The sequence below is a fragment of the Pituophis catenifer genome, unplaced genomic scaffold (assembly GCF_029215685.1).
Source record: "Pituophis catenifer annectens isolate HBS135680 unplaced genomic scaffold, rPitCat1.0.hap2 SCAF_12, whole genome shotgun sequence".
Taxonomy (NCBI): domain Eukaryota; kingdom Metazoa; phylum Chordata; class Lepidosauria; order Squamata; family Colubridae; genus Pituophis; species Pituophis catenifer.
Genome location: NW_027256892.1, coordinates 17470921 through 17615099, shown reverse-complemented (window position 1 = coordinate 17615099; position 144179 = coordinate 17470921). Strand labels below are relative to the sequence as shown.

At 42.9% G+C, this 144179-nt stretch overlaps 2 protein-coding genes across 2 annotated transcripts; both read right to left on the bottom strand.

The window, feature by feature from the left end:
- Positions 1 to 46040: 46040 nt before the first annotated feature.
- On the bottom strand, positions 46041 to 100230 carry ST14 (ST14 transmembrane serine protease matriptase). The gene is made up of 19 exons (XM_070952261.1): positions 100159 to 100230; positions 76517 to 76676; positions 74683 to 74810; positions 72820 to 72890; positions 71959 to 72119; positions 71355 to 71390; positions 67743 to 67980; positions 66903 to 67042; positions 66078 to 66175; positions 62489 to 62595; positions 61339 to 61469; positions 58880 to 58984; positions 58622 to 58729; positions 57819 to 57932; positions 53409 to 53531; positions 50984 to 51170; positions 48375 to 48649; positions 46881 to 47017; positions 46041 to 46277 (listed from the first exon to the last, which is right to left on the bottom strand). The coding sequence occupies exons 1-19, from the start codon at positions 100228 to 100230 to the stop codon at positions 46116 to 46118; spliced, it is 2553 nt and encodes an 850-aa protein (XP_070808362.1). The 3' UTR covers positions 46041 to 46115.
- Positions 100231 to 105716: 5486 nt separating this feature from the next.
- NFRKB (nuclear factor related to kappaB binding protein) lies at positions 105717 to 139644 on the bottom strand. The gene is made up of 27 exons (XM_070952443.1): positions 139598 to 139644; positions 136476 to 136569; positions 134612 to 134767; positions 132953 to 133154; positions 130767 to 130894; positions 130432 to 130606; positions 129063 to 129164; positions 128636 to 128709; positions 127845 to 127929; positions 127250 to 127433; positions 126044 to 126152; positions 125599 to 125725; positions 124760 to 124825; positions 124423 to 124502; positions 124297 to 124340; positions 121748 to 121808; positions 120868 to 121042; positions 119348 to 119454; positions 118713 to 118836; positions 117342 to 117421; positions 116186 to 116406; positions 115051 to 115330; positions 111897 to 112160; positions 110632 to 111420; positions 109770 to 109876; positions 108130 to 108265; positions 105717 to 106552 (listed from the first exon to the last, which is right to left on the bottom strand). Exons 3-27 carry the CDS (start codon positions 134744 to 134746, stop codon positions 106427 to 106429), a joined length of 3981 nt encoding a protein of 1326 aa, XP_070808544.1. The 5' UTR covers positions 134747 to 134767; positions 136476 to 136569; positions 139598 to 139644; the 3' UTR covers positions 105717 to 106426.
- Between the last annotated feature and the right edge of the window lie 4535 nt (positions 139645 to 144179).

Genomic DNA, 144179 nt, shown 5'->3' with positions numbered 1-144179 from the left:
CATTTGTGATGTGGTCAAGAAGGGAGATGCCCGATATCCAACGGAGCCTTCGCATTTCCATGGCGTGGAGATGGCTTTTGGTCCCTGTTGTTGCTGCCCAGCATTCAGTGCCATTCAGTGCAACAGGGCGGATGGTTGTCTTGTAAATCTTTGTTGTGGCCTGTCAGTGGTCTGTGCAGTTAGTAGCTGATTCCGACAGTGAAGAGGCTGGTGTGGTGCTGCGCCAGACAATGAGTCAAACAATGAGGAGGCTGGAGAAGATATGGTGCCAGAGGCGGGGATTCAGCCAGGGCCTTCAGAAGCTCCAGAAGCTCCCATAAGTGAAGAGGAGGAAGAGGAGGAGCCTCTTCTCGATGCACGAGTGCGCAGAGCTGCCAAAAGGCAGGAGTGGCTCCTCAGGAGGAGGTCTCCTCGAGAGTAAGGCTTGGGGCTAATTGGCCACTCCCTTAGCCTATTTAAGGAAGGACGAGACTGAGGCAATTTTCAGGGAACAACTTCGTTCACTCTCCTTTGCATCTTGATCTTAGTTCTCTTATCAGTTTCCTGCAAATTGCTTCTGGGCTTTCTGCCAACCATAGTAAGATTACGATTATTTATTCTTTGGATTCTTGTAGGCTGTTAAGAAAGTTAATTAACAGCCTTTATTTGAAAAAGACTGATTTAATTTAGTAAACTAAGGTTTGTACAGACTTTGTATGTACTGCGTTCTTTGTAGTCCATAGCTGGGGCAGAACAATCTTAGATTTAATACAGGTTGACATTCGTCTGTCACATAACACACAGGTGAGTTCTCACCAACATACCCAGGCTGCATTCACCCTCGCTTGCACCTCGCCATTGATGTCGCCATTGCCTTGGAGGTGGGATCCCAGATACCGAAAAATGTCCACCTCGGGTAAGACTGTTCCTAACTAAAACCAACTGTAAATTTCTGACTTAGGTCTAACGTTTTGACTCATTAGGACTCTTTTCCAATGCACTATCTCCACCTGTCTGCATCTTAAACCAAAAAAATGTTGGCTGTATTTTTGAAGGGACTTCTGTACATTTTATGAGGGTGGAGGGAACGGGATGGAGAGGGGGAAGAGGATAATAATAGAAAGAGAGAAGAAAAATTGTGGAAAGGAATTTGGGTAAATAAAACAATTATTTATTTATTTATTTATTTATTTATTTATTTATTTATTTATTTATTTATTTATTTATTTATTTATCATATTTGTATACCGCCCTACTCCCGGAGGTCTCAGGGCAGTGAACAGCCAAGATAAAAATACAAATAACATACAAAAGTTAAAAGCTATTAAAAATAGATTAAATAATTTGGGCTCAAAAAACAAATTTAAAAACATCCAATTTATGTAAAACATTTAAAACTCAATTTAAAAGGGAGAGTTAGGCCAGACCAGCCTGTTGGAATAAAAATGTTTTTAGGGCGTGGCGGAAGGTGCGTAAGTCTTGGATCCTCCGTATCTCCGGGGGGGAGCGCGTTCCAGATGGCAGGTGCCCCCACAGAGAAGGCTCTCCCCCTGGGGGCCGCCAGTCGACATTGTTTGGCCGACGTCACCCTGAGGAGCCCCTCTCTATGGGAGCGAACTGGTTGGTGAGAGGCTACTGGTGGCAGGAGGCGGTCTCATAAGTACCCTGGTCCTGAGCCATGGAGCGCTCTAAAGGTGGTAACCAAAACCTTGAAGCGCACCCGGAAGACCACTGGGAGTCAGTGCAGCTCACGCAGGAGGGGGGTCACATGGGAGCGCCACGTCGCTCCCATCACCACCCGCGCGGCCGCATTCTGGACCAGTTGGAGCCTCCGGGTGCTCCTCACGGGGAGCCCCATGTAGAGAGCATTGCAGTAGTCCAGGCGTGAGAATTAGAATAATACAATACATTATAGTGGTGTATATATATGATATATTAGAAATATATATATAAAAGATATACTAGGATAAGAGAGTGAAAATGTATAAGTATGGATTACCGACGCAAAACTGTTGAAAAGAAGAAAGTGTTAATATTTCTTTTTGTTTTTTTTAAAAAAAACTTTAATAAAAATATTTTTTAAAAAAAAAGAAAAGAAAGAGAAATCTCAATGCAAGGTGAATGAATGAAGCGCTTACAGAAAAATGTCCTAGGTTTGTTACCTCCACCGAACACACAAACACAATCTGGACACCCACCTGCCCGCCCGCCCCCTTGTTATTATGTCCTCTCCCCGATTTTGGCCCCCCCACCACTCCCTTCTCTCAAATTACAGGGTGGGCTGCTTTGTCTGGGATTTTTTGGGTTCTGCTTCCTTGTCAGCAGATGCTCACTGGCAGCCGTGTGCCAAAACACCCTCCCCGTGGCTATTAAAACCATCTGCTCATTCCAGATGTTCTATCCTCTCACGGTTGGTTGAAATCTCCAGAAAGCAGTCTCTCGCTCTCTTCTGGATTGGGTTGGGATGCTTGCTGATTGGAGCCCCTGCCCGAGAAAAAGAGAAACGGGGGAAGAAACGGATCTCATCCACAATGCACAAAGTTGAAAAAAATGGCTCTAGCAAGGACTAGAGCAAAATGGAGAGCATAGAAGTTGAAGCAAAGCTCTCCCTTCCTATTTCCCTCTGCAGCTTTGTTTCTAACAAGTATTTTGGCAGAAGCCCACCAGTTTTCCTGAATCTCTTGGCTTGGATGCAAGACTGAACAGCTGTGGTGCCTAACAATTCAATCCCCAGCAAAGCACGGGATGCTAACTAGGAGAACCTAAAGCCACCTGCAGATTAAGATCAGGGGTGGGTTTCTGGGGATTCGCAGGGGTTTGGGAGAACCTCTAACTAAGATTCTGTGCAGTTCGGAGAACTCCCAAATCCCACTCCTGGCTGGCCCCACCCACCCCGCCCCTCCTCTCCCAGGAGTCCCACGTGGCCCGTTTTGGATGCAGGTAAGTACAGGGCACACGCAGAGGGTGAAAAATGGGCCTACTAGAAGTTTGGGATGGCCGTTTCTGGCCTCCAAAGGACCTCTGGAGCCTGGGGAGGCCGTTTTTGCCCTCCTAGAGGCTCAAGGAAAGCCTCCGGAGCCCGGGGAGGGCAAAAATGCCCCCCCCCAACCCTGCCGTGATGCAGGAGGCTGACTAGGCCATGCCCACCATGGCCACACCCACCCAGCAACCGGGCAGAGAACCCCTTGCTAAAATTTTTGAAGCCCACCCCTGATTAAGATCCTTAATCTAAGATCCATGGTATAGATCCATAGATAGGTTTCATGGAGTCCTTGAATTTGGATGGAAACAAATACGATTTCCCTAATCGCCAACTGAAAATTAGCTTTTCATTCACTAATGAAGGCCTGCCACCAAATAATTTATCACCTCCAGATTCCAAAAAATGTTAACTTCCATAAATCCCACTGGTAACATAACCTAAAACAGAAAAACCAGAATATCTTTGGTTTTAACGAAGGACTTTTTTTTCCTCCCAACACATAATCAATAATGGTCAACCCAGTTTGCATTTCAGAGGTTCTTTTGTACTCCGTGCGAGCTGCTAACCTTACCAATCTAAAAATGCTCATGGATAAAAAAAAATAACAGATATTATATTACATTTTGGTTATGTTTAATGTTTTAATAACTGTATTGGAACATAAATGATTTCCTTTGTAACACAATCTGCATCTGTGTGTTTTATTTTATGCGTTTTAAAACATTTTTCTATGAAGGGGACTGTATGCCTCACCAGACTCCCAGAGGAGATGATGATGTAAAAAAGTTAAAAATCCTGCTGCAGAGCATGGAAGTATAATTGCAATATTGCTCATAAGGCATACTTATTCCACTGTAGGGATCCAAGTCCATGGTCAGTTCTTGGACAATAGATTTGTCCTCTTATGTGATATAAGTCACGTTCCCTGAAATTGCTAAATTGCTAAAAAAAATGTCTCCTATCTCCTACAAAAAGCCAATGCAATCCTAAATTGCATTAACAGAGGGATACAATCAAGATCAAATGAGGTACTAATACCACTCTATAAAGCTCTAGTAAGACCACACCTAGAGTATGAATCCAGTTTTGATCACCACATTATAAAAAAAAAATGTTGAGACTCTAGAAAAAGTGCAGAGAAGAGCAACCAGGATGATTCGTGAACTGGAGGCTAAAACATACGATAAACGGTTGCAGGAACTGGCCGTGGCTAGTCTAGTGAAGAGAAGGACCAGGGGAGACATGATAGCCGACTTCCAATATTTGAGGGACTGCCATAGAGAGGAGGGGGTCAAGCTGTTTTCCAAAGCCCTTGAACGCCAGACAAGGAATAATGGATGGAAACCGAAGAAGGAGAGATTCAACCTAGAAATGAGGAGGAACTCACTGTCACTTTCTGACAGTGGGAGCAATCAACCAATGGATCAGAAGTTGCCTTCGGAAGTTGTAGGAGCTTCATCACTGGAGGCTTTCAAGAAGAGATTGGACTGCCATTTGTCAGAAATGGTGTGGGGTCTCCTGCTTGGGCAGGGGGTTGGACTAGATGACCTACAAGGTCCCTTCCAACTCTGTTAATCTGTCTTCATCTTCTAATAATTACTCCAGATTGCCCTTTTTCATAGACTAACTCCTGTAGAAAAGAAAGTTTTACCATGTACTGTATGCTGAATAATCTGGGGAGGGAGAGGAGGGATTAGAAAAGCAAACAGAAATTACTAAATTTGTAGCAATTCCAAAAATATAGAATATTGAATGAGAGTGGAAAACCTGAACAATTAAGGAATTGGAGACAGCTGAAAATGCAATTTTATCTCGGAAAGTCAATGGAGAAGAGAGTTCTAAATAGCTGCAGAAGCAGAATGTCATATCTGCCTACAGTGAAGAATTCAATTGTTTTCACTGAGATGAGATTGCCTTCCAGTGTCTCCATGTTTACTCCCCCAAATCACTCAACTACAAAGGTTTGACTAAAAACCGATGAATCAAAAATATGCTATTTGACACAGCATGGCAACTCTTGTTTTGGGTGGTCTTTGACAGGAGGAGAGGGTAGTTAGCAAGCGGGAGGAAAGGAACAAAGTTAATTTGTCTCTTTGCTTTTGCAGAGCTTAGAATGATCATGCTTGCAAACCCATTCCGTTTTGGCTTTGCTGGCTAGGGATCACGTGAGACATCTGGAGGTCACCGGGGGGGAAGGGAAGGTTGGAGTCAGTCACCAAGCTGTCCACTGTCTCACAGCCAACTTCCAGCCCAGCAGCCGTTCCCACCATCCTTCAAAATGTGATTATGAGGATCATTTAGGCTTTACACGTTTTGGTTTGGATTTGCCAGCATTCCTGTGAACAAGTGTCCAGGGACAACATCTGACCATTGGCTGCCATTTGCTCGTTTATTCTTGCTGGAAGTCAGCTGCCCAACAGCAGGGTCGGCTGTGAGGTGACCGGTCCCAAGGATCTCTCCTTTTCCACAGCCTCAGCTCTGGACTAGTGTCCTCTGTCAAAGCCACCAAATTTAACCAGACGGAGAAAAAAGGCTGAGGCATTTTCGGGGTAAGCATTTAAATGTCATTTTTTTTTTTTTTTTGTCATGAAAGTCTGTAAAGATTTTCAGTCATCCAGGTCATGGTTGTCCCAGAAGTGCTTTTTCAGGAGACAACTGGACTTTCTTGGACATGGAGCCAACTGGACTTTTTGTCATGAAGTTGTGATTCTGTTTGCAGGGTCCTTCCCAGGGGCAGGTTTCAAAACCTGTTGCTACCAGTTCGCTCGTAGGCACGGGCGCGCTCATGTGCGCACGATGCTTCTGCGCATGAGCAGAAGCATCCGGGTGAGTAGGCAGAGCCTCCCGCCACCGCCGCTACCTGTTTGCCTGATCCGGGCCGAACTGGTAGCTACCCACCACTGGTCCTTCCTCACCATAAGCCACAGGCTAGTGCAGTGATGGCTAACCTTTTTGCCATCGAGTGCCAAAAGCGGGGAGAGCATGGGGGGGTCGTGCGCACACGTGCCCACACCCATAATTCTATGTGCCCCGCCCCCTGCGCATGTGCACATGACCCCCCCATGCTCCCCCCGCTTTTGGCATGCGATGGCACGGTGGGCCACCGGACTTCTGGTGGAACTGGAAGTTAGGAAATGGGCCATTTCTGGCCTCCAGAGGGCCTCCAGGGGGGTGAGGAAAGCCATTTTTGCCCTCCCCAGGCTCCTAGAAAGGCTCTGGAGCCTGGGGAGAGTGAAAAACAGGCCTTCCAGTCCCGCCGGAGACCCTCAGGAGGCCAGAAACAGTGTGTTTCCTGACTTCTGGTGGGCCCAGAAGGCCTGAAAATCAGCTGGGAGCTCAGCTCGCGTGCCCACCAATATGGCTCTGTGTACCACCTGTGGCATGCGTGCCATAGGTTCGCCATCACGGGGCTAGTGCATAGTCCAGAGAGAAATGTGACCTGAACTCTCCCATACTGAATGAAACTTCTTTTTTTAACACAACAACACAACAACAACCAAGATTTGCAAAGGATCTGCAAGGCGCCATGCCAAGCAAGGACAGCCATGATCTGAAGCGAACCGCGGCTGTCTTATTAGTTTACATGCCCAGAAAATGACCCCCTCACTTAGACAATCCAAATACAATATTGTTGAGTCTCAACAAGCTAAGGGGATTAAAATATTACTTCCCCCTTTTCTTTTCTCTTTACGCAAAGAGAGAGAAAGCTGTAATGCAAATCTTTCTCACCCTGCAATCCATCAATTCAGTCTGTTTCCCACATTTTAAACCATTACATCACAACCACAGTCGGTTTTGTGTTTCAAGCTGAGAGGACCGCAGAGAGACCATCTGGCAAACCTCACCCTCAGTAACAATGGCTAGTTTCTAAGCAGGTCTTCCTGACCTTTTCGGATGTCTGGCCCCCTTAGGGATCTTGAGAACCTGCTGCAAAATGGATGTTGAAGTGGGTTGCCCGTCCAGCAAATGGCTGCCCTGGGGAAGCGAGGCAGTTGGGATAATGGATTGTTTCCTCTCTGAGCTTAGTGGGTTTTTAAAAAGACGTTGTTGTTGTTGTTGTTGTTGTTAGTTGCAAAGTCATGTCTGTCCCATCATGACCCCATGGACAATGTTCCTTCAGGCCTTCCTGTCCTCTACCATCCCCCGGAGACCATTTAAGCTCACACCGACTGCTCCAGTGACTCCATTCAGCCACCTCATTCTCTGTTGTCCCCTTCTTCTTTTGCCCTCAATCTTTCCCAGCATTAGGCTCTTCTCCAGTGAGTCCTTCCTTCTCATTAGGTGGCCAACGTATTTGAGTTTCCTCTTCTGGATCTGGCCTTCTGAAGAGCAGTCAGGGTTGATCTCCTCTAGGACTGACCGGTTGGATTGCCTTGCAGTCCAATGAGACTCGCAGGAGTCTTCTCCAGCACCAGAGTTCAAAGGCCTCCATTCTTTGGCGCTCAGCCTTTCCCAGCTTTTAAAGACCCTTCATTATCCAAATGAGATAACATCATCAGTTAGCACTGATCAATTAGCACCTAGACTAGAGCTGGAGAATTCTGAGAGTTGAAGTCCAAAGGTCTTAAAGATGCCAAGATTGGACGTCTTAGACCCACACATTAGACCAATCCAGATGCTTTCCAGACATGATAATTTTAGGCCATCCTAGCTGGGGATGAGGGGAAATGTTAGCCCAATTCTGGGGCGCTCCTTTCCCCAAGGCAAGCCATCCTTTCAGCACTCCCCCGACTCACCTGTTGTCTAAAGTAAAGGTTCCCCCGCACATATGTGCTAGTTGTTCCTGACTCTACGGGGCGGTGCTTATGTCCGTTTCAAAGCCGAAGAGCCAGTGCTGTCCGAAGACGTTTCCATGGTCATGTGGCCAGCATGACTAAATGTCAAAGGCTCACGGAACACTGTTACCTTCCCACCAAAGATGGTCCCTATTTTTCTACTTGCATTTTTTACCTGCTTTCGAACTGCTAGGTTGGCAGAAGCTGGGACAAGTAACGGGAGCTCACCCCGTTACGCGGCACTAGGGATTCAAACTGCTGAACTGCCAACCTTCTGATCGACAAGCTCAGTGTCTTAGCCACTGAGCCACCATGTCCCTGTTGTCTACACACTCCCAAAACAGCACACATCTTCCATTTTTTCTGTTACTGCATGTTTGGCCTTTCCCCAAGTGTGAGCAACCGATTGCCAGCTTCAAGTTCATGAAAGGGAAGGGCTGGTTTTGTTCTTCCATCTCACCCCCATAATTTTTTAAGTGTTAAAAAAAAAAATCCTAGCAACTAAAATGGATTCAAAATGTGAAAAATGAAACAGCCCGCCATCAGCTTCCTCGGGCACCAAGCCAGAAGAACTTGCCAGAGTCCGCATGAGTTTGAGAATTAATGAAAATTAATGTCTTCTGCATACTAAACCCAAAAACTATTTTCTTTCTTTCTCTCTCTTTCTTTCTTTCTCTCTCTCTCTTTCTTTCTCTCTCTCTTTCTCTTTCTTTCTCTTTCTTTCTTTCTTCTCTTTCTTTCTGTCTTTCTTTTTCTTTCTAGCTCTCTTTTTCTTTCTTTCTCTTTCCCTTTTTTCTTTCTCTCTCTTTTACTCTCTCTTTTCTTTCTTTCTCTCTCTTCTTTCTTTCTTACTTTCTCTCTCTCTTTCTCTCTTTCTGTCTCTTTTTCTTTCTTTCTTTCTCTTTTCTCTTTATTTTTCTCTCTGTCTATCTCTCTCTTTTTCTTTCTCTCTTCTTTCTTTCTTTCTTCTTTCTTTTTTCTCTCTCTTTCTTTCTGTCTCTTTTTCTTTCTAGCTCTCTTTTCCTTTCTTTCTCTTTCTCTTGTTTCTTTCTTTTTCTCTCTCTTTCTCTTTTTCTTTCTTTCTCTCTCTTCTTTCTTACTTTTTCTGTCTCTTTCTTTCTCTCTTTCTGTCTCTTTCTTTCTCTTTCTCTTTTTATTTTTCTCTCTCTCTTTCTTTCTTTCTTTCTTTCTTTCTTTCTTTTTTTCTTTCTTTCTTTCTTTCTTTCTTTCTTTCTTTCTTTCTTTCTTTCTTTCTTTCTTTCTTTCTTCTGGCAGGACACATGCCAACTTGATGATTTCATCGCCAGGGCAGGCTGTGTCAAACTAGTGGGATTAAAACATACAGGAAATCAATCTTGGAACGCAGTCAAAAAGTAAAACAAAATAAGAGAACGCAACAGCACAACACCAAGAATCAATTGCAATTAAGAAAGGCGGACCTTTAGAACTTCAGGGGTTAGAAGATGGCCACCTTTCAAACAATCACATTTCCCTGGGTCTCAGGTAACAACACCCTTTCAGTCCCCACTTCTTCAGTGGGATACACAAAGGAATTTAATCCTTGTTTTTCTAGATACGTTCCAGTGAATATACTTGTCTTTATTTCTCTTGGCAAGATGGCGTCTCCATGCTCAAAGCCAACAAAATATCTGATTTGTAACTTGGGATATATACAGTATATGCCATCGCTTTCTACTCCATAAGGAGCCTTGAAAACGTACAATTTTGTTCGATTCTTTCTACATGAAAAACACAACACCCTTTCTTGTTTCTTTCACTACAGTATAAGGAATAATCCCTATTCTGGCAAAGATCTAAAGCAAGGGTCTCCAACCTTGGCAACTTTAAGACTTCTGAGGAACTGGCTGGCTGAGGAACTCTGGAGTTGAAGTCCACAAGTCTTAAAGTTGCCAAGGTTGGAGACACCTGATCTAAAGCATCTAATGCAGCTTTCTCCAAGTTGGTGCCTGCTTCAATGAATCAGATACTACCTTCCAGAATTACCTTCTGTAAAGCTATCAACTTTGCTGAATGTCTATGGAGATTCTCAGTCATCCAGGTCATGGTTCAGAGGTGGATTTCAGCAGGTTCTGACCAGTTCTGGAGAACCAGTAGCGGAAATTTTGAGCAGTTCGGAGAACCGGTAGTAAAAATTCTGACTGGCCCCGCCATCTATTCTCTGCCTCCCAAGTCCCACCAGATCAGGGGGAAATGGGGATTTTGCAGTAACCTTCCCCCGGATTGGGGAGGGAATGGAGATTTTACAGTATCCTTCCCCTGCCACACCCACCAAGCCATGCCCACAGAACTGGTAGTAAAAAAATTTGAAACCCAATGGTATAACGTCACTATTGAAGAAATACAATTAGAAGAAAGATAGTATAGAAATGTAACTATATATACAACTAACTCCACATGGGCGGATAAATTTATAGAGGGAAATTTAAAGAGAAAGATATAATCTCATTATGTACTGTATATATTAATAAGGGGGGAATTCTTAGGGGATGGAAATGAGGGGGGAATGGAAAAGAAAATTATTAGAGTAAGATTAAGGGGAATAACTACAACTATATTAATTGGAAAACTAATACGAAACAAATGCTTCAAAAGTTTAACTTACTTATACGTTGTTTGTTGTGTAAATATTTTTATATGTGTTTTATATGTGTTCTAATAAAGTTTATATTTTTAAAATTAAAAAAAAAAATTGAAACCCACCACTGTCATGGTTATTCTTAAAGGTGCTTTTTCAAGAGGCAACAGGAAAGCAGTTGCCTTATGAAAAGGCACTTTTAGGACTACCAACTTTGCTGTCTAAATTTACCTAACGTGAACCAATTTATGCAGGGGTGGGCTTCAAAAATTTTAGCAAGGGGTTCTCTGCCCGGTTGCTGGGTGGGCGTGGCCATGATGGACTTGGCCTGGTCGGACTCTTGCACCATGACAGGCGGGGGGGGGCATTTTTGCCTTCCCCGAGCTCCGGAGGCTTTTGTCGAGCCTCCAGGAAGGCAAAAAACGGCCTCCCCAGGCTCTGGAGGACCTTTGGAAGCTCTCCAGGCTCCAGAGGCCCTAACCCTAACCCTTCCAGAACTTCTGGTAGGCCCGTTTTTCGCCCTCCACGAGCCTCTGCACATGCCCTGCAGTTATCTGCATCCAAAATGTGCTGCATGGGGACTCCTGGGAGGGGCGGGGGGCGGGGTGACGCCAGCCAGGGGTGGGATTTGGGAGCTCTCTGAACTGCACAGAATCTTAGCTAGAGGTTCTCCCGAACCCCTGTGAACCCCCAGCAGCCCACCCCTGAATTTATGTAAATAGACAGTCAAAAACAAAGTATTTTCACCCAGATAAATAACCCTTCCACATTCATCTGCTAGAATGAAAGCAATGAAGTACCTTGGGAAATCGAGACCCTTTTAATCAAAGAGTTTGGAAGAAGAATTTCTCCTTTTTGTTTCCTTTCTTGTAAATCACTCTCAGCTATCCTGGAAGGAAACGTATAGCCATACGATAAAGAAACCAATATAAACTAAATTGATATAGACAGTATTTTGGAACTCTTCTAAGGTCCCTGATTCAACTTATGATATTTCCTGCTAAAAAGATCACATATCTGATGGATAGGAAGGACCTTGAAAACGGGTGTGTGCTTTTTTAAAATTTCCCCAAAATTGGTATCAGTCACAATATGGGCAACCCAGATAAATTAGGCAAATAGACTGAGATGGATGTTTCCCCCAGTTAAATTTGCTTTCTGAGAATTCTCTCACTTTAAACCATTTTTATTTTGCAAGGCTTAAAATTTGACTTTGTCTGATCCTATTAGCTATGTTTTATTGATAATTCCGGAAAAGAGGATTGTTTTTTTTTTTTCCCAGACAAAATCATTTGGCAAATTCCTGTATGTACAAACCAAGCTCTTCCATGCTCTTTTATTTATGGCATAAAAGTGTGGAATAACCATTCGCATGAGGACATCACAAAAACTCAAAACAAAAGCCCAAGGGCAAGTAATTCTACCAGAAACAATTAAGTGAAGGAGACAAAATAAAGCTGAACCAGGTTCTGCGAAATTAGAAGCATATGAAATGACGCACCTACTCCAACAAAAATTCGGAGCTCTTCCAAACTGCTAAAATATTGCTTTAAAGCCTTAAAAGAAGTTATTTTAAATGATCACGGTACATAAGTTCAGTTCAGGCTCCATCAAAAGAAGACTGGTCTGGATGGAGATTAAAAATTAATCTCGCAACCCTCTTGATGGTCCATACGAAGGATCACCCATCAAGCTTTGCTGCTCTAGATAGATTTAGAATAAACTTTATTGTCACTTTGAATGTATACCAATCGGCTTACATTAAAATGAAATTTCATTGCATACAACTCTCAAAGGGAGCTGTAGAAATACTTCAAAACCTCTTCCCAGAGGGGAGCAACAGAAACAGACCGTGGGGTGGGAGAGTGGGGTCTCTAACAATGCTTCAAGCTCTGAGCATATAATAGTTATAAGCATTATCCTGAATAATGGGAAGCAAGCTTCCTATAATCTTCTCCACTGTCCTCACCACTCTCTGTAGAGACTTTCTATCCGAGGCACCACTGCCACCAAACCAGTGATGCAGTTTGTTAAAACGCTCTCAATCATGCCTCTGTAAAAAGTAGCCAGGACAGAAGGAGTACAATAGATGGGGTAGATGTGTATTTATTTACCAGTTCCACAAACTTACATGTGAAAATTTAAGGGATGCATCCAGCGATAAATTTATGTAATTTTGGATTGGGGAGATAACCTGGCATCCTATAGGTGGTCTTGCCCCAGCCAACTTAGTCATTCCTCAAATCTCCTGGGAGTTAGAATATATAAATCTTCTTCCTTTTCACTACTCAGAACTAAACACTACTTCGAGAAGATGGCATAGAACTAAAAACAACTTAGGCCCTTCCAGAATTACAAGTCGTTTCAGTTTGATTCCTCTCCAACCACTGCCGGACCTGTTTTTTGAGTGTAATTGCTAAGGAGATGTGCATTTGGAAGCACATTTGGAAAATGCAATTACTGTTTCAATGATGTTTTAGTAGTTATCTCCTGTTCATCCCCAAATGGTAATGCACTCAAGATGCTGACAGTTTTTGTTATTTATTTAGTTTAAATCATAAGGCTATCTATCTCAAATTCATGGTTCTGGGCAGCTAACAGCAGTTTAAAAATTCCATACAACAACACAAACCAGAGACATTAATCAGTGGAACCATGTGCCTCCAGAGGTTGTGGTTAGTCCGACACTGGAAGGACAACCATCTGTGTGAAATGGTATAGGATTTCCTGCTTGAGCAGGGGGTTGGATTAGAAGATCTCCAAGGTCCCTTCCAACGCTGTCATTCTGTTAAAATAATATATACATCATCGGTAGCTGACCTAAAAATAAAAAACCAGCAAGCAAAACAGCACAATCATTGCATGGGCTCTGCCACACCTCTGAACCCCCAGGTTTTCATGGCATATCATTAAGACCTCATGGAAGGCCAGCATGATTTAGGTTAATCTAATAGGGTGGGGGGGAACACAGTGGTTCAATGGCTAAGACGCTGAGCGTGTCGATCAGAAGGTCGGCAGTTCAGCGGTTCGAATCCCTAGTGCCGCGTAACGGAGTGAGCTCCTGTTACTTGTCCCAGCTTCTGCCAACCTAGCAGTTCGAAAGCATGTAGAAAATGCAAGTTGAAAAATAGAGACCACTTTGGTGGGAAGATAACAGCGTTCCATGCACCTTCGGCATCGAGTCATGCCAGCTACATGACCATGGAGACATTTTTCGGACAGCACTGGCTCTTCAGCTTTGAAGCAGAGATGAGCACCGCCCCCTAGGGCCGGAAACGACTAGCACGCATGTTCAGGGGAACCTTTACCTTTACCTTAATCTGCGGGGGAGGTTATATTCCAAACGATGTAGGCCACAACAGAAGAGAAACGCCCTGTTCTCAAAAGAAAGAAAGAAAGCAAATATTGTCATACTGGACCCATTTCTCTGCTTGCTATATTTCTATAAGAGCTTGCATGGATGAGCTATATGTTGATTTAGTCAACATATGAAATCAATGGAATTCAAGATAGCCATAAAATGCCCAACTGAAGACGATAGACTAAGTCAGGGGTCTACAACCTTGAATACTCAAAGAGCCATTTGGACCCGTTTTCCACAGAAAGGAAAACACCGGGAGCCACAAAACCTGGGTGGGCGTGGCCAACTCAACATCACTCACTTCCACCAGTCACATGACCACCCACCTCGCCACGCCTACCCAGCCAGTCATTAGGGCAGAGAACCTGTTGTTAAAAAACACTGGGAACCACATAACCCTTTTGACATCTCTCTCTCCCTCCCTCCCCCTTCTCTCTCTGTATCTCTCTATGTCTCTCGCTCTCTCCCCCTCTGTCTATATCTCTCTCTCTCTGCCCCGGCCATTTCTCCATCACCCACCGTCACCCTTACCTTCTCAGGCCAGGCGAGGAGTGACTGGGAGGGGAGAGGAGGGAAGGGTGAGGGGCGGGGCCAGGCAATGGTGGGATCACCCAACAGGGAGCTATAGCAGAGGGCCCAAAGAGCCACATGCGGCTCTGGAGCCACAGGTTGCTGACACCTGGACTAAGTCTAAACCTACAGAAATAGGTAAACAAGGGAGCAATGGTGGAAACAGAATAACAGAGTTGGAAGGCACCTTGGAGGTCTTCTAGTCCAACCCCCTTCTCAAGCAGGAGACCCTATACCATTCCAGACAAATGGTTATACAGTCTCTTCTTAAAAACTTCCAGTGTTGGAGCATTTACAACTTCTGGAGGCCAGTTGTTCCACTGGTTAATTATTCTCACTGTCAGGAAATTTCTCCTCAGTTCTAGGTTGCTTCTCTCCTTGATTATTTTCCATCCATTGCTTCTTGTCTTGCCTTGCCTTCAGGCGCTTTGGAGAACAGGCTGACCCTCTGTCTACGGAGATTCTCAGTCATCCAGGTCATGGTTGTCCCAACGGTGCTTTTTTCAAGAGGCAACTGGGTTTTCTGGGTTTTCTTTGAAAAGGTTTTGCTTACCCCCTCTTCTTTGTGGCAGCCCCTGAAATATCGGAACGCTGCTATCAAGTCATCCCTAGTCCTTCTTTTCATTAAACTAGACATATCCTGCAACTGTTCTTCATATGTTTTAGCCTTTCAGTAGAAACAGAATATAGTATAGAAGTAATATCATTATAAACAATAACAATATATATATATATATTAGTGGTGAAATCCAATTTTTTTTACTACTGGTTCTGTGGGCGTGGCTTGGTGGGCACAGTGTGGCTTGGTGGGTGTGGTGTGGCACGGTGGGCATGGCAATGGAAGGATACTGCAAAATTCCCATTCCCTCCTCACTCCTGGGGGAAAGATATTGCAAAAATCTCCATTCCCATCCCACTCTGGGGCCAACCAGAGGTGGTATTTGCCGGTTCTCTGAACTGCTCAAAATTTCCGCTACCGGTTCTCCAGAACCTGTCAGAACCTGCTGGATTTCACCCCTGGTACATACATGTACATATTACATTTTCTTCTTCAAGAAACCCTAATTGGAGGCATCTAAAAATGAATCAAGGGGAACAGTACCAGAGACAGAGTTGGCACACGTTCTCAGCTTAACTAGTACAATGTGAATTTTGACATCCACATATTTGCAGCAAATTCTTTAGTTACATCATTAAAAGCTCTGCGACAGGCGTCCAAAAATTCGGTGATAATAGCAGCTGCGGAGAACAGCCAAACAATACGGAGAACCAGCTGTGTTTGCTTCCCAGACGTTGGGTCAGAAGTTACAGCCATGAATTAAGAAAATGTTGCCAATAGACAACAAAAAGTCAGAAGTCCTCAGTAGTCTCAAGCTACTTCCAAGATTATGAGGAAGAAGAAGGAAAAATAACACACACAGGATGTAGGACACTAGTTTGGAAGAAGCCAATGCATATTTCAGTGATTAGGAAGCAGTGCAGTGAGAGAGCGTAGCCCAAGAGTTGGCCTTAAAGTTTGTGGAACTGCATAAAAAGAGTTTGTCCAGATCAGATTCATTCACTGGTAAAAGGTGAAAACTAAGGTCTCCATCAGAAGATGGTTATAGATGAAAAGCAAGCACGCATGAAGACAAACAGAATGCAAACCAGATAATCAAGGTCTAAATGAGGTTTGACCTGACTTGACAGCATGAATCAGTGAAAGGAAATCAACGGGCGAAGGAGAAGTAAAGTTTTACAGGCGCTATCTTGCCATATTTACAACTCAGAATAATAAGAGTTGGAAACAACCTTGGAGGTTGTCTAGCCCAACTCCCTGCTAACGCAGGAGACCTATTCCATTTCAGACAAAGAGCTGTCCAATCTCTTAAAAAACCTCCAGTGGTGGAGCACCCACAGTTTCTGGAGGCAAGTTGTTCCACTGGTTAATTATTCTCACTGTCAAGAAATTTCTCCTTAGTTCTAGGTTTATTTTCTCTCCTCGATTAGTTTCCATCCATTGCTTCTTGTCTTGCCTTCTGGTCAGTGGTGAAATCCCAATTTTTTTACTACCGGTTCTGTGGGCGTGGCTTGGTGGGCATGGTGCGGCTTGGTGGGTGTGGCTTGGTGGGCGTGGCAGGGGAAGGATACTGCAAAATCTCCATTCCCACCCCACTCCAGGAGAAGGATACTATAAAATCCCCATTCCCACCCCACTCCAGGGGAAGGATACTGTAAAATCCCCATTCCCACCCCACTCCAGGGGAAGGATACTGCAAAATCCCCATTCCCTCCCCACTCCTGGGGGAAGGATATTGCAAAATCTCCATTCCACCCCACTCAGCCAGAGGTGAAGTGGTGGGTTTCAATTTTTTTTACTACCGGTTCTGTGGGCGTGGCTTGGTGGGCATGGCTTGGTGGGCATGGCAGGGGAAGGATACTGCAAAATCTCCATTCCCTCCCCAATCCAGGGGAAGGTTACTGCAAAATCTCCATTTCCTCCCGATCAGCTGGAATTTGGGAGGCAGAGAATAGACGGGGGTGGGGCCAGTCAGAATTTTTACTACCGGTTCTCCGAACTACTCAAAATTTTTGCTACCGGTTCTCCAGAACTGGTCAGAACCTGCTGAAACCCACCTCTGCAGAGGTGGTATTTGCTGGTTCTCTGAACTACTCAAAATTTCCACCACTGGTTCACCAGAACCTGTCAGAACCGGCTGGATTTCACCCCTGCTTCTGGTGCTTTGGAGAATAGATCATCTCCCACTTCTTTGTAGCAGCCCTCAAATACTGGAACAACTGCTATCATGTCACCTCTAGTCCTTCTTTTCGTTGAACCAGACATACCCAATTCTTGCAAATCTTCTTCATATGTTTTAGCCTCCAGTCCCCTAATCATCTGTGTTGCTCTTCTCTGCCCTCTTTCTAGAGTCTCAACATCTTTTTTATACCCTGGCAACCAAAACTGGATACAGTATTCCAGGTGTGGTTTTAGAAAGGCCTTATAAAGTGGTACTAACAATTCTCCTGAACTTGTTTCTATCCCTCGGTTAAATGGAGCCCAGGACTGCATTTATCTAGCATTGTTCACCAAAGGATGCAGCATGCAGACACCCATAACTCTAACTACAGGTGAAGAGTAACTCTAGGATGAAAGAGGGAAACAGGGACAAACTGGGAATTAAATATGAGAAAACTTTGGGAAAGAAAAACCGAATGCATGATTTTGTTGCAAGAAGAGTGACTCGAAAAGAACTCGTTTGGAGATTCTACACCAAAAAGAGCATACATGTTTTATTGGGATGGTTGGCCTCTTCTTCCAAGCATCAAGCTTTCAGAATAACGGAGTTGGAAAGGACCTTAGAGATCTTCTAGTCCAACCCCGTTCTCAAACAGGAGATCCTATACCATTCCAGACAAGTGTTTATCCAGTCCAGGGGTGGGCTGCTGGGGGTTCGCAGGGGTTCGGGAAAACCTCTAGCTAAGATTCTATGCAGTTCGGAGAACTCCCAAATCTCACTCCTGGCTGGCCCCGCCCACCCTGCCCCTCCCCTCCCAGGAGTCCCCACATGGCCCGTTTTGGATGCAGTTAAGTGCAGGGTGTACACAGAGGCTCAGGGAGGGTGTAAAACGGGCTTACTGGAAGATTGGGAAGGCCAGAAACAGGGCCGTTTCCAGAGGGCCTCTGGAGCCTGGGGAGGCTGTTTTCGCCCTCCCAGAGGCTCAAGAAAAGCCTCCGGAACCCAGGGACGGCAAAAACGCCCCGCCCCCAACCGTGATGCAGAAGAACACCCACCGTGGCCACGCCCACCCAGCAACCGGCCAAAGAACCCCTTCCTAAATTTTTGAAGTCCACCCCTGAGCCAGTCTCTTCTTAACAGGATCCTTCTTCGTAGAAGGATGCACATGGAATGATGAGGGAGCAAGGAGAAATCATCTAGCCAGCAACATCAGCCAGATCCACCTAGGCAGTGACAGATGCGACAACCATATTGTATTTTTATTTTATTTTTTATTAGTCATATTTCTATGCCGCCCACTCTCCGAGGACTCTGGGCGGCTTACACCAAAGACAGTGTACTAAATAGCATATTGCCCCCAACAATCTGGGTCCTCATTTTACCCATCTCGGAAGGATGGAAGGCTGAGTCAACCTTGAGCCGGTGAGATTTGATCCGCTGATCTGCTGAACTAGCAGTCAGCTGAAGTAGCTGCAGTACTGCACCCTAACCACTGCGCCACTTCGGCTCATTATATTGCACTCCCAACTGGTCATACCCCACAATAAAGTACAATTTTCAAACTAGTGTTGACTGCAGTCATTCTAGAGGGCCCTTAGGAAATTACTGGTTGTTTATTAATAAAAGATAGTGGGAGAAAGGCAAAGGCATGCAAAGAATTTAACAAGCTCTGGCTAAGCACGTTTGCTCAAAGCCAAAAGTGATGTTATTTCACAAGTATCCATCCACTTTACAAAAGGATAGCCTCCCAGGGAGGACTGCAAATGTTTGGTCAAGGTTTTAAGCCAACAATTCCCCTACTTATTTCCCCTACTTTATTCCTACAGTGAAGCAGATACTTAGCTACTCCAAAAAGAGGCACTTGCTTGTAGAAATAAATATTAATGGATGAAAGCATTAATTATCCACCTGTGGCCCAATCAGTTGTCTCTGGAGGGGTATTAGAAACCAGCAAAGGTGGAATAAATTCATAATATTGTCTTTTCACTTATTATATGATGCCAGCAATGGTTTGGGGGAGAATTGAACAGGTGGAAAGTTGCAGCTTTCCAATGTTAATTCTAACAATGTCTTTAATTAAACCACTCACACTTGGAATACTGCATCCAGTTTTGGTCGCCACGATGTAAAAAAGATGTTGACACTCTAGAAAGAGCGCAGAGAAGAGCAACAAAGATGATTAGGGGACTGGAGGCTAAAACATATGAAGAACGGTTGCAGGAACTGGGTATGGTTAGTTTAATGAAAAGAAGGACTAGGGGAGACATGGTAGCAGTGTTCCAACATCTCAGGGGCTGCCACAAAGAAGAAGGAGTCAAGCTATTCTCCAAAGCACCTGAGGGCAGGACAAGAAGCAACGGGTGGAAACTAATCAAGGAGAGAAGCAACTTAGAACGAAGGAGAAATTTCCTGACAGTGAGAACAATTAATCAGTGGAACAACTTGCCTCCAGAAGTTGTGAATGCTCCAACACTGGAATTTTTTAAGAAGATGTTGGATAACCATTTGTCTGAAGTGGTGCAGGGTTTCCTGCCTAAGCAGGGGGTTGGACTAGAAGACCTCCGAGGTCCCTTCCAACTCTGTTATTCTATTCTATCTCTCGAGGTTGTCTCAAAGGTGCTTTTTCAGAAGGCAATTGGACTTTCCTTGTTTTTTTTCCTTGAACAGGCGCCTATTATTATTGGTAGAACATTGATGTCTTTCTCCAACTTCAATTTGTCAATCACGATATTTTTTGGGTTTTTTTTCCTAGCTGTTTCTCTTCCATTTCTGCATCACCTGGTATTGCAATATCAATCAACCAGACTTTTTCTTTTCTTTTCTTTTCCACATATCAGGCCTCTTGTGGGCCAGACGTCTGTCTGTTTGGATTTGAAAGCCCCACAAAATCATGACTTCTTTATTTTCAAGTACTTTGTCCATTTGGTGCTTCCGGTAATTTTTGCTGCATTGGAACCCAAACTTTTGTCCTTAGGGGGCCGGGGTAGGTGTGGCCAGTGTGGGCGTGGCCAGCTCAACATCTCTTGTGTTGGGGGCGCCTGTGGTAGCCCAAGTGCTCTGCCAGAGAAAACGGGCTCCCGAGCTCCGTATTGGCTGTGACAGCCTCCTGCAACCCTCTGCCAGTCCAAACGCAACAAGCAGCCCTCCTGAGCTCCATTTTTGCTGGCAGAGGCACTGCGGCCTAGTCCTTTGCTGTTTCCAGGGTGGGCCAGATTTAAGGCCCCCCCCCAGGCCGGATCCAACCCCTGGGCCTTGAGTTTGACACCCCTGTTGTAGACAGTTTGTGAGATATTTTTTTATTGTTGTTGTTGTTGTTGTTGTTGTTGTTGTTGTTGTTGTTGTTGTTATTGGTTAATCTTTAGTGAGATTCACAGCCTTTGAGGCTGGTTAATAGCTCAGCAGCTCGAGTCCTAACCAAGGACCTAGGAACTGTTAAGGTATCATCGGAGGATGTAAGCTGTTCCGAGTAAGGTGGTTTTTTGTAGAGTCAAAATGTTCAAGTCCGGCAAATTTAGAATTTCTAAATAGCGGGGTAGCCCTTTGGGTATTGCTCCAAGGGCTCCAATTACAATCGGGACAACACACAATTTCTTTTTCCACAGTCGCTCAACTTCAATTTGCAAGTCCCGGTACTTTGTGATTTTTTCTTGCTGCTTATCTTCAATTCGTGCATCACCAGGTATTGCAATGTCAATGAACCATACTTTTTTCTTTTCAACTATTGTTATGTCAGGTGTGTTGTGGACCAAGTGCCTGTCAGTCTGAATCCTAAAGTCCCACAAGATCTTGAGTTTCTCATTCTCTAAAACTTTCTCAACCTGATGTTCCCAGTGGGTTTTGCTGTACTCAAATCCAAACTTCTGGCATAATTTCCAGTGAATGATCTTAGCAACACGGTCATGGCATTGTAGGTAGACAGTTTGTGAAATTTTGCTGCATCCACTGATCAGGTGGTCGACTGTCTCATCTTTCTCATTGCAGAGACGGCATTTGCTGTTGGAGGTAACATGTTGAATTTTTGCCTTCATGCAGTTTGTGGCTAGGGCTTGTTCTTGAGCTGCCAAAATAAAGCTTTCTGTTTCTTTTTTCAGTACTCCTCATCTTAACCAGTTCCAAGTTAGTTTCTGCTTTGCCTTCAATACTTTTCAAGTATTGGCCATGCAGAGCTTTGCTTTTCCAATTTTCAGCTCGCTGCTCAATTACTTCTTTCTTATATTCTGATTATTATTATTATTATTATTATTATTATTATTATTATTATTATTATTATTATTTTGTAGGATGTGCAAATTCTTTTTTTAATCAAGTTTTATTTTTTTAAAAAAAATTATACATATCATTGTGTGAATGGCGCGATGTTTGAGCATCATACATTTTAATACTATAAACATATTCCTAATTATTACATTCCATATTTCATATTATTTACTCCTACCTTTGACACAAAATATTAATTTTCATATAAATATTAACGAGTATGCAATAACATCTAAACCGATGTGCTTTAGCATCCGTATTATCTTCTGTTATAGTTTCAATAGTATAACCCTCAAGGAAAAAAAAAATACAAAATTGTCTGCCTGTTTTCCTTTCACCTGTACACCATATTTTACCCATTTTTACAACATCCCTCTCCTTTCCTCTTCTTTCTCCTCCCTCTCTTCTCTCCTCCCCTCTCCTCCCCTCTCCTTCCCTCCTTCCTTCTCCTCTCCTCTCCTTACTTTTCTCCTTCTCTCCTTCTCCTGTCCCCTCTCTATTTCCCCTCTCTCTTCTTCTCCACTTCTATTTCCTTCCCTTTCTACTCTTCTCGTCCCCTCCCCTCCCTCCCCTCCTTTGTGTGAATTCATTAGTTGGATCCAGGGGTGGACTTCAAAAATTTCAGCAACGGGTTCTCTGCCCGGTTGCTGGGCAGGCGTGGCCATGGTGGGTGTGGCCTAGTCAGCTTCCTGCACCACGGTGGGGGGAGGGCTTTTTACTTTCCCCAGGCTCCGGAGGCTTTTCTCAAGCCTCCAGGAGGGCGAAAACTGCCTCCCCGGGCTCTGGAGGCCCTCTGGAGGCTGGAAACGGGCCCAGAACTTCCAGAACTTCCAGGAGGCCTGTTTTTCCCCCTCCCTGAGCCTCCACACAGACTCTGTACTTACCTCTCATCCAAAACAGGCCTTGGAGGGGCGGAGTGGGGTGGGAGGGGCCAGCCAGCAGTAGGATTTGGAGGTTCTCCAAACCAGCCATAAGGTTAGCTACAGGTTCTCCCGAACCCGGGCGAACCCATAGCAGCCCACCCCTGGTTGAATCCCTCCCTAAATTTGAGAGCAGGTGAAGTTTGGAGCCGTTTTCCACCTCATCCCTCAATCAACCTTGCACAGAAGCTGGGTTCAATCCTCACCCTGCTGTATTGATCAGAATTTTTTAAAAAAATTCTTTATATTCCTGATTTTTGCAGCTGCCTCTTATCCATCCCAAAGCATCTGCTATTTATCATTTAATAAGCCCCGTTATTGATCTCCTGGCTTGCGCGGAGCAAATCCTAATGTCATGGAAATTCAAGTTGGAAAAGCTATGGAGATGGGAAAAGGCCAAGGTTGTGTGTTGTTAAAATGTGCACCCTCCTCCTCCCACGCCACAGATTTGTTCCTTCCTTTTGGATTTTCCTGTACCTCGTCCAAGATTAATTTAATTATATCCCGAAGCTTTTACCTTTTCCTTCGAAAGGCAGTTTCCACACACAGTCAGAATTTCCCTGTGGAACAGCCAATTCACAGCAACTCACACACTTCTAGAATGTTCTGTTTTTTAAAGTATTCTATAACACGAAGATATACGGGTGGGGTACAATTATAACTTGTACCTCCTGTTTTGGTTTTAAAATGATCCAGAAAAACAATATAGCATCTCAAGAGCAGCTTTCCACCCTCCACCCAAAATAAGCAGTTAAGCTTCATCCTGTCTCACCCTGCCAACTTAACTTATTCAGATAAGCAAATAGGAGCCTGGATAGCTCAACAGACTAAAAGCCTGTTATTAACATTCAGCTGTCTGCAATTATTGCAAGTTCGAATCTCCCCAGGCTCAAGGTTGACTCAGCCTTCCATCCTTTCTAAGGTAGGTAAATTGAGGACCCAGTTTGTGGGGGCAATAAGCTGACTTTGTATAAAATATACAAAAGTATGAAGGCTATTGCTTAACACATTGTAAGCTGCCCTGAGTCTCCAGAGAAGGGCGGCATATAAATCTAATTAAAAAAAAAAAAAAGCTGGTTCTTCAGAGGTGAAGTTATGAAGCTTCCTAACTCTCCCAAAGGTGCTTTTTCAGGAGGCAACTGGACTTTCTCTCGTTTTTTCCTTTGAAGATGTTTCGCTTCTCATCCAAGAAGCTTCTTCAACTCTGACAGGGTGGTGGGGGATGGAAGGATTTATATTCCTTGCAGACAGCTGGTCATTTGCATCCTTTTGGAGGGTCGTTGAGGCACTTGGAGATTTATCTGCATCCTCAGGGTCACCTGAGTGGTGCTCCTGGTTCAGGTAGTCTGCAATTTTTTCCTCCGGAAATCCATTACTATTCCCACACCATTCAAAGGGCGTTCATCCTAAATTGAATAGCTAAAAGTCTGTAAGAGATTCTCAGTCATCCAGGTCATGGTTGTCCTCAAGGTGCTTTTTCAGGAGGCAACTGGATTTTCTTGGAGTTTTTTTCTTTTCTTTTGAAGACGTTTCGTTTCTTCAGCTCAATATTCTTCAGCTCAGTTCTTCAAGAGCTGAAGAAGCTTCTTGGAACATCTTCAAAAGGAAAAACCAGAAAGTCCAATTGTCTCCTGAAAAAGCACCTTGTGGACAACAATGACCTGGATGACTGAGAATCTCTAAAGGTAAATGCTCTTCTCGCACATATGTGCTAGTCGTTCCTGACTCTAGGGGGCGGTGCTCATCTCCATTTCAAAGCCGAAGAGACAGCGCTGTCTGAAGATGTCTCCGTGGTCATGTGGCCGGCATGACTAAACGCCAAAGGCGCACCGAAGGCTGTTATCTTCCCACCAAAGGGGGTCCCTATTTTTTTACGTGCTTTCGAACTGCTAGGTTGGCAGAAGCTGGGACAAGTAATGGGAACTCACCCCATTATGCAACACTAGGGACTCGAACTACTGAACTGATGATCTTTCGACTGACAAGCTCAGCGTCTTAGCCACTGAACCACCGCATCCGTACAGTAGAGAATCTTTACAGACGGGAGGGTGAAAACGGCCTTCCCAGGCTCCAGAGCCCCTCTGGAGGCCAGAAACAGGCCTGTTTCTGGCCTTCCCAAACTTCCAGGAGGCCTGTTTTTTGCCCTCCCTGAGCCTCCACATGCGCCCTGCACTTACCTGCATCCAAAACGGGCCGTGTGGGGACTCCTGGGAAGGGTTGGAGCTGGGTGGGCGGGGCCATCCAGGAATGGGATTTGGGGGGTTCTCCAAACTGCACAGAATCTTAGCTAGAGGTTTTCACGAACCCCTGCAAACCCTCAGCAGCCCACTCCTGGTCTCCTTCCATCCGTTATCAGGAATGGAGAAAGAGAATAAAACTTTTCTTACTGGCCTACGCTCCCTCCCATAAAAAGCTGAAGCTCACGCAACTGTTCCTTAAAATAAGTGTCTCCATTGTTTGAGTCAAGCTCTCAAACGCCCCTTCAGGGATGTTTGATAGCATAAATTTTCCCAGCTGTAATCACAAATTTGGCAGAAGCCGCTTGCATTTGGGGGGGCTGTGTCATCTGCCAATGCTTTACACACAGAGGACTTTTGATCATATCTTGATGCGCTTGATAGCTTCCTTTCTCCAGAGGGAGAAATTCTATGCTTATGATGAACTATTCCTCTTCCTTACTAACAGCACATATTTTAGCTTCTTTGGAGGGGGGTTCCCCATCATCTTGAGCGTTAACAATTACACTCTCGCCGACTTTGGTCTAGTACAAACTACTCACTGGTTCCTGAGAAGAAGCCTGTACAGATATTGCAACTTTCTCTGGAAATTCTCTGTTGAAACTTTGGCTATTGCCCCATGTTATCCTTAAGGATGAGACTTATCAGTACTGTATCTAGTCAAGGTCAAAGAGAAGGAAAGAAAATCTCTTGCATCGGGGTGGAGTCGGGGCAACTGAATGGAGCTGAGTGTTTACTGGCCGGATGCCCTTCCTGTCACCAATGCAGAGTTTGCAGCAGACTGTGGCCAGAGAGAGAAATATCTGCCGCTACCTAGGATCGAACTCACAGCCTCCTGATTGTCAGGCGAGATCTCCACCTCTAGGCCACTGGACACTCAAGGACTATCTGCATTCTATCTGGCAAATTGTTCTAGTTAATAGCGTCCTGCTTTGGGCAGTAACTTCCTTGAGCAAAATAATTTGGCAGCATCTGTATCAGAACACACGTGCTGATTCATTATCACAGAGTTGTATCTGTTATGTATGTATCTATTTTGTGCGGGAAATTCAAATGTACAGTGATTTCTGATTGGTTCTTGGTCACCCCTGAAAAGTATATAAAGAGGGCTGTTGCCTGTGTTCCTTTGCTGAAGTCTCACCCTGAATTAAAGAGCTGTTGTTACTAGCCTGCTTGTGCCTCTCGTTATTCCCGCGCTACAACAGTATCCATCTCCCATCCTTTCAGTTGGAGATGCAAGGCATTCAGTCAAGACAACTTGCATCGAAAGCCTGCACAGATCAACTGAGAAAAAAACTGGAAAGTGGATGATTAATGTGTTATCAAAAGCCCCTAGAGATTCTCCAACTTTGCTATAAAAGTAGATTTAACTGCAAGCGTTTAGAAGAGCCTCAGCAGAAAATGAGACATTTGAGAGATCTTCAGAAATCATGACTGTTGAAAGATGTTTGTGAAAAAGCAAAACAACATTTATGGCAGGCACGCCAGCCGTCACCCAGCTCAGCTCCACTGATCGCCAGCCAGCTGATTTTTGGGTCTCTGCCACACATGTACAGAGGTCACGTGTGCATGCACAGGGGGATGTCATGTGTGCATGTGCAGAGGGGTGGCGCACATGCATTGTATTATGGGTGCCGGCACGCGCGCTTTCGGCACGCGACGACAAAAAGGTTACCCATCACTGATTTAGACAATGGTCTCTACTTTTCCAACACAAACTTTAATCTGTCTTTCATTCCCAAGCAACTGCAGGAGATGACCAGGCTGAGCCTGAGGACGGGGTCAAACACATCACCAATCTCGAGTCCCTTTAGGTCCACGAGAGATCTAAGTCCCACCCACCTTGAATTCCATTGACTGTTATCTACGGCCAATTTGCTTTGACCGTTAGTAGTTCAGATTCTTCTAAAGTGCTTAAGCTTGCAATAAGCCTTTATACTCATTTGAACTGCCTGGTTTTCCTTATTTCCCTGGCACTGGACAGCAAAATGATGGGCACCAAGCTCCTAGATCAGTGATGGCTAACCTTTCTGCCATCGCGTGCCAAAACCGGGGGGAGCACGGGGGGGGGTGTCGCACGTGTGCCTACACCTATAATTATATGCGCCCCGTCCCCCGCTCCCCCCGCTTTTGGCACATGATGGCACAGTGGGCCCGATAGGCCTGTTTTTTGCTCTTCCGGGGCTCCAGAGCCTCTCTAGGAGCTAGGGCGAAAACAGCCTTCCCAACCCCTACCCCCTGGAGGCCCTCTGGAGGCCAGAAATGGCCCATTTACCAACTTCCGGTGGGACCGGAAGGCCGGTTTTTCTGCTTTCCTCTGGCTCCAGAACCTCTCTAGGAGCCTGGGGAGGATGAAAATGGCCTTCCCCACTCCCACCGGAAGCCCTCCGGAGGCTGGAAATGGCCCATTTGCCAACTTGTGGCCTCCAGAGGATTTCAGGGGGGTGGGGAAGGCCGTTTTCACCCTCCCCAGGCTCCTAGAGAGGCTCTGGAGCCTGGGGAGAGCAAAAAATGGGCCTTCCCCCCACCCCAGGCCCTCCAGAGGCAGGAAACAGCCTGTTTCCCTACTTCTGGTAGGCCCAGAAGGCCCAAAAATCAGGTGGCCAGCACACGCTGGAGCTGAGCTCGCGTGCCCACTGATATGGCTCCACGTGTTACCTGTTCCCCATCACGGTCCTAGATCAACACAATCACACTCGCAACTCACTCTATAATATCAAAAAGGTACCAAAATAACAAATACTTGTTGAGAATTCAGAATTGAAATTTCTCTTGGGTTATTCTCAAACTATGAAATGTTCTCTGCAGAGTTGCATCCCACACAGACACTTTTGATCTGTACCAAGGGGTAAAACCCAATTTTTTGAACTTTGATTTTTAAAATTTATCCAGTGAGTTTATTGTTTATTTATCTTGATGTTTGACTTGATGAAGTCATGTGGCTGTTTCTACTTTTTTTTTATGATATGACCATTTTATCTTTGACTTGATTAATGCTACCTTACCCAAAACCCAACCCAAAATAAAGGATGCCTTTTGCACAGTGCAGCTGCTCAGATTTATTTTGGACGGTTGATATATTATAAGACCCATTGTATGGGAGTGTATTTTTAACTCGGTATGGACAACCTATTTTCAGGGCCCGTTAATTATACATGTTTATTATTACTCTAGAATTTAGAAGTTAGCCTTTAACTTAATGCTTTTGGCCCTGACACCATGAACAAAGTTGTTGGGGGAAGACAATATTTCAGTATCCAAACACATCATGAAGTTCAGAGGAATATGTTCACCTTCTTAAAGTTTTTTAAACTAAAGCAGTACAAGTTCTAATACCACTTTACAAAGACTTAGTAAGACCACACTTGGAATACTGCATCCAGTTCTGGTCACCACAATTTAAAAAAGATATTGAGACTCTGGAAAGAGTGCAGAGAAGAGCAACAAAATGATTAGGGGAGTAGAGGCTAGAACAGTGATCGCTAACCTTTTTGCCATTGCGTGCCAAAAGTGGGAGGGAGTGCAGCGGGTCGAGCGCACGCATGCCCGCACCTATAATTCAATGCATCCCGCCCTCCGTACATGCACGCACTACCCCCCCCCCCGTGTTCCCCATGCTTTACACACATGATGGCACGGTGGGCCCTGTAGGCTCATTTTTTTTCCCTCCCCAGGCTCCAGAGGCTTTCTAGGAGCCTGGGGAGGGCGAAAACAGCCTCCCCCCCCCCGGAGGCTGTCCAGACGCCAGAAATGGCCCACTTCCTGACTTCTGGTGGGCCCAAAAGGCCCCAAAATCAGCTGGCTGTGCACGCATGCACGTTAGAGCTCAGCTAGGGCTACGCTTGCATGCCCACAGATATGGCTCCGTGTGCCACCTGTGTCATGCGTGCCATAGGTTCGCCATCACAGGGTTAAAACGTATGAAGAACACTTACAGGAATTAGGTAAAGGTTCCCCCACACATGCGTGCTAGTCGTTTCTGGCTCTAGGGGGCGGTGTTCATCTCCGTTTCTAAGCCGAAGAGCCAGCACGGTCCGAAGACATCTCCATAGTCATGTGGCCGGCATGACTAAATGCCAAAGTCACACAGAGAGCTTTTCTACTTGCCTTTTTTATGTGCTTTCGAACTGCTAGGTTGGCAGAAGCTGGGACAAATAACGAGAGCTGACTCCATTACGCGGCACTAGGGATTCGAACCACTGAACTGCTGACCTTCTGATCAACAAGCTCAACATCTTAGCCATTGAGCCGCGGTGTCCTAACCAGGAATTAGGTATGCCTAGTCTAATGAAAAGAAAGACCAGGTGGGACATGATAGCACTGTTTCCAATATTTGAGAGGCTCCTACAAAGATGAGTGGGGTCAGATTATTTTCCAAAGCACCAAAAGGCAAAACAAGAAAAAATGGTTGGAAACCAACCAAAAAGAGAAGCAACCTAGAATTAAGGAGAAACTTCCTAATGGTGAGAGCAATTAACCAATGGAACGACTTGCCTTCAGAAGTTGTGGCTGCTCCATCATCGAAGGCTTTCAAAGAGACTGGACAACCTTTTGTGTAAAATGATATAGGGTCTCCCTATAGGGTTGAGAAGAGAGTTCGACAAAGACCCCTGAGGTCCCTTCCAACTATTATTCTATGTTCTTGAGAAAAATATCATCCCACACACAGTCACAGAGAGAGAGAGACAGGGTGAGGGAAGGATTTCTGCAGCTCTAACATGCCGTAAGCCAAGCAGAAATGAAGTATCACGCTTCTATCTGAACATTTGGAAACAATTTTCACAGAATTCAGAGGTGGACTTGGCGCTAAGCTAAAATAGACAGGAACTTGGAATCTTGGATTTTCTGTTTCCTAGATGAATTCAAAATCCAGTTGCCTAGAATTACACCCCCTGCTTTGGAAAATGCAGAGATGAACTTTTGATAAAACAGGCTAATCACACCCATAAATTTTCCGTCATAACAAATGTGCTGATTGTGGCCACCAAATAATAAATGCCACAAAAAACGTTTGCTTTAGAAGGCATCTTCATTTCTTCAGCTCCACTTGGGGTTGTGGTTTTTTGTTTTGTTTTGTTTCGGACTCAAAGACCAGAAACCAAAAGGTTACAGTTTTTAGCTATCCAATCCCCTCATTTCTAACTATGTTTAACATGTAACTGAGTCCTGAGGGCCTAGAAAACAGATTTAATTCCATATCAGCTTGATAATAAGTTATTGGAAAGGATGTTTGATTTCTTCTACGAAATGATTCCTAAGCAACTTGTGGGAATATGGTCCCATGTCTAGAATAACCTTGTATCTTAGTGTAAAATCTGGCACAGGAGTTAATTGACAGGGTGAACCGCTTTTAGATTACATCTTAAGACATGGATTCATATCACATCCAAAAGTTAGTTTACACAGAGTCTTAAGATTTCTTAAATTATAAGTCTTGGAAGAAGTACTACGTCTTCTTAAGAACCTGAAAATCATTGTGGAACGCTGAGGAGTTAAAGCATAAAATGAGATATAGTAAACTACAATAAATTCTACTTGTAGCCCTACAAGTATTGATAGAATTTATTGTAGTTTACTATCTCGCTTTAGGATTCAATTCCTCAGAGTTCCATAATGATTTTCAGGTTTTTAAGAAGACATAATATATTCAGCTGTGTATAATCAATGAATTATATACAGGAAGATTTATAATTCCTATGGTACTTGTAAATTCTTTTTTTCCACTTCTTCAGCATCTTCCTATCTTCTACGAGAATGGCCCCCAAACTTTTGATATCAGGGACCAGTTCTGTGGAGAGAGATTTTCCCATGGACCGGAGGGAGTTTGGTTACATATGCTGCCTGCATCCCACAGATGGGGCTACTCTTGTTTGCGTGGACTGGTTTCTGGCATGCCGTGGCCTAGTACCGGTCCAGACCGGGGGTTGAGGACCCCTATTCAATGGAGTTTTTTTACACTTCATCCTCAGATTCTACTTTGGATCATCCATAGGCTGTCAGGGTTCTGATGGATGCCCTAATTAAATCATGAGCCTCGAGCCAAGCTTCAAAAGAAATCCAGTTGTTTATTTGGAGTTCCATGTTGGCACATACCCAAACTCTGACCCCATGTAGTTTACGGGCCTAATCATGACCCTGTTTCAGTGGTGGGTTGCCCCCGGTAGTAAAACCGGCAGGAGGCTCCACCCACCAACCCTGATGTCATGAAAATGCTTCTGTGCATGCGCAAAAGCTTCTGTGCTTGCGCAGAAGAACACGCGCACGAGCAAAGCAAGCAATCGTGCGCAACCCCGTTGCGAACCGGTAGTAAAGGTAAGTAGAACCCACCCATGCCCTGTTTCCCCCCTCCCCCCAGGGTGTGTCATCAATCACATTCACCAACAGAGCAATTTTGCAGGTTGTAGAGACCACTCCCCTCCGGCCACTGTCGGTAACCCTGGGAAACAGCCTTGAGTAAGATATGTCTGGAATGTGCTCCTGTCTGTGGCTGCCGTGTTGCTTTGTCAGTTTCCAATTCCCCCTTGCCTATGGCAACTCGAGAGCAAGCCAGGGATGCTTTCAAGTTGACATTCGGGTCCCCTCACTTCCTGAAGGCGACCTGTGCAAAACAAAAACACTCTATGTAAGACCCCACAGGATAAGGAATTAACTTCTAAGTAGACCTTTTATTGTGGTATTTTCCTCTGAACACAAGTATTCCTTTACCTTTGGGTACATCATGCAGTTTAGGAGGGTTTGGTAGAACTTCAGGATGCCTTACCAACTTGCTATCAGGAGGTACTAAAAGTGGTCTCAGCACTGCCTCTTCCTCTGATTCCAACAGTTTTGGTAGCAGTGAAGTGTCTTCCAATCACAATGGGGGGAAGCCAATATAAATTTAATTTTGTTTTTAAAGTATTTTAATATTTATATTATATGTTTTTTAATTTTGGCTGTTCACCGCCCCGAGTCCTTCGGGAGAGGGGGCAGTATAAAAATTTTAAAAATAAAATAAATAAATGGATCTGAAAAGGCCAACCAATTGATCTGAAAAGGTCAACCAATGAATTGCAACCATTCCCAGCATGAGCTCCTTAGCATACAGAGTGGCTTTGAAGCTTGCTCTAGATTTGTCCTTCCCTTGGCTGAATGACTTATCACATCAGTTCCATTTCTAGAGAATGAAGAACCTTCTCCAGCCAGTTCCTTATTGCTCAGGGCTGCCATGGAGCATCTCAGAAGCTAAGACAACCAATGAAACCCATCCAAGCCAACACTTTTTAGAGGACTATTCTTTCTTTGTCTTGAATGCTATGTAATGATAGTATTTCAAAGACAGCTACGTGGAACGAAGCAGGACTGTTTCAGCCAACAAGCCTTCCTACCTACTTGGCCTCCCTCAATTCAGTTGTGCCAGAACGCTGTATATTTCTCAGAGATCAAGACCTCCTTCAAAATTTTGAACGTGGAAAGGACTGTAGATTCTGTCCTGATTTTCTTCTTCACGAGGGGTTCTTGTTGGTGCACAAAAATGAAGATGAAGATGCCCATGCTGCTTGGAACCGACGGGAGCTGGAGTCCAGCATAACTAAAAGGGATCAAACATGAGCCAACTCTTGAGCTCCAGATGTTTAGCATCTGGCAGGCAGAAGGCCAAAACTTTTGTGATAACTTATAAAAGAGCGACATCTAGTGGGTGGAAGGAACTGTCATTGGATTCTGTTGAAGCCTAGTGAAGGATAAAAAAAAACCTACAAAAACCCGAATGTGAGAATTTAAAAGATTGTATTGCCAACACTGAAAACATTCACTAAAGTGGTAGGGAGTGGGAGAAGATTTATATACCATGTTTCCCCGAAAATAAGACTGGGTCTTATATTAATTTTTCCTCCAAAAGACGTATTAGGGCTTATTTTCTGGTTAGGTCTTATTTTTGGGGAAATACGGTACTAAATTGGTAGCACAGTGGTTTAAGGCACCTTAGTAGCCTTAAGAGCCTTGGTAGCACAGTGGTTTAAGGCACCCTGTTATTAAGCTGGTTATTAAGACCAGCTGCCTGCAATTACTGCTGGTTCGAATCTCTCCAAGGCTCAAGGTTGACTCAGCCTTCCATCCTTTCTAAGGTAGGTGAAATGAGGACCCAGTTTGTGGGGGCAATAAGCTGACTTTGTATAAATATACAAAAGGATGAAGGCTATTGCTGAGCACATTGTAAGCCTCCCTGAGTCTCCGGAGAAGGGCGGCATATAAATCAAATTAAAATAAATAAATAAATAAATAAATGCATCCATCTGGCTGACAATCTTAACTGGGGCTTATTTTGGGGGTAGGGCTTCTATTACGAGCATCCTGAAAAATCATGCTAGAGCTTATTTTCCGGTTGGGTCTCATTTTCGGGGAAACAGTGTAAAAAAACCCAAATTTGGTAATCCACCGCAGGGCTGCGTAGATTTTCTTACTTTTATTGGATTTGAACTTGCTCAGAATTGTTTATTTATCTAAGAGTCTTTCTTCATCTTTGTTCCACTAATCCAAGAGAAAGGGCAACACTGTTACGATGGCATGTTTAAAGGAAGAAAGCCATAGATAGAACCTCTTCAAGCCATAAAAGGAAACTGAGTCACATTTAACCTGACCCAAGCAACCTTTTGCTTCACGCCCCGTGTGAAATGGAAGATTACATAACGATGACTTATTGAATAAACCAACGTTCTCTGGATTGCATAACAGGCTGAGGCAAAAACCAAGCAAGCTCTGTCAAAAAAAAAAACCCAAAAAATAATATTTATCTTTTATATTCGTAGTGCCCCAAATTCATCTTCAGAGGCTGCTTGTTTTGGTTGCTCGGTTATAAATCTTAGCTGTATTCAGCAGTCAATTATTCCTTGGGGAGTTAAAAGGAATAAAAAAATAATTTTGGGCTGGATTTGCAATGGGTGAATGAGGGGAAAAATCCAAAACTCGGCTGAGTACTAACAGAGGAAAGGGAAAAGCAAAAAAAGAAAACAAGTGAGCAGATGGCTATCAGGCACTTAGAATACAGAATAACAGAACTGAAAGGGACTTTAGAGGTCTTCTAGTCCAGCCCCCTGCTGAAGGAGACCTTATACTATTCCAGACAAATGGTTGTCCAGTCTCTTCTTGAAAACCTCCATGATGGAGCATCCACAACTTCTGGAGGCAAATTATCCCACTGATTAATTGTTCTCACTGTCAGGAAATTTCTCGTTACTTCTAGGTCAGATCTCTCTTTAATGATCTTTCACCTGTTACTTATCCTACCTTCAGGTGCTTTGGAGAAATAGATTGAGCCCCCTCCTCTCTGTGACAGCCAGGGGTACTATTCAGCAGGTTCTGACAGGTTCTGGAGAACCGGTAGCGGAAATTTTGAGTAGTTCGGAGAACCAGCAAATACTACCTCTGGCTGGCCCCAGAGTGGGGTGGGAATGGAGATTTTCCAATATCCTTCCCGCAAGAGTGGGGAGGGAATGGAGATTTTGCAGTATCCTTCCCCTGCAGTGGGATGGGAATTGAAATTTTGCAGTATCCTTTCCCTGGAGTGGGGTGGGAATGGAGATTTTGCAGCACCCTTCCCCTGGAGTTGGGTGGGAATGGAGATTTTGCAGTATCCTTCCTCTGGAGTGTGGTGGGAATGGAGATTTTGCAGTATCCTTCCCCCAAGAGTGGGGAGGGAATGGAGATTTTGCAGCACCCTTCCCCTGGAGTGGGGTGGGAATGGAGATTTTGCAGTATCCTTCCTCTGGAGTGTGATGGGAATGGAAATTTTGCAGTATCCTTCCCCCAAGAGTGGGGAGGGAATGGAGATTTTGCAGTATCCTTCCCCCAAGAGTGGGGAGGGAATGGAGATTTTGCAGTATCCTTCCCCCAAGAGTGGGGAGGGAATGGAGATTTTGCAGTATCCTTCCTCTGGAGTGGGGTGGGAATGGATATTTTGCAATATCCTTCCCCCAAGAGTGGGGAGGGAATGGAGATTTTGCAGTATCCTTCCTCTGGAGTGGGGTGGGAATGGAGATTTTGCAGTACCCTTCCCCTGCCATGCCCACCAAGCCACACCATGCCCACCAAGCCATGCCCACAGAACCGGTAGTAAAAAAATTTGAATTCCACCACTGGTGACAGCCCCTCAAATATTGGAAGACTGCTATCATGTCACCTTTAGTGGTTCTTTTCATTAAACCAGGCATTCCTGGTTAAAGACTGTGGTTTATTATCCCCCCCCCCACTTTTCTGGCTTACTCTGCAAAAGAGGAGTGGGGAACGATATTCCTTACAGAACAGTTTGCAGCAGCCCAGCATGTGATGATAATGCCCAGACCTGGCCTGTTTGACCAACACCCCAGCACAGAGCTCTCCCTACAATCTCCTGGCTCTCCCGAGGCACAATTAATCTTTAAATTTAATACTTTAATTCCACTCTTGGCCCTGTGAGCCTCTCTCTCTCTCTCTCTTCCCCAGCTCCTTTGCATCGGTGCCAGCTGGCCGATCAATGAGGGATTTCATCTGCAGCATAAGAAGAAGATCTGGATTTTCAGCTTTGTCACCAGAGAACCTGGATTTGTTTCATTGCCTCAATCCAAAGCGGTATATTTCTCCCCTCCACTACCCACCCAAGGATTATGCCTTCTGTCTTATCGCACGGCTTAGTTGTCTGTGCCCACGCCACACATTTCCTATGGACATGCAGACGGTGCACAGGATTCTGGGCAACCCCCCAAATGAGGGAATAGAAGGGGAACTTACCAAATTTGCAGATGATACTAAGCTGGCAGCAGTGGTGGGTTGCTACTGGTTCACCCCGGTTCACGCAAACTGGTAGTGGCGGGAGGCTCTGCCCACCCATCCGGACATCATCTAGGGAGTTGGCTATTCCTGCCAGGCAATGGTGGGTTTCACTTACCTTTGCTACCAATTCGCTCGCTCACTCACGTCAAATCTTGGCAGACTTGAACACTGGGCCCTATCTAACAAAATGAAATTCAATGTAGAGAAAAGTAAAGTCTTACACTTAGGCAAGAAAAAACAAAATACACATATAGGCTGGATGAAATCAGGCTTAATAGCAGTAACTGTGAGAGGGATCTTGGAGTCTTAATGGACAACCAGTTAAATATGAGCCAGCAGTGTGCGACCGCAGCCAAAAAAAAGCCAAAGCAATCTTAAGCTGCATTAACAGAGGGATACAATCAAGATCAAGGGAGGTACTAATACCACTCTATAAAGCCTTAGTAAGACCACACCAAGACTACTCCATCCAGTTTTGGTCACCACACTATAAAAAAGATGTTGAGACTCTAGAAAAAGTGCAGAGAAGAGCAACCAAGATGAATAGGGGACCGGAGGCTAAAACATACAATGAACAGTTACAGGAACTGGACATGGTTAGTCTAGTGAAGAGAAGGACCAGGGGAGACAGGACAGCAGTCTTCCAATATTTGAGGGGCTGCCACAGAGAGGAGGAGGGGGTCAAGGTGTTTTCCAAGGTACCCGAAGGCCAGACAAGGAATAATGGCTGGAAACTGATCAAGGAGAGATTCAACCTAGAATTAAGGATAAATTTTCTGACAGTGGGAACAATCAATCAATGGAACAGAAGTTGCCTTTGGAAGTTGTGGGAGCTTCATCACTGGAGGCTTTTAAGAAGAGACTGGACGGCTATCTGTCAAATGAATTTGGGATTTGCTCAGAGCACTGACTGACCAGATACTCCCAATTTCTTATGCATCCTTTCTTCCATTCCTCAAAGTTTGGAACTGAATTTGCCATTTAAAATTCAGTCTGGTGCTATTGCGGAACACAGGAAGTCTTCGATCTTCAGCCACTGGTTTAGTGACAGTTCAAAGTTACAACAGCACTGAAAAAAGTGACTTGCAACCATTTTTCACACTTACAACCATTATAACTTCCCATGGGCACGTGATCAAAATTCAGTTGCTTGGCAACCGACTCGTATTTATGACGGTTGCAGTATCCTGAGGTCACGTGATCAACTTTTTGCAACCTTCTAACAAGCAAAGTCAATGGGGAAGCCAGATTCACTTAACAACCAAGGTTACTAACTTAACGAAATGCACTTAACAACTGTGGCAAGAAAGGTCGTAAAACAGGGCAAAATTCACTTAACAAATGTCTCCCTTAGCAACGTTAATTTGGGGCTCAATTGTGGAGGACAACCTGTGCAATGATTGTGAGTACTCCAGTGGTGGTATTCAGCCGGTTCGTACAAGTTCAGGGGAACCGGTAGTAATAAAAGCTACTAATTCAGGCGAACCGGTAGTAAAAAAATGCTACCGGTTCATCCGAACTGGTATTTCCGATGATCAGCTGTGTCACATGATTTATATTTGCTAGAAAGCAGGAAATCCTTTGACACACACCGCGCATGCGTGCGCAGCAAACCCGTGGCAAACCTCGGAGGATTTCACCACTGGAGTGCTCATCCAAGGGACTGAAAAGTCTAGCATGAAATGTCTGCCTCCGGTCTCCATCTGAAGGCAAGACATGTTGTTCTTTGGGTCTGAGCCAGAGGTGGGTTTCAGCAGGTTCTGACTAGTTCTGGAGAACCGGTAGCACAAATTTTGAGTAGTTTGGAGAACCGGTAAATACCACCTCTGACTGACCCCGCCCCCATCTATTCTCTACCTCCCAAGTCCCAGCTGATCGGGAGGAAATGGGGATTTTGCATTAACCTTCCCCTGGATTGGGGGACAGAATGGAGATTTTGCAGTATCCTTCCCCTGCTGTGCCCACCAAGCCACACCCACAGAACAGGTAGTAAAAAATGTGGAAACCCATCACTGGTCTGAGCATTGTCTGATGCTCACTTTAGCCTTAGGCACTACTTCCTTTCACAAAGTCATGTTTTGGGCTCCTGCTTTGCAGGTAGTAACACCTGGGGATCCAAAGTGAATCTGGACTGGGTTCTGGTTTGCATTTGGGTGAAACAAAACAGCAGAAACCCCAAGAGCTGTAGGCCAGAAGCAGGGATAGTATTCACTTACTTTCCCTACTGCTTCGCAAATCTGAGCTTGCACACACTCACTTCATTCGCACGCGCCCCGTCCATGCATGCGCCAGGCCTTCTGCAAATGTGCTTTGCTGGCACACGCGCCTTCCGTGCTCACACCCAGCCTCAAAAACATGCCTAAATAGGATGGCATAGAGCCATCCTATACTGCTATATTGCTATACTGGTTTGGGCGGACTGTTCCGAACCGGCTGAATACCACTTCTGGCCAGAAGTCAGGAAACATCCCAAAAGAAAACAAGGTTAATTCATCGGTGAATTTTTTTCCAGGAAAATTCACCTCGCAACCTGTAAGGTTTTTTCTTCTCATTTCAAACACACCAACGGTGGCCTATTTTACACTTGAATAATCGGTTGCTGGACAGTTCTTTTGCTCATCTAACCTTAACCAAGAGAATGAGCATCTGTGGTTTTTCAATCAGTGCAGAGGTCTCTGCATGGCTACTTCCTTGGCCCAACGGCTCTCTTATTCTGCAGCTCAGCAGGAGGAGAGGAAGCCGAGTGTAAAATGAACACATTGAACATTTCTGCGCTAGCAATTTATAGCCTTGCCCAGCCAGCTTTGTGGCACCACAAAACTAGCTTTCATTAGTGATATATATGCACAGCAAAAGCTGGAAGACGGTATACGTTAGTGTGGATGTACTCATTAAAAAGCAAACAACCATAAATACATATACAGCCCTAGCTCCAATCTTCTGAACCTGCCAGGGTTTCGAACAAAATTGAAACACTTGTGTTATTTATCCCAATGCCCCAAGCACAACAACACAGCAGAGTGCATTGTGGACTACAGGAGATATAGATCTTGAGGTTTTTTTGGTCCACAATTTAGAAGAGATTTCTGTGGGCATCTTATGGTCATGCCAATCTGTTAAAAAATAGGACAGAATATCTATCTAAACATGCATCCATCCATGTATCCATGCACCCATCAAGCCGTATGTATCTATCTATCTATCTATCTATCTATCTATCTATCTATCTATCTATCTATCTATCTATCTATCATCCATCCATCCATCCATCCATCGCATCCATCTAGTCTATTTACCCATCCATCCATCCATCCATCTTCTATCCATCCATTTTGTCTAAATCTACTTACATCAATATCTATCATCTATCTAGCTACCAACTGTCTATTTTATAACCATCCATTCAATTTCTATCTATCTATTTATCTATCTATCTACCATCCATCCATCCATCCCATCCATCTAGTCTATTTACCCATCCATCCATCCATCCATCTTCTATCCATCCATTTTGTCTAAATCTACTTACATCAATGTCTATCATCTATCTATCTAGCTACCAATTGTCCATCTATTTTATAACCATCCATTCAATTTCTTTCTATCTATCTATCCATCCATCCATCCATTTTATATCCGTCCATCAATTTTCTTTCCATCCATCCATCCTTCATACATACAAATGCACACAGGGTATCTGAGCTTTCGGTGTGCATTCTGATCTAAAGAATCCACCAAATTCATTGAACAAAGATTAAACAAATTGCCTCTTGTCAGAGGCACTGTTCCCAAAATGTATCCACATTTATGATTCCAGGGCATGTCAGACTATGGAACTATAGAAAAACTTCAGGAACGTTCTTGTAAATCTGAAAGTAGATCTGGAAGACACCAAATGCACGGGAAAGATATATAACCCGTTATTTGGAATGGTTGCGGAAGAGATATATTGGCTTCAGAAGAGTTGGACCCATACACACAACCGAAGCATCTGTTGCTCCAGACCCTTTATCATTCTTGCTGCTCTTCTCTGCACACTTTCTAGGCTCCGAGCATTGATTTTTGTGACCAAAACTGTACACAATATTCCATGTGGCTTCACTAGTACGGTATAAAGTGATATTACAGAGAGTCCTTTTCTTTTTTATATGTTTAGAAGTTTTTTTAAATTTTTTATTCCATATACATATTTTGTGGATAGTACATTGACTGGGTCAAGTCTGTTTTTTTTTTAAAAAAAACAATGTTAACACTAATAATACAAATCAATATTTATAGCCCTAATCTTCCAACTTCAACGATGCTATTCTCTTTTTCATAATCCTTTGTCGTTTTCCCATTAATTCATTTAAACATAAATAACATTTCTTTACACCATATATTTATTCCCCTAAATAAATGCTATTATTTAATATTTTAGAAATTACTCATTATACCACCATAACCTCCAGATTCCCAGTGTGTAGGATTATTAATAGTGCCAAATATTAACAATATTTAATCAATCCTGGGAGCGTACTTCCAAGTCCCCACAATTTCCAATTCTTTAGTTCATAATATACTTTAACACATTGTAAATATTAATAATACATCTAAATTTCCTAATCCTAAATTTCCATCTACTCGTCTTAGTATGTATATATCCCAAATTGACAATTTTCCATTTATTAATATGTTTTCTTATATTTATATTTCTTATGTTTTCTTATTATCCATCATCTCTTAACCTTTTTAGAATTCCATCAATTATTGACTTTTTATTCAGCCTTTTCTCTCTCTCTCTCGGAGTCCTATAACTCTTTGATATTTTTGTGCCTGCAAAACCCTCCCTTCTGAATATCCTTTATCTCTTTCTGCTGTATTGTTTGAACACTCTTCAACAAAACTTCCCTCTTTTTTTAAAAAAGAAAATTTTCTTTTTCCCCTTTAAATCTTTTTTTGAGGGGGATTTTTCTCTTTTCTCTCTATTATGTTGTAAGCTTTTGAGGAGTTTTCTAGTTGATTCCTACTTATTCCTTTCTCATCTTTATTTTTAACTTCTTGCCTCTCCTTTTGAGTTTCTTCTAAGTTCTCACCTATTTCTTGTATATCTTTTTTTCCCCACTTGTTGAATAACTTCTACATTCATTTCTGTGCCTTTATCATTCTTTAAAAATTCCTGCATACTTTTTATCATCAAAATTATATCTTCATATACCTCAATATCCATTTTATAACAATTCAATGAAAATTACTCATTATGTTTTTATAATTCCGGTATCTCAATATTTTTAAGTTCCTTTTATACTCTTAAATTATTAATTTACAACCTTAAAGTTTCCCAATTATATATCTTCCCAATTGTCCAAATTTTTGAATCTTCTTTCTCCCCACTTTTCTTTTCTTCTAACACCTTTCTTCTTTTAACTCGTAGAGCAGTGATGGCTAACCTTTTTGCCATCGCATGCCAAAAGTGAGGGTAGTGGGGGGGATTGCGCATGTGCGTGCCCACACCCATAATTCAACGTGCCCCGTCCCTCCACGCATGCATGCGTGACTCTCCCGCTCTCTCCCCGCTTTTGGCACGCAATGGCACAGTGGGCCCAGTAGGCCCATTTTTTGCCCTCCCCAGGCTCCAGAGCCTTTCTAGGAGCCTGGGGAAGGTGAAAACAGCCTTCCTCACCCCCTCCCAGAGGCCCTCCGGAGGCCCGGAAACAGCCAATTTCCCGACTTCCAGTGGGCCCAGAAGGCCCGAAAATCAGCTGGCCAGTGCGCACATGCATGCTGGACTGAGGTAGGGCAACGCTCGCGTGCCCACAGATATGGCTCCATGTGCTACCTGTGGCACCCATGCCATAGGTTGCCATCACGGTCATAGAGCATTCTGTTAAATAACATTTATAGTCCAAGTCCAAATTAATCCGCTATATTCCTCCAATCTTTCCAGTCCAATAGCCAATTTTAGCAAAATTTAGTTATGTAAAAGTTAGTTTTAAAGTCTTCAGAAGAGGAGGAAAAAAAAGATAGAAAAGACTCATTAAGTATTCTCAAAGTTATCCAAGTCGTCTTCTAACATAGAGTCAAGGTGTGGCCATCTTCCAGATGTTATTACTTCTATTCTGTGCATTAGTCTTTGTGTATATTGAGTTTACTTTCACCAAGTATGCTACCGTTGTAGTGCTTCATTTCGTCCTGTAGATGGAACTCTTATTTCCAAATCCAAGGTTAAGCAATCTGTCAAAAACAGCTGATTCTCAAAAAATCCAGGGGGTTTGAAAATAAAAATAACAAAACAATTTCTCCCAAAGATCACTATTCAAATTATTTAAGCTTTTTTCTCAAACTTTCTGTGCTTTGTAGCTTCCCTGGGGCTTTTCTCACCTCTTAAATTTCCCGTTTCTTTCTCTGTGTGATAATTCGCCACTATCTTAGGCTTTGGAGTTAACTTTTAAAATTCTTGTGTTACCATCAGGTCTTTAAAGTAAAAGTTGGTAGTTATCTCACCCAATTTCAAAGCTCTATCCATACACCACTCCAGCACAAATTTTGTCCCAGCTTTGTGACTGCCAAAAATGATGGTCGTCCCTGCTGCCATTCGGGGAGAGCTTGCCTCGGACCTAACGAGGGATTTGCAGATTCTTCATGGTCAGCGAAGCGCCTTTCCTTCCTTCACCACCCCTTCAAGGCAGCTATGATCCCGTGGGGTCTCCTGGCAGTGGTTACCGGCAGGATTTCACAAGGCTCGGCAAAGCCCGCTATTTTCCAGCCATTCTCGCCGCGACGTCAATTGGAAGTTGATATTACCGATAGTCCTTGGGGGTCACAGTGGCTCACGTGGTAAGAAGCTGGGCCTGCACACTGCTGAGGTCGGCAGCTCAGCAGCTCAATTCCCATGAGTGAATAAACCATGTAGGGACAAGAAAAGATGCCTACTGGCATTCAGGCGTCCCACGGGTAAGATAACACCGCCCGAAAAAATTCCTTGCACAGAGGCAGCCAGCTGCCTCAGTGATCCCTGACTAACACATCCCATACTTTAAAAAAAACCAGATAGTCCTTGACTTACAATAGTTCATTTAATGACTGAAGTTACAACAGTGCTGAAAAAAGTGCTCTTATCACCATTTTTCACATTTATGACCGTTGCAGCATCCCCGTGGTCACATGATCAAAATTCAGACGCTTGGCAACTGATTCGTATTTATGACGGTCGCAGTGTCCTGGGGTCATGTGAATCCCCTTTTGCGACCTTCTGACAAGCAAAGTCAACAGGGAAGCCCAGGTTTACTGAACTGCAGTGATTCACTTAACAACTTTGGCAAGAAATATCGTAAAACGGAGCCAAATTCATTTGACAACTGTTTCACTTCGCAGCAGAAATTTTGGGTTCAGTTGTGGTCATAAATCGAGGACTTGCTGCACCAATTCTTGTGATCTTGATGCTGTTCTTCTGTTTTGTGGTTCTCGTTGCTTACAGGATCTTTACTCAGGCCAGCTTTTCAAAAACATTTCAACCCCACAGTACATGACAAATTAAAATGAAGCATCCATTAAAAAACAAGTTTAATAACAGATTAAGAATCATCAGACATTTCCACTTCATTCAGTTTTCCAATAAAAAATAAAAAGGAGGGACAGAAATATTGGTGGGAATTAAAAACTGTTTGGTACAGTTTTCTCGTATTTAAGCTATTTACAGCATTTTTTTTAAAAAAAAAAGATACAATTTTTATATACATGCAAACACGGTAAGAAGTAAAATTGAGCTGATTAGTTTCAAACCATTTTGAAAACGCTTTCTTTTAACGTGAAATAAAACAGTTAAGTTCTGCACTGATCTCTTTCTGTCGCTTTGTGCTTTAAAGAAAAGGACATAGTGAAGAATTTCCCAGATTGTTAAATATCCTTTGCATTCAAATAATTTTCTCTAGTCTACACTTTGGACCAACAGATGTACAGGACAACACTTAAGTTTTACAGTAAAGAACCATTACTTGTCCATCAGTTGTAAAAGCAACAGTTGTAAAAAAAACCAAAAAAAACACAACAAGACAGATCACACAGTGAAATACAACAGTCTTGTTCATAGGCTTGAAGAAACGTTTTAGCTCTATCTAGCTCTACTTAATAGTGTTTGTTTCCTAAACAATCTCTCAGTCATCTTTTCTTTCACTCAAAGGCTTAGACAGAGGCACTTATTCTACTCGAAGAAGGCTCAAATTCTGTTGGTGCAGCCAGCAAACACCGAAGCAAATCAGCATTTGACACCGCAGGATAGAAGCACTCCCTTAAAAAGGCTGGACTACAACTCCCAGAACACCTAACCAGGTGTTGGACAATAGCTGGGGAAGAAGAAGAAGAATGCTAATGACACAAAGCTACCAGGGAGACCCCAGATTGGAGAACTAATGGCCTTCAATCATCAACCTATCAAGAACCTTAGGGGGTCCTAAGAAGAAAGAAATGCTGCAGAGCAGGGGTCTCCAACCTTGGCAACTTTTAAGACTTGGGGACTTCAACTCCCAGAGTTCTTCAGCCAGCAAAGCTTTGTGGACTTCAACTCCCAGAGTTCCTCAGCCAGCAAAGCTTTGTTGAAGTCCCCAAGTCTTAAAGTTGCCAAGGTTGGAGACCCTTGCTGTAGAGTACCATAGATTAAACAAGGCTGTACAATAAGGCACATTGTGGTAATGCCAATCTGCCCCAAAACAGGGCAGAAAAAGGAAACAATCCACCCATACAAACACACACACACACATTCACACATACGCAATTATATTCTCTAGATCTCTCTACATCTATCTCATTCTAATGAGGTAAACAGCTGCAGAGGGACTGGATTAAAAGTGCAGGGTCTCGAGATTTCTGCTCCATATCAACGTTTTTCCAAGGTGGGCTTTCTCGTGGACATTGAAAGGGCTACTATAAAACCTCCTGGATAAGATGGGATTTGGAGAAGGCGACAAGAATGCCAAGGGTCTACAAATAATCTCAGAATGTCTCTCAAGAAGCTCAGGAAGCCAAGTCTCAGAACATCTGAAACATGTAGCATTTCACAAGAGCCAAGAGGAGCTTCAAAGAGAGTAGGTCTTGCTGATGGCTCAGGAGATGCAAGTCCCACTTAGATGCAAGGCACGAGCTTTTCAAGCTTCAAACAAGCAAGATAGGTGAGATCTCACAGGCTTGCTTTGAAGCTCTCCCCTCATTCCCATTTCCATCCACCATATTCCAACCCTTGATGGAAAGAATTCTGATTTTTCACTGTTGGAAAAAATCCAGAATCAATTGCTGTTGTTTTTTATGAAACGTAGAGGCAAGTGGATTGCAAGTCCCAAATATTTCAACTGGGCTTTTAGACGGAAGCACAGGAGAGCAAAAAGGCTATTATTCCCCGATTGTCAGGGTTTTTTTAAATCCTCAAAGGCATTTTGGAGCTTTGCAGGCAACCTAATAATAATCGACAGAACCCCTATAGAACTCGATTCTGCCTACCAAAAAAAAAAATGCTAAAGTTAGAACTTTTTATCCCAGGGACTCCAATGGATAGAAATAGGGTTTTAAATATATATATATATCAAGGAGGAATCTCAATCTAAATTATGCTGGTGGGTGAGATGTAAAGACAGGTGTAAAAACAAATGAGGATGGGAAAGGAGAAATTCAGAGGGGGGGGGGTAAAATATATTGGCTGTCATTTCCCCCCCTTCCTGATTTTCTTCCCTTTGCATCTCCAATCAGCATATTATAAAAAGGAGGTGAAGTCAGAGATGGGAAATATTCCTTTTAAAATCAGCAAGATCTGATATAATGCTTCTTACATTGCAGATCAAATATGATTTTCAGTGCTTACTTTGTTGACATAACAAGGCTGTATTTTAAAGGCAATTCTGCACCGATATTGTGAAGTTCACTCAGGGGGGACAGGGAGAGAGAGAGAGAAAAAAAGAAGAAATTTAATCAAAGAAGCTGCTGCCATAATTTCTGCTGCAAATATCTAGAATATCACTGGCTATGAGCAAAAGACAGCTTTTAAAAAAATCTCTCTGCTCCCCTCTAGTGGTTCCACCAAATTTTGCAGTGATATTATAGCCCTAAATCAGGGGGGTCTCCAACTTTGGCAAACTTTACAACTTGTGGACTTCAACTCCCAGAATTCCTCAGCCAGTTTTGCTTCCTCAGAATTCCTCAGCTTTGCTTTGCTGGCTGAGGAATTCTGGGAATTGAAGTCCACAAGTCGTAAAGTTGCCAAGGTTGGAGACCCCTGCCCTAAATCAGTCCACATCATAGCAAATCTGGAAACGGTCGTAATTCCTTTTCCGTAAGAATTCCGGGGATTTGCACACTGAGAAAAGCAAAGATAGCAACCTGACTCTTAATGAGGAATTTTAAGGGAAGAGTTATAAGGCCGTAGGATAATCGCAGGCGGCATCATGTCGGACACAAGAAGGAAAAAAGAACAGGCTGTCAAGCCCAGAGACAGACCTCCAATCTGTGTTCTAAAAAGGCAGGTTAATCTTCTTTTCTTCCCACTGTCATCTGTTTGGCGCTTGGAAAAAGAGGAGCCTGTATAATCCCATCTCAAATTGGTCCCCAACCTTCCCTTGCACACCTGGTGCAAAAGTCAGATCTGTGGCGGAGCTCCAGGCCAAGTCAAAAATTCAGTTCAGGTTTAAATGAAGACACTGCGGTGATTTCAGGAGACAGAAGCAAGGAAAGAAGCAGCTGGACGGATCTCCAGGTGGCAACGGTCCATATACAATTAATCCAGGTGGGTCATTCGTTATCAAACCAACCTTCCCCACCCGGGAGATCCAGAAGAACGAGAACAAAAGGAGAGAAGGGTTGAACGTTTGAGACAGGGTTCCCTTCACATCATGTGGGAAAGTCTTCTTCAATGGCCAGGTTGACCGGCCTGCACGAGGGGTCAGATGGGTGAACAATCCTAGTGGCAGAAACCACCTACAACCCTGTTTTCTCTTTGATCCATGTTCGTAGCTTAGTGACCCGGGTGTAGACTCCTGGCTTGTTCCGGCGAGCGCAACCATCTCCCCAGCTGACTATACCAGCTAGGAACATCCTATTGTTAACTTCCAGGCTGGTAAGCGGTCCTCCAGAATCTCCCTTAAAAGGAAATGAGGCAACGGTTAATCAAGGAACAAAATCTCGGGTCCTCCCTTCCCTCACTTCATACTTCCAAGAAGTTTTTCTAAGGAGTTGCCAGAATTGGTTGGATGGATTCTTTTATAGGTTGGACCTTCTGGAGCAGGAGTGTCCAACCTTGGCAACCTTAAGTCTTGTGGACTTCAACTCCCAGAATCCTCTAGCTAACATGGCTGACTGGGGAATTCTGGGAGCTGAAGTCCACAGGTCTTAAAATTGCCAAGGTTGGACACCCCTGTTCTTGAGGGAGATAAACAATAGAAGAAGAGCAGAGTGAGATGGGCTGAGCACAGTCTATGCTCTATGTTTAGTGGCTGCTTTGTTGCCAAGTGCCTACAAGGATGGTGAAGGAGCAGATAGACCTCCCAATGCTGCTAAACAACTCTCTATCATCTAGATGGACTGGCTGGAGCTGTCTATTTATTGCCATTGAGTAACATCTAAAGGGCTTGCTGTTCTTCAGGGCTTGACCATCTCCAGAAGAACCTCTAAAGGGCTTGAACTTCTCCAGAAGAACATCTAAAGGGCTTGAACGTCTCCAGAAGAAATCGCAAACTTTCTCACCTGGCAAGCATCAATTCCTCCCGTCAGGACTCCTACACACATCATCCGTGCAGTGAGTTGATTGACCAGAAGGGACTCACACATGGTCTGATTGATCACTCGGATTTCTGCCTTCTGCAAAATACTGGCACCAGGAGCTGCCAAAAAATCAGAAAGGTTTGCATGAGATTTAGGGAAGTCACATAATCCGAATTGGCAACCGGGATGTAGTTACAAAAGTTGCAGTACCCTGGGATTAGAGGATCACCGTTTGACAAGCAAAGTCAACGGGGAAAGCCAAATTCGCATAATCACCGTACAAACAAGGTCATAAAATTGGCCACGGTTCATTTAATGACTGCACTGCATAGCCATGGACATCCAAATCCAAAGGATGATTGTAAATCGAGGACTCTGGGCATTTGGAGAAACAATGTTACGAGTGAAAACAAATGGGGTTTTCAAAAAGTTTTAGAATGCTGATTTATTTGTGTAGCCTCTGTTGATACATCTTTGGCCTTTGCTCTTTTTGACTGGCTTGCATTGCAATGGACGGAAACTAACCAAAGGAGAGAAACCACCTTAGAAGTAAGCGGAAATTTCCTAATGGTGAGAGCAATCAATCAATGGGACAGAAATTGTCCTTGCCTTCAGAAGTTCTGAGTGCTCCATCACTGGAGGCTTTCAAAACAAGACAGACACTTGTCTAAAATGGTATAGGATTTCCTTCTCGAGCAAGGAGCAATCTACTCTTGTCTAGAAGATCTCCAAGTTCTTTTCCAACTTTATTATTCTACGTTCTAGGTTGTATGCTGTATGTTCATGAATCGAGGGAGAGACAGACAATGTTTTGAAACCTGCGCTAGTGGCACAAGCATGTTTACCATCCGGCATTTTGCCACCTAGGAAAAATTTCAGATGGAGTCACTCACTCATTTACGTTTAGAATAGAATAACAGAGTTGGAAGGGACCTTGGAGGTCTTCCAGTCCAACCCCCTGCTTAGGCAGGAAACCCTACACCTCTTCAGACAAATGGTTATCCAATCTCTTCTTTAAAACTTCCAGTGTTGGAGCATTCACAACTTCTGAAGGCAAGCTGTTCCACTGATTACTTGTTGTAACTGTCAAATAATTTCTCCTTATTTCTAGGTTGCTTCTCTCCTTGATTAGTTTCCATCCATTATTCGTTGTCCAGCCTTCAGGCGCTTGAAAATTTGACCCCTTCCTCTCTGTGACAGCCCTCAAATATTGGAACCCTGCTATCATATCTCCCCTAGTCCTTCTCTTCATTAAACTAGACATAACCAGTTCCCGCAATGGTTCTTCATATGTTTTAGCCTCCAGTCCCCTAATCATCTTGGTTGCTCTTCTCTGCACTCTTTCTAGAGTCTCCACATCTTTTTTACATCATGGAGACCAAAACTGGATGTTTGTCCAAAACGAGCTGCAGATTGGTGCATCTCAATAATCTTTTCCCCAAGGAGACACCTTCCTCTTCCCGTTCCTTGACTCACCTGTTTCTCCAGTCCTTCCCCATCCGGTCACCCAGATGGCTTTCCCTGCAGGGAATTCGTGGGTGGCATCAGGTAAACAGATAGGAATGATTTCTTTGGAAAGAGTGATGGGTGTGGACAGCTCCATCAGGGCAATGTCATAGTCATATGTGAAGTCATTGAAGAACGGGTGGGTGATGATTTTCTTGATAGCCCTTTTCTGAACGTGGCTATTCGACCTTTTCTCCTGATCCAGAAGACCCATGTAGGCAGTCCACAGGGAGGGATCGTTATATCTGCAGGCAGAGCAAGGTATCTCGGTTAGCGAGGGCGAGACTAGCAAGGGCATTTTTGAATGCAGGTAGTTGTTCTGAGCTAGGCTTCCCCAAAAAGCACGAAGCAGAATCCTTGTCATGACAAAAAGCCCTTTTTATTAAGTTACTGTGAATTCTTCTCATTCACATCCAGCAAAGTCTTTCAAGGGAGAATTTACAGTCATAGACCTTGGAGAGCTGCCAGGCCGATATCTTCAAAACTTGGCAAGGAGTCTCGGAGAGTCACAGAAACAATTAAGCGAACTAATTGTCTCCTGCAAACTCCACTCCCCTTTCGCTCCTCTTTTATTCCCTATGGGAGGGGCCATTCATCATCTACCTGTGGCCTTACTCCTGAGTCGACCCTTGTTCTTTAGCTGTTCCCTTCTCCTGGCAGCTCTGTGCATGGGCACACTGGGAACAGGCTCCAGCTGTTCATTTGCCTCACTGATGTCTGCCTCTGAAGGCAGCTGATAACTGGCATCCGGCCCTGGTCCTCTCTCTGCCTCTGATGCAGAGCCCTCATCAGAGCCTTCCCCAGACTCCAGGACTGGCCCATGTTCCTCCCCAACCTCCTCACTGTCTGAATCTGCTGCCAGCTCTGCTGGCTGCTGGCGGGCCACAACAGTAGTCCTTGACTTAAAACCACTGTTTAGTGACCATTTCAAGTCACAACAGTAGTGAAAAACCTATGACCCGGTTTCAGACTTACAACTTTTATCCCATGGGGATTATGTGATCAAAATTCAGACATTTGGCAACTGGTTCATATTTATGATGGTTGCAGTGTCCTGGGGTCACGTGATCCCCTCTGGCAAGCCAAGTCAATGAGGAGGCCAGATTCACTTAACAATCATGTTAGAAATGTAACAACTGCACGGGATCAGGATACTTGCAGAACCCTCCCATCCCAATTACATCGACCCGTTCCCAACCAGTCAAGCAAGGAGGGCCATGGTCTATATCCTATTGGTCTTTTGAGGGTCTCCAAACTTGGCAACTTTAAGACTTGTGGACTTCAACTCCCAGAATTCCCCAGCTAACATGGCGGGTGTCAGCACTTCAAGCTGCAGTTACTCTAGTGCTGACATAAGAAGGAGAAGCGGAGGCGTCTGGAAAGGGACATTTGACTTTTCACCTACTTATTTTCCCTGGAGATAATATCCCCTAGGAGATGGGATGGGATGGGGGAAATTCCTTTGAGCTGGAGCAGTAGATTAGGGGTAGAGTGACTTGGAAGATGGCCAATGAGTGCAGGGGAGTGGGGAATGGAAAGGGAGGGTTTTGGGTCTGGAAGTCAGTGTTGGCTGCGATGAGTCGGAGTTAGAATGTTGTGCTTAATAAATGGGAGTTTTTCTTCAAAGACTTTGTTTGAAATGCAATTTATTTGAGACGACCTCGAAACCTGACAGTGGGATCTTGGGAAGGGCCTTCTCAGCTGCTATCCCCACCCTATGGAACATCTTACCCCTGTCAACCCTGAAGCTAATCTGGCCGGAGCCATCTTGGAGTTGAGGGATAGGGAAGGGGGGGATTAGAGATAGCTGAGGTTGTGTAGTCAAAATAAAATACTTTCTCTTGGCAACCAAGGACGTTCTCACACCTGGCCAGAGGAAGGAGGAGTGATGTCACCAGACCAGCGGACGCTGCCTTGATTGGGCCATGTGACCAGTGGTGGGATTCAAATAATTTAAGAACCGATTCTCTGCCCTAATGACTGGCTGGGTGGGCGTGGACATGATGGGCGTGGTCAGGGGGTGTGACAGGTAGCATTCGGCCTCCTGAACCCCCCCTGGGAGCAAAAATGGGGCACGGGGGGCACCGCTCCCCTCCCCGTGCCCTGTTTTGCGCCTAGAAGGCCCCCCTGCACCTAGGAGCCAAAATGGGGCACATGAGGACTCCTGGAAGGGGCGGGGCAGGGAAGGGTATGGTCAGCCAGCAATTTAACTACCCATTCGCCTGAACCAGGCCGAACCGGCTGAATCCCACCACTGCATGTGACTGATTGTTTGCAGTTAAGGGGAAAAACTTTTACTTTTAATTAGGTGAAAGCTCAGGGGCCCCTCAGATTTGGTTTTTAACCAGATATGTGCCAATATGATATTTCCAATAAAGCTATTCTTTGAGGAATCCACCTGCCTCGGAGTTCTTGCTTGTAATGGATCTATTACTAGGAACCCCGACATTACCCCAGTCAAGGTGAGCCCCCCTCCCACTCTTCTGATTTCTTTACTTTAAAAATTCAATGAAGTTTAAAATTTTTTTTAAAAAAAACAATTAACTTCTGAAGCATGATATTAAAAAACCTCTACCTACCTGATGTAGTTCTTTTCAGCAAAGCAATGGGCAGCCGTGACCAGCCACTTGTTGGATATCAAGGAAGCCCCACAGACGTGACCCTCGCTCTGGACATGCAGACTGACCTGCCAGGGCCATTCGCCCAAATCGGAGTCCATTCCACCCACAATCCGGGACTGCTTGCTATACGCACGGATGCCACAGTCTAAAAGGAACAAAATTCAGACACACACCCAAAAAAGCTTCAGTTCAATTGGTCTCCTCAGTTCAAAGAGATGCTTGGCCATCAGTCAAGACATTCAATAAGAGTTTATGGTGATTCTCAACCATTCAGTCATTGGTTGTCCCAAAGGTGCTTTTCCAAAATGCAACTGGACTTTCTTGGGGTTTCTTATTTTCCTTGAAAATGTTTCGCTTCTCATCCAAGAAGCTTCTTCCATTCAGTTCTTCATGAACTGAAGAAGCTTCTTGGATGAGAAGCGAAACATTTACAAGGAAAACAATAACAAGAAGAAAGTCTAGGGGTCTGCAACCTTAAACACTCAAAAGAGCCATTTGGACCCGTTTCCCACAGAAAAGAAAACACCGGGAGCCACAAAACCCTTCCCGTGCCTGACTATTTCTTGAGCGGCCACAAAACTAGCATATGTAGTTGAATTAAATGTTCCGTTTTCTTCTGAAACTTTTCTTTTCTTGGATTTATCCATGGTTGGCCTACCGGGGGTTGAAAAGCTCAATAAATCGCGTGCCGGTGGGTGTCGCACATTGGCGGTTGTGATGCATATTTTGAATGACAAGGAGCCACAGCAGAGGGGTGAAAGAGCCACATGCGGCTCCAGAGCTGCAGGTTGCTGACCCCTGATCTAGTTGCCTTTTGGAAAAGTTGCCTTTGGAACATTCAACAAGAATTTCCCACAATCCTTTGTGTGGAAAAAGTACTTCCCCAAATTCTGTCACCTCTTTAACATCACGGCAGGAACTGAGCTCTGTTTTCATCTACTCTTTTCTACATTAAGGGTTGTGAAAAATATTTGGAAGACATTGGGACGGAAATAACTCCCAATCTCTCTAAAAGGGAGCCAGCATTCCTCATAACTGAGAAATAAGTACCTCTGGCTAATAGGACTATCCTGCCTATCAGCACTGCTTCCAACACCCCCAAAACAGATCAAGAATAATGTTATAATATTCACAGCACATACTCTGTGCTCTCCAGGTGGGACAGAAAGAACAAACATGGCCATCTAGATCAGGGATGAAATGTAAAATTTGTTACTGGTTCTGTGGGCATGGCTTGGTGGTTGTGGGGTAATGTGACTGGGTGGGCGTGGCCAACTTTTTTTTAACTTTTAAAACAATTTTTTCTAATGCTTTGAAAAGCCTCCGCCGATCAGGCAACTCAGCTGGGATCTTCAGAGAGGCTTTTTAAAAAAATGCTTTGAAAAGCTTCTGACGATCCCAGCTGAGTCGCACAATCATCAGAGGCTTTCTTTTTTTTACTTTTAAAAGCATTTTTATCGGTTGGAAAAGGTTGTAGAAAAAATGCTTTTAAAAGTAAAAAAAAAAAAAAGCCTCTGATGATCATGCGGCTCAGCTGGGCATGGGGTGTGTGTGTGTGTGCAGGGATTTTTGCTACTGGTTCTCCGAACCACCCGCCGCCATCGCTACTGGATCAGGCGATCCAGTCCGAACTGGGAGCATTTCATCCCTGATCTAGACCCAAGTAGGTTGCCCTACTTACTCAACTCAAAAACCACCAAGTGCAAACAATAATAGTAGTAGTAATCATCATCATCATCATCATCGAAGTTTACAAACCTTTCATGCAAGCTAGCTTAATTTTCCAAAATTGCTACATTTGTGAATTTATTCACCTCTCAGCTTATCCACTTTCTTGGTACCGTGTTTCCCCGAAAATAAGACCTTGTCTTATATTTTTTTTTGCAACCAAAAAAGGCCCCAGGTCTTATTTTCGGTGAATGTCATCCACTGACAACTTCACTTGTGCACATCACCCCCGGCCTCCTTTTCATTGTCAGAGGCCTTCAGGAACTTCTTCTGCGGCGGCAAGGCTTTCCTGAAGGCCACTGCAGCCGATAACAGAGCTCTGGATCGATCCGGAGCTTTGTTATCAGCTACAGAAGCCTTCAGGAAAGCCTCGCCAGCTGCAGAAGAAATGGGCCAGAGAGGCAGGTGTCAGGGTGTGTGAGGCCTGGCTACAACTGTCCAAAGGTAAGTAGTAGGGCAGCTCCACCCCCTCCCACCCATCCTCACCCTAGCTTAATTTTTACCCGTGCACTCTGGAGTGGATGGGATCTTAATTAGGGCTTATTTTAGGGTAGGGCTTATATTGGGTGCACATGTAAAAATCAAGCTAGGACTTACTTTCAGGGTAGGTCGTATTTTCAGGAAAACAGGGTATCTTGATATAATCAGAACTTACTGCAATTCTCTTCATCTGATTTGTCGCTACAATCTGCCGTTCCATCACATTCCGGATTCTTCTTGCTCACACACATATTGTTGCGGCATTTGTAGGTATATGCTTGACAGGTAATGCTGACCGCTTTGAATAAAGCAGAGATTAAAAAAAACATAATGTCAGAAGAGGAGGTCACCAGATGATTGTGGGAACAATTTTGTTTGGTAAAGGAGGATGAAAAATGAAATGAAAAAGGTCTTCTGCAGTCACGACATAAGCCCAAGACTGAAAATCAAGCTTGTCAGATGTTACATCTTTTCTATCCTGCTCTACGGAGTAGAGTTGGTCTCTGACAGAAAGCCACTTGAAGAAACTAGAAGCATTTGAAATGTGGATTTACAGACGGCTGTTACGTATAACTTGTGTTAGGAAATTGTTATTGCCCAACTGGTTGGTCAGGAAATATATAAACCAACATTGTGTGTTTGTAGCTAAAAGTATTATATAGCTTTAAAAATTGTGTTGCATCATCCTGCATCCTGATTGCCTGAGCTCTGTAGCCAATGTACTTAAAGGAGAGCTGAATTATGGTTTGTGTGAACATTACACCATTTTACCTGCTGATATGCTGTAACTCTATATTTGATCTCTCTGCATGATCATTTCTTGATCATGACTATTTATTGCTTTTCAAATATTTATTGACTGTTTTTATATTGAACTGTGTTCCTGAATGAAACTAAAGACGAGCTGTTTTATTGTATTTTTCTACAACTGGTAAGAAGACTTTATATTGGAAAATATCCCTGGACTGATCTTTATCTCACTTTATATGTGTATGACTTGGAATGTTTTTGGACTATGATTTTGCTTTTTCCCTAAAAGTAAAATATTATCAAAAACCAGTTTGTTTGTATGTTAATTGTTATTATCCACAATCATTCTCAGTCACTTTCGTGCGTAAACTCAAAGGGTACTTTGTGATTAACAAAATCACAAATGAGGAGGTGATAAGACACCTGGGAAAGCAAAGGGAAATCATCAAAGCCTTTAAAAAGCGAAAGTTAGAATATTTTGGACAGGTGATGGGACACCCAGAAAAATACGGCATCCTTCACTTAATCCTCCAAGGAAAGACTGAAGGCAAACAAGGTCCAGGCCGAAGAAGAACATCATGGCTTCAAAAGCTAAGGGACTGGTTTGGACAAAACTCAGCAGCACTTTTTCATACGGCTGTTGACAAAAATAGGATTGCCAACATGATCGCCAACATCCGATGACGGATATGGCAAAAGAAGAAGAAGAAAGGAGGATGGCAAGTGTCCCCCAGGCGAGGAATGCAAAATGGAGTCTGGAACTATTTGAATCTTTTCCACAGCATTGTTAACACCATGGATCTGGCTATTCCCTTTCAAGGAAGCATAGGCAGTCCTCGAATTACAACCACAGCTGAATTCTGCCCCGTTTTATGACCTTTCTGGCCACAGCCGTTGAGTGAGTCACTGCAGTTGTTAAGTTAGTAACACGGTTGTTAAGTGAATCTGGCTTCCCCATTGACCTGGCTTGTCGGAAGGTTGAAAAGGGGATCACACGTACCCAGAAGTCATAAATGTGAGTCAGTTGCCGAACATCTGAATTTTGATCATATGTGACTGCAACAGGGGTGGGTTCTAAATTTTTTTACTACCGGTTCTGTGGGGGTGGCTTATTTTGTGGGCATAGTTCGATGGTCATGTGACAATTCTTTAGGATTTAGCAGAGGTACTGGTCTACCAGGCTTTTAACTGCTTGCAGAGCTGTACCGGTCTACTCATTTGTTTTTGCAGGCACCTGTCTACCACCAACTGCCTTTTAACACTGATCAGCTGTAGGGCAGCCCTTTGAAGAGTTTAAACAGCTTTTTTCCTTCCAGCCGATCAGCTGGGACTCGGGAGGCAGCAATAGATTGGGGGTGGGGCCAAATAAAAGGTAAGAATAACGCGGGGGGGCAGAACCAGTTTGATGACGTCATATCGTCACCACTACCGGCTCGGCGGAACTGGGCGGAACCGGGAGGAACCCACCACTGGACTGCAATGGTCGTAAATGTGAACAATGGTTCATAAGTCACTGCCACTGTAACTTTGAACAGTTACTAAACAAAATGTTGTAAGCAGAGGATTACCTGCAAAACACACTATTTTTCTGAATGCCCTCTCTCTTGTGGGAAAGGATGTCTACTTCCATGAGAGAATTTTTAAAGAAAAATTACACAATGCCCTCCAGACTATACACACACACACACACACACACATACATACCAGTGGTGGATTGCTCCCGGTTCTGTCCAGTTCTATAGAACCGGTAGTAAAACCAGCGGGAGGCTCCGCCCACCTGCCATGACATCATCATGGGTCATCTGCGCAAGTGCAGAAGCTTCTGCGCATGCGCAAAAGCGGATGTGCACTCCCGCTGCGAACCGGTAGTAAAGGTAAGTAGAACCCACCCAATACATACACACACACACACACACACACACACACACACACAAACACACCAGTGATGGGTTGCTACTGGTTCACCCCGAATCAGGCGAACCTGTAGCGGCAGGGGCAGGAGGCTCCGCCCACCCACCCATACGCTGCTGTGCATGCCCAGAAGCGTCACACGCATGCACGAGCGCCTACGTGCCCACGAGCGAACTGGTAGCGACAAGTTTCGAAACCCGCCCCTGAAACACACACCCACACTTATATTTTATATTTGTCAGGTGGCTCATAAATCTTCCTTGAAAGTTCCAAAGAAAAACACACAGCTTCAGATACAAACTATGCCAGAATCCTACCATTAAAAGTCATTAAAAAAAAAGATTTACCCAGTAGGGAATTGAAACGAAAGCTACAGAAACGAGGTTAATTAAGAGTCCCATGGCGGTTGGACAGAGTTCATATGAAAAGGTCTGAGAGAATAAAAAATATATATCTTGGCTTGGTTTCGAAACAGGGATCGATATGGTGTTGAGAAGCTTCAGAGAAAAAGAACAGGCCACGTTGATGTGCTACTTAGAATAAATGATCTATTACTAATTCCTGGTCAAACTGAGAACGGGCAGTTTTGAAGAGTTTAGAGCAGGAGTCTTCAAATTTGGCAGCTTGAAGACTTGTAGACTTCAACTCTTAGAGGCTTAGAGTCTTCAAACATTCTTGGAGATGGTCATTTCCTTTTTTTTTTTTTTTTTTTTTTGTAATTTACATGTTGAAAGAAAAATAATGACTCCATGATTAAGGTTGATGCCTTCAAAGAGTTGAAGAAGGCTTATTCAGTTTGTTCCTCTCTGCCAATGTCCCACTCTAGAATGGTGGGGAAATAGGGACAAATTGAGTTCGTATCACGATCACTAAGTGTTATATCTATGTGTTATATGTAAGTGTTATAAGTGTTATATATGACTATCACTAAGTGTTGTATCTTTTTATTCTTGAAGAATGTACTTTATTCTCCTTATGTATACTGAAAGCATATACACCTAAGACAAATTCCTTGTGTGTCCAATCACACTTGGCCAATAAAGAATTCTGTTCTGTTCTGTTCTGTTGTTCTGTTCTGTTCTGTTCTGTTCTGTTCTGTTCTGTTCTGTTCTGTTCTGTTCTACTCTACTCTACTCTACTCTACTCTACTCTACTCTACGCTACGCTACGCTACGCTACGCTACGCTACTCTACTCTAGAGATACCCTATTACTGCTAGGACTTCATCTTTATATCCAGCAGCAGAAAAGAAGGTTAGATGAAAAATAGCAAGTATGTTAGGGTCCTTCCCCCAATTCTGAAGGGGTTTAACTGTTTGAACCATGGGCTAACCTCTTCTTCATAAGGAAAGCAGTGGTATGAACTCATCCTGGGGACCTCAGTTTCCCCTCATCTCCACTGTTCCCCAAGACCTGATCGCAATGGACAAGAAAACATCTATCTTAGAAATAGAATAACAGAGTTGGAAGGGACCTTGGAGGTCTTCTAGTCCAACCCCCTGCTTAGGCAGGAAACCCTACACCACTTCAGACAAATGGTTATTCAGTCTCTTCTTAAAAACTTCCAGTGTTGGAGCATTCACAACTTCTGGAGGCAAGTAGTTCCAGTAATTAATTGTTCTAACTGTCAGGAAATTTCTCCTTAGTTCTAGGTTGCTTCTCTCCTTGATTAGTTCCTATCCATTGCTTCTTGTCCTGCCTTCAAGTGCTTTAGAGAATAGCTTGACTCCCTCTTCTTTGTAACAACCCCTGAGATATTGGAACAGTTATCATGTCAACCCTGGTCCTTCTTTTCATCAAACTAGACATACCCAATTCCAGCTTCATCAAACTAGACATACCCAAATCATCCCTGCTTACAAACCACAATTTTCATAGCTTCCCCCTCCCTTGGTCAACGTTTATCACCACTCTAGTGCCTTTACCGGAGCCACACTCCCCCTCGTCGCTGCCATCTTCACAGTCTGCTTTTCCGTCGCATTTCTGCTGCCCTGGGATGCAATTGCCGTTATTGCACTTGAAGCTATTAGGAGGACATTCTGAGAAGGAAAAAAGAAATTGTAAGTTTCCATTGCTAGAGAAGAAGTCATTCTCACCAGCCACTATCTGTCATGGTAGCTTTGCTTCAACACTGGAGCTGATTTTTGCCAGACTCCATCCAAAATAGAATAGAATAACAGAGTTGGAAGGGACCTTGGAGGTCTTCTAGTCCAACCCCCCGCTTAGGCAGGAAACCCTACACCACTTCAGATAAATGGTTGTCCAATCTCTTCTTAAAAACTTCCAGTGTTGGAGCATTCACAACTTCTGGAGGCAAGTTGTTCCACTGATTAATTGTTCTCACTGTCAGGAAATTCCTCCTTAGTTCTAAGTTGCTTCTCTCCTTGATTAGTTTCCACCCATTGCTTCTTGCCCTACCCTCAGGTGCTTTGGAGAATAGCTTGACTCCCTCTTCTTTGGGGCAGCCCTGAGATATTGGAACGCTGCTATCATGTCTCCCCTAGTCCTTCTTTTCATTAAACTAGACATACCCAGTTCCTGCAACCGTTCTTCATATGTTTTAGCCTCCAGTCCCCTAATCATTCCCGGGGATTCTGGGAGTTGAAGTCCACCCATCTTCAAGCTACCAAGGTCGAGAAACACTGTCCTAGTTCATACTAAGAGCGGTCCAAAGTGTGAACTCGGTTCTTCGTGCACAAGATTTCTCCAACTCATAAAAATGACTCACCGCACTGCAGTTCATCGCTGTTGTCCCCACAGTCATCCACCGTGTCACAAAGCCAGTATTTTGGCTTGCACCAATTATTGTGGCATCGGAATTGATTCTCAGTGCAATCTGAAGGAGACGACAACAACAAGCAGTGCAGTCATGGAAAGGCCACCAACAGCTTTGAACACTGTGGGCGGCGCAGCCCACTGAAAAAGAGTAAACAAGCCTTACGAGCATCGTCCACACCACCGAACGGAGCTGAAAAGGAGAACTTACTGCAATCTCTCTCATCGCTGCCATCTGGACAGTCAAGCCACCCATCGCAGCGCAGTTCTCTTTTGATACAACGGCCACTTTTGCAGGTGAATTTCCCTGGGCAAGCTGCAAGTCAACAAAGAGGACGGGGAGAGAAAACATATAAATACATTAATATTCCACATACCGTGTTTCCCAGGGGTGAAATCTAAAATTTGTTACTACCGGTTCTCTGGGCGTGGCTTGGTGGTGGTGGGGGTAATGTGACTGGGTGGGGGTGGCCTTTTTTTTTTAACTTTTAAAACGATTTTTTCTACAACCTCTTCGGCGAAGAGGATGTAAAAAAATGCTTTCAAAAGGCTCTGACGATCCCAGCTGAGTTGCCTGATCGGCAGAGACTTTTTTTCTTTTTATTTATTTATTTTATTTTATTATTATTTTATTATTATTATATTATATTATATTATATTATATTATATTATATTATATTATATTATATTATATTATATTATATTATATTATATTATAATTTTATTTTATTTTATTTTATTATTTTATTATTTTATTTTATTTTATTTTATTTTATTTTATATTTTATTTTATTTTATTTTATTTTATTTTATTTTATATTTTATTTTATTTTATTTTATTTTATTTTATTTTATTTTATATTTTATTTTATTTTATTTTATTTATTTTATTATTTTATTTTATTTTATTTTATTTTATTATTTTATTTTATTTTATTTTATTTTATTTTATTTTATTTTATTTTATATTTTATTTTATTTTATTTTATTTTATTTTATATTTTATTTTATTTTATTTTATTTATTTTATTATTTTATTTTATTTTATTTTATTTTATTATTTTATTTTATTATTTTATTTTATTTTATTTTATTTTATTTTATTTTATTTTATTTTATTTTATTTTATTTTATTATTTTATTTTATTTTATATTATTTTATTTTATTTTATTTTATTATTTTATTTTATTTTATTTTATTTTATTTTATTTCTATACCGCCCTTCTCCCGAAGGACTCAGGGCGGTGTACAGCCTAATTAAAAACACAAAGACAGACAAAATTTAAAAATAATTAAAATTATTAAATAATAGGCCCAATTTATAAAACCCCAAATTTAAAATCCCATTTAAAACCAATTAAAATCTTTACATTGATAGCCCAGCCTGGCGGAACAACATGGTTTTGAGGGCACAGCAAAATACACGGAGATCAGAGATTTTACGAATTTCTGGGGGCAGTTCATTCATTTTAAATGCCTCTGACGATCAGGCAACTCAGCTTGGATGGTCAGAGGCTTTTTTTTAAAAGCATTTTTTCGGCCGAAGACGTTGTAGAAAAAATGCTTTTAAAAGTAAAAAAAAAAGCCTCTGATGATTGTGCGGCTCAGCTGGGCATGGGGGAGGGCAGGGATTTTTGCTACCAGTTCTCTGAACCACATGCCTCCATCGCTACCGGATCAGGCGATCCAGTCCGAACTGTGAGCATTTCGCCCCTGGTGTTTCCCCCCAAGAAAGACTGGGTCTTATATTAATTTTTGCTCCAAAAGACACATTATGGCTTATTTTCCGGTTAGGTCTTATTTTGGGGAAAATACAATACTAAAGAAGGGATGCGGTGGCTCAATGACTAAGACATTGAGCTTATTGATCGAAAAGTCGGCAGTTCAGTGGTTCGAATCCCTCGCGCCACATAATGGGGTGAACTCCCGTTACTTGTAACAGCTTCTGCCAACCTAGCAGTTCGAAAGCATGTAAAAAATGCAAGTAGAAAAATAGGGACCAGCTTTGGTGGGAAGGTAACAGCGTTCCGTGTGCTTTTGGCATTTAGTCATGCCAGCCACATGACCACGGAGACGTCTTCGGACAGCGCTGGCTCTTTGGCTTTGAAACGGAGATGAGCACCACCCCCTAGAGTCAGGAACGACTAGCACATATGTGCGATGGAAACCTTTATCTTTACAGAATAAATGCCTCCATCTGCTGACAATCTTAACTGGGGCTTATTTTTGGGGTTGGTCTTATATTACGAGCATCCTGAAAAAAATAATGCTAAGGCTTATTTTCTGGTTGGGTCTTATTTTTGGGAAAACAGGGTAGGTGAAAGCATCAACGTTCCGCTGCCATTCTGGATGGGATATTTGCAATTCTGCTCTGAGGAAAGTCTTATTTTGCCATAGTGTTGTGGGTGAGCATGGTGAAGCTTTATTTGTGCATGCATGGGATTAGGCAACCATCCCCTGCCCCCCACCGTCATTGCCGGTCCATGGACCCAAAATGGTTAGGAACCACTGCTCTATAGGATACTTCATATCAAGGAAGGACTTTCCTCTCTCCCATAGAGGACTTCTCTATCGAAAAGTCTCAATGTTTCAACCTTTCCTGACTGAGAAGGTGCCTCATCCCACCACTTCCCTCCCTGATTAATCTCACATTTGATATCTCTACTTACGGTCACCGGAGTCAAAGGACAAGTACTCTGCCCAGAAGCCATTGTCCACGTGTGAATTATCTGAGTGGAAACGAACTGTAATTTTGTTGGTTTTACTCATTACCACAAATCCCTTGCTGAACTGACAATACCTAAAGGAGCACAAGAAGATAAAAATCAAACAGAGGCCGGCTCATTCATTCGTTTGTTCATTCATTCAGGAATAGATGCATCAATGAATACATGAGATCACTCTCTCACACACACATACCCTAGGGATGAAATGCTACCAGTTCGGACCAGTTTGGGCTAACTGGTAGTAAAAAATGCTACCGGTTCGGGAAAACCGGTAATAAAAAAAGTGCTACCAGTTCGGGCAAACCGGTATTTCCGACGATCAGCTGTGCTGCATTTATTTTTATTATTTTATTTTTATTAGTCATATTTCTATGCCACCCACTCTCTGAGGACTCTGGGGGGCTTACATCAAAGACAGTATACTAAATAGCATATTGCCCCCTAACAATCTGGGTCCTCATTTTACCCACCTCGGAAGGATGGAAGACTGAGTCAACCTTGAGCTGGTGAGATTTGATCCGCTGATCTGCTGAAGTAGCAGTCAGCTGAAGTAGCTGCAGTACTGCACTCTAACCACTGCGCCACCTCGGCATGATTTATATTCGCTAGAAAGCAGGAAATTCTGCTTTCTAGAAAAATCTAAATCACGTGACACAGCTGTCATCCCCCCCCCACTGTTCTACTTACTTTTGCAGACTCAGAAAAGGCTTCTTAATTCTCCTTTTTCAGAGCTGCATGGTAGCGCCTGCGGTGCGCATGCAAATCATGTGTTTGGCATGCACAAAGCAAAACAGTAGTAGACTTCAGAGCATTTCACCCAACACACACACACACACACACATGCAATAAAATGACAAGGTCTTCTCATGCTTTCCTTTCAAAATGGAAAGCTAATCAGATCGTCTCACAGTACTAGAGAAACATTTGTTTTTTTATCAAGCAAGGACTTTTCATTTATGGTATTTCTATCCTAAAAGATGGCAAGGAAGGGCCTTAAAGACATCAAGTGGCTAAGACAGTTTTCTCCTTGCCCAGTCGCAACAGATACACAAGAACTGGCAATACAGGTTCACCAATGAATAATGTCTCTTACTTGACACCGTTGATTTCCACATAATCTTTGAGGCAGGAGTTGGAGTTATCAAGATTCTCAAGGTGGAATTCGTTGAAGCGTACCTTTACATTTTTGTCCCTAGGCACCTGAAAATGAGATTGAAAGTTGTCAGGGGTGGGCAGAGATGAGAAGAAATAAACACCGATACCACTCCCAAGCTAGATGTCTTTTCCAACATTTTCTGAAAAAACGTCGGCAACTGTATGTCAGCACTTCAAGCTGCATTTACTCTAGTGCTGACATAAGAAGGAGAAGTGGAGGCATCTGGAAAGGGACGTTTGACTTTTCACCTACTTATTTTCCCTGGAGATAATATCCCCTAGGAGATGGGATGGGAGGGGGGAAATTCCTTTGAGCTGGAGCAGTAGATTAGGGGTAGAATGACTTGGAAGCTGGCCAATGAGTGCAGGGGAGTGGGGAACGGAAAGGGAGGGTTTTGGGTCTGGAAGTCAGTGTTGGCTTCGATAGAGTCGGATTTAGAATGCCGTGCTTAATAAATAGGAGTTTTCCTTCAAAGACTTTGTTTGAAATGCAATTTATTTGAGATGACCTCGAAACCTGACACTGTTGTTGTTGATTTAACCATTCAGTTGTGTCCAACTCTTAGTGGCTTTATAGGCAAGTGCTCTCCATGCTACCCCGTCAATCACAACTTCTTTTCAGTTGTTGGATGTTCATCGTTGTATCAGTTTTGATGGGATCAAGCCAGTGTGTTCTTTGCTGGCCCTGTCTTCTTGCTCCATTGACCATTCCTAGCCTCATTGACTTCTCCAATGAATTTGCACACGTGACATAGCCAAAATAAATCAGACATAGACTTGTGATTTTTGGCTTCTAGTGATATATCTGGTTTTATAGAATTCAGCATCTCTCTTGCTGGTTGCTCTGCCTGTCCATGGTAGAGCAACATTTACAACAGCACCACACTTCAAAGATGTCAATTCTTCTTTGATCAGCCATTCTTAGTGTCCAAGTCTGACACTCATACATCAATATAGGGAAGACTATTGCCTTAACTAACCTGCTTTGTGTATTTATATCAATATCTCTGCTTTTCCAGATCTTATTCATGTTAACCATGGAAGCGCGGCCTGAGATTATCCTGCATTTGATTTTTGGAGTAGAAATGTCACAATTTTTAATCCAAGGAAGATAAATGCATGGCGTTTGGCAACTAGAAATGTTTTAAATAATCCTGTTGCCTAACTGAACATATGAAGAACTCTAGTAATCTAGATCAGGAGTGTCAAACTGGATTTCTTCAAGGGCCGGATCAGCATTGTAGTTTTCCTCCGTGGATTGGCTGGTGGAGAGTTGGGAGACAGGACAGATGCCTCCTGCAGCACCCTGCTGGCCAAAACGGGGCATGTGGGGACCTGGGTCTGCTCCATTTTAGCTGCCAGAGGCACTATGGGCCAGTCCTTTGCTATTTCCAGGCTGGCCCTGTGGGCCAGATCTAAGCATCCTGTGAGCTGGATCCAGCCCGAGGGCCTTGAGTTTGACACCCCTAATCTAGATCACCCTGGATCACTCTTTTCGTCATAAAGGACAGTCATGTGTCTATGTGAAATCTGAAAATAGAACTTGAGCCCATTGATGTTTCTGTGTGAGAAGAAGAAGACTTAATTCATGCAACCGTTATGTTACAGGGTCAATAAAGGACAATAGTTTAGGGCAGGGGTCTCCAACCTTGGCAACTTTAAGACTTGTGGACTTCAACTCCCAGAATTCAGCAAAGCTGGCTGAGGAATTCTGGGAGTTAAAGTCCACAAGTCTTAAAGTTGCCAAGGTTGGAGACCCCTGGTTTAGGGTTTGGAGAAGATGGTCAATTAAGAGCTCATTGGATGACTATGACCTGATCACACTAAAGCTACATTGTTTCAAGGTTCAGCTGATAACAAATTAGGAGATACCATCGTCTGAACTGTATTAATTTCAAAAGGAAGAGCATGGTATAGATGCAGTAAATAAATAAAAATTTTTGAATGTGAATCCACATACACGAAACTCAGTTGGGGGTCACCTGCTGCATTAAATCATGGCTTAGTTTGGCCACGTTGGTTGACTAAGCCAGTTGAGATCAGTTCATACGTTATATTAAACCCAAAACCCATGGTTTAGTGCAGGGGTCTGCAACCTTAAACACTCAAAGAGCCATTTGGACCCGTTTCCCACAGAAAAGAAAACACCGGGAGCCACAAAACCTTTCCTATGCCTGACTATTTCTTGCGCAACCAAAAAACTAGCATATGTAGTTGAATCAAACATTCTGTTTTTGTTCTGAAACTTTTCTTTTCTTGTATTTATCCATGGTTGGCCTACCGGGGGTTGAAAAGCTCAATAAATCACATGCCTGTGGATGTCGCACATTGGTGGTTGTGATGCATATTTTGAGTGACAGGGAGCTGCACCAGAGGAGTGAAAGAGCCACATGCGGCTCCAGAGCCGCAGGTTGCTGACCCCTAGTTTAGTGCATCCTGAGTGGACTCTACCAATGGTTCCCTTGCTTCATTATCATGGATTCTTTTTTTTAAAAAGCCACATAAAATCATCTTGAGAGTTAGAAATGCACTTATTAAAATAGTAACGATAAAAAAAGAAATGTTTGGATCTCCACCACATCCTGCATTGTTGAGTTGACATGATTTTTTTGTTTTCAGATTTTTAAGCATGAATTGGATTAATTTAAAAAAATGGATAAGAAGTCAAGCACAAAAGAGGAGAAGAGATGACATTAGACATATAATGAAGATTATATAAAACTGATAAATGCAATAGAGGCTACTAACAATGTTAGCGTGAGTTGGGCCAATATCAGTGGTGAAATCCAATTTTTTTTACTACCGGTTCTGTGGGCATGGCTTGGTGGGCATGGTGTGGCTTGGTGAGCGTGGCAGGGGAAGGATACTACAAAATCTCCATTCCCTCCCCACTCCTGGGGGAAGGATACTGCAAAATCTCCATTCCCACCCCACTCCAGGGACCAGCCAGAGGTGGTATTTGCCGGTTCTCCGAACTATTCAAAATTTCCGCTACCAGTTTTCCAGAACCTGTCAGAACCTGCTGGATTTCACCCCTGGTCAATATGAATGATACCTAGTCAAATTTGTTTATATATAATAGAGAAATGTCTAGACTGAACAAGAAAGACGTAGATGAAGATAGAGATAAAGATGATGAGTTAGGCATTTCTTGTTTATGTACTTATTTCATTATTAATTAATGAAATTAATAATAATTTCATATTATGTTTGAACAATATAATGAGGATTACTTAAATTTGATAAATGGGAGAGAGATTACTAATACCGTTATTATGAACTGGACTAATACGATTGATAATCAGAACCAATTCTGTTCACACACAATACGGATGTATATTTTTTTAAAAAAATAATAAAAAAATATATTAAGGATAAAAAAAAAAGAATACATCCCAGAAAAGGCCTTTCAAACTCATTATTTAACACCTTGATAATTAGCCAGATCGGCAGGTTACAAACGCTCTCCCTTAGTCCATACTGCAGGTCCCGAAAGAAAGAGAGAATTAGTACTCTGAAATTCTTACCTCTATATTCCATACGCAATCCAGATTTGGAGGGTAGTAGGCTGGATAATACGGAGTGGTAAAGTTCCCGGATACGCCCTTCAAAACTCCGCCACAAGCTGCAATTGGGGTGAGGGGTGGGGAGAACAGGTGTGGCAGGAGAAAACAGAATCTTATGAACCTTATTGGTGGCCGGAAGAGAGGCATCTGTGCAGAAGAGCCATTAATAAGATGACGTCGATTGCTAAGGGACTGATTCAAAAGCTTGGATAAATAACCCAGGAGACCAATTATGGTTACCTGTACACACCCGTCCATCAGCTCAGCCCCGTCCAATTTCAACCCAGTTCTCATTAGGAAGCGTTATTACCGTATCCGGAAGTGTGCGTGTAGGGGGAGGGGGGGTTGGAGAGGGTGTAATTTATCACAACATCTCCTGAGTGAGGGGAAAAATAACTTTGCCCCTAGTGTCTTATTATCCTTAAGACTTTCTCCCTCTCTAGCCTGTTCAGTTTTCACTCATCTTTATCTTCTACTAGACTGGATCCTTTTCTTAATTAGAAGCAAACTTTTTTCCTGCATGAATGACTTAATAATGTGTACAATGGTGGGGAATGCCTCCTATTCTTTGAAGGAAGTGAGGATAAATCAGGGTCAAAAATGACTGCTAACATCATCCTTTTTTCTTGGGCTTCTGGCCCATATCTTTCTCATGTCTTCTTCCCTCTCTCTTAAGGAGAAAACTGTCAGGAAAAGGAGCAATAGTACTGAATTTATTGTCAGGCCGCATCTGCCAACCCATGATCTCCTAGTATCACCCCAAAATAGAAAGAATGACGTTCTTACATGTCATCTTTGACATCTGGGAGAATTCTGCTTTGAACCCAGGAAATCTTCCCTTTGCGTCTGTACTTAACATAACCAGGAGGACGTTTTGAGAGGAGACGAAAGTCAGGTTGTATGAAAAGTCAAAGCTCCCGCACAGCCTGGGAAGGAGGGAAAGGGAGGGAAAGGAGAAGGTGAAGGAGGAAGTTGGAAGTTGGAGGAGAAGGTGAAGGAGGAAGTTGGAAGTTGGAGGAAAATTTGGAGGAGAAGGAGGAGGAGAAGGAGAAGGAGGAGAAGGAGAAGGAGGAGGAGAAGGAAAAGGAGGAGAAGAAGGTGAAGGAGGAAGTTGGAGGAGAAGGTGAAGGAGGAAATTGGAGGAAAATTTGGAGGAGAAGGAGGAGGGGGAGGAGGAGAAGGAAGAGAAGGAGAAGGAGAAGGAGGAGGAGAAGGAGGAGGAGAAGGAGGAGGAGGAGAAGAAGAAGGTGAAGGAGGAAATTGGAGGAGAAGGAGGAAGTTGGAGGAAAATTTGGAGGAGGAGGGGGGAGGAGGAGGGGGAGGAGGAGGAGAAGGAGGAGGAGAAGGAGAAGGAGAAGGAGAAGGAGAAGGAGAAGGAGAAGGAGAAGGAGAAGGAGAAGGAGAAGGAGGAGAAGGAGAAGGAGAAGGAGAAGGAAGGACGATTAGTGACTAAGCAATGCATATTTGGCAAACTCTTTCCCCATCAGAGTAGGTATCAGTAACAGTGCAACCCAGAAGAAGCCATGAAGACTGAAGTCTATCTCAGGCTGCTGCCAATTATGCGCCCTGCAGCCCATCCATGTTTCTCCCCAAGAGAGCATGTCATGCTGTAGCCAATCTACTTACTTCACCAACGCGCGTTCTTCCACAGGGCTTAATGAGTTGTACACCTTGACAAAGTCCTCTCCTTGGTCGCATTCCTCAACGTCAAACGTAGTGAAGGTCAGGCTAATGACCGAGTTGGCATCAGCTCTCAGTGCCCAGAAGCAGCGCATGTTGGACGGGTAAGGGCTATTTGGGAATCCTGGCGTGGTGAAGCTGGTCACTTTCCCTTCTTTGGCATGCAATGCATATTTGCAGCTGTCTAATTCAGGTGAGAGAAACAACACCAGAAGAGAAAGTTCTCAAGAGAATGGCAAGAAGGGTTTACTCTGATTCAGTAAAAAAAAAAAAAAATCAAATGGGCAAATTAAAACTGGAAGGATCCAAAAGATGTAAGAGATGGACAATAACACTTAGCAATAGCGATACTGCTTAGATTTATATACTGATTCACAGTGCTTTTGCAGCCCTCTCTATGTGGTTTACAGAATCAGCCTCTTGCCCCCAACAACCTGGGTCCTCATTTTACCCACCTCGGAAGGATGGAAGGCTGAGTCAACCTTGAGCCTGGTGAGATTCGAACTGCCAAATTGCAGGCAGTTGGCAGTCAGCAGAAGTAGCCTGCAGTACTGCACTCTAAGTGGTTACAACAAATAAACAAAGGAAGGAATGTGTACTCGAAGTGATTTTAAGGCCTGCCTAGAGAAAATGTCATGTTCCTTGGCTGGTTGGGTGAAGAGCTATATATTTCTCGGAGAGATTACAATGTCACGTATAATGAATATGGCTGTCAAATCTTGACAACAGTTTTAGCAACAAAGAACTCACAAAAAGAAGGGCGTATACATTATCCTAAACTGTTGACAGCATAGAGGCACATGTTTTGTTTGCTAAGAACCAGGCCAGAAAATGAAAGAAAAAAGAAAGAAAAACCTTCCTGGGATACAGTACTAACATTGCAATTTCGTGGAAGGGCAGAATCAGAATCACAGAGTTGGAAGGGACATCCAGTCCAACCCCCTGCTCAGGTAGGAAACCCTTCCAGATTACAGAAAGACCCAGATTACAGAAAACCCTTCCAGATTACAGAATGTGTCTATGTATATTCCTTCCAGATAGCAGAAATATCTATGTCCCGAGACAAGCAAGCTCAGAGAGCACCAAGGACGCCCTCATTTCAACCCTGAGCTACAAATATTCTCCTTTATTGATGCTTCTAAATGTGTCCAGTTTCAAGTAAATATTTTAAGTAATTTTTCCATCTTGGTTGTTTTTCTAACAGTTTTTGGTTCTAGTCCCGATGCTTTCGTTCACATTTTGTAACAACTTTTTGAATGCTTGTCTACTCAGCAGATAGAAACTAACCAAAAATGTAGGTAAATACGTTGGAAAACACCTTTTCAGAAGCAAAAAGGAAAAAAACCCATATATGCAAGATTGAAATCTTGCATATATTAGCAAGATACAAGATTAGCGTGTGTGTGTATGTGTGTGTGTATGGGGGGGGGGTATCTCAGTCAACATCTTGCTTCTAATGTACAAACCACACTCCTTACTAGGACTGATGATGTTACCTAATTGGGTATTGAAACGTTTGCAAGAAAACAAGCAAGCTCAGAGAGCACCAAGGACGCCTTAAGCCTCCTCCTCCTCCTTTCCCTCCTCCTCTCCCCTCCTTCTCCATTCCCCAATCTCCATTCTCTTCTAACACTGATCATGTTACCTAGTTTGGCTAATGAAACATCTTCAAGGGAAAACAAGCAAGCTCAGGGAGCACCAAGGACACCTTAAGCCTCAGCCGCCTCCTTTCCCTCCTCCTCTCCTCTCCCCTCCTTCTCCATTCCCCAATCTCCATTCCCTTCTAACACTGATCATGTTACCTAGTTTGGCTAATGAAACATCTTCAAGGGAAAAAAAAGGCAAGCTCAGAGAGCACCAAGGAGCCAGCATGTCAACCCTGAGCTACAAATATTTTCCTTTATTGGTGCTTCGAATGTGTCAAGATAATATTTTAAGTAATTCTTCCATCTTAGTCCTTTTTCCATCAGTTTTTGGTTCCTGTCCCAATGCTTTCGTTCACATTTTGTAATAACTTTTTGAATGCTTGTCTATTCAGCAGAGAGCGGTACGCAACGAAATTTCATTTTAATGCATGCCGATTAGTGTACATTTGACGTGACAATCAAGTTATTCTAAGTCCAAGTTTAAGATGGAAACTAACCAAGGGGAAAAGTAACCTAGAAATAAGGAGACATTTTCTAACGGTGAAAACAATATATACTTTGCCTCCAGAAGTTATGGGTACCCCATTACTGGAGGCTTTCAAGAAAAGATTGGACAGCCATTTGTCTGAAATGATATAGGGCAGTGATGGCTAACCTTTTTGCCAACGCGTGCCAGGAAGGGGGGGCGTGGGAGGTTCGCGAGCATGCCCACACCCATAATTCTATGCGCCCCGCCCTGCACATGCATGCATGACCTTCCTCCCCGCCCCCCGTTCCTGGCACACAATGGCCCGGTATGCCCGTTTTTCTTTCTCACCTGGCTCCAGATCCTTTCTATGCATCTGGGGAGGGCAAAAACAGCCTTCCCCACCCCCTCAGAGGCCCGAAACGGCCCGTTTCCCAACTTCCGGTTGGACAGGAAGTGACATTTTTTGTTGTCCCCAGCCTCCAGAGACTCCTAGAGAGGCTGAGCTGGCGTGCCAGGTGACATGGCTCCGTGTGCCACCTGTGGCACGCGTGCCACAGGTTCGCCATCACGGGTATAGGGCAATGATGAGTAACCTTTTTGCCATCGTGTGCCAGAAGCGGGGGGGGTGTCACGCGCACGCGTGCCCATACCCATAATTCTATCCGCCCTGCCCCCACGCGTGCGAGTGCGACCCTCCCCCCCATGCTCCTGGCACACGATGGCACGGTAGGCCCATCTTTTGCTCTCCCCAGCCTCCAGAGCCTTTCTAGGAATCTGGGGAAGGCAAAAACGGCCTTCCCCACTACCCCCTGGAGCCCCTCTGGAGGCCGAAAAAGACCCGCTTGTCAACTTCTGGTGGGACCAGAAGGCCCGTTTTTTGCTCTCCCCAACCTCCAGAGCCGTTCTAGGAGTCTGGGGAGGGCAAAAACAGCGTTCCCCACACACACCCTCAGAGGCCGAAAATGGCCTGTTTGCCACCATTCAGTCCCTAGAAGACTCTGGAGGCTGGGGAGAGAGAAAAATGGCCCTTCCCCACCACCCCCGAGGCCCTCTGGAGGCAGGAAACAGCCTGTTTCCCTACTTCTGGTGGTCCCAGAAGGCCCGAAAATCAGCATGCCCACCGATATGGCTACGTGTGCCACCTGTGGCACGCGTGCCATAGGTTCGCCATCACGGGTATAGGGTCTCCTGCTGGAGCAGGAGGTTGGACTACATGACCTTCAAGTCCCTTCCAACTCTGTTGTTCTATGTCCAACTGAGTTCAACACCGTTTATCCCACATAAGTGATGATAGGATTGCAACTTCAATATGTTTTTTCCCCTCCAGAGAGCAATATTCCATTCTACCCCCACACAATCTCAAATTATTCAAAGATCCCATAATTTATTATTACCGCAATTAAAAACAACCACAAAATAAAAAAACCCCAAAATTTTACTTACTGACTCGGGGTGCTTTAACGATATCCTCATCAGAAGCTACAAGTTAAAAAAAAAACACACAAAACTTTTATAACGAGGAATTTAACTTTGTACCTTCAAACATAGGGCAATCGGAGATGACCTGAATTCATAATCATCCACACAATTGTTTTGCCTGATTTGGTGGTTCGGTGGCTAAGACACAGAGCTTGTCGATCAGAAAGGTCGGCAATTCAACGGTTCGAATCCCTAGTGCTGCGTAACGGGGTGAGTTCCTGTTACTTGTCCCAGCTTCTGCCAATCTAGTAGTTCGAAAGCACGTAAAAAATGCAAGTAGAAAAATAGGGACCACCTTTAGTGGGAAGATAACAGCGTTCTGTGCGCCTTTGGTGTTGAGTCATGCCAGCCACATGACCACGGAGACGTATTTGGACAGCGCTGGCTCTTCAGCTTTGAAACAGAAAGCCCGCCCCCTAGAGTCGGGAACGACTAGCATATATGTGCAAGGGGAACTTTTACCTTTAAAGTTCAACCTTTCCTGTTGACTAGTGCAAATACACCCCTAAGCTAGGCAGATGAAGGAATTTATGTGGAAAGAGAAGAACAAAAAGAAAAAGAAACTTACGAAAAGCTGTGAGAGATTCAACTCGAAATTCTGGCTTCCGCCCTTTTCCTGTTCCCGTTAGTTTTAAATTCTGGAAATTTGCCATGGCGTTATCAAGAACATCCATTTTGTATTTAGGAACACTGAACGTGGATAAGAAGTAAGCAATCACACTGCCCTCACTGTGTGAAGGGGGAGGGAAAGACAGATAGGTTAGCACCCAGCCTAAATAATTAGGGTTGCAAAAAACAAGATGTCTAGTGGTAGCAGGACATTCTACTATGATCAATAACTTCAAAGTCCAAAACAATATTTTTCAAACTTGGCAACTTTAAGATCAGTGAACATATCTAAGACACCTTCCTCCTCCTGTTTTTCCCAGAACAGCAACCCTGTGAGGTGAATTGGGCTGAGAGAAAGTGATTGGTCCAAAGCCACCCAGTTGGCTTTCACGGCTGAGACAGCACTAGAACTCACAGTCTCCTAGTGAACGGCCCAAGTCACCCAGCTGGGGCTTTCATGCCTAAGGCAAAACTAGAACTCACAGTCTCCTAGTGATTGGCCCAAATTCACTCAGCCATCTTTTGTGTTTAAGGCAGGACTAGAACTCACAGTCTCCTAGTGAATGACCCAAAGTCACCCAACTGGCTTTCGTGGCTGAGGCAGCACTAGAACTCACAGTCTCCTAGCGAACGGCCCAAATTCATTCAGCCATCTTTCGTGCTTAAGGCAGGACTAGAACTCACAGTCTCCTGGAGATTGGCCCAAAGTACCCAGCCTCCTTTCATTCCTAAATAGAAACTAGAACTCATAGTTCCCTGGTTTCTAGTTTATGTCATAACCATTAGACCAAACTGCTCTGAAGTTTCAGGAGTTACGCACCTGAATGCTAGTATATCTGAATCATTGTGGAATGGACCAACATCCAAATTCTTTGCATAGATGTCCAAGAGCTAAAGAAAAAAAAAAGGCTGCATTGAGAATAAGTATATGATATGTATATACAAGTATGTACATTTCTATTAAATTCAGCTTAAAAATCAGCCTGTTTCAGGGATCATTTTTCTCACACCCTGTACTATTATTTGTCAAGGTCTTACTTATTTGTCTGTTGGAGTTTTAGCTTCTTCGCTTTATTACAAGATCATCAATCCCTTTGTTAACAGTCTTTGTCTTAGCTAGGATCTACTGAACAAACTGTGGGATTGGTCTACAGTCATTCAGAATGCTAAAATGGCTTATAAATTGGGATGGCTGAATCCACGTCAACATGCTAAACTCAAATCCAATAAACCACATTATATGATTTGTGTCATGTAGGAACTCTACCAGGTAACTATAATGCTTTACCATCTGTTGCAGTACCTGAAGATCAAGGAAGAACTAAGCCTTAAAGTGCAGAATCAAGGCAGAACTGAACAAACATTTGAACACAGAGGTTGCTACAAGGCTGGACAAAGAGATCACTTAGCAAAGCTTTTCTCTGCTCAAGACTCTAGAGAACTATTCCCATACCGGTTACTCCTCACTGAACAACAAACTTCTTGTTCAGTGACCATTTTAAATTACGCTAGTGTTGTAGAAGCAGGACGTGAGAGATCCTCATAGTTGTGACCGTTGCAGCATCTCCACGCTCATGTGATTGCAATTCAGGTCCCCAGTAAACTGGCTTGCAATGACAACACTACAGTGTCCCGACATCACATAATCCCCATTTGTGACGACGTCCGTCTTCCAACCACCAAAGGCATTGGGGCAGCCAGCGGGAAGTCGCAAATGGTAATCACGTTGACTGTAAGATGCTGCAACCATACGATATTCACTTAATGGCGGCAACTGGGACTGCTGGAACTGCCTTCATAGGTTGGCAGTCACATGAAGTTGCGCCTTACAACCATGTCGCTTAGAGACGGAGTTCCAGGATGCAATTATGGTTGGTGAGCAAGGACTGGGGTGAAATGCTCCTGGTTCAGACCGGATCGCCCGATCCAGTAGCAATGGAGGCAGGTGGTTCAGAGAACCGATAGCAAAAGTTCCTGCCCCCCCCCCACATGCCCAGCTGAGCGGCACAATCATCAGAGGCTTTTTTTTTTTACTTTTAAAAGCATTTTTTCTACAACCTCTTCGGCCGAAAAAAAGCTTTTAAAAAAAAGCCTCTGATGATCGCGCGGCTCAGCTGGGATCGTCAAAGATCCCAGCTGAGTTGCCTGATCAGTAGAGGCTTTTTTTCTTTTAAATGCCTCTGACGATCCAAGCTGAGTTGCCTGATCGTCAGAGGCATTTAAAAGAAAAAAAGCCTCTGCTGATCAGGCAACTCAGCTGGGATCGTCAGAGCCTTTTGAAAGCATTTTTTTACAACCTCTTTGCCGAAGAGGTTGTAGAAAAAGTGGTTTTAAAAGTAAAAAAAATTGGCCACACCCACCGTCACATTACCCCTCCCACCAAGCCACGCCCACAGAACCGGTAGTAACAAATTTTAGATTTCACCACTGGCAAGGACTATCCGTAACACTGGGTAGACATCAGCAGAAGATGCCTCTGTGCAGGACGATTGCTGACTTCAGCCTTCCTTAAATATACTGGGCCTATAACTCCCAAGAATTCCTTGCAGCTAGGGAATTCTGGGAATTATAACTGCAATACGGCCAGAATCAATAAGGGGTGAGAAGCTGCTTTAATCCAGCCCATGATATCCAAGGCAGAGAATCCGCTGCTGCTGTTGCTCATACAGCTTTCAATTCTTACCATCATCTTTGCATTCTTTGCTAAGGCGGCAAATTCAGGAGAGGTGGAATTCTCATAGGCATCGATGAACCGTTTGCCTATCAGTCTCATGTAGCCGTTGTATGGCTTCTGCACAAGGGCAGCCCTGTCTAAAAAAACAACCAAGAGCGGACAGAGGTCAGAATCAGCAAAAATATTTTGACAGGTGTTCTGACCCAGCTCCCCAAACACGACAAACCCTCTGAAGTTAACTCAAAGTTCCTTTATTAGGAGCGCCAGCAGCCCCGGCAAAAAGTTTCTCTCTCACCGCAGGCTAATAAGTCCGTCCGGCAGGGAGATGAATAGCTGTTTTCCGCATCTATTCATCTCCGCCCCTTGCCTTTTATCCCCAGAGCTAGAATGGGGCTTCGCTAGCAGCTGTGGCAATTCCGTCCCAAGGACCGGCCCATAGATTTCCACTGCTCTCCTCTCCTCTGCCTTCTGCACATCTGTGCGTCAGGCACTGGACCCAGATGTTCCTCCTCTTCCTCATCAGCCACCTCCAGACCTGGGGGCTGTTGACTCTCCATCTGAGGGCTGACGGACGGCCCAGGCTCCGCCTCTGTCTCTCTCTGCCAGCTCCATTCCCTCTTCCCCCTCAGAGCTCTCAGGTTGCCTTGATGCTGACTCTGACTACCAAGCCACCTCCTCTTCTGATTTGGCTGCTAGAGGGGCCAACAGGTCACAACACTAAGGCACTTTCTACTAGCAATCCAGAATGTCTGGAACAAACAGATTGTCAGGTTTTGATGTCATCTCAAATAAATTGCACTCCCAAACAATTAATCTTTGCTGAAATATTCCATTTATTGAGTACGACAGATCTGGCCCCGACTTCGTCGTAGCCGATACTAACCCTCTGACCCCCAAACCCTTCCCTTTCCGTTCCCCAATTCTCATCTTCTCATTGGCCATCTTCCAAGTCAGTCTCCCCAGCTTCTGACCTCACCCCACGGGAATGTTCCCCCCTCCCATCCCATCTCCTAGGGGATATTATCTACAGAGAAAATAAGTAGGTGAAAAGTCAAGCCTCGTCTTTTTATGGCAGCATCAGAATGCTGACACAGATACCCATTCAATTATTTGGAAAGTGTCATTCCCTCCATCCTTTCACCTTGTTGCTTCTTGAGTACCACAGCTGAAACCCATCTGGAAGACACCTGTAAAATCTAGCCCTTTACTGGGTAAGCTAAATATATTCACCAGGACTAGAAACTCAGCAGTTCTATTTTACAAGTGATTCAACCCACAGATCTTGGAGTGTGTGGATTTATTTAGATGTAGAGCTGGTTGAAGTCACAGGTTATTAAGTAATATATTAGTTGTTCTACCTTAACGTATTATAATTTGTAACCTATTTTTAGTTTGGAGTGTAAGCTGAACTTTAACCAGGGATGGGGTTCAAAAATTTTAGCAAGGGGTTCTCTGCCTGGTTGCTGGGTGGGTGTGTCCATGGTGGGTGTGTTTTTGCCCTCCCCAGGCTCCAGAGGCTTTCCTCGAACCTCTGGGAGGGTAAAAATGGCCTCCCCAGGCTCCGGAGGCCCTCTGGAGGCTGAACACGGGCCTGTTTCTGGCCTTCACAAACTTCCGGTAGGCCCATTTTTTGCCCTCCGTGAGCCTCTGCGTGCACTTACCTGCATCCAAAATGGGCCATGTGGGGACTCCTGGGATGGGAGGGGCGGAACGGGACGGGGTGAGCGGGGCCAGCCAGGAATGGGATTTGGAGGTTCTCCAAACTGCACAGAATCTTAGCTAAAGGTTCTCCCGAACCCCTGCAAACCCACAGCAGCCCACCCCTGACCTTAACACAACTTACATTTGAAGTGCCAAACCAGCAACCCAACCAACAGAGAAAGGAGCAGGGAGATGGCTACCACAATGACTGCCACTATCCAACGTTTTGGGCCACGCTTCTCAAGCTTCTTGGTGTTCATGGTGGGCAGGAACTCCACCCCTTCCTCAAGGCCGTTCATGTCCTAGAGGAAGACAGACAGAGGTGATCAGGTTGCATCTTAGTACATCCAAAGTCTCAATCCTTAAGTACCCCATGGACGCTTTCTCATCCAAATATATTCAGCAGGGTCTTCTCTCCAGACACACATTGCAAGATATGTTTCCGCTTGACGTGACTCCAGTTCCAACCGACACCTGAATATTTCTTCAGACTGGTAATAGAACAAGGCCTTAGTGCAAAGCAACCTCATCTTATTTCAGTTCTTTTCTCCAGCTCCTGAGTCCATTTGTCAGAATTTGTTGCCTGAGACAATTCTCCGAGTTTGGTTGCTTTTCTTGCAGAAGTTTCATTACCCAGCTGGGTAACTTCGTCATGCTAGCACTGATGAGGTTATCTAGTTGGGTAACGTCTGCCAGAAAACAACCAAACTCAGAGAGCACCAATGGCGGCACAGTTTGGATGGATGGAAACTGACCAAGGAGAGATTCAACCTGGAAATAAGGTGAAATTTTCTGACCGTGAGAGCAATCAACCGATGAAACAGAAGTTGCCTTCGGAAGTTGTGGGAGCTTCATCACTGGAAGCTTTCAAGAAGAGACTGGACTGCCATCTATCAGAAATGGTGTAGGGTCTCCTGCCTGGGCGGGGAGTTGGACTAGATGACCTACAAGGTCCCTTCCAACTCTGTTAATCTGAAAACGCGGGTGGTTATGGGAGCGACATGGCGTTCCCATGTAACACCTCTCCTGCGCGAGCTGCACTGGCTCCCGGTGGTCTTCCGGGTGCGCTTCAAGGTTTTGGTTACCACCTTTAAAGCGCTCCATTGCTTAGGACCCGGGTACTTGCAGGACCGCCTACTACCACCAATAGCCTCCCACCGGCCGGTACGCTCCCATAGAGTGGGGCTCCTGCCGACTGGCAGCCCCCAGGGGGAGAGCCTTCTCTGTGGGGGCACCTACTATCTGGAACGAGCTCCCCCCAGAGATACGGAGGATCCCGGATCTGCGCACCTTCCGCCGCGCCTTAAAGACCTTACTATTTCACCAGGCCGGCCTGGCCTAAATTTCCCCCTCTTTTATAAAAGATTTTTAAAATTTTAAATATCTTTTAGTATTTATATATTCAATTTTAAATTGGTTTTAAAAGTTTGGGGTTTTAAATTTGTCGGGGCCAAAATTATTTAATTTGATTTTATTCTATTTTTAAATTTTGTATTGTATGTGTTTTTATTGTTTGGCTGTGCACCGCCCTGAGTCCTTCGGGAGTAGGGCGGTATAGAAATCTAATAAAATGAAATGAAATGAAATGAAAACAAGTTTGACCCTTAGCTACAAATATTTTCTTCTACTGGGTTAGACTGGCCCTGCCTACAAAGCTTTGCTAGATGGCACTAACAAGGCAGTCCTTTCCATCCGTAAAGACTTAGCCCTGCCATCCTTAAGGCCATCCAAAGTATCCAGAAGGTACTACAAGTTCCATCAGTCATAGCAAGTAGAAGCACCAGGTGTGAACCATGGCCTAGAAGGACATCATGCTGCAAAAGACCAATCCGGTCCAACATTTGGATCGATTGTTGAGGCTCACAAAGCAAGGGAAAAAAAATCTCAAGTATGATTCAAAAGGTTCAATGCTTTATTTAGTCTCTCTTACTTTCAATCTCTTACTTCTAATTAGCTTTTGCTCTGTTGGATTTTTTTTTTTTTTTTTACTCTTTAAACTCCTGGGATTAACCGACTTGTGTTTTAAATTGCTCTGCAATCACACTGCAAACCAGCTCACCATAACATTTGCGGCAGGGGTGGGTTCTAAATTTTTTTACTACCGGTTCTGTGGGCGTGGCTTATTTTGTGGGTGTGGCTTGGAGGTCATGTGACTAGGTGGGCGTGGCTAGCTGGTCAGAGTCATTTCTGGAAGGTCCTCGCACTTACGGCCAGTCTTCGCACTTACGGCCCGACTCGTTTGTTTGCTTTTAACACTGATCAGCTGTAGGGCGGCCCTTTGGAGCCCCGCGGCAAGAGTTTAAACAGTTTTTTCCCCTCTAGTCATCAGCTGGGACTCAGGAGGCAGCAATAGATTGGGGGTGGGACCAAATAAAAGGTAAGAATAATGTGGGGGGGGTGGGGGAGTGGGAGGGCAGGGGGGGAAGAACCGGTTCGGTGACATCACATTGTCACCACCACCTGCTCGGCCGAACCGGACCGAACTGGGAGGAACCCACCACTGATTTGCAGCTCTTAATGGCAACAAGGCAGGCAGACAGATGGATAGACACAACATCCTTTCTTTCTCTTGCCCCCCCCCAGAATAACACGTGATCCTTTCAAGCATTTATTTCAGTGCTCAAGGGGAGCAGGACTACCCTCCTAATCAGGGCTGTTGGGGGTTCGCAGGGGTTCAGGAGAACCTCTAGCTAAGATTCTGTGCAGTTTGGAGACCCCCCCCCAAATCCCTGACTGGCCCCATCCATCCCTTCCCTCCCTTCCAGAAGTCCCCATGCGGCCTGTTTTGGATGCGGAATTTCAGGAAGGCCTCCAGAGGGCCTCTGGAGCCTGGGGAGGCTGTTTTCGCTCTCCCGGAGGCTCGAGGAAAGCCTCTGGAGCCCAGGGAGGGCAAAAATGCCCCTCCCCCCACAGTGGTGCAGGAGGCTGACTAGGCCACGCCCACCATGACCACGCCCACACAGCAACCGGGCAGAGAACCCCTTGCTAAATTTTTGAAGCCCACCCCTGCTGCTTCTCAGCCCATCCACCTGCCCTACCACCAAGAGTTTTCACTGCTTCCCAGCAACCGTCTGAATTATAATACCTAGCAAGCCATTCTCCCAACAAAAGCACGTATGCAAAGGTTATCTCAATATTTGATTCCAACAAAGACTATAGGGAAACATAATTGCTACTGTGCAATAGTTCCTTTTTATTGACATGTTATAAAAGTGCAGGACCAAATAAAAGCCCATGGATTACTGGAAGACATAAAAAGAGAAGCTGCTGGAAGAGCAATTGATGCCCACGCAGGACAATATTACGTATTTCCAGGTCTAAATCCAAGTTCTCCCATCAAAGAAAAAGCAGAGCTCTGTAGCACTGTATCTGAAAATGAAAAGCCCAGGGTGAGAACAACAGCCAGCCATGTTACATTCAGGTCAGGCGGCAGAATTCGAACTGGAGACTCTAGTTTCTCTGTCTGAAAAAAAAAAAAAGAAGACTGCAATCCAATCTGCTTAAAACCACGAATCAAAAAATGGAGGAATCCCTTCACTCTTTTGTCAATCTTTTCCAGCTTCTTTGACCTTGGGCCGGTCTTGGTGAGCCCGACCCACCTCACAGGGTTGTCGTTGTAGGGAAAATAGGAGGAGGGAAAAGAAGCGTGGTGGAAACGGTTGCCACCTTGAGCCGTTTGTAAAAATAACAAAAGGTGGGATGCAAAATAAATACACAAATAAAACTGTGTTGGATTACAATTACTCTCCTGTGGGTTGGGAAATGCTGTTCTAGCACACAGAAACTCTGAATACACAGCGGGAGAACCTGCACACTCATTCCCAGAAACTGCAGGGAGATTTGAGTATTGCTTGCACACTCACCGAGGAGTTTCAGGAACTCCTCTTTTCTCACTGGCCCAACCCAACACCTCTCTAGCACCTGAGAGTCGATCCGGCCGAAACAGGTTGTCTCACCAGGGCCACACCTGTGCTATGCTCTTGGCAGCAAGAGTGCCAAGGTGATAGAATCCCCTCTATAAACCTTTCTACATCCTCTTTTGTTCTCCGGCACCAACCCAGCTTGAGCTAACAACCTGCTTCTTCCTGGAACCTTTCAAGAATGGCAATTCGAAGGGGAGTAAACCACCTTCCCAAAGAAAGTAGAAATGAAAGGTAGGATGGAACCCAGAAAGTACCTTCCTACTTTCCATCTCAGGCAGGTGGATGCTACCTTACCATGCAGGCAAGCACACCTGGATGGGAGATCATTCTGTCTCCCCAGCTACGGTCAGCCACTGTTCTTCCTCTTTGACCTGATAAAGGTGGATTGACGTGACACTTTGTTAAACCTACTTGTCGGGAAAATAATCTAGCAACTGGGGAAGGGTTCAAATCTCCTATTGTACAGCCAGATCGCTCCATTTACAGTATCTGCGTAATGAATTTTCTCACAGTTGCTTGAAATTTTCCTCCAAATACATATTTTTGCTGGTTTTCTTGAGCCCATTAAATTCTGCTCACAGTTATAATTTTACTCTCTAGCAACTTGAAGGAACATAAATATCTTGCTTTGATCTTGGGCCTCAAATGAATCAGCTGCGTCTTCATCGCATGGATGCATGAAACCCAACCAGAAGGTTATCACTAATCTAATACTGTTCAGTACTAAATTAATACCAGAAACACATTTTATCCTGTTTAATTTCCTACAAATTATAAAACATTGGGATTAATTAATCCCTGAATTATATGAATTGTATAGGCCAGGGGTCTCCAACCTTGCCAACTTTAAGATTTGTGGACTTCAACTCCCAGAAGTCTTAAAGTTGCCCAGCTTTGCTGGCTGAGGAATTCTGGGAGTTGAAGTCCACAAGTCTTTAAGTTGCCCAGGTTGGAGACCACTGGTATAGGCCACTCATCTTACCTCAAGATAACTCTGATGAATGAAATCTAATGGGAAAAAAACCTCAGTATATATGTTTTTGACCCCCAAAAAGACTAGTAAGATTGGTTTCAGTGACAAGAGAACAGTTTTGCAAAGCTATTCAGGAAATCGACTGCTTGTAATCATTCACCAAATGAAGCTGACTTCCTTCTTCAGGACAGAATCTTGCCACATCGCTGTTGTGTAACTTGCAGTCTGGTTTCATTTGATCAGTTTGAGGACTATCTTCATTGGATGACTCACTGCTCACAATAAACACAGTGAAAACATGTGGAAGTTAGACCATATATGGATTAGTTGGGTCAGCAAAGCAAAACTAACTTAGGAGGTTTTACCAGTATAGAGATTGCTCCTTTTTTCTTCCTCTTTACTCATCTCCATGTGGAGGTCAAGGACAGCTAAGAACATTCAGAGCCATTTCAGACACCCACACAAGTTTAAAAATACATCAATACAATCATCCACCGATATCTAACCAGAAACACAAGAGTGGCTAAACTGTAGACAACGTGGTTTGAACTCTGCTGTAACAGTATGTTGGAAGAAATGTCCATCTGGGTTCAGTTCCAAGTGGGGAGAAAGACACTGGAAACATGGAGGCTGCTTGGAAAGATGGTTTAATGGAGCAGAACTATCAAGCACAGGGCCCTGGTGCAGCTGAACACATGGGTTTGAGAGTGAGGGGTTTTTATACCCTTTCTTGGGCTTTGAACTTGAGCTTCCTGTTCCTGTGGCAAGAACATGTATCCTATTGGCGGTAGTCAGATTCCCATGGGACCATGTGGGATCACGTTTGTCTGAGTCAAGTTTAAAAATACATTGCTACAACCATCCAACTAGATCTAACCAAAAACACAAGAGTGACTAAATTGTAGGCAGAATTTATTTATTTTGTAAATTGTATGCAGAATTTAGAATGTGGTTTGAACTCTGCTGTAACAGTAGATAAATCACGGGTTCTAATCAGAGTATGAGAAATCAGGTCAATGTCTACAACAATATTTTTCAATCTCAACAACTTTAATCTGTTTGAACTTTGGCTCTCAGAATTTCCCAGCCACAATGACTGCTGGCTGGGGGAATTCTGGAAACTGAAGTCCAAGCAGCTTAAACTTGCTGAGGTGGACAAACACGGGTCTAGAAAATATTGGAGAAAGAAAATAATGTTGCAACACACCTTTACAAACTATGTATGGAATGAGCAATTATCCCTTAACTAGAGGATTTTTTGGCCATGGTAATACCAATGTGTCATATTAACAACACAAAGCTGCAATGCATGTTATTGCTTGCTTCCCCCACCAGTTCTTCTGTGGACACCCATATCCTTAGATTTATGCAGTTGTCCATCAGTGAAAAAGCATAACTAAAGAAAGTTAAACAAAAACACATGCATCCACATGTATCAAAATAATTTCAGAATTCTCACTAGAAACTCCCTTTTCACTGGCAGTCATGAAAAGATAGAACATATTTGTGGATACCCCAAAAACAATAGTGAACAACAGAAGATCCAGAATTACCGGCCGATCTCGTTACTAAATGCTGACTTTAAAATATTTATGGCAATAATAGCAGATAGAATTAAACACATATTGAACAAAATTATACATTTGGACCAAATGGATTCCTACCCAACAGATATATAAAAAATAATATAAGAATTATCATCAATGCTTTAGAATATTATGAAGCTCACCCTGAAAAACAGGTAGCTGTGATATTTTTGGATGCGCAAAAAGCTTTCGACAGCTTAAACTGGGACTTTATGATTAATCAATTAATAAGAATGAATTTCGGAGAAAAATTCATAGAAATGATTAGAGCCATATATACTACACAGAGGGCAAAATAATAATTAATGGGGAACAAACAGAAAGCTTTGGGGTAACTAAAGGTTGTCCGCTGTCTCCTCTGTTATTCATTCTGTCTGTGGAGATACTAATATCTCAAATTAGAGATAATTTGGAAATAAAGGGATTAAAAATTAAGTCACAAGAATATAAAGTCCAAGTATTCGCAGACAATTTGGCATTTATTATTGAGGAACCTTTAGAATCTGGACCTAGTTTATTACAAGACATAAACCAATTTGGCACGGTAGAACATATTTGTGGATTTAACTGAGAAGAGAGTCTAGAGGAAGAAGGAACAGAACACCAATTACAGGTTGGTCAAAAATTCTGAGATTATTTATTTTTAAGTCATGCACTTCCCCTCTTTCACTTGGAAGTGTCAACTAAATATAGTTTGCAACTTCAAGCATTACTCAACTCTCCAACAAAGGTAAAACCACCACAGTTGGAAAGGTCAACCTTGGGCCACATCTACCTTGCACACAAAGCTTTTTGGGTGAACTTGTTTCCTGCACTTCCAAATACTTGGACGACTGCGAACATTGAAATCAAGAGTAAGTTAAATAAAAGAGAAGTCACTTCTGCAAACCAGGGACAAGGCTCAAAGAATTAAACATTGTTAAGACCAATATACAAAGCTGCATAGGCAAATAATAATGGCAAACACATGCAGTGAAAAGATCCTTTTGAGGAGTGTAAGGCATGCCCTAGTCTGGGAAACTTGAACAGATCTAACTCACAACCTGCCGATTTGCTTCCAGGTGCAATTCAAGGTGCTGGTTGTCACCTTTAAAGCCCTTTATGGCTTGGGACCAGGTTATCTGAGGGACTGTCTCTTGCCGGTCACATCTACTCAACCCACTAGAGCGGGAAGACAAGGAATGTTGTGGGTCCCATCATGGCGAACCTATGGCACGTGTAGCCATATCAGTGGGCACGCCAGCTCAGCGCCGGCCACCTGATTTTCAGGCCTTTTGGGCCCACCAGAAGTAGGGAAACAGGATGTTTCCTGCCTCCGGAGGGCCTGGAGGGGGTAGGGAAGGCTGTTTTTGCCCTCCCCAGATGCATAGAGAGGATCTGGAGCCAGGTGACAAAGAAAAATGAAAAACTTTGAAGATGGCCAGTTTTGCAGAGATGGCGAAGATTTCAGCATACTTAAAAGATTGTTCACAAGAGACTTATGAACGGGAATGGAAAAAGTGGATAGATTATGTGCAGAACAAATATCAAACCAGGAAGTATCAAATAGCTTTTAATTGAAAATGTTATATTAAGATAGAAATATTTAAACTTAGTGAAAATGAAAAATTATATGGGGGATGGAGGGGTTCAAGTTTTATATAAAGGGTTTTTTTTTCTGATGTGAGTATATTCTGTGGAAGTCCGGGGGGAGGGGAGGGTTAGGGAGGGTTAGGGAGGATGAGGTTGGGGAGTTTGGGGTGGGTTGAGGGGGGGGAAATGGGGTGAAAATGTAATTGTAAAACTTTTGCAATAAAAAAAAAAAAGAAAAATGGGCCTATCAGGCCATCGCGTGCCAGGAGCAGGGGGGGAGGGTGAGTTGCGTGCACATGCACGGGGGGGGCACATAAAATTATGGGTGTGGGCACGCGTATGCGCGAACCTCCCCACCCACCCCCCTTCCTGGCACGCGATGGCAAAAAAGGTTAGACATCACTGCCGTAGGTAGATACACCTGGTGGGACCCAGAAGAAGGGCCTTCTTGTTGGTGGCTCACTCTCTCTGGAACTTCATCCCCCCAGAGATTAGATTGGTCCCCACTCTAACACTCTTCTGGAAGGAACTGAAGATGTGGTTCTGCCAGTGGGCCTGGGGAACGCAGAGCGGGATGGATGGAGCCCATTAAATGGCTCGTGTGATAGGTTGTTGCCGGGGTGGGAGGTTATTATATTATTTTATTATGTGATTATACCCTTTTATTAGTTTTATTGTTTTATATATGAGGTTTTTATATTCCTGTAAGCCGCCTTGAGTCACCATGTGCAAATCGGCGGCAAAATAAATTTCCTAAAATAAATAAATAAAGTAAATAGCAGTGTTCCAATATCTCAGGGGCTGCCGCAAAGAAGAGGGAGTCAAGCTATTCTCCAAAGCACCTGAAGGCAGGACAAGAAGCAATGGATGGAAACTAAGCAAGGAGAGAAGCAACTTAGAACTAAGGAGAAATTTCCTGACAGTTAGAACAATTGATCAGTGGAACAACTTGCCTCCAGAACTTGTAAATGCTCCAACACTGGAAGTTTTAAAGAAGATGTTGGATAACCATTTGTCTGAAGTGGTGTAGGGTTTCCTGCCTGGGCAGGGGGTTGGACTAGAAGACCTCCAAGATCCCTTCCAACTCTGTTCTTCTATTCTATTCTAAATAAATAAACCTACTGCAGCCACTGCTAGCTGCAGAAACACAATAATATGCCACAAAACACAATCTTGAGTCTTCTTGTTCAATGATGCAGGTGGCTTTACAGTTAGAGAGGGGAGGAAGGAGGAAGAAACATAAGAATGCAGGAGATTTCAGGTTGAACGACAGGTGAGAAGATAGTCAGCATAAGATCAAGCCTCCTAATATATAAAGAAAGATATGGGGAAAGATATTTGGGTTATGATTAATATACAAAGAAAAAAGATAGCCATATAACTAACTGATTTATATCAAAATGTTGGATTGTATAACATACATTAAGGAAATGTATGTTATAAAATAACTGGGTTTATTATTCTTATAAGAAATGAATGATTCTAATACCACACAATTAATTAATTTGATGATGTGAGGGGTACAACATAGAATAGAAGAGAAAAATTGAATTTAGTTAAGATCAGAGGTGAGAATGAAGGGTAACATTGGTTTTTTTAAAAAAATAGAAGAGAATAAATAGCATGGCAAAAAGGAAGTATAGAAATTGTAAATTTAGTTGAAATAACTAAAAACTTTTTTAAATTTGTGAATTGGCCAAATACTCTGTTCAGAAAAAAATACATTGTATGTTTGTATGTGTGTTTGTGTAAAAATTGTAAATTTAGTTGAAATAACTAAAAACTGTTTAAATTTGTGAATCGGCCAAATACTCTGTTCAGAAAAAAATACATTGTATGTTTGTATGTGTGTTTGTGTAAAAATTGTAAATTTAGTTGAAATAACTAAAAACTGTTTAAATTTGTGAATTGGCCAAATACTCTGTTCAGAAAAAATGCATTGTATGTTTGTATGTGTGTTTGTGTAAAAATTGTAAATTTAGTTGAAATAACTAAAAACTGTTTAAATTTGTGAATCGGCCAAATACTCTGTTCAGAAAAAAATACATTGTATGTTTGTATGTGTGTTTATGGAAAAAATAAAAAAAAACTTTAAAAGAAAAAGATCAAGCTTCCTAGGATGACTCTTACTACCAACAATAGCCACAAAAGAAAATTAGCCAGAAGATCAACCAGGGCAAAAGAGAAACCAGTTTCAGGTCTAGTCCATTCGTCATGAAGAAGTGATGCTTAATGTACGTCATCAGCCACTTGGGGGTATCTAAGCGTGAGTATTGCTATGAGCTCATCCCAACGGCATGTACTCATTGCAGAAACGTAAAACGCCTCCCTCAATAGAAATCCCCAGAGTAACTGAGGGAAAAGGAGGAGACAACCTCAATTAAAATGAAAAGTTAATTGATTCCAGGAAGAGGAAAAAAGAGAAGCTGTTAGAAGCCTGTAGCAGGAAGTCATCTGAAGACCAACCAACTGATCGCGGTGTACATTTCCAAAGTTAACAGTGTAAAATATATATATATAGGGGAAGCACCCACAGAAAAAGACACCAGTCCCCAAGAGTTTAGCCCACAATTCAAATCTCCCAAGGTCACATCAGAGACTTTGTCATTTGCTTTCAGCCTTTCCCTTGCTGCAAATTGTGAAAAGTAAATTACCTGCCATAAAAAAAAAATGACTGTTGGGTGATGATTCTGGTTAATCTTTACCAGAGGTGGCCAAAAGACACATAAAATATGAGAAAGAGATATCCAAACCAGGAAATCTTATTTCTGTCATGAATTTCCTTGTTAAGTTTTGGCTGTAACTGTAGCTAAGCCAAAGTTAGTTTACAGTAGTGGCCAAAATTGTGGAAACCTTTTTGGGAAAAGTGTATTTTTGAGGTTTGATGGCTAATAACACCACTTTTTTTTTTTTTTTTTGAGTTTCAAGATAATCTTATTCCACTGCTGGAATGGCCCAGAACTTAACCCAATTGAAAATCTATGGAGCCGACTAAAGAAACTTGTTAGTCAGAAGCGACCCAGCAATAAAGCCCAGTTAATAGCAATCATTCAATTTTGGTTTCACATGATAACAGCTGCAGAAGTAAAAGACTTGGTTCACTCCATGGGAAGACGTTGTAAGGCCATAATTCATGCTAAAGGTTACCCAACTAAGTATTAACTGACATGGTGATCATTTTTGTATATCTCGTTTTTTCTATGGTGATCATTTTTGTATATCTCGTTTTTTCTACATTTCACTTTTCTTCTTTATACTGGAACTGCTATTCAAATAGCAAATCCTTCATGAAAGTTATTGCATTATATTCTTGATTAAATTATCTTTCCATTGATATATAATTTTATGGTACAACTCCAAAAGAAAGTGGTGTTATTAGCTAGTTTTAGAAAATACACTTTTCCCAAAAGATTTTGGCCACTATTGTATCTAGTACTGTGAAGGTTTAGTTGAGAATAAGCCCTGGACAGATGAAAGAGTGCCTCAAATCCTCATTTTAATTTTGCCTCAATTTAAATAACACTAGTTATTTTATTACTGTTTTCCAAACTAATTTGATAAAACAGATATTAATCCGGCCGATTACTTTCTATTCTTTTGTAATCCTATGCAATCCTAGTTTGCATTAACCGAGGGACAGAATCAAGATCACATACCGCTCTCTAAAGCTGTAGTAAGACCACACTTAGAATACTGCATCCAGGTTTGGTCATTATATTATAAAAGAGATGTAGAGATTTTGGAAAGAATGCAGAAGAGCAACGAAGATGATTAGGGAGCTGGAGGCTGAAACATACGAAGAACAGTTGCAGGAACTGGGTATGTCTAGTCTAGTGAAAAGGACTAGGGGTGACATGATAGTAGTCTTCCAATATTTGAGGGGTTGCCACAGAGAGAAAGGGGTCAACCTATTTTCCAAAGCATCAGAAGTCAAGATAAGAAGCAATGGATGGAAACTAATCAAGAGGAAAACCAACCTAGATCTAAGGAGAAATTTCCTAACAGTGAGAACAATTAACCAAGTGGAACAGCTTGCCTCCAGATGTTTTGGGTGCTCCATCACTAGAGGCTTTCAAGAAGAGACTACACAGTCTGGAATGGTATAAGACCGTGATGGCGAACTGATGGCATGTGTGCCACAGCTGGCACATGGAGCCCTCTCGGTGGGCATGCGAGCTGTTGCCCAGCTCAGCTCCATCGCACATGTGCATGTGCCTCCCGCTGGCCAGCTGATTTTTGGGTCTCTGCCATGCATGCGCGGGGGGTGGGGCGCATGCAGGAGATGCACGCACATGCACGGGGGGGGTCTCGCGTGCATGCAAGAGAGTGGGGACCATGTGTGCATCACACGCAGGGGGCAGGGGGGAGTGCGGGGGGGGTGCAGCGTGCCCTCCCCCTGTCCTGTTTTTGGTTCCAGGAGGCTGAAGGGAGCCCTACTAGGCCCATAACAGGGTAGAGAGGGCCACACACACATGTGTGGGAGGTCATGGGGTCATGTGTGCATGTGCATGGGGTGGGGGGAGTGCAGGGGGGAGTGCATGCATGCGCAGGGGTGGGGGGGATGTCACACGTGCATTGCATTATGGGTGCCGGCATGCATGCATGCTGTCGGCACATGCATGCATGCTTTTGGCACGTGACGACAAAAAGGTTAGCCATCACTGGTATAGGGTCTCCTGCTTGAGTAGGTGGTTGGACTAGAAGACCTCCAAGGTCCCTTCCAACTCTGACATTCTGCTGCTCCTTACAAACTGACGCAGATGACTATATTATTGACTTGGGCGATTGTCAACAGATATAAAACATTTACAGCAATCTGGCCGGTAGAACAGAACAGTTGATCCAATACATAGCCACAGTCCTAAATTTATCCCTGAGAGTCCTTCAATAAAGAATCAAAAACCCGATTTTTTTGCTTCCTGACGAGTGTATCCATGTCCCATCCACTTTGTTCCATGTGCTCTTCAAAAATCTTACGTCTCATTTATTTGCAGTATATCCTGGTCCAGCAGAAGGAGCCAGCAAGTCCCAGTTTCCAGATCTGCACTGGAACCAGTACACAAAGCCCACACCAAATCCTCTTTGTTTAATCTTAAAGCAATGAACTCAACAGAGAAATCCCACGGATTTTAATGGCATTTTATTACCAAGCAAATAAGGAAATTTAACTACAAGTTCTTTTTTTTTTTTTAAACAGTCTAGGAATACTACACTAAAACCAGGGGGATTTAAAAAATGCGGGAAATGACAGCAAACATTCAAATTTTGTGTTTCATTATGTTCTCTCTCCATTGCCCGATTCAAGAAAGATAAAAAGGGTTTGCTAACACGTCATTTTACAAGCCTCTTTATTCCAAAGCTCATCGCTTTCTTTAAAACGATTCTATTTATCCCAGACTGCAACGCTTTTCATCCATAGGTGGTTCCAAAATTCAAACACACAACGTTGCAAAGAACTCAATTGCAGAAAATATGACTTCAATAACAGAGTTGTTAATGCCTGGAATGCAATACCAGACTCTGTGGTCTCATCCCAAAACCCCCAAAACTTTAACCTAAAACTGTCTACTGTTGACCTCACCCAGTGGTGGGATTCAGCCAGTTCGCACCACTTCGGGCGAACCGGTTGTTAACTTTCTGAGCAGTTTGGTGAACTGGTTGTTGGAAGAAATCATTAGGGCAGAGAACCGGTTGTTAAATTATTTGAATCCCACCACTGACCTCACCCCACTCCTAAGAGGTCTGCAAGGGGCGTGCATAAGCGCGCCAACATGCCTCCCGTCCCTGTCCTAATGTTCCCTTTAATTATATTCGTTTTATGTATTCAATTCATGCTTATATATATTATCTAATATGTACTCGACAAAATAAAGAAAGAAAGAAGGCTTAAGCTAAGAGTGATAGCTTTTGCATTATCCAGTGTCTGAGTTAAGAGTTTCATATCTTTCGTTGGTGAGAACTGGAAAACATGTCAATTATATCAGCTGCTTGTTTACATTCTGGGTGTGCATTTGATAGGGAGCAATTCGATTTGAGCTGCACTTTCTCTGGCTGTCCATATGAGGCAGATCAAAAAAAAAAATTAGGTCAGTTTTTCCCCTACCTGCAGCTCTTCAGATGTGATAGGCTAGGCTGCTCCTAGCTGGAGGCAAATTTAAAAATGACTTGTGTGTAGGTAGCTCAACACCATGACGGATGAGAATTTTGGCTCTGGGGAACCTGAATTCAAAACTCTGTTCCACCCATGGCATCTATGGTCCAACTGCTCAGCCTTCCATCCTTCCGAGGTCGGTAAAATGAGAACCCAGATTGTTGGGAGAAATATGCTGACTCTAAAAACTGCTTAAAGAGGGCTATAAAGCACTGTGAAGCTGTATATAAGTCTAAGTGCTATTGCCATTTCTCTCCCTCCCTCCCTCCCTCCCTCCCTTCCCAGTGGTTAGAATGCAGTATTGCCAGTGGTGGGGTTCAAATAATTTAACAACCGGTTCTCTGCCCTAATGATTTCTTCCAACAACCAGTTTACCAAATTGCTCAGAAAGTTAACAACCGGTTCTCCCAAAGTGGTGCGAACTGGCTGAATCCCACCCTTGAGTATTGCAGACTAAATCTGCCCACTGCCAGCAGTTCGATCCTGACCAGCCTAAGGTTGACTCAGCCTTCCATCCTTCCAAGGTTGGTAAAATGAGGACCTAGATGGTTAGGGGGCAATATGCTGACTCTGTACAAGTAGTTGTTGATTTACAACAGTTCATTTAGTGGCCAAAGTTACAATGACTCTTTAAAAAAAGCAATTTATGTCCATTTTTCACCCTTACAACCTTTGTAGCATCCCCATGACCGTGTGATCAAAATCCAGATGCTTTGGCATAACTCATACTTGTGACGGTCGCAGTGTCCCCGAGGTCATTTTTTGCAAACCTTTTGATCACATTTTGCAACCTTTTTGACAAGCAAAATCAATGGAGAAGCCGGGTTCACTTAAGTGTTACTAACTTAACCATTGCAGTGATTCACTTAACAACTGTGGTAAGAAAGGTCATAAAACAGGACAAAACTGTCTCACTTAACAAGAGAAATTTTGGGCTCAATAGTCAAGGACTACCTGTAAACCGCTTAGAGCAGTGTTTCTCAACCTTGGTAGCTTGAAGATGGGTGGACTTCAACTCCCAGAATCCCCCAGGCAGCGCTGTTGGCTGGGGGATTCTGGGAGTTGAAGTCCACCCATCTTCAAGCTACCAAGGTTGAGAAACACTGGCTTAGCGAGAGCTGTAAAGCACTATGAAGCGGTATCTAAGTCTAAGTGCTATTGCTCTCCCAATCTAATCTTGTGTTTTGCAATGTCTGCAACTTTAAGTTAGAATAGAATAGAATAACACATACAAAGATTGTATTTTGTGGCATATTATTGGGTTCTACAGCTAGCAGTGGCTGCAGTAGGTTTATTTATTTAGAGTAGAATAGAATAACAGAGTTGGAAGGGACCTTGGAGGTCTTCTAGTCCAACCCCCTGCTTAAGCAGGAAACTCTACACCACTTCAGACAAATGGTTATCCAACATCTTCTTAAAAACTTCCAGTGTTGGAGCATTCACAACTTCTGGGGGCAAGTTGTTCCACTGATTAATTGTTCTAACTGTCAGGAAATTTCTCCTTAGTTCTAAGTTGCTTCTCTCCTTGATTAGTTTCCACCCATTGCTTCTTGTCCTGCCCTCAGATGCTTGACTCCCTCTTCTTTGGGGCAGCCCCTGAGATATCGGAACACTGCTATCATGTTTCCCCTAGTCCTTCTTTTCATTCAACTAGACATACCCAGTTCCTGCAACCGTTCTTCATGTGTTTTAGCCTCCAGTCCTCTAATCATCTTTGTTGCTCTTCTCTGCAATCTTTCTAGGCTCTCCATATCGTTTTTACATCGTGGCATGGACTTCCACTCCCAGAATTTTACCCAGCATTCCCCCAGGCAGGCAGGCAGGCAGGCAGGCAGGCAGGCAGGCAGGCAGACAGAATTCTGGGAGTGGAAGTCCATGCACCTTAAAGTTACTGAAGTTGAAAACACTGGTCTAATTTCTAGAAGATTGATGGAGAATTTGAATGGAGAAAACCCCCTCTCGTGATGTCTCAGCTCCTGGCCATGCTGTTTGGGGTTGCAGAGAACTGTTATTCAGCAACCACTAAACGACTGTAAGTCTCCTCTTGCAGGAAACAGGAAGACACAACATAGAGAAAACTCCAGTGCAAGAACTCACCATATTTTCAGTAAATACTATGTTGGTTAGCTCCCTCAGTGCCCCAATAGCGTTTCCTCTCCTATCTTCCTGATTAGTATTTTGATGTTGTAAGATGTTCTTCACGGCACAAATCTTCCCTACTTTTAAGTTGGAATCTTTTCATCAATAAAACCCCTTTTTTCATTAAAAGAAAAAGGGGGAATCATTTATCTGGAGAAGGAACACTGGACTGCAGCCAGGCAGAGGTGATTTTGCTTAGGAGGCAAAATACAAAATCCCATCAATAAATATGGAGACACGTTCTTGAGAAGATTATCATTCAAGTTGAAAAAATACTTTTGCAAATTGCAAGAGGCGGAACAGATGTTTTTGAACCCCATTCTTATTTACTGATATTTTATCGTGGTTTATTCCGAATTCTGAAAGTGATAGAGACCCTTAATCTTGCAGATTTCCTACCAACTCCCCGAAATATTGGAAGTGCAAGACTGGCTACAGAACATACTATCACCAATGGTGGACCTGCACGATGGCACAAAAATTCTGCAAGAAAATCAAAACTTGGATAGTAGAAATAACTCAGAACCCAATAGAGGGAAAACAGGAACAATTTCTGTTAGGAATCTCAATAGACAATTATACTAAAGAAATACAGTATCTTATATTGCATATATTGACTGCAGCACGTATTGTATACGCACAATATTGGAAGAAGGAAACACTACCAACGGAAGAGGATTTAATTAAAAAAATTCTAGAATGTGCAGAATTAGATAAATTAACTAAAGAAATTAAGGGGAAAGAAGAATCAAAGTATTATAAGGTTTGGAGTAGATGGTATGAATGGTTGAAACATAAGGAAATAAGTTAAATGAATGAAGAAAGGAGGGGGAAAATGTGTATGATCTTTTGTTAGTAAAGAAGAAATGATATAAAGTAGAAAATGAACGTCAAATAAGTTTATACTTAAATATTTGTAAATATTGATGTATAGAAAGAGCAGACCGCTGTGAATAGCTGAAAAGAAAAGTGATATTTTTCTTTTTTGTGTTACTTTTTATTGTATGTACATGTTTGATTTTTAATGTGTTTTTAATGTGTTTAAAATAAAAAACTTTTTAAAAATAAAAAAAAAAGTCCGTACCACAATTTTTTTTTTCATACTTCCATGGTTAGTTTGACAGTTTCAGTCGGAAAACTTAGCATTAAGGATTCTGAATGGAAATTTGCAAAAAAAAAAAAAAAAATCCAATGCCTAAGGCATCCCTACCAAAGTAGAAATTAATCCTTTTTGATCTTTTGTAAAAGAAGAGAAATTTTGCAAGACTTTTTTTCCATCTTTGCTCATAGTAGCAAGGAGCGTTCCGAGTTGGTTTAGTTTTTCAGCATAAGTCAACTCCCCCGCCCCTCAGATTCAGTTAAGTGAATTGTAAACCTTTCCCCCAAAATAGTGCATTTAAAAACATTCTAACCAGAGTAAATCAATTAATGGTTTTCTGGCTTTAGCAACATCTCAGACATATCCATGTAAACATGCATCCTATAAATCAGGCTGCACAGATATAGAAGCTAATTCCCTCGTTGCATTTGCCAAGATAGACTAAACAAATGATGAAAGCGGTCAGGAATGAAAGAGAAACAAAGGAAAGGATCTGTTTAAAGAGAAAGATTTTATATCCTTTTAAGAAGAGAAAGAAGGAAGACCAGTTCTACACAAAACACGCATAGGTGCAAATCACTTCGATTAAGTTTACTAGCGCAAGTTTCCTTTAGGAACAGGATTCTCTTGATGCTTATTTGGATAGCAAACAAAAGTTGTTGGTAGCAATCCCATAATTATGAGAGGGAATGGACTTTCTCGTATTGGTAAAAAGGTAAGAAAGGTAAGAAGGAAGGGAGGGAGGGAGGGGAAGTAGGGGAAGGAAGGAAGGAAAGAAGGAAGGAGGGAGGGAGGGGAAAGAGAGGAAGGAAGGAAAGAAGGAAGGAAGGAGAGAGGGAGGAAGTGAGAGAGGGAGGGGAAGGAGGGGAAGGAGGGGAAGGAAGGAAGGAAGGAAAGAAGGAAGGAAGATAGCATTTGAACAAATGTCCATGGGAACTTGTTACTACAAGAAAAAGGACTATGTATAACGACTGAACACTATATACAAGGACTATGTATAATGGCTATAGATTTTATAACATTTTAGGAAAAAAGTTCTTGCTTTCCCCATTATTCGTAGAATCAAAGTAACCTTTTTTTTAAATCTGCCATTATTATCTCATGGCATTTCTTAATCTGCCCTGATTTCATGGCAGCCATGTAGAGAAGCGGTCAGAAACGAGAGGAGTTGGGATAACTTTCCACAGGATTTCCAGCCTGCGTAGACAATGTCTAATTCATCAAGAATCCAAAAGATCAGATAAGGAACAACAATCTAATCTAAGAGTTAGGAGATGGCTTTGTGTATCTCAGCAGGTGATAATACCTGACCAACTTTACTGGGCTTGGAAAGGAAACATGCAGTGGTGGGATTCAGCCAGTTCGGGAGAACCGGTTGTTAACTTTCTGAGCAGTTTGGCACACTGGTTGTTGGAAGAAATCATTAGGGCAGAGAACCGGTTGTTAAATTGCCTGAATCCCACCACTGGAAACATGATTCAACCAGTTAGTTCTTGCCTGCATGAGAGAACATTAGGAAGACTCAGCACCCGATCTCTTAGAAGAAGACAACGGTAAACCACTTATCTATGCTGCCTAGCAAACCTCATTGTTCCCCGGAAACAAGTTCTCCCCAACAAACGAAATTAAGACGGTATGAAAAAAATGCGGGTCAACATGAATAGCTAGTACATTTCAAACTACTAGACCAAGCTCTTCCTTTCTTTAAGCCCTGGTGGTGAAGTCCACCAATGCAGAGATTTGTTTTGAGTGCTACATCTCCCAGCCATTTTTTTAATGAACTATTATAATTTTGAAACTAGATTCGCGTTCATTACGGAAAACCTACACTTTTCTTCTAAAGGAAGTCTTTGCTAGCCTCGCCCACCGAGGAGCAAATGCACAACTTCCACTCTACTCCTCCTCCAACTGGAAAGTCTGCTTGCAATGAAACAAGGAACCTTCTGACCTTAGCAAAAGGCAATGGGTTCATTTATGGAGCAACCTCAGAACAACACCAAAGAGGGGGGAGGGGAGAATCCACATCTTGGGGATCTACTTTCAGTGGACTTTTCAGATCAAGTCTATGTCACACTGAATTCAGCTCCTGGTATCTTCATTGTGCATCCATGTTGTTTTTCTTGGAACAAGGAAATGACTTGTTGTGGCATCTTATAGGATGTTTTTTCATCTTCTCCGTTTAGCCTACAGCCTGGGGATTTCAGGGTAACCTCCCATTCCGACATGAACCTAACCAGATTCTGTTAACATTCTGAGCCCAGACCAGTTACTAATTACTAAGAATTTTAAGAGAGTTTTTTTTTTTCAGGATGGGGAAAAAGAAGGTCAACTTTCCATGCCCATCCAATGCCATCCTAGTTTTTGACCATGGAAGAATGTGGCAACTCTTTATTTGAATGCATTGGTGAGAAGGGCTTGCTACCATAAGATTAAATCTTGTTACTCCTTGTTTAGTCTTGTTACTAAACGCACGGATGGTTAAATTTTTGTTTTTCCCAACAAAGAAATAAAGGGAGATTAGTATAGATCTATTTCAATCTATTTAGATAGCTATATACTAGTCTCCCTTTATTTCTTTGTCGGGAAAAACATAAATTTAACACAAAAATAGTTTGTCGCGAAAGCGACTGCCTGCAAAGCAGTAGTGGTTTTCACTTACCTTCGCTACCAGTTCAGGACTGGGAGTGCGCGTGTGGCGCTTCTGCGCATGTGCAGAGTGTCCGTGATGACGTCCAGGCGGGTGGGCGGAGCCTCCCACCACCGCCGCTACCAGTTTGCCTGAACCAGGGCGAACTGGTAGAAACCCACCACTGCTGCGAAGGCTCCCGGTTTGGGGCTGAAAGGCGAAAATGGAAGCAGTATGCTCCATCCCATAATTGGGTAGACCAGGTTGCCCTGATAGAACCGGTCCCACTGGAGAAAAAACACACAGATGGTTGTTTTTCCCCCATCCCAACCAGCTCTAAGTAGCTGGTTGAGCTTCCCTCAAACTTGGGAGTTGGGCGGCATAGAGATTTGATAAATTAAATTAAATTAACTCTCAATGCTTTACAATTCATTTTCATATCAACAGTTGATAATAATCTGCCTCACATGTAAAATGCATCTGTATTACCTCTACCTTTATCCTAATTTAAACCTTCTATCCATGGAACTGCTCCACGCATCAGATGAAGTGAGCCATAGTTCACAGAAGCTTTTTTAATACAATGTTTTAGTCTGAAAAGATGCTGCAAGACTTCTTCTGATTTTTGGCCTTCAACCAAAGGTAACTCCTAATGTCTGAATATAAATCTTGCTTTATTTCCTAAGCATTTAGTTTCATCTTATCTTCCTGCTCGGATAGATTACTGAATGTTGATCATATGACTAAGAGAAACCAAAGTATAAAGACATTTCACTTCCCAGTCCAACCCAGAATCTTGAGATCTTCTGGTGGTTTCTCATCCAAGTACTAATCTGATCCAATCAAAACAGATCCTTAAAACGTATTTATGACAACCTTCCTGCCAGAGAGATAAGACCTCAATTCCTATAATGTTCAGTCAATAGATCAGAGAAGAACGGACAGCAGTATCACCAAAGATGCTGAAGAAAGATCCAAACTGCATCCTAAACCCTTTGTAATATCATCAACTTGATATACACTTAGTCTGCCCCATCCTGAAGAGTCAAGGCAATCCATAAATTAGTTAATTTACCCTACCCTTGGCCAGTAAAAATCATGCTTTTTTTTTTTTAAAGGAAAATGTCTTACATCACTCCCAGCAGAAGACAAATGGACTTCCATTTTGGCAAATCCCTAAGAAGAGGAAACTCAAAGCTGAGGTTTAACTACCCCAATACATAGGATTATATCTGTTTTGAAACAGGCTGTTATTGTTTGTTGCCAAGTCGTGTCCGACCCATCGTGACCCCATGGACAACGTTCCTCCAGGCCTTCCTGTCCTCTACCATCCTCTGGAGTCCATTTAAGCTTCAGTGACTCCATCCAGCCACCTCATTCTCTGCCATCCCCTTCTTCTTCTTTGAAACAGGTACAACAATCCTAAAATCTTTCTCCACTGATGGGTTAAAACAGGAATGAGAAGGTGAAATATCACATTTACAGTGTGGGAAGAAAAAGGTTCTGTATTTCCTAACACAGGGGTCCTCAACATTGGCAATTTTAAGACTTGTGGACTTCAACTCCCAGAATTCTGGGAGTTGGAAGTCCACAAATCTTAAAGTTGCCCAGGTTAGGGACCTCTGCCTTAACAGGAAGTCTAAATGATCTGAAGACAATATTCACCTCTTCAAGGTCAAACCAATCCTACCCTTAAATGAAACATCTCTGGAAATATCCAAGAAGTAGGCACTGCTTCGTGCCGCTCATACTGCAATATATTGGAAGTCTAATTTCCAACACAAATTCCAGAGCAAAACATTATTTTCAGTTTCAGGATGATTTTTTTTTTTTTTTTTTGGCCTTCTGCTGCAGAGACTTTAACCACCAACCCATCATCACCACCGTCATCGTTGCTCAACTTCAGAGTATTTTAGGTCACTGTGAATACTTTCACTTCATTCTACACAGGAAACCTTGAGAAACGCACTGGTAGCATAGTTCCCACCCCTGAGTTCTGCTTCAGCAAATGTAAGCCACCACTATGCTTCCAGAAATCTATCATTCATATACTGCAGTCAATTCAATTTTCCTACCTTTCTTTTCAAAGAATCTGCTGTCAATCTATCAGATGATGGCCCATGCTTCAAAGTAATGAATATTGGATTTGTAAGTCAAGAGTCTTTTGCTTTATCCTTAAATGCATTTAGTTGGCCATATATTATTTTTTTATTTTTGTGTGCATGTTACTTGTCCCTTTATAAATTTTAGTTGTGTGTGTCTGTCTATATCTATCTATCTATCTATCTATCTATCTATCTATCTATCTATCTATCTATCTATCCATCCATCCATCCATCCATTCAGTGGTGGGATTCAAATAATTTAACAACCGGTTCTCTGCCCTAATTATTTCTTCCAACAACCAGTTCACCAAACTGCTCAGAAAGTTAACAACCGGTTCTCCCGAAGTGGTGCGAACTGGCTGAATCCCACCACTGTATCTATCTATCTATCTATCTATCTATCTATCTATCTATCTATCTATCTATCTATCCACATACACACACACACACATAAAATTTATAAAGGGATAAGTAACACACACACAAAGATAAAAAAAAATAATATATGGCCAACTAAATCCATTTAAGGATAATGCAAAAGACTCTTCTATATTTCTAGTTTTGTATCTTGGTCTATTTTATCTCTCTTTTTCGTTTTTAACATGACAGGTGGGTCTCGACTTACGATCGCAACTGAGCCCCAAATTTCTGTTGCTAACCGAGACAGCTGTTAAGTGAGTCCCTGCCCCAATTTTACAACCTTTCTTGCCATTGTCGTTAAGCGAATCACTGCAGATTTTCCCTTTAGTAACACAGCTGTTAAGTGAATTTGGCTTCCCCATTGATTTTCCTGGTCAGAAAGTGACTCCAGGACACTCGCCGTAAACTTGAGTCGGGAGCCAAGCCTCTGAATTTTGATCACATGAAGATGGGGAAGCCGCACCGATCGAAAGTGTGACAAACCCTGAAGTCACTTTTTTCCAGTCCTGTGGTCCCTTTGAACGGTCGCTAAACGAAACCATTGTAAGTCGAGGACTATCTGTTTTAGCTGTTTTTCATTCCTCCTCTTCCTCTGCTGGCCTAAGACCATCACAGGGGATCTGATTCTGATCTGATCTGCTGCCCTTTTCCATTTTGCTACCTTTCTCCTCCCAAGAATCTGAGGCCATCTTTCACCTTTGCACACCTTTCTGCCCTAGAAGACTAGTTTTGAACACCTGAACAGCTCTACTTCCCGGATCAAGTTTCCTCTTCTTTTATTTTTATTTTTTCCCCTTCCCTCTTTTCTCTTCCACCCAAAGCCTAAATCTCTCTGGAACGAAGCCCCTCCAAACGCCAAAATGGGAGACCCAGCCTGCTGGAGACCCCCTGAGATTTCCCCCAGGCTCAGAATCCCTTATCCGAGGACCCCCTTCGCAGCCCAACAAAGAGACGGCAGGGAAAACAACCAAACAAACCAACAACAAAAAACTTGGCCAGGATCCATCACCACTCCGGAATCGCCGGCTTCGCTTTCCAAACTCTTTTAAGGAGATCGCTGCTCCATTGTTTTTTTAAAAATAATATTTTTTTTTAAAAAATCCCGATTATTTTTTTTAAAGCCCCCTTTGGCCCCCACCCCCACCCCGACCCCCCCAAAAAAAGAAATAACCAGGAAGTAAAGCGCTCACCTCGGTCTTGCTGCTGTATTTCAGGCCGGAGACCTTCGTTTTGGCCCCCGAAGGTGGGCGATAAATATTCATCTTTCTTTCGGGATTAGGAAGAGGCAGCCTTCATGGATCGATTAATCGCTTTCCGGAGACGGGGGGGGCAAAGGACGGCGGGGGGGTGGGTGGGATGGGGTGGGGGAGGTGAGTGATGATGAGGGACGGGAGAGTCCAAAATCCCAAAAAGGAAAAGAAAGAAAGAAAAAAAAGAAGAAGGAAAAAATCGAACTGCAGACGACGGGCGCAAAGTTCTCTCCAACTTTTGTCTCGCTTCCAGAGACGCAAAGCTCTACAAAGCCAAGGGGGAAAACCCAGACTGGGGCTGACCCAGACACATCCGGTGTTCGCGCTGCGAAAAGAAGGACGGTTTTTTAAATCTTTCTTTTTTTTTTTTGTTTTCTTCCTCCCCTTTTTCTTGTCCCTTCTTTCTCTCTCGCCTGCTGGAACTGGGGCGCTGGCGGGCGCGCTGGTTCGCTTTCGCTCTGCCTCCCTCGCCTTCCTGGATCGCCCTTTGCGCGCACAGGTGACCCGCGGCGGGGCGGAGCTGCTGCTGCGGCTGCTGCTGGTTGAGTTACCTGGCGGCGAGGGGGCCCCGCCCGCTTCTCCTGCTGGCAGGTGAGGGGCGGGAAGTAAGAGCCAATCAGAATAGAGCTGGAAGGGGCCTTGGAGGTCTTCTATCCAACCCCCTGCTCAAGCAGGAGACCCTCGATCAATCAGAAGGGATTCAGATTAAGAGTTGGAAGGGACCTTGTAGGTCATCTAGTCCAACCCCCTTCTGCTCCCCAAGCAGGAGACCCTACACCAGTGATGGGTAAACTTTTCCACACCAAGTGCCCAAAGCATGTGCCCGAACCCCCAAAATGCAATGTGTGTGCAGCCCTCACGCATGTGCCGTGCCTCCTGTGCATGCGCACGCAGCCCCCACATGTGTCCCTCCTGCATGCACCCCAACCCCACCCCACCCCCGCATGCACGGCAGAGACCCAAAGACCAGCTGGCCGGTGGGAGGCATGCATGCATGCTCCGCGGAGCTGAGCTAGGGCGATGGCTCACGTGCTCACAGAGAGGTCACTTCGTGCCACCTCTGGCATGCGTGGCATAGGTTCGCCATCACGGCCCTACTCCATTTCTTGGAGGCCTCCCAGTCCAACTCCCTGCTCAAGCAGGATATAGCGGCCAGTATGCTCCCATAGAGAGGGGCTCCTCCGGGTGCCATCGGCCAAACAATGTTGACTGGCAGCCCCCAGGGGGAGAGCCTTCTCTGTGGGGGCACCTACGATCTGGAACGAGCTCCCCCCGGAGATACGGAGGATCCCGGATCTGCGCACCTTCCGTCGCGCGTTCAAGACTTTCTTATTTCATCAAGCTGGCCTGGCCTAAATCTTCTCCCCTTTTTAAATGCAAATTTTAATTTGTTTTTAAATTATGGGGTATTTTAAATTTGTCTCAGCCAAATTATTTAATTCTTTTTTATTCTATTTTAAATTTTTGTAGTTATGTGTTTTATTCTGTGGCTGTTCACCGCCCTGAGTCCTTCGGGAGTAGGGCGGTATATAAATCCAATAAATAATAATAATAATAAAAAATACCATTCCAGACAAGTCACTGTCCAGTCCCTTCTTAAAAGCCTCCAGTGATGGAGCATCCACAACTTCTGAAGGCAACTTCTGTTCCACTGGTTAACTGTCCTCACTGTTAGGAAGTTTCTCCTTAATTCCCGGTTGCTTCTCTCCTTGAGTAGCAGTGGAGGCCCCCCCCCCTTTTTTTAAAAATTGATTTATATGCCGCCCTTCTCCGGAGACTCAGGGTGGCTTACAATGCGTTAAGCAATAGCCTTCATTCTTTTGTATATTTATACAAAGTCAGCTTATTGCCCCCACAATCTGGGTCCTCATTTCACCTACCTTAGAAAGGATGGAAGGCTGAGTCAACCTTGAGCCTTGTCGACATTCGAACCTGCAGTAATTGCAGGCAGCTGTTCTTAATAACAGGGTGCTTTAGACCACTGTACTACCAAGGCTCTTTTCCCCTTGCCCAGGTGGGGGAAGCTGAAGGTGAGATCCCTGAGAGATGGAGGAAGATGGGTGGGGGAGGAGAGAAGGGCTCCTGACAGGAGGGACTTGCTGGGCTGCCAAGGAGAGCTACTCCAGACTGGCCACTCGTAGACGGAAGAACCCCATGGGACGCGGAGCAAAGGAGGGGTTGCCTTGGTGGGTTCAGCTGATAGAGACCCCTGGCTCTTTAGCCTGGTCCTCCGTCCCAAGCTGCCTGTCTCTTCCTTGGCTCTTCAGTTCTTCCATGGACAACCCAAGAACTAACAAAATTTTTAGCTCTCTTTTCACCTTTCTTTCCTTTTTCTATAAATAACTCAAGGGGCTGAATATACCCGATACGCCTTCCTCCTCCTATTTTCCCAGCAACAACCCTGTGAGGTCGCTCAGCTGGCTTTCAGGCCTAAGGCAGGACTAGAACTCAACGCCAGCGCCTTAACCACTATGCAAAACTGATTTAACTTCCCCATAGGGTTTGCCTCTGTACGTCTGCTGGGCTCACATGATTTGATGATGGTTTGAATAAACCACACCAGGATGGGATTCAGAGTTACGAAGTGCATGTAGGTATCTGGAAAAGCAGGTCGTTTTAGAAATAAGTTAATGGGATGGTGGACAAACCGTCGTTAGAATTGAGAGGAATCACACATTTCTTGTATGGATACCGATTTATTTCAGGTGGCAATGGTTTGCAGCAAACTACCATCTAAAGCACAGGCTACGATGGTTGTGGCTTGGTCAATTCTAGCCCTGACCAGTAATATGGACTACTGTATGCCTTGACATATAGCCAAGGGTAGTTTATTTAGTAAACTGGTTGGATAGATCTCTGTTATTATTGGAGTAGGCTAATGCAATGTGCTTCCAAAGAGATAGGAAAATACACGACTGGAGAAAACGTGTTTTTAAGCACTGGCCTTAGTACAGCAAACAATTGCAACCTTGAACTGTGATTCAGGCACGGAACACTTTGGTTGGGCAGGAAAATGGGTGCTCTTTCTGAAATGACTGGCTTCCAGAATTGAAGGCATCCACTCAACCTCTTGGGAGGGGGGGGGTTGAGACTTTGAGGAGTTGTAATCCTAGCATTTCTGCGAGGGACAGCCAACTCTGCTGTTGCCCTCTTGAGCAGATTCTCTAGGGTTAAAAGGCCAGAGCAATGAAGTAAAATAGCCAGTAATTAAAAAATATTCAGACAGCCAATGGTGACAAATTTCTGCCAAATCAAAGATGCCCAGAAAACAATGGGAGGGAGGGAGGGAAGGAGAGGGGAGAGAGAGAGAGAGAGAGAGAGAGGGAGAGGGAGAGGGAGAGAGAGAGAGAATAGGGAGAGAGAGGGGGGGGAAGAGATTAGATATATTTATTATTTTATTTATTATTATTATTATTAGATATGTATTAGATACTGTGTTTCCCCGAAAATAAGACCCTGTCTTATATATTTTTGAACACTGAAATAAGTGCTTGGCCTTATTGCCATGCACTCAAAAGCCCGATTGGGCTTATTATCAGGGGATGTCTTATTTTGGGGGAAACAGGGTAACTAGATAGCTAGACAGACAGACAGATGAGAGATTAGCTAGCTAGCTAGCTAGACAGACAGACAGACAGATGAGAGATAGATAGATAGATAGATAGATAGATAGATAGATAGATAGATAGATAGATAGATATAGATTAGATATAGATTAGATAGACAGAGAGATGAGAGAGATTAGATATAGATTAGATAGATAAAGAGATAGAGTTGTGTTTCTTAGGAAAATGATAGATAGATAGATAGATAGATAGATAGATAGATAGATAGATAGATAGATATAGATTAGATAGACAGAGAGATGAGAGAGATTAGATATAGATCAGATAGATAGATAGATAGATAGATAGATAGATAGATAGATAGATAGATAGATAGATATAAAGAGATAGAGTTGTGTTTCTTAGGAAAATGATATTAATAATACTAATATTAATTCACATTGCCGAAATTCACTGCAGATTTAGTTTAAAAAGTACCTAGACTACAGGGGGGAAATAGTGTGTGAATGAATGAAGTACCTGAATGAAAAGCAAGATATATTAAATATATGAAGAATAACTTCAGCATCAGGAGGCATAATTAATGGAAAAGTTAGTCATAGCAGAGGACTGCGTTTCCTAGCAATTTTACGGAATCACTGACTGGTGTATTTACTGCAAGCTGTCCAGTGAGTCCATCAGGATGTCTAACACTGTCTTTAGATCATCCCAAGTATTCATTACACAAGAACATGTTGCTACCTGGAGGGTTTAAAATCCAGTGAGAAAAATATCCAGCCGAAAAGGAAATGCTGGTTGAACAGTAGAAGAGCAAGCCAGTCAACCAGACAAAACCAGTGGCCTAGAAAAGCTTGAAAAGGAGAAACTATAATGAGAAGTTCACCCTCAGGACTATCGGGGCAGAATTTGAATTAATTTGAATCAGAAAATTGCTGGAAGGGACCTTGGAGGTCTTCTAGTCCAGCCCCCTGTTCAAGCAGGAGCTCCTTTAAATCTCTTCTGCATCTCAAGCAAAGAGAAAATCCCAACTGTTGCAAATTACTTTACCTTTTGTGGATCTTAAGATACTCTGATGATTGTTCTATATAGGGTGTATGCAGATGGTAGAATGAGATGGTCCATTAAAGGAGAATAAATGTCTGCTCATCTCTTTATTTCAAAGCCTGTGCATTTTTCCAGCGTTTATGAGGGATCTTTATGCTTTGAAAATTTTTTTAAAGAAGTGCTTTGGCTCTTGTGTGAATGCAGCACGTCAGCTGCCCGCTAAAACAATGCATACACACCTTTTCAGACTTCAGGGCAAGGATGCTTTTAAGGGCTGCCTCAAGCAAATTATGTTAATGATTGGTTCATGAAAACAATGGCATCTTTATTTTTTTCCTCCTGGATCTTGCAGACATATGATTGAAGCCAAGCAAGCTCACCAGAACTGCTCTGGGTTCCTATAAGGTCCAAAATACTTCTTCTGAATTATGTGCATTTTACTATATTGTTTGAATAAACATACAGAAAATGGCAGGTGTCTGCCAAATTCTACAATTCTCATTACTAGTTATCAAACAAAGCGCCATTTTCAAAAAAAACCAGTGTATTGTTTGTTATGTTTTTCCAACTTTTCTGATTCTTGCACCCCAAAGTAGAAGCTAGATTTGGATTCCCATTTTTTGGCAATAATGTACCATACACTTGATTAACATCTGATTTTAATGTCAGATGACATCGTAATAGCTAGCAACTCTGACTTTAAAAAAAACAAGACCAACATGGTATGCAATAACTATCGTGGTTCATAGACGTGGCATTTCTCTCTTAGCAAAAATACAGACAAAATATTCGTTTTTGCGCTTCGTATCACTTTTGAAAAATGATAAGCTTACAATAGAACAAAAAAGTTCAGGTAATATAGCTGAGCTGACATCAGACGTTCGTTCATAAAGTTTGGTAATCTTTATTCAAAAAGCAATAAAAATCAACAGTTAGGCTCAATCTCCGCTAAAGTGAGCAGGTAAGTGGTCACCAAGCTCGGGTAAGGTTGGCTTCACCTGTGATTTCGAGAAGCGATTTTCCTGTCCCATTAAGGCCACTAACATCTTTCAAAATGGAGTTTAGAGGGAACAAAAGAATTTAACTCTCTTTATTCACAACTAGCTCATCTACGTATGAGATTTTCTTGTGCAATTGGTGCAAGCGAGAGAAACACCTGCGCACAGAAGGAAAGACCATCAACCCAAAGTGGTGTCAGATCTCAAAAAACAATCATAAACATACACAGAACAGACAAAAACATTGGGAACAAACAATAACAATCCAGATTGCAAAGTCCAACCCAGTGTCCACTACTTCCAACACTCCCTTTCTTCTTCTTGTCTTATTCAGAATCCCTTGTAGAAACATACATTCCCACCAACACGAGCCAATAATTCAAAGAGGCTCCTCCTCATTCAAAATTCAATGTGGATTTCACTAGCGTGCTACGCTAGCTGGGCTTGTATTGGTGGGTTCTGCCTATTCAGAACCCAAGAGACCACCGAACCAACCCGCACATTGCCAAGTCCCACCTGAGCAAGATGTCGCTCGGGTGAAAATGGCGCGAGAGGACTCGAGACTTAGTTGGGAAAAAAATAATAATTCCGCTGACACTTTCACGGCTGATCCTGGGTCTGTTTTGGAGATGGGGCTGCTGTGACAACTACAGTGGATACGGCTTTTGTAGTGCCAGAGACTGTTCCCGGCTGGAGATGAGAGGCTGGAACGGTCTGAATCCGCACCTGTACAGAACAGGACAATGAGATTAGAAACCTCCCCCACACCGCACAAAATATCAATGCTAGCAAATAGCAATAGCACTTAGACTTATATACCGCTTCACAGTGCTTTACAGCCCTCTCTAAGCGGTTTACAGAGTCAGTCTATTGCCCCCAACAATCTGGGTCCTCATTTTACCGACCTCAGAAGGATGGAAGGCTGAGTCAACCTTGAGCCTGGTGAGATTCGAACTGCCAAATTGCAGGCAGCAGAAGTAGCCTGCAGTACTGCATTCATGGTACTAGGGGGAAAGTCTGTCGTTAAACCAAATTTCTTACTTAAAGCTTGCTTCACCCATGCCCCTCAAATCCTCTGACCGAAGCACTCTCTAAGTCGGGGGTCCTCAAAGTTTTTAAACAGGGGGCCAATTCACGGTCCCTCAGACTGTTGTGGGGGCTGGACCGGCTGGGTGGGTGTGGCTAGGTGGTCATGTGACTGGGTGGGCGTGGCCAATTTAGCAGTCCATTAAACAATACACACAAATTAAACTTTAATTTGTTATGCTCCGGGGGTGGAAAGCAGGTTAGTGAAGGGATGTGGCTGCCTTGGGAGCAGATGAGGGACTTCTGTTTGTGTGTGTGTGTGTGTGTGTGTGTGTGTGTGTGTGTGTGTGTGTCTCCCCCCTCCCTCCCCTCTGTGTGTGTCTCTCTCCCTCCCTCCCACCCACCCTGGAGGCTAGGGAAGGTAACCGTACCACTCCAATACCACTCTGCTGCCCAAAATGAACCCGTTTTTGGCCTCCTGAGGCCTCCACGCATCCCATTTTTGGCCTCGGCCTCCAGAAAGTGGGTGGGGGCCGGCAGGTAGGTGGGGTGATGTGGGCAGGGCAGCCTCATGGTCCTGCGCAGGACAGATTAATGGCTTTGGTGGGCCATATCCGACCCCCGGGCCATAATTTGAGGACCCCTGCTCTAAGTGCACAAATAAATAAATAAATTGCAATCATCAAGGCGATGGTGACGTCATGGTGCTCCATGTAACACCTCTCCTGCGTGAGCTCCACTGGCTCCCGGTGGTCCTCCGGGTGCAATTCAAGGTGTTGGTGACCACCTTTAGAGCGCTCCATGGCTTAGGACCTGTATATCTACGAGACCACCTTCTGCCGCCGAGAGCCTCCCACCGGCCAGTACGCTCCCACAGAGAGGGGCTCCTCAGGGTGCCGTCGGCCAAACAATGTCGACTAGCGGCCCCCAGGGGGAGAGCTTTCTCTGTGGGAACATCTGCCCTCTGGAACGAGCTCCCCCCGGATCTACGTACTTTCCTTCGGGCCCTCAAAACTTTTTTATTTCATCAAGCCGGGCTGGCCTAACTCTCCAATGGTGTAATTTTAATTTGAATTTTAAATGGGGGATTTAAATAAATTGTTTTAATATATTTTAAATTGTTTTTAAATTTTGTATTCTATGTTTTTTACCTGTGGCTGTTCACTGCCCTGAGTCCTTTGGGAGAAGGGCAGTATATAAATTTAAATATTAAATTAAAATGAAATTAAATTAAAATTCAAAGCCAAGCCATGAAGACATTGAACGGGGTTCCTTACCTGGGCAGCCTGTCCTTGTTGCTGCAGCTGTTGCAACTGCTGGGCAGTCAGGAAGCTCACTGGTTTGTTCCCAGCAATCAGTTTTGTTCCAGCTGGCATAGTGGTAAGGATGATATTCCGCCCCAACCCGCTAATGCTGTGGAAAGAAAGGCATCCAGAAGTCAGGGGGAGATTGGAAGCAGAAAGCGATAAGACTCTTTTGCACTAGGCTGGGCTTTTTGCATTAGTTACTGCAGCCTCCAGGTTCCCAATAGTTCACAAAAACGTCAGGAAGGATTCAATTTCACAGGGACATTTCCCAAAGTTTTACCTAGCAAAAGCTGTTGTTTTTATCAAACTAGTACCATCTCTAGCAGGGAAGGAGTTGATGTTCACCTGCTTTAGGAAGAAACATCATTTTCCCTCTAGTAGTGCCTCTATCTTTAAAGTTTGTGTTTCCAGGATCTCAGTTGAATTCTGCACATTTCACTATGACAGCCGATTTGCTATAGGGGTTATGCCTCCAGGCTAAAAAACCAGGAAACTTAAGCATGAAAGCTGGCTGGGTGACTTTGGGCCAATCATTCTTAGCCCACAACTCAGGCAACAGCTGGTGAGTCGATTCCTGTCACAACCAACAGATCAACATTCAGTTGATCCCAAAACATGGACCTTGTATCTATGGGGAAAAATGCTAGAAAAAAAAAAAAAGAATAATTCTGCACATTTCACTACTGTTTTATGGGGAAACACAGTTGCCATATAGCTGAAGGGGTAGACAGGAAATCTCCCTTGTGCTTTAAAGAACTTGCAAAAAAATAACAAATGCAGTATTTAATTTTTCATTCTGAAAATGTTACGTTCTGTGGAGCTGAGAATTACATTTCAATAGCCACAGAACCAGGTTAGAATTTGAACAATTTATTGACAATGTCAATAGAAAATTATACTAAAGAAACACAGTATCTCATACTACATATATTGACAGCAGCACGTATTATATATGCGCAATACTGGAAGAAAGAAGAATCACCACCAGATAAGGATATAATTAAAAAGATTTTGGAATGCGCAGAACTGGATAAACTAACTAAAGAAATTCAGGGGAAAGAGGAAACCAAATACTATAAAGTGTGGAATAATTAGTATGAATGGCTGAAAAATAAGGAAATAAATTAAAGGAATGAAGAAGGGAAAGAGAAAAATGTGATAGATCAATTAACATGTTAGTAGAAATGAAATATAATAGGAGAAAAAGGCTGAATAAGTTAACATTATAATATCTGTAAATATTAATATATAGTAAGAAATGGATCACTGTTAAGTAGCTGAAAAAGAAAGTAAGATTCTTGTATATGTTGTATGTCTATGTATGTCTTTTTAACTATGTTTAAAATAAAATAAAAATTTTAAAAAAAGAATTTGAACAATTTAGAGGGGATAGCCAAATAAAGAAAGACGCTAGGCAACATTTGCTATCATTCAGGATTTTTTTTTTAACCCATTCTATAGGCAGAGGTTTTGCTTTATAATGTTGTCAGCGGCTAAAAGAATTAGCACATTTCAGAACTTTCAATCCTCTTGTTGGATTTCCAGGGGCCTAATTACAGCCCTAGGAAATTCATTACTGAAAGATTCCCAATTCCTCCTGCGTTACTCACTTGGCCCCAAGGTTGCCTTTGATGAGGGGAGCAGTCACAACATTCTTGCCTTTCACAGGCTGGCTGATGACCGAGAGGGGCACGGTGATTCGGGTAGGCAGTTTCCCCTGGGGGAATAAATAATATGCAGACATTATTTGTTACCGTTTCTTCTGCCCTATAGATTGTCCAAAGGTCAATAGAGATTCTCAGTCATCCAGGTCACCGTTGTCCCAAAGGTGGTTTTTCAAAAGGCAACTGGACTGTTTTTTTCTTTGAAGACATTTTGCTTCTCATCCCAGAAGCTTCCTCAGCTCTTCCGAAGTTTCTTGGATGAGAAGCGAAACGTTTTCAGAGAAAAAAACCAGGAAGTCCAGTTGCTTCTTGAAAAAGCACCTTTGGGATAGATATCCAAAGGAAAGTGATACCCTCCCCTCCTGCAAGCCCCCTTCCCCAAATTTTCTGCAAAAAACCCCCCCAAACCATTGCAATACATGTAACCAGTGGTGAAATTCAGATTTTTTTACTACCGGTTCTGTGGGCGTGGCTTGGTGGGCGTGGCAGAGGAAGGATACTGCAAAAGCCCCATTCCCTCCCCACTCCTGGGGAAAGGATATTGCAAAGTCTCCATTCCCATCCCTCTCTCGGGCCAGCCAGAGGTGGTATTTGCAAGTTCTCAGAACTACTCAATATTTCTGCTATTGGTTCTCCAGAACCTGTCAGAACCTGCTGGATTTCACCCCAGCATAAAACCCTTCCATGCGGCACTTGTAAACAATTCCTAATGACGGAAGAAACCAGAATAGCAACAAAGCTATTGAATTATCTTCAATGCCGAGACTTTCCCATCTCAGGGAGTCTCTGGAAAATCAACGTTACTTACTGGTTGGGAAGTGGAAACCACTGTGGTACTCACAGGAACCTGTCGCACAGTGGAGGTTCCTGGTCCTATAGATATGGGTGTTCCTGCCGCTGACACCACAGCCACTGCCTTGGAGACAGAAGCCGTCATGGTGGGCAGAGAAACAGAGGAGGTATGGCCAGCCCCAGGTATGCTGACTGAAGAAGAGGGCATATGCTTGGCATGAGTGGCCACTGTAATTGTCTGGCCAGGCTTGGGAGGCATCACCCCCATGCCCTGCACAATCCTTATGGTGGCCGCTGGCTTGGCTTCGGAGGATGCTATCGTGGTCATGGCTTTGCCCTTGTGGTCTGCCATGGACATGCCCAAAGCAGGCATCAGTCGGAAGGCGGAACTGGCAGACTCCACTGTTTTCAAGTCTGGTGTCACTTTGACCACAGTTGGTCCAGCAGGACTGGGTGAAGCAGAGGTGTTGGGCGTGCTGGTCTTGGCGGGAGAGTCCGAGGACTGGATGGGGCTTGATGTCACACGCAAAGTGGCGCAGATGCCCTTCCCTGCAGGGTTGCTTCCAGTAGCAGCGGCCGTGCTGAAGAGGTCTTGAGTCAGTTTGACAGTAGTGACTTGAGATTTGGCCAAGGTGGCCATCATGTCCGGAGTGATGCGGAGAACTGTCTGCCCCTTGGCATCTGTGGTGATGGAGGACGGAGGCAGGCGCAAAACATCCTTGCCTTGAATACGGAAGTTGGATGTGGTAAGTGGGAGGCTGCTCCCAGTCTGACTCTTCATGCCCAGCTGTCCAGTAATAGCCACCTGCAAAGCGAAACAGGCATTGATCTGAACTTTCTGTTTTAAGAAACACTGGTCGTATTGTGTGTAGCCATACCAGCAATGCTGGCAATATTGTGTGTAGCCATGCCAACTTAACCCGGGTTGGAAGGCCAAACTGGTCATAAGTGATTATGACCAGTGATTAAAACCTTTGCTCAGAGGTCTTTAAAAACCAGGCAAATTAACGGGGCAATAGGCCCATCACAAGGCTAAGAAGCCTTCTGGTATCTATTTCCTAATTTATAACACAGCTGCCAGAAGCCTGAATTTCCTCTTCTATTCTACCATCTCCTTCCTTTTTGAGCTATGACTGTTGAGAAGGACATGGAGTTAATGAGTTTTTTATTTGAATTAATTTAAGGGCTTAATAAATCAGGCGTGGCTGGTGAACTTCCTAGGGGCAGATCGTTAGCCGTAAAATACCTGCAGCGATTCCTTAGCAGAGTGCGGATCCTCACCTGTTTAATGATATTTTGGCCAGCAACGTTCTGGAGGACAGTGGTGGACGAGGAGGAAGAGGATAAAGAGGCAGAGGAGGACAACGGAGTGGTGGAAGGGTTGGGCACTGCACTGTTCGGAGAACTATTTGCCGGCTTGGGGACAGGTGTAGGTTTTGCAGGAATCCCTGTCCCAGTGACATTGGCCGCTCCAGTTACAGCAACAGTTGTCCTCTGTACTTGGACTGGGCTGGTCTGAGCTTTCACTGGAACAGTCATGACAGCCTAAGGGGGAGAAGAAGTCATTAGCATAACAATTGCAGAACACCTGAACACCGTTCCTTTCTGCTTCAGATTGCTCCACATAACCAAAAAAAAATGTCAAGGTAGCCGTCACTCTTACCCCAAATCACTTTTGGAAATATGGATATTCTTGTCAGGACTCCTTTCTAGCCCAATATGCACTTGGACTCTTGGAAAGCATTTGCTTTCAGGGGGAGCCTGAAATCCCCAAAGAGTGCATCCCACCGGGTGGCAGATTGAGGGGGGAGGGAGGCTACCTAGTATGGCTTTATGCTGTAATGGCGGGTTGGAGGGAATCAAATACGTCCCGTAGATCAACAGGCCTGGTGAGTGGCAGCTGGCTCATCAGTATTGACTGAAGGCGGAGACCGTATTGGTCAAAGCGGCTTCAGAAGAACAGCACATGGTGTGGTGGCAGCCACTTGAAAGCATGTGCACAGCGGTATAGAAAGCAAAGGGAAGACTACTACACTATATATTTCCCGAGGAAATAGTATAGGTTCTCCTGGGGGTGGAGCGAAGATGGAGGACAGGCAGCAACGGCTGTAAAGAGCTCTTCCAAAAGTAAATTAGGTTGTGTGTGTGTGTGTGTGTGTGTTGTATATATATATATATATATATATATATATATATATATATATATATATATATATATATGTGTGTGTGTGTGTGTGTGTGTGTGTGTGTGTGTGTGTGTGTATGTATATGTATATGTATATGTATATGTGTGTGTGTATTTGTTTTTCTTTCTTTTTCGTAGGTTTTATGTGTGTTTCTCTTTAGCCAGGTTCTACCTACGTAAACCAAGATGTTATGCAGCCCTAGTTCAGTGAAATCACAATTCACTAGTTTCTGGGCTTTCTTTTTTCTCTTCTGGCAGCCAGCAGACCCTTTGCTGCCCATTGGGAGTGTGTGTGTGTGTGTGTGTGTGTGTGTGTGTGTGTGTGTGTGTGTATGTATATGTATATGTATATGTATATGTGTGTGTGTATTTGTTTTTCTTTCTTTTTCGTAGGTTTTATGTGTGTTTCTCTTTAGCCAGGTTCTACCTACGTAAACCAAGATGTTATGCAGCCCTAGTTCAGTGAAATCACAATTCACTAGTTTCTGGGCTTTCTTTTTTCTCTTCTGGCAGCCAGCAGACCCTTTGCTGCCCATTGGGAGTGTGTGTGTGTGTGTGTGTGTGTGTGTGTGTGTGTGTGTGTGTGTATGTGTGTATGTATATGTATGTATGTATGTATATGTGTGTATATGTGTGTATGTGTATTTTTATATTTTTAACGCATTTTAATCTATTTTTAATCTATACTGGACTTTTACAAAAGCACATATAGTGTGGCTACCATTTGTTTTAGATACATTTTAACAATACTACAAGCCAGGATTTTTAAGAATGGGGAAAAGGAAAGAGACAGCACTCTGCAACATGGAGTTCATCCAAGCCATTGAAGCAGCAGAAAATGGAAGATTATACCGCAAACAGACAGTCTGTTCCAGTAAGTAATTTATCTGCAGTCACCTTATCAGATAAATTTAATTTTTGTGACTCATTGGAATGGGACTTACAAACCGAACTTGAAAGCAAACGGCATGTAGAACTTTCCTCCTCTCTCTCAGAGAATGGCTCCCTTCCTTGGAACTCAGCAGCAGCCTCCCTCCTTGCACAGGAGGGAGGTGTAATATATTTCCCAGGAAAATCATGGCAATGGCGGCAAAACCTAACACTGGCTCCGAATATGGGCGCCTCTTAAATGGGACAGGGGTGTTAAGAATTTCCCGGTCCGCTAGAAGCATGATAAACCTTAAACTACGATTTGGAATGTGGAATCGGAGAAGCTTCTATGAATCTGGGAAAACACACAACACTATCCAAGAAATGTCCAAATACGATAGGATCGCCAACATGATTGCCAACATCCAATGACGGATATGGCACAAGAAGATGCACTTGGAACAATTCTCCCGTTTCGTGACTTACTTGAGGAAACAAGCACATCTAAGAGATGACTGGAGTCTGTGACTCATTTCCTTCATTTTTTCCCCCAATTCAGCTAATTTAACTGAATTCAGACAGATAGACCCACACATACTCAGTTTTCCTTTTTTTAGCAACGCAAATGATGCAGCAGAGACAACACAAACTGCTCACATTCTGCAAAGGAAGTTGTTCATAGTTGTGCCTCTGCTTTGCGGAATCTATTTGCTGGCGACATTTAAATTGTTCAGAGGCTGAAGATCTATCTCCCATCTTCCCCCATGTATGATCTAGACCAGTATTTTTGAACCTTAACAACTTTTAAGATGTGTGGATTTTAATTCCCAGAATTCCCCAGCGAGTCTTATTGGCTGACTGGGGAATTTTAAGAATTGAAGGGTACATATCTTAAAATTGCCAAGATTGAGAATCACTGGTCTGGGCATTCAAAAACCACAAGGTTTAAGAATGAAGCCCATTTCTCTACCAAAGGGAATGGAAAGAGAAGTCTATCCATGAAAAACATAGGTTAAAGAAGGCTAAAATGAGATGGGATTTCTTCCCATTAAGAAATTCTCCTGTCTCCAGAGAACTTGCTAGTCCCAAGCAAAAGTATTTTGCTTTTCTCAGCAAGAAGATCTAGGAAAGATTTCGTGAAAACGGAAGTCTCCATAGTGTCATTTAGGGATTTACGTTTTTACACAGGAAGCACCTACACTTGTTCCCCTTTTCTACAGGCACTAGTAAAGGGGTAGTAATTTATTTAGATACCTTAGTTCCAATGCATTGAATTATACTGTGTACAACTGCTATTCAACGATGTAAAATTACAGAGGTGGAGAGATCACCTGGAAGGAAGATTACTAAAATCTGTGCTCATTTGCATGTGTTACTCACCTGAGAGAATACTTTGCTTTGCACAGAAGTGGAAGGAACCCGGATCTGAGGGACGGATGCTAGAGATGGCTGCTGTTGTGCTACCACCTGGGCCGGCTGAGACAGTGGGGGAAGGCTAGTCTGAGCTGCAACTACTCGGACTTGAGGAAGGCCTGAGGAAGTAGTGTGGCTAGCTGTCCGCGTGGTTGGCAACTGAGATCCAGGCTGAGCCTGAGTGTTCTGTGTGGTGGAGAGCAAAGTCCCAAGCTGGGGCATGGTGGGAGAAGATACCAAAAGGATGCTATGCAACAATGAAACAAAACAAAAAAATCCTCATGAGAACCTTTCTTCTAGAACACAGAGTTTCAACTGGATCAAGTGCTCAAAACACAGTGCTACAATGCAGGCCCTTATTTTCTCAAAAAAAAAACAATAGTTCAAAAAACAGTTTTATCATTTGAAACACTACTTAAAAGACATTTCCCCAAATTGCTTGGAAAGCCTGCCAATATTTCGACATTCTTCAAACAAACCAGACCACTTAATTCAACAATGTTTTTCCAAACAGTCCCTGAGATTCTTATGTCACCAGCTATGCTCTGGAGCAAGCAGGGGTGTCAAATTGGATTTCTTCGAGGGATAGATCAGCACTGTAGTTCTCTGCGGGCCACCAGGGGGGGGGGGCAGGAGGGAGAAGAGATGGAATGGATGCCTCCTGCAGCACCCTGCTGGCCAAAACAGGGCTGGGGGGGGGGCACACGCAGCCCCTCTGCCCCATTTTCAGCCTGAACGGCTTCCTGCAGCACTTTACTGGCCAAAAAAATGGGCCTTGTGGGGCCCTCATGCAGACTGTTTTCGGCCTCCAGCAGCATTCTGCTGGCCAAAACCAGGCCACACAGGGGCCTCGCGAGTGCCAGTCCTTTGATATTTCCAGGCGGCCCCATGGGCCTTGAGTTTGATACCCCTGCTCTGGAGGAATCACTTGTAGAAGATTGTCACCAAGAAACCTGGCACCGTTCGTAATATTTTCCCTCCTTTTTGCAGGTTTAAACTGTCTAGCACGCTCTCTAATCCCTACCCCTGCCTTATCCTTATTCTGCCTGCAGATATTTCCAACCTGCTCCAACTTTTTTATTAAGATGTACAAGAGAATTACCTCTGGCTGGATTTTGCTGGCTCTGTTGTAACGCAAGACAAACTCTTGCTAACCACAGAGACCGGAGGGGGTGAAATAGGCATTGCTGGCAAAGGGAGTGCGGCAGGCGTCACTGGAGTTACCGGGGTTGGCGGCATGCTGGAATCGCTAATGCTCAGCTGGCTGGGCTCGGAGATGCCGGTGGTGACCCCTTTCGATGAACTCTCCTTGGTGCTGGATTTCTACAATGTCAAGAAAGGAGCTTATTTCCTTGGATCACCCCCACAAACACACACACACTGCATTCACCTCTGACAATCTGGACAAGTTCACATGATGAAAGAAGCACACCAGATCTTCTAAAAACAGTCTGCATTTCAAGGATACAGCAAATTTAAAGTGCCTGCCATGCAACCCCAGACAATTTCAGATGGAATTGAGAAGACCAAGAAAGCTGCCCCCGATCATTATAGGCAGAGCTCCACTAGATGAGCAGGCTCAGTCTTTATGAGCTGCCGATGCGCAGGTTTGAGAAGAACAAAAAAACAAGCAGTAACTCCTCTATGCAGTGAAAAGGCAACAATTCCTAAAAGGAATCACAACTTTCTATCCTTAGCCTGTTGTTTATCATATACAGGTTTTTCACTGGCTGTTTTGCACATAATATTCGACCGCAACTTACCACATTATTCATGAGAGAAGTAAGATACAATAATCCCGTTTATGTCCCCACCAATTCATACATTTGAATGAACCATCTGTGGCTTCCATTTTTATGGCCCACCCCTTGTCCTAAGTAGCTCAGGAGCAACTCAAAAAGTCTCGCTTTTATTTATTTAGCTTTTATTTAATTTTTTTATTTATTTGCATTTTATCTAAATGCAACTACTTGTATCAGGAACTGAGATCGATACTAACAATGATGGGATGTTTTTCTGTGACTTTGTCTATGTATCAAATCAAGTCTGTGAGGGACTCATTGGAATTTTCTTCTACTGCAGACTCATCTTCCCTAAATTAGAATTGGTCCAACACATTTGAAAATACAAACTACTTGTTTGTAGCCAGAATTAGAACAGGATATGGACAAAGATACCTCTAACCCAAGCCTTCAAGGTAGGGCAGTAAATAATCCTTCTGAAAATTTTTGCCCCAAAGACTATACTAGGCAACTTACTGTCTTTGCAGGAGGCTTTGGCTTCTGCTGAAGAGCCTTCTTGGCCTTTGCTGCAGCTGCCTGGGCCTGATGAATCCGCTCTGGAAGGAAAGAATCAGCAGCAGTTCTCAAACAGATGATGAGAGAGAGAGGTGGCTGAACCACCTAGGCAGCCCTTTCCTTAAAAAAATACACACGTGGTTCAAAGAATTCCCTCTCTGCCGGATGACATAATTTGCCGGTCTAGAGCAGGTGAGTCATACATGAAAATTGCTAACATTCTAAAAGCACTTTCTTGCCATCCTTTGAAAAGCTATAGGCAGCTTTTATAAGTCTTACACATTAAATTATGAATATGAGCAAGCAATGGCTATTCAAAGAGAACAAGAGGAAAATTGTGGGCATCCTCTCAGCAATGGAAAAATTTATAGTAAACCGGGGCAAAACATGTTTTGGAGGGAGAGAGAGAGGGAGGGAAGAAGGAAGGAAGGAAGGAAGGAAGGAAGGAAGGAAGGAAGGAAGGAAGGAAGGAAGGAAGTAATCCAGTTTTTTTTTAATTTGATTTATATGCCGCCCTTCTCCGGAGACTCAGGGCGGCTTACAATGCGTTAAGCAATAGCCTTCATACTTTTGTATATTTATACAAAGTCAGCTTATTGCCCCCACAAACTGGGTCCTCAATTTACCTACCTTAGAAAGGATGGAAGGCTGAGTCAACCTTGAGCCTGGTGAGATTCGAATTTACAGTAATTGCAGACAGCTGGTGTTAATCACAATGCTATCAATCTGCTGAGCCACCCAGTTTATATATGGGGTACCCTATAACATGAATTAGGAGACGCGGTGGCTCAGTGGCTAAGACGATTGAAAGGTCGGCAGTTCAGCGGTTTGAATCCCTAGTGCCGCATAACAGGGTGAGCTCCCGTTCCTTGTCCCAGCTTCTGCCAACCTAGCAGTTTGAAAACACGTAAAAAATACAAGTAGAAAAATAGGGACCACCTTTGGTGGGAAGGTAACAGCGTTCCGTGCGCTTTCAGCATTTAGTCATGCCAGTCACATGACCACAGAGACTTCTTCGGACAGCATTGTGTCTTCGGCTTTGAAACGGAGATGAGCACCGCCCCCTAGAGCCGGAAAGACTAGCACGCATGTGCAGGGGAACCTTTACCTTATAACATGAATTGACTATATATTGACATCCATAGTCCATCTGAGGAACCAAAGACTTTCTCTAGGGTAAAGAGCAGCAGCCAGCTTTTTCCCTCTTTTATTTCTATAATGCAATGAGTGTGTTACGTAAGAAGATGGATGCAGGGCTGACTTCGTGTTTGCAACAAACTGACAACGTTATAATGAACTAAACGCTGTTAGATCCCTCTAGCCAATACCTACCAAACTCCTCTTCACTCCTGTCTCGGTGTAGATATATCCATAGTTTGCGACCAATATCGTATTTTACACAGGGGTCTTTCTCATAGTGCAATCGATCTAAAGCACCACTCACCACAGTGTTAACCTAAGGAAAGGAGTCACCATGAAATTAAGGGGTGCAGAAGACTTTTGTTAATTTAGAAGCCAACTATCAGTGACTTATCAGAAAAGAATGTTTTCGATGGATGAGAAATATGCCCTACAAGTAGGAACTGGATACCCAAACCATTCGAAACTAAGAGGCAAGATGAATGAAAAACACACACAAAATTCTCTGGATATTGAGATTTACAGTAAAATGTCCCTTGTTAATATCTACATTTTTAAATTGATGCTTCAGTTTTAAGAAAACCTGGTTGCTGTAGTGTAACTTATCTCCCTGCATGTTATCACTTCTAGTCTGAGGTGTAATAGTCAAAAATTTATAAAAGCATATTTTGCAACTCCATTAGCTAATCTGCAGCTCTACTCACATTCTCCTAAACTACAGTCTTTAAAAATGATTGCAATACATTGCTATTTTCAGTTGGAAGAAACACACATATTTATGGGGATTCTGAGACACCAGTAAGGCGGTTTGAACACGTACGGCTTACCTGAGCACTGGTGACATCAGGAGCAAGAAACTGGGAGTCCTTCAGAAGCTCGCAAATTTCAGCACGAGTTCCCTCTCCGTTTGGAAGACGGGCTGCAGCATCCCGAACTGAGACAGCAAGAAAAGACCAAGCACAATCAGGGTCCCGACAGAATCCAGTACTGAAGTAATAACTCTCAAGCTATTCTTGTCCCATTTATTTGAAGGCTTCCTCACTTCAGCTTGGAACTTAGTTTTTCTCCTTTCCTCTAAAGAAATTTTGCAGGCAGCCCTCTTGTTATGCAGACAATCCAGATTCCAAGAATAATATTGTACTGCTATGATCGGTTATGATCTTAATTTACAGCTTCCTTCTCTACATGCTTCTCCATTCCTTCAAATGCAAATATATGACCTGTTTCCTATAAAAAGATCAAAATGTTCCTATTTTGGGGCTAAGAAGGGATTTCCTGCTTTCAAGCTGCCTAAGGCTATACCGTAATGTGACACAAGAGGATGAATCTCTTTAGGTCCTTCTTTTGCTGCCTGTTATTCAGGAGCCAGTGAATCCTGGCAGATAAAACTATTTCTGGATTATGCTTTCTACAACACAGAGCAAGGTTTGATGCCTGAAACCTTCAGTCCCCAAAACCTATGCTGGAAAAGACCTTTGTTTAAGGGAGTGAAGAGCTACTGCCAGGTAGAGCAGATAATGCTAAACCATATATATAAACACAGATGTGTGTATTTGCAATTTATGATTGCAATGGAACCTGTCCATTATAGTCATAGGTTGTGATGGTTATGAAGGGGTCACCTATGTGACTGATTCAATTTTATGATTTTTGCATCAGTTGTTAAGCAAACCTATTCAGCCGGTTTTGCTGAAAATCAGAAGTAAATGTCAGTTTTTAGCAAAAAGCATCGTAAAACGTGGTCTTGTGAACACAGGATGCTGCAAATGGCCATAAATTGTCAAGCACCCGAAATGCCTTCATTTGATCATGTGGGTGGGAGGCAGGTTCAAAACCAGGTTGTAAGTACCCCTGGAGGTAAGTCCATCATAACTCTGAACAGTCGAAAAGCAACAGATTATAAATCGAGGACTACTTATATATTTTTTTCTCTTTTTACTTAATGAAGTAGCATTAAGCATCTGGCTTTCCTCTGGAGCTTTCTTAAAACTACGGTATGAGGCTACTCTGCATTGTCTAATTATGTATCCCTCTTGCTATCTATCTCCTCTGTGTGTGTGGTTGCTTTTGCAGCCAAGCTCTTTTATTTGCTGATTTCAAAAATTAAACTTGAAATCATAATGTATTGAGGATCTTTTTATCCCACCTTTCAATAGGTAATTTTCCAGATGACTTTACAACATAGTTTAAAACTAGAAACAAATTAAATTCTAATCTGCAATGTTATTGCTCATTTCCTCCCACTGCAAAATTCAATGGACACATATAGAATCTCTCTCTCTCTCTCTCTCTCTCTCTCTCTCTCTCTCTCTCACACACACACACACACACACACACACACACTTACCAAGAGACAATATGGTGACATATGCAGGTCTATCTGATCGTAACAGAGAATGTTCCCGGGGTTTGTTTAGAGAGGTTTCCTTGTCAAATACTCCTTTCACAGGGCCCACCACTGACTCAAAGCCATGCATACAGAAGGTAAAAGCTTTGTGAGGTTGGCTGTATCGATAGCGTTCCTGCAGACATAGAAGGATGAAGGACACCCACGTAAGAGATTCACAAGAGAATAAGGTAGGCATATGCAGGTAGAAGTCTTTCTCTGCCACAAAAGTTACACTGTCGGATGGGTCTGAAGCACTTCCACTTGACAAATGTAACCAACCATGAATAAAGAATGAAGAGGGAAAAACCAAGTACCATAAGAAAGAGAAGTAAGTACTTGGCAGTATGACATTTGCTTCTGAACCAAAAAAAAAATATTATACAATCTATTTTATCTGAAGTGCTAACATGAAAATATCCCATTTGTTTTCACTGAAAATTCCACGATTTGGCTGACAGTGATCAGCAGGATTTAAAAGTCTGCATTTAGCATTTCCATAGGCTGTCTGTGCAATGCAGATGATGAACAATGAGCATTAAAAACGTTGATCCCATTAATCAGAGGAAAACTGAATGGAGGCAGAGCAATGGCGCAGTGGTTCTTAAACTGGGGGTAATTGGGGCATATTCTGGATATTGCAGAGCAATTTATAATTGCTTGTCTGTGACTCAAAGACCTATTTTGGACTGTTGCTATCAAGATGCTTGTGCAAAGCAACAGAGACCAGTTTTATTGGAGACTGGGAATAGGGTGAAAGAACTTAAGAACCATTGCGACAGTACTTGCCAACTGCAGCTGTTTCCATACATGTCTGAGGCTGAATCCTTGCTAACCTTACCTGTTCCTGGAAAACACGTTTTTCTTCTCCAGTGCTAGGCCGGACTATATAGTCTGTCCTTCTGAAACAGACAAGAAACTCAATGATCAGAATGACTATAGGTAGCCTTCAATTTGTGACCGTTAATTGAGCCCAGAATCACAGTTGTTAAGTTGTGCAGGTTGTTAAGCAGGTCACCACGTGACCATGCCCAATTTCACAACCTTTTTTGCGGCAGTCATTTTATTTATTTATTTATTTATTTATTTATTTATTTATTTATTTATTTATTTATTATTGCGATTTATATGCCTCCTTTCTCCCTAGGGACTCAAGGCGGCTTACAATATAACAAATTCCAATACAAATCACAATGAAATAAAATTAAAATCAGCAACCCTATTAAAAAGCTGTTTAAAATTATGACAATGTATCCCCAAACGGATCAGTTGAGTTGACGAAAGAGCCACGTCTTCAGCTCGCGACGGAAGGAAAGGAGGTCGGGGGCTATCCTGAGCTCGGTGGGAAAATCCATTCCAGAGGGTCGGGGCTCCCACAGAGAACGCCCTCCTCCTGGGGGCCGTTAGCCAACATTGTTTGGCCGACGGCACCCTGAGGAGGCCGACTCTGTGAGAGCGCACAGGACGGTGGGAGAGCGGCTGGAGATGGTCCTGCAAGTATCCCGGGCCTAAGCCATGAAGGGCTTTATAGGTGAGCACCAGCACCTTGAAATGTATCCGGAGCGCCACCGGCAGCCAGTGCAGCTCACGCAGGAGAGGTGTTACACGGGAGTATCTAGACGCCCCCGTAACTACCCGCGTGGCTGCGTCCTGGACTAGCTGGAGCCTCCGGACGCATCCCAAGGGCAGCCCCATGTAGAGGGTGTTACAGTAGTCCAACCTAGAGGTAACGAGGGCATGAGTGAATCACTGTGGTTATTAAGTGAACACCGTGATCATAATGAAATCCGTTGTCTGAAATGGGCGGGTTTTTTTGCAGGAAACTGGAAGTAAACGCAAAAAAAATTATATGACCACAGGACTCTGCAATCGGCCATAAATGTGGGACGGTTGCTGAGTGCCCAAAATGCAATTATGTGACTATTGGGGGGGAAGGCACTGGAAGTTTGTATCTGGGTATAACTAGATCTTAACTTCAAATGATCACTTATTGACTGGTCATAAGTTGAGGACTAGCTGTACAGAGAAACTCAGAACAAGTGACAGCAATAAATAATGATGAGAAAGGATAAGATTTTTTTTTTTTGTCATCTATGCTGGCTACCTTGTTAAAACTTATATGAATAAAAAAAAATTGATGAGTGTCAGAGAAAATAATTGGAAATATAGGCAAGCCAATTTTAGGAAAGCCAGAAACCAATTTTGAGCATTATGAGTACAGGAGTGCCTATCATTTTTAAGCACCTCTAATAAGAGGGAAACATTCATTTGGACACTTGACGGATTAATAAATGCAAAGTATTTTGCATAATTCTGAATAATTCTAAATTATTCTTAGTTTACTGGACATCTGTGTTCTGTGTATGCTGTGGTTATGAATTAACATAATTTTAGAAAACTATTAATCAACAAACAGAAAAGATAATCACTAATAATATTGTTCTAGTTCTTTGAATTGTTTAAAATTTATTTTTACTTTTGCACCCAAAATGTACCTAAGAATTCCTCTTTAATAACAGTACAAGCATGAATATTCTTGGATGCTACACATAGTCCTCGAGACCACAATTGAGCCCAAACATTATGTTGCTAAGTGAAACACTTATTGTTAGTTTTGCCCCATTTTACGACCTTTCTTGCCACAGTTGTTAAGTGAATCACTGCCGTCATTTAAGTTAGTAACACGGCTGTTAAGTGAATCTGGCTTCCCCGATGACTTTGCTTGTCAGACGGTTGCAAAAAAAAAAATGATCACATGACCCCCGGGACACTGCAGCCGTCATAAATAGGAACCAGTTGCGAAGCATCTGAATTTCGACCACGTGACCATTGGGGATGCTGCAACAGTCGTGCGAAAAATGGTCACAGGTCACTTTTTTCAGTGTTTTCATAACTTTGAACCATCACTAAATGAGCTGTAGTAAATTGAGGACTACCTATATTTATCTATCTATCTATCTATCTATCTATCTATTTAATTTTTATACCGCCCTTCTCCTGAAGGACTCAGGGCGGTGAACAGTTAAAATAACATACATATAAAATGTGAATATAAGATGATTAAGCCAATTTGGTTCATCGGTTAAGAATTTTCAGCATAAAGATTTAGAACAATTAGAAGAGATTTATGCTAGCCCGGCTTGGTGAAATAGAAAGGTCTTAAGTGCGCGACGGAAAGTACGAAGATCTGGGATCATTCGTATCCCTGGGGGTAACCTGTTCCAAAGGGTAGGTGCCCCCACAGAAAAGACTCTTTCTCTGGGAACCACCAGTCGACACTGCTTTAGTGACGGCACCCTGAACAATTTAGTGTTGACTACCAAAACTGATTTTTAAGGTTTAGGCAAAGTTCCATTTTTAAAATGGCTTCTGAAATCCATAAATACTCACACTCGTGGAACCGGTGTGGTAGCATCTGAACTATCTTCGTTGTCCTGAAAAAGAGAAAGAAAGACTATGAGACATGATGGAGAAACCAGCTGGATGTGTACTAGTTGAAATAAATATTGGCTGCACCTTGAAGAAAACTTGGTCTTTAGTCTCCAACCAAAGCTGGAAGAGAGCTGCTAGCTCCTTCTCGTGATCTTGGGAAGAGCCTAGAGAAGAAAACAAGCCACACAGATTATCATCTACCACGAATACTTACACTACAACAGCAACACAACAGATGCTGGGATACCCCACCCTCCATCACCTGATTCTTCTGCTATAATGAACGGAAAAGTGTGGAAATAATATCAATATTTATTTCCGCCACAACAGAAATTAGGAAAGATAAAAGTAAATGTATATGAATCTATCTAGATGACAAGATTTAATAAGAAGAGTGGAGAAGGCGACTTAGCTACTTTACCTATCAGTTTCCATTGCTGAGTTTTTTCCTTGAATTCAACAAAAGGAGAAAAACTGGAAGAAGCATCTGTAACAAAAACATTTTGCTAGGTTTAGGCACGACTGTAATGTGTTTTTTAAATCACTCAGACTGTAGCACTGGATTAAAGGTCAACCTATGGAAAATGTGAAGTTCGACCATTGCTCATTCGTGTTCTTTTATAAACTGTCATGGATGCCCTATCCAAAAACGCTGTAATTCAATCTATGGATTTCTATCCTAGTATGAACTGTAGCTGGATACATCACTACATTTGGGAAATCTGTATTTTCCATTGCAAAGCAATCCACAAGGAAAAAAAAAGGTATTTAAAGCCTGGCATGAAAATGGTAGTGCAACACAACATTGGAAACATGTAACACAACTCTTCCAGGCATGAATTTTTTGTGTGTGAAAGATTTCCTTTAAAGCCACACATATTTGACAGCATGAAACACCCAGATAAAAAAAATATTGCTCTCTATTTTTTATCATGTGGAATAAAGTTTTTGAACACATTTCTTCCAAGATCAAAAGTTTGTTTTAACTGAATGAATCTCAGAAAAAGACAAGTATGATATCAACAAGGTGTTTATTCTGACAACTGCTTCCTTTGACATTAAGTGGCTTGTATTAAAAAAAAAATCAAATAACAAGGCCAGATTAGATATAAGCAAATTCCAACCAAAGAACATAAGCATCACTTGTTTAACACTTGTTTAGTTAGCTTAAATTTTTGATGAGCACCAAGTAACTGCTCACTTTCAGCTTTAAAGAAATGGCTTGTTTTGGATGATAACAAAAAAAAAAACCTGTCTCACCTCTGCTGACTCCAGTGAGATATTGCAAGGCAGGTAAAACCAGTTCTGACCAGTTGGGGGCAAAGGAGAACCAGCTGTTTAATGTGCTGGCAGGAGAAGATTGCCAGTCCATGACTTTATCTTCCAGCTGAAGGAAACAAGATGACAGGTAGAATTTATACCACACATTCAGTGTGAAGCTCAGAGTCATACATGGCTAACTCAACTGCCAAACAAATAAAATCAGAGAGGCCCTTACCTCCACATAGGAATATTATTTATTAATTCAATTTCTGATAATGCCCGATTCCAACTGGGTAAGTGGAAACCACAGTGCTGTTCATGGGCGAGGAAAAGAGGAAAGGCGACCAACACAAAATGAGTCCACTGAATTTGGAAGGATAGAATTCTAGCCTGAATAATTCCGAATCTAGAAAAGCACCTAGAAGAGAAAACAAACTCTTACCACTGAGAGACTAGCAGGACCTTCTAACAACAGGATCTCGAGAAGCAGAGAAAAGAAGCTGGAGGAGATTTCATTCACTCCAAGACAAGGCTTGATGTCTTCAAGAGGCCTTGGAAAGAAAATAGGTTTATTTTAACTTAATTATATAAGTATTTATTTTATTTATTTATTTTATTTTATGTGATTTGTATGTCGCCCTATTTCCGTAGACTCAGGGTGGCTCACAACAATAAAAACAAACCCAATGAAACATAAAATACATACAAAATACATAAATGTATAAATAAAATTTAAAACATATATTAAAACCCATTAAAATAATCAAACCCCCTCAGTCCAGGTTGGGCGATGCAAACAGCCATGTTTTTAATTCGCGGCGGAAGGTGCGAAGGTCAGGAGCCAACCGAAGCCCCAGGGGGAATTGATTCCAAAGAGTGGGCGCACCCACAGAGAAAGCTCTACCCCTGGGGATCGCCAGCCGGCATTGTCTAGCCGACGGCACCCAGAGAAGACCCTCCCTGTGAGAACGTACCAGGCGATGGGAAGCTGTTGCGGGCTGCAGATGGTCCGACAAATATCCTGGGCCTAAGCCATATAGGGCTTAGGGATTACATGGCAATCACACTCAGATATATCATTCTGTGTTCAAATTTTCACATATATTATCCCAGATACCCAAATATGAGGTAAGGTATCTCAATAATATAATCTGGGAGAACTATTAAACCTAAGAGGTTACTTAATAAATTTGTGACTGATCCAATTATCTGAATATCATTCCCTTACTTATCCCAAACTTATCCCCAACACGCTTAGGTGCTTTTTCAGTCACAATTTGTAGCTTTAAAACAAGAGAAATATGTTATGCTTCCTCATCTGAAGTCAATGTATGTATGTATACACACACACACATACAAATAATTTTCTGTTTTTGGACTTGATGTTGCAATGTGTGTTGAAAGCTGACCTAACCTGTATCTGTGCCTTATCGTAAATCATATTTATATTTATCTGACAAGACTGCAACCTAAAACAGATTAATTGATGTATGGCATACTGAGTTTGAAACTTAGCTAGCGGGAGCAAAATATTTTCCATGTTGATTAACCTCTATGTGGCTAGAACTGGCTTCATTACAACTATTAATTTATTTTACATTTTGGGGGGTTACATGTACAATTGCCATTCCCTTTGGAAGTGACTTACTCTTCTTTAACAGATGGGAGGGATGGGGGATCCCACAGGGGAGGGATGGGGGAGGGGTTTTGAGAAACAGGAGGGATCCCATCAGAGTTGCCAAGAGTTTCAGAGAAATCTTCAGCCTCGGATTTAATCACTTTTAGCTTCTTTTTCTTTTTCTCCTCCTTTTCCTTCACCTTCTTTTTGAGGACTGCAAGGTCAAACAAGGCTTTTTTTAAAACAAGAGAGACAAAAAAGATGTGCTTAGTTACAAAACAGTTTTTAAAAACAATGTATAATTTAGAAACATAAGTATTCCTACTATGCATCAAGAATTAAAAACCCCTTTAATCATATAACTTTACACTTGAATGCTTATCAGGAAGCAAATTCTAAGTACAGTGGCACTCATCCTAAAATGAACATGCAAATAGATGCAGCTCTAATTGTACATAACAGCTGTGGTTGCACACATTTACATGGTTTACAAATATATTGGGCATTCTGCCTTTTTGCTTGAAGATGTATAGCCTTTAATTATCATGGATCTTTTTGGAGCAATGCAAAAAATTTCGTTTGAATCACTGATAAGGCACAAGTTTGCGGCATCTGATTCACTGACCTGCCAAAGATCCCTTCCTGCCAGCATTCACACGTGTCATGATGTCATTCAGGGTCAGATCCCCTGTCATCAGATCAGGGTGATTCTATGAAGAAGAAAAGAAGAGAGCAAACAAAAATCAGGTTTACCGCAAAAAGAAACCAGCAAGAAGCAGCACCCTAGCAGCCTTTGATGGGATAAGACAAATGCCCAACTCAGGTAAGGGCCATACAAAGACCGAGGATCACAGGTCTACAGAAAAAAGCACAGCCCTTTCGAGTTTTGGTCCTCAAACCAAATTTAGGTTGGAACATGTGGGAATAAAACACATTCAACCAGTTAAGATGTTTGAGTACATATTAGTGTCAAGCTTCGTTGTTATCTCCAAATAAATGAATTTCCAAACGCCTGATCTTTGAGGAAATTTTTCTCTTTATTGAGCATAATGAACTGACCCTGACTCAATGCACAGTTAGCACTGAACTTTGCCCCCCCCAAAAAAACCTCTCTTTCCGGTTCCCAATTCTCTGCGTCTCATTGGCCATCTTCCAAGCCACTCTTCTCATCCCATCTCCGTCAGTTCACAAGAATGTCCCCCCTCCCCTCCCATCTCTGTGGAGACAGTTCTTCAGGGGAATTAAGTAGGTGAAAGTTCAAGCCTCTCCTCTCCTTCCTTATGGCAGCTTGGAAGCTGACATCTAGCACATGAGAAAGGAAGTCAACGGCCTATTATTAGTGTCCTTCTTGGCTACTTTAAAGGATGCTAATAACTAAATATTAAAGAGCAGCCATCTCACTGCCCTTTAACTTACTGGTTGCCGCTTGCGCTTTTCATGGTGTTTCTTCAGCATCATCTTCAAGCTATTCTCACCGAAATCCAATTTATCTGGTGGCAAACAAACTCAATATTATTAAAATGATATGAATATATTTACATAAAATTATGCCACAATGAATAATATAATGTATATATCCTATCCCATTAAACGTATAAGTATTTAAATTATTCTTTTATACATCTATCTTCTTCAAAAGCCATGGCTCATAGTTATTGCCTACATATTTTTATTAAAACTGTCCGCTGTCCCTCACAGAGTAAAAAAGGATGATTTTTTTGCAAAACAGCTTTTTAAAAAAAGAAAAGAAAAACTAGAAAAACTAGTTTTCCCAATAAAAGTAAAATATCTTGCACAATTTTACTATGGAGAAATTTTTCAAGATGGTTTAAGAATACAACACCTGCTGTTTTCATGTCTTGGGTTGACAAAGTGGGTATCACTCTCAGAGGAACAGCAGGACTTGAACAGTGGGCTGGAGAGGTTGGAATCCAGGAACTCAAATCTGAAATACAAAACAGTCAGGTTTCTAGAGGGATGCTTGGCGCACAACATTTTTTTTTAATCAGTAAACACAATCATCTATTTAAGTAACTTGACAATTTCACTTCTTTAATCAAAAAAGTTAGAACCATATAAATACCTTTAAAAGACCACAAAGCAATAAGGAATATTATGTTAAATCTATTTCTAATTCTAAGGAAACAATGTTATTTTAGGAAATTGACTGCAACAATAAAAAAAGTAACAATCTTCAAAATAAATAATGTTCTATAACAGTAACTTTGGTTGAAAAAACATGTTGAGAGAAATAGATCTGGGCTTATTTCCTAAGCTGAACAGGAAATTTAAGGGGACATTACTGAAGAGTGGCAACATGTGAAGAACTCTGATCAAAAAGCACTTTCTGCCTTAAACACGTGAAAAACACTATTTTCCTGGGCTCCAAAATCACCGCAGATGGGGACTGCAGCCAAGAAATTAAAAGACGCTTTCTCCTGGGGAGGAAAGCTATGGCAAATCTAGACAGCATACTAAAAAACAGAGACATCACCCTGCCAACAAAAGTGCGTATAGTCAAAGCTATGGTTTTCCCAGTTGCAATGTATGACTGTGAAAGTTGGACCATAAGGAAGGCTGAGCATCAAAGAATTGAGGCCTTTGAAGAATGGTGCTGGAGAAGACTCCTGCGAGTCCCTTGGGCTGCAAGGCGATCAAACCGATCAGTCCTAGAGGAGATCAACCCTGACAGCTCTTTAGAAGGCCAGATTCTGAAGATGAAACTCAAATACTTTGGACACCTAATGAGGAGGAAAGACTCACTGGAGAAGAGCCTAATGCTGGGAAAGATTGCGGGCAAAAGAAGAAGGGGACGACAGAGAATGAGGTGGCTGGATGGAGTCACTGAAGCAGTCGGCGTGAGATTAAATGGACTCCAGAGGATGGTACAGGACAGGAAGGCCTGGAGGAACATTGTCCATGGGGTCGCAATGGGTCGGACATGACTTCGCAACTAACAACAACAGCAAGACAATTTCAGCAAACGCACTTGAGAATTAACGTAGCCCTGAATATATCCAATGTTGCTGACCATTCAACTCTAGTCTTGCTGGCTGAGGAATTCTGGGAGTTGGTCCCCCCCCCCATCTGGGAGTTGAAGTCCCCCCATCTTAAAGCTGGAGTCCCCCCATCTTAAAGCTGCCACAGTTGAGAAATAATGCATTCTCCACCTGAAGGTTTCTATTAATCCATCAAAGCCACACTGGTAGTACCTTCTTCATCAGAGGATAGGGTGGTGTCTCCACATTCTTCTTTAACTTCCCTGAGGATTTTAAGGTATCGCCGATGTGTTCGTCTATCTCGTTCTTCAGCAGCATAAGCAGCTGCCGAGTATTTTCTCTTCACAGCCAGATCTGATCCCCCCTTCCTAGCGAGTTCTAACAGATGCTGAAACAGACACCATGAAGAAGGCAACTTCAGATGCTACATCCTTATTAAATCTAGCAGATCTAGTTTTACTATTCCTGAGATCTAGAGTTCTACGAGGCAACAGATGCAGAGTTTAAGATCTACACTGTACCCCACAATTGTGCCTTCCAATACTTACATTCCGGGAGGCAAGAATCTGTTTCAGCAATCGATAAAAGTACTGCTGCTGGGAACTGAGGTAGCGCTTATACTGGGACTTGAAGCAAAGCTGTCTGTACTTCACCACTTCAGGATTGAAATGTCCATCTAGAAGAGAAACATTCCTGTTGTTCCTTTATTTTGTTTAATCCTAGCAACCAGTGAAGAAAAGGCTATATTACAAAGAAAACTGGCAATTTGTCAGGATCCCAAGCAATACTTCAAAATCTGTGCCTATGTAAAGCAAGGACAAAAGTGACTTGAGGTTTCTCCAAATCAGATCTCCCAACCTGTAGACGAGCCAGATTCATCAGCACTGATGTTACTGGAAGGGGCTGGTCTTATTTGGGAGACAGTCTTGTTTTGTTGGGTTTTGAGGAAAAAAATAGGACTGCTCCCATTCCCATTATAAAAATCACCATTAAATTCCAAGGAATGTGTCAAATATTCTGCTGCTGAAATTTGGACATTTTATTATTACATGTCTGCAATATGACTTTAGAGATACACATGACTGCTCACTGTCAGGGTAAGAGTCAACATATGGGACTGGGGAGCTTCAAGCTTAAGTCTACAACCTTTTCAGCCAACCTTCACAAACAGGGTGTTTGCAGGGTACAATTTAAAAAAAAATCAAGATAGCTCTACTGACAATGTGACTAAAACACCAATTGTTTTATGTGTGTCCCAGAGTGTTCCTGATGGAAATAAAATAAAGTGAGAATTCTCATGAAAGCCATCTTGAAAGATGAAACACAAATGTGTAATAATGAACAGCATATATCATCTGGACATTTATTTTATTTATTTATTTATTTAATTCAATTTGTATACCGCCCTTCTCCTAGTGGTCTCAGGGCGGTGCACAGCCAGAACTAAAACACATACCAATACAAAATTTAAAATTATTAAAAGAATTACATAACTTTGGCCCAAATTTAAAACAATTCGAATTAAAACCCATTGACAATTTAAAAGCTAAAAAACTAAAAAAGACTTTAAAAAGGGGGGGGGTGGTTACGCCAGCCCTGCTTGATAGAAAAGAAAAGTTTTCAGGGCACGGCAAAAGACCCGGAGATCCGATATCCTTCGTATCTCCGGGGGCAAATTGTTCCAGAGGGCAGAAGCTGCCACAGAGAAGGCCCTCCCCTTGGGGGTCACCAGCCGACATTGCCTGGCTGATGGCACCCTGAGGAGTCCCTCTCTGTGGGAGCGTACTGGTCGGTGGGAGGCTATCGGCGGCAGAAGGCGGTCCCGCAAATACCCAGGTCCTATGCCATGGAGCGCTTTAAAGGTGGTAACCAACACCTTGAAGCGCACCCGGAAGACCACTGGAAGCCAATGCAGCTCACGCAGGAGAGGTGTCACATGGGAGTGCCCCCTCGCTCCCATAATCCCCCGCGCGGCCGCATTCTGCACCAGCTGGAGCCTCCAGGTGCTCCTCAAGGGGAGCCCCATGTAGAGAGCATTGCAGTAGTCCAGGTGGGAAGTGACGAGTGCCTGAGTGACTGTGCGTAAGGAGTCCCGATCCAGAAAGGGACGCAACTGGCGAATCAGGTGGACCTGATAAAAAGCCCCCCTGGCCACGGCCGTCATATGCTCTTCTAAAGACAGCCGTGCATCCAGGAGGAAGCCCAAGTTGCGAGCCCTGTCCGTGGGGGCCAATAACTTGCCCCCAATAGCCAGCGATGGCACCAACTGGCTATATCGGGACGCCGGAAGCCACAGACGTAGAACAACTGGAAACCCTTGAAACATTAAGCAATATGTTCAACCTTATGCAGCAGTTCATGTAAAGGTTATTCAAGGAAACTAACTTTTTAAGTTAATAACAACTCATCATTTTGAATCTTTAATGATTCTGAAGCTAGATTTATCCCCAAAGTGCTTTTTCAAGAGGCAACTGGACTTTCTTTTTTTTATTGGAAGATATTTCGCTTCTCATCCAAGCAGCTTCTTTAACTGAGAGCCTTTAGCTGCCCCTTTGGGACAACCATGACCTGGGTGACTGAGAATCTACATAGATTTATGAAGCCAGATATAGCTGTCTCATCTATGAATGGTTCATAAGCAAGTGTAATTTTAACATGCAGTACAAAACAAGACAAGCCATTAAAGGTAAGCACAAAGTCGAGTTTTAAAAACATATGTTAAAATGTCACTGACCCCGGAAGAGTTTTTGGGCAATATGAAGTGGGTTTCCAAATCGGAAGTTCTCTCCATTAAATAGGGACAGGATAAGATTATTCTGGAAATCGGGACTGTTTTCTGGGAAGCGGGGCAAAAACTTTTTTAAATGTTCTCGCTGTGAATCCACCAACACGTCCTGCCAGGTTGAAAGACTGACGACTTCAAAAAAGATCTCAGGCTGCAGAAAATATAACAGATAGAATAAATGATCAGAAAGATTTTTTTTAAAAAAAAAAAAATTATATGCCGCTTATTCCCTTAGCAGCTCTTGCAATGATACAATACAATATTCATTAAAACATGACAAATATAAACTAAAACAGGAGTGGTAGAAGTACTGGTAAAATCCATGGGAAAATCTGTTTTGAACTCATTCCTAAGCAGTAGTTAGGAGAGGCCTGCTTCAGTTAGTTTGTTCCACGGTATGAACCAGGGGTGAAATGCCCTGAAGTCTGCTACTGGTTTGCTTCACTACTGGTTCGCTTTGTGCATGTATGCGCAGTGTGTGCCAAATGTGCACTTTGCACACAGGCACTAAGATTAAGGATTAAGAAGCCTTTTCTAAGTTAAGTAGAACAGCGAGGGGTGGGGGGGGGAACAGCTGTGCCACGCGATTTAGATTCGCTAGAAAGCAGGATTTCCTGCTTTCTAGCAAATATAAATCACGTGGCACAGCAGATCGTCGGAAATACCAGTTCCCCTGAACTGGTAGCATTTTATTTACTACTGATTCGCCCGAACTGGTAGCTTTTATTACTACAGGTTCGGGCGAACCAATCCCAACCGGTAGCATTTCACCCCTGGTGTGAACCCCACAATGGAGAAAACAGAATCAGTTCTTAATGTCCAACATCATCTGTGGAAGGACACACAAAGGAGGAGGGGGAAGGAGGTCAGGTAAGATAGGAGATTTGGTCATTAGGTTGAGCCACTAATTTTGGCAGAGAGAAACGTGGTATTGTATGCAAAATCCAGATTCAAACAACTTTCCCTTCTAAAACCCAGAGGGCTTTGTAAATAATCTTTGGAAGCACAATTATTCATTTTGAAAAAAAAGAAAAAAAAGAAAAAGCCATCACATTACTTTTTTGAATGATCAATTCAGCAGTATTTACATTTTGGACGTTATGCACAGGTAACGACTTTCCATTTGTGTACCCTACCTGAATTTTTTAGAGGTACAAAAAGAGTCGTCCAAACAGTCAAAGAATTATACTAAGGAAATAAGACACTTGGTCTCTTTTTTTTTACTCAAGCAATTATTCTAATGTCTGCTCCATTTCCCTGAATTTGCAAAGTGATTCTAAGAAGAATGACACAAGAACAGAGGTGTCAAACTCATGGCATCATGGCAGCATCACATGATGTATCGAGACTTTTTCTCCCTTTGCTAAACCAAGCGGGGGCAAAGCCAGCACATGATGCATCCGGCCCACGGGCTGCGAGTTTGACACCCCTGGACAAGAGGAAGGAAGTGATACTCATTCAATAAATGATCCTGATCCAGTTATTGATACACAAAAATGTGTATTTCCTGACTAAATTACAGAATATATAATGATTACCTTTTCTAATTTAATATTTCTGAAGATAATAATGATAACTGTTCGGTTAATATTTTGGATGTCTACTCACATCTTCCAAAAGATCTTCAGGAAGGCTAATGCGTATGGATCCCAGCATGCAATCCTCCATAATTTGGGTGCCATTTCCTTCCCCAGTTGGCCCCAGTTCCAATGGATCAGTGAGCATATGATCCAGAGAGTCCATCGTTCATACACCAGTGAAGCACTTGAACAAAAAGAAATTTATTAATTTATTAATTATTTATTAATTCAAAAGTTATTTTTACAATTCAACCTACTAAAAAGGTAAAGGTTCCCCTCGCAGATATGTGCTAGTTGTTCCCAACTCTAGGGGGTGGTGCTCATCTCCGTTACAAAGCCAAAGAGCCAGCGCTGTCCGAAGACATCTTCGTGGTCATGTGGCTGGCATGACTAAACGCCAAAGGCGCATGGAACAGTTACCTTCCCACCAAAGGTGGTCCCTATTTTTCTACTTGCATTTCTTACGTGCTTTCGAACTGCTAGGTTGGCAGAAGCTGGGATAAGTCATGGGAGGTCACCCCGTTACGCAGCACTAGGGATTCGAACCACTGAACTGCCGACCTTTTGATCGACAAGAACAGTGTCTTAGCCACTGAACCACCGCGTCCCTATACAGGAATAAAGATGCATATTTTTTACTGCAGTGCATTATATATGTTGAAAATTTTGGAAAGTTTTCCCAGCATTAATTACTTTTTCCTTTATGACTCTCTATTCCAAGCTCCAGGAGGAAGATCATGTCACAGAAAAAGCTATGCTGGTTCTTTATAGGGGCCAGAGAAAGAACAATTGTTGTCTTGTATCTTCCCTGCCAGACTAAAGAAAAAAAAGTTCAGCTATTCCTCACGCCTACCCTGGGACAAAATATCTTAAAAAGTGGGACAATCCTTACTCCATTGTTTGCCAAATGAACAGGAACCTCAAATTAATAGCCAAGAAAAGGACAATCAAATTAACCTGAACTATATTTCTTTCTGGACTTAAAAAAATGATCTTCTCTCTTTGCCTTTTCTTGATACTCCCCAATGTTTGCAGATCTATCTCTTTTTTAGATGAGATGACCATTTGAGCTTCTTCTTCGAGAGATAAGATTTTCCAAATAAACAAGATAAAGATGTGTTAAATAAGAATAAAAAAACAAACAGTGAGCATGCCTTTGTGGGTTTTCCAGTGTCCTTGTTCGCTTTCCTCCATTGGTAAGGGAGAAAAGCAAGAGAGAAAACAGCAAAATGCCAAGTACCCCATTGATCCAAGATTAAGAATATAAACATAATTATTTAAATTGGAATATATCCTCAAAGGTTAATTTTATGCAGGTGTAATATACTGCATGAGTCAAAAAGAGGGCTGTGAAAATATTTACAGACCCCTCGCATCCTGGACATAAACTGTTTCAACTCCTACCCTCAAAACGACACTATAGAGCACTGTACACCAGAACAACTTGACACAAGGACAGTTTTTTCCCAAACACCATCACTCTGCTAAACAAATAATTCCCTTAACACTGTCAAACTATTCACTAAGTCTGCATTACTATTACTATTAGTCTTCTCATCGTTCCTATCACCCATCTCCTCCAATTTATGACTGCATGACTGTAACTTTGTTGCTTGTATCCTTACGATTTGTATTGATATTGTTTCCTAGTAAGATTTGATTGCTTATTTGTACCCTATGACTATCATTAAATGTTGTACCTTATGATTCTTGACAAATGTATCTTGTCTTTTTACGTACACTGAGAGCATATACACCAAAGGCAAATTCCTTGTGTGTCAATCACACTTGGCCAATAAAGAATTCTATTCTATTGTATGTTTAATATCATAACTGCAGTGCTTATTTTGAAACAGAAACATATAAATAATGGCTGAAAACAGATTTCTTACCTTAGAGTTTTTATTTGATGTACACTAGAACCCATGAACATTCGTTAAAGAGGGAAGAAAAAGGCTCATAGCTGCCATCTGAAATACATCGATGCTGGAAAAATAAAATTAGCATTCATTAGCAACGTTCTCCTCTAAAGCTTTTTCTTTCATTGACTGAATCGTGTCCATACTAATGAAGATTTTATGTTCTTTTTGCGAAACTACCCATTTGTCAGAACAAGAACTCACTTGATTCTGAAAAACAATTATGGTATCAGCCGCTTAAAAAAAAGTTCTTTGTAACTTCACTCATATTGTAAAAGAAAGTGTCCCACCTGTGACTGTATTTCAGTGAGAACAATTTTATGATAAGCCATGTTGCATGAGAAAACCTCCACTAAAGTCTCAAAGAAAGATTATTCTTTGACTGTATCTTTTTTTTATTTTTCTCCTCTCATCTGTTCTTCCTCTTTCTCGTTTCTCCTCTTAACTTTTTCTTCCTCTTCTTCCTAGCTTCGTTTTTTTTTCTTCTCCTCTTCCTTTCCTTCCTCTTTCTCACCTTTTTCCTCTTTTCTTTCTCTAGTGTTTGTCATCATTTGCTTCCTCTTCTTCCTATTCACTTCTTCCGCTTTCTCTTGTTTTTCTTTTTTTCTTTTCTTCTCCTCTTCCTTCTTCTTACCTTTTTCCTCTTCCTCTAGTTTTTGGTCATCTTTTTCTTCTTCCTCCCATATGCTTCTTCTTCTTTCTCTACTTTTCGTCTTCTTTTTTTTCTTCTCTTCCTTTTTTCCTCACCTGCTTTTTCCTCTTCCTCTAGTTTTCCTCTTCCTCTTCTTCCTTATCTGCTCCTTCTTCCTGCTCTTGTTCTTTTTTCTCTTTTAAATCTTCTTTTTATCCTTTTTAGGATAAAGGGTTCTTTTTATCTTTTTTTTTTTTTTGCAACCCAGCCAAACTAGTGCAAAAACCCTTAAAAAATATGACTTAAGTACATTATTTTTTCCTCATCATTTGCCTCTTGAAAAAAAACACCTTTGGGACTTAAGGACGTTATTTTTCACCTACTGCTGAGGGAAACTTAGCCTCTTCTGAGAGGACCATCCTAGCAATGGTTGTTGTTGTTGTTGTTGTTGTTGTTGTTATTATTATTATTATTATTGGTATTATTAAAGATTAGTGAGATTCACAGCCTTTGAGGCTGGTTAATAGCTCAGCAGCTCGAGTCCTAACCAAGGACCTAGGAACTGTTAAGGTATCGTCAGAGGATGTAAGCTGTTCCGAGTAAGGTGGTTTTTTGTAGAGTCAAAATGTTCAAGTCTGGCAAATTTAGAATTTCTAAATAGCGGGGTAGCCCTTTGGGTATTGCTCCAAGGGCTCCAATTACAATCCGGACAACACACGTTTTCTTTTTCCACAGTTGCTCAACTTCAATTTGCAAGTCCCGGTACTTTGTGATTTTTTCTTGCTGCTTATCTTCAATCCGTGCATCACCAGGTATTGCAATGTCATTATTATTATTATTATTATTATTATTATTATTATTATTATTATTATTACTACTACTACTACTACTACTACTACTATACAAGTAAAGCAGACTGTGGAAGAAGAAAAACGCAGCTTGAATGATTACATCCAGAAAAGTGAAGAACCAATGATTAAGGAAGTAAATAAAGGAGGCCTTTTAAAGACAACTAAAACAAAAGCAGAATATAAGAAAGAAGTAATTGAGCAGCGAGCTGAAAATTGGAAAAGCAAAGCTCAGCATGGCCAATACTTGAAAAGTATTGAAGGCAAAACTGACCAGAAACTAACTTGGAACTGGTTAAGATGAGGAGTACTGAAAAAAGAAACAGAAAGCTTTATTTTGGCAGCTCAAGAACAAGCCCTAGCCACAAACGGCATGAAGGCAAAAATTCAACATGTTACCACCAACAGCAAATGCCGCCTCTGCAATGAGAAAGATGAGACAGTCGACCACCTGATCAGTGGGTGCAGCAAAATTTCACAAACTGACTACCTACAACGCCATGACCACGTTGCTAAGATCATTCACTGGAAATTGTGCCAGAAGTTTGGATTTGAGTACAGCAAAAACCACTGGGAACATCAGGTTGAGAAAGTTTTAGAGAATGAGAAACTCAAGATCTTGTGGGACTTTAGGATTCAGACTGACAGGCACTTGGTCCACAACACACCTGACATAACAATAGTTGAAAAGAAAAAAATATGGTTCATTGACATTGCAATACCTGGTGATGCACGAATTGAAGATAAGCAGCAAGAAAAAATCACAAAGTACCGGGACTTACAAATTGAAGTTGAGCGACTGTGGAAAAAGAAATCGTGTGTTGTCCCGATTGTAATTGGAGCCCTCGGAGCAATACCCAAAGGGCTACCCTGCTATTTAGAAATTCTAAATTTGCCGGACTTGAACATTTTGACTCTACAAAAAACCACCTTACTCGGAACAGCTTACATCCTCCGACGATACCTTAACAGTTCCTAAGTCCTTGGTTAGGACTCGAGCTGCTGAGCTATTAACCAGCCTCAAAGGCTGTGAATCTCACTAAAGATTAACCAATAAATAATAATAATAATAATAATAATAATAATAATAATAATAATAATAATAATAATAATAATACCTAGGACGCTGGCAGCAACCCGTACCAACCATTAGCCCCAGTCCATGGTATTTGTGGCACATTTTTAAATGCCCAGTTGACTGAGTTTCATGTTTAATGAATAAAAGAGAATAATAATAATAATAATAATAATAATAATAATAATAATAATAATAATAATACCACCACCTAGGACGCTGGCAGCAACCCGTACCAACCATTAGCCCCAGTCCATGGTATTTGTGGCACATTTTTAAATGCCCAGTTGACTTGAGTTTCATGTTTAATGAATAAAAGAGAATAATAATAATAATAATAAGGATCATGAGAAGATGAATAGAAATCTCAGCTGACAGTCAGGGGGATCTTCTTTTGCACGTGGGAAAAGCGGGGGGGGGGGTTCGAGGACGGGATAAACACCTTCGCCCCCGCCCCCACCCCCACCCACTTCCACACAATTCACCCCACCCGGATCTCCCCCTCCCCAAATCCCATCTCTCCTCCTGCGACCCCGGTTACCTCAGGAGCCCGACGGCGACTGCGCGGCCTTCCTCCGCCTGGCCCCGCCTCCCGCATTCCGCTTCCAGGTCGCGGCGGGAAAGGCGGCGGCGGCGGCGTCCACGTGCGGAACGGATGTGTATGTGTGTGTGTGTGAGAGGAATGAACGGAGGGGCGGAGTGCGCATGCGCGCTCCAACCCGGGAGGCTTTTCTAGTCGCGGACAGCTCCTGCTGCGGAGTGCGCATGCGCGTTCCAATCCCGGAGGCCCTTCCCCCTGCTGCGGAAATGTCTCTTCTTTCCCCTCCTTCTCCTCCTCGCGAGGGCCGCACCGCAACGCGCGCATGCGCGACGTGCCGAATGCACGGACTCTTTTTTTTTTTTTTCCCGCGTGAGCCGGTTTCCCCTGCGCAGGCGCGGGCTTTAAAATCTTTCTTTCTTTCTCTCGTTCTGCTTTGCGGAACTTTGGTGCAGAAAGAGACGCCCAGGCAGCACAAACTGGGCGCTTGGCGGGTGTCAAGAGTTGATCCAACTTTCTAGGCACCAGCAACACATGACGTCTCTCCCGCGAGCTCATTAAACTGGCTGGCTTTGCACGACGCGTGTCTTAACATCAATGCTTATCCAAGGCTTGCAGGTTTTGCAAATGCAAATAGAGTAGAATTAGAATAAAATTAGAATGAGAATAGAACAATGGAATAGAATAGAATGAAATTAGGAAGGAATAGGAATAGAATAGAATTTAGAATAGAATAGAATAGGAATTAGAATAGAACAGAGCAGAACAGAATTCTTTATTGGCCAAGTAAGGCCTGGGCCAGTCTATTCTACATAACATAGATCTACCTTCTTTTTTTTTTTTTTTTAAATTTGATTTATATGCCGCCCTTCTCCGGAGACTCAGGGCGGTTTACAATGTGTTAAGCAATAGCCTTCATTCTTTTGTATATTTTTACAAAGTCAGCTTCCGTCGAGCTTTGAAGACCTTCCTATTCCAACAAGCTGGGCTGGCTTGAAATTTTTAAAAGGTTTTTAAGGGGTAATGGGTTTTAAATACTTCGGGAAGCCAATTGGATTTAATTCTGTTTTAAATTATTTTAAATTTTGTATTGTATGTACTTTAATCTGGCTGTGCACCGCCCTGAGTCCTTCGGGAGAAGGGCGGTATACAAATTTTAATAATAATAATAATAATAATAATAATAATAATAATAATAATAATAATAATATTGCCCCCACAAACTGATTCTTCAGGCAGAGCCATTTAATTGCCCTTCATTGCATCACCCAGCAAGATTCAACCAAGCTTAATGCACAGACAACCTAAAAAGCTAGCTATGACTTCTGACAGCAATCAATCAGGATACTCTTCCTGTGCCTCGGGAAGTTCAAAGCCAGAGTGGGTATAAAACCCAGGGACTCTCAGCATCCCTTTTTTTCGCCCAAGATCTCCAAGGCATGTGATCCTGTTCATCAATAAACCTTTCCAATCAACTTCCATGAATCCAGTGTCTTTTTCCCCACTTGGAACTGAACCCAGGAGGATATTTCTTCCAACAGGGAGCATTGTGACTTCCCTCTTTGTTCTCGTGCCTCGGCTTGGGCCTAGTTTGAGGAACCAGGGAACCTGGACTGAGGGGAACTGCGGACAAGGAATGCCGAGTGGAACTTAACCAGCACCATTGATGAGCATTTGATGCTCTGTTAGTGTGCAATGAACTATCTTTACTTGACATCTACCTAGCCAGTATGACTCGGGTCAGAATAACGTTATCAGTGTCGCTTTGGTGTCAAGTACAAGAGTGCTTACTTTCTGGAAATGCCAGAGGCAAGAGTTTTGCAAACAAATTCTGTGTGGTTTAAAAAAAAAAAAAAAGTTTTCTACATATTATTGTTTCATTTATATTCTTCCCCAGTTATAGTTACAAAGTTCCCCACTGGGGAAACTTCCCCAGTTATAGTTACAAAGCATTCAAGTTTATTTATTTATTGGTTTGATTTATATGCCACCCTTCTCCGAAGACTCAGGGCGGCTTACAATGCGTTAAGCAATAGCCTTCATACTTTTTTTGTATATACCTGCTTAGTAGGGCTTTTGCCACCCCCTAAGCGGTGTTCTTTTTTTATACAAAGTCAGCTTATTGCCCCCACAATCCGGGTCCTCATTTTACCTACCTCGAAAGGATGGAAGGCTGAGTCAATCTTGAGCCTGGTGAGATTTGAACTCGCAGTAATTGCAGGCAGCTGGCCGCTAAGTGCTACTTTAACAGCACTTTAGTCCACTGCGCCACCAAGGCTCTTAACTGTCTCTGTAGAGTGGATAAACTAGCAATAATAAAAGCCCTTCGCTACAAAATAAGTCAGAATTATTGCCACTTTAAGGAATGTCTATTTTTTCCCACCTATTCCAGTTTCTATTGCAGGATGATGTCTCACTGGAATCAGTTTACAGGAGATATTGTCAAGCACATTTTGGAGCAATCAGTTTGACTATATATGACTGCTGGGCATCTACTGCTATTTAAATCAATTTCCTCCTTAGAATGAAAGGATAAAGCTGCTCTGTGCCATTTATAAAGGTTGGAGAAAATACATTTAGTGCTTGGAATAAATCTACTGTATTTCTCAATAGCATCCCAAGAAGAAATGCCAGGGGATCAATAAAAATTTAGTACCCTGTTTCCCTTAAAATAAGACATCCCCTGATAATAAGACCAATCGGGCTTTTGAGTGCATGCGCTAAAATAAGCCCCCCTCTCGAAAATAAGGCCTCCCCAAAAATATTTAAACACATGTGCAGCTGGTCCCCGCCATTTCCTCGGGTTAGGGTTAGGGAAACAGAGCTGGAAATCAGGTAAGATGGCAAGAAGAGCTCCGTCTTGCTCCACGTGCCCCAAAATAATAAGACATCCCCGAAAATAAGGCCAAGCACTTATTTCAGGGTTCAAAAAAATATAAGACAGGGTCTTATTTTCGGGAAAACATGGTATACCCATATTTTTTGAAGTATAAGACGCTCCGGAGTATAAGACGCACCTTAGGAAATAAGGTGGAAAATAAGGGGAAAGAAATTCTGTCTCTCCCTACCAGCATCCATCGGTATTCATCTGGCTAGCTTGTCAGTGTGTGAGAGAGTTGAGGGCTGTTTGGAAACTGAAACAGTATTTGCTGTGTGAGCAACAAGGAAGGAGCCTGGGCGTGGCTTAGGTCAATTGTTCTAAAGCTGCATGCTGTGCTGATCTCTGAAACTAAAACTGAAACTGAAAATACTCTCCTCTGCTTGTGTTTTGCTATTTACTACCACATTGGAAAACCTGCTTTTGGTATTATATATTTACTTCATGTGTTATATTATAAAGAGAAGTTACGGAATCCTGCTGGATCAGTTACTTGTGTGGGCTTTCTGGATGTGATTGCTGCTGCAAACTCTGACAGTCCTTGCATTTTTGGCTGCATTGGGTGTATAAGACGCACCCCAATTTTCACCTTCTTTTAGGGGGGGGAAGTGTGTCTTATACTCCAAAAAATACGGTATATAATCTTCGGTAAGAAAACTGCACTCTAGATCTCCTGTTGGCAAAACTAACAGATTATTTTTTCCACTTGGTTTTAAATAAATGCATGTTGCAAGTTTGAATAGGAACAGGTCTCAAAGAAACCACCTTCAAAATCTATCATTTATCCAACATGGAAGTCTGTTCTCACCCTTCGTATGTTTCCTGCAGCACAAGCCACAATAAAACGAGTGTGAAGCCTGCAGTCTTGTCTATCTGAATAATAAATCTTATTTACGTAAGTTATTGGTGGCTTCTGTTGGACCATATGTTGAGATAGCTTTTGTTGTTGTCTTATGAAAATAATTTACAACCTAGGCCAGTGAGTTCCCTAATGCAAAAAGAGCACTCAGTTCATGAAACAGGCCATAGAAATGTTTCATCCAGCTTATAGCAAAGAGTTGGCAGGAAAGAAAGAAAGAAAAAAAGAAAGAAAGAAAGAAAGAAAGGAAGGAAGGAAGGAAGGAAGGAAGGAAGGAAGAAAGAAAGAAAGAAAGAAAGAAAGAAAGAAAGAAAGAAAGAAAGAAAGAAAGAAAGAAAGAAAGAAAGAAAAAGAAAGAAAGAAAGAAAGAAAGAAAGAAAGAAAGAAAGAAAGAAAAGGAGGGAAGGAAGGAAGGAAAGAAGGAAAGAAAGAAAAGGGAGGGAGGCAGACAAAAGAAAGGAAGGGGAAGAAAAGAAAGGAAGGAAGAAAAGAAAGGGAGGCAGGCAGACAAAAGAAAGAAAAGGAAGGAAGGAAGAAAAAAGAAAAAGGAGAGAAAGGGAGGCAGACCAAAGGAAGGAAGGAAAGAAAGAAAGAAAAAGGGAGGGAGAAAAGGAAGGGAGGCAGGCAGACAAAAGAAAGAAAAGGAAGGAAGAAAAGAAAGAAAAGGAAGGAAAGAAAGGGAGGCAGACCAAAGAAAGGAAGGAAAGAAAGAAACAAAGAAAGGGAGGGAGGCAGACAAAAGAAAGGAAGGAAGGAAAGAAAAAAGAGGAAGGAAGAAAGGGAGGAAGGCAGGCAGACGAAAGAAAAGGAAGGAAGGAAGGAAAGAGAAAAAAAAGGCAGACAAAAGA

Coding starts and splice junctions, on each gene's coding strand:
- NFRKB (XM_070952443.1), bottom strand. CDS start 134,746: ATGGACTCTCTGGATCATATGCTCACTGATCCATTGGAACTGGGGCCA. Junction 117,422..118,712: donor CAGGAGTGAAGAGGAGTTTG/GTAGGTATTGGC, acceptor CTTTCCTTCCAG/AGCGGATTCATCAGGCCCAG. Junction 109,877..110,631: donor TGGTTTCCACTTCCCAACCA/GTAAGTAACGTT, acceptor TTATTCCCCCAG/GGGAAACTGCCTACCCGAAT.
- ST14 (XM_070952261.1), bottom strand. CDS start 100,230: ATGAATATTTATCGCCCACCTTCGGGGGCCAAAACGAAGGTCTCCGGC. Junction 74,811..76,516: donor GCTGGTTTGGCACTTCAAAT/GTAAGTTGTGTT, acceptor TTGTTTTTTTAG/ACAGGGCTGCCCTTGTGCAG. Junction 72,120..72,819: donor TCAGATATACTAGCATTCAG/GTGCGTAACTCC, acceptor CCCTTCACACAG/TGAGGGCAGTGTGATTGCTT.